Source organism: Oncorhynchus mykiss, chromosome 27, assembly GCF_013265735.2.
Source record: "Oncorhynchus mykiss isolate Arlee chromosome 27, USDA_OmykA_1.1, whole genome shotgun sequence".
NCBI classification, from domain to species: Eukaryota; Metazoa; Chordata; class Actinopteri; order Salmoniformes; family Salmonidae; genus Oncorhynchus; species Oncorhynchus mykiss.
Window position 1 is genome coordinate 191,119 of NC_048591.1, and position 144,179 is coordinate 335,297.

Here is a 144,179-nt window from a genome sequence, read left to right on the forward strand (position 1 = left end):
CAAGAAAGTGAAAAACGGAAACAGTATAACAGATATCAAATATTCTATACAAACAACTTGATCGAGACCGTTGCGAATTTGTTGGTATTGGAACGTCATTTCTAGCTTAAACGGTGTAGGAGGAGTGTCTCCTCATGATTTTGGCCCTGCAGCGTCTGCGAGTATCCTAGCCAACGGTTCCGTTTTGGAATATCAGAATTGACACAGAGAGCTGTTAGTGAAGAGCAGGTGAGTTTCTTAAATCGCTCTCCCTCGAGAACGGTAGACCCAATTTTAAAAGTGTTTCCGCCCTTGAGAAGCTGAGAAGTAGAGGAAGATTTTATGCCAAACTGTGTTTGTGTAACTGTTTGTTTAGTGGTCAAAACGATAGTTGTTTGGGAAAGTAATAAATTGCCTTGCTGCTGGCATGATTTACAGACACTTGAAAGTGAGGCGATGGGTTACGAAAACGGCTATAGTTACAGATTGGTAGCCCCGATTTGAAATCCACCCTTTTCTATGAAGAGCAGAGAAGCAGGGGAAGATTTTAGCTTGTGGAACTTTTTTCCTCAAAAATGATCAGAAAGTGGTCAAAACGACCGTTGTTTGGGAAGGTTGAAAACACGTGGTAATGCAGTTACAAAAACAGCTGTACCGTAAGTTCCGTATGGAATATTTTGATTCTGCACACAGCTGTGAATAGCAGAGAAGTAGACGAATATCCCATTCACTGTAAAATCTTGTTTAACCTGTTGCAGTATTGGTCAAAATAGACACTGCTTGCCAAAATGTAACAGAAACTCATGTTGGTGATGTTACTTAAACTCCTGTAACTTTTGATGCGAATATCATATTTGCCTCCAAACTCCAGATTTGAGTAGCAGAGAAGTAGACGAAGCTGGAACACTTGACATGTCTTGTCTAAGTGGTTGCAAAGTGGATTTATTAGCTGATTTGTGTCAAAAATTGCTTGATTTCACTTACAAAGAATGTCACTTGGATGTGAGGATGTCACAATGGGGCACTTGAGTCACTTGAGAGATCCAATGAAAGCGGAAGGAGGACATAAAGAGGACAAGAAAGTGAAAAACGGAAACAGTTTAACAGATATAAAAAATTCTATACAAACAACTTGATCGAGACCGTTGCGAATTTGTTGATATTGGAACGGCATTTCTAGCTTAAACGGTGTAGGAGGAGTGTCTCCTCATGAATTTGGCCCTGCAGCGTCTGCGAGTATCCTAGCCAACGGTTCCGTTTTGGAATATCATAATTGACACAGAGAGCTGTTAGTGAAGAGCAGGGGAGGGGTTTCTTAAATCGCTCTCCCTCGAGAACGGTAGACACAATTTTAAAAGCGTTTCCGCCCTTGAGAAGCTGAGAAGTAGAGGAAGATTTTATGCCAAACTATGTTTGTGTAACTGTTTGTTTAGTGGTCAAAACGATAGTTGTTTGGGAAAGTAATAAATTGCCTTGCTGCTGGCATGATTTACAGACACTTGAAAGTGAGGCGATGGGTTACGAAAACGGCTATAGTTACAGATTGGTAGCCCCGATTTTAAATCCACCCTTTTCTATGAAGAGCAGAGAAGCAGGGGAAGATTTTAGCTTGTGGAACTTTTTTCCTCAAAAATGATCAGAAAGTGGTCAAAACGACCGTTGTTTGGGAAGTTTGAAAACACGTGGTAATGCAGTTACAAAAACAGCTGTACCGTAAGTTCCGTATGGAATATTTTGATTCTGCACACAGCTATGAATAGCAGAGAAGTAGACGAATATCCCATTCACTGTAAAATCTTGTTTAACCTGTTGCAGTATTGGTCAAAATAGACACTGCTTGTCAAAATGTAACAGAAACTCATGTTGGTGATGTTACTTAAACTCCTGTAACTTTTGATGCGAATATCATATTTGCCTCCAAACTCCAGATTTGAGTAGCAGAGAAGTAGACGAAGCTGGAACACTTGACATGTCTTGTCTAAGTGGTTGCAAAGTGGATTTATTAGCTGATTTGTGTCAAAAATTGCTTGATTTCACTTACAAAGAATGTCACTTGGATGTGAGGATGTCACAATGGGGCACTTGAGTCACTTGAGAGATCCAATGAAAGCGGAAGGAGGACATAAAGAGGACAAGAAAGTGAAAAACGGAAACAGTTTAACAGATATAAAAAATTCTATACAAACAACTTGATCGAGACCGTTGCGAATTTGTTGATATTGGAACGGCATTTCTAGCTTAAACGGTGTAGGAGGAGTGTCTCCTCATGAATTTGGCCCTGCAGCGTCTGCGAGTATCCTAGCCAACGGTTCCGTTTTGGAATATCATAATTGACACAGAGAGCTGTTAGTGAAGAGCAGGGGAGGGGTTTCTTAAATCGCTCTCCCTCGAGAACGGTAGACACAATTTTAAAAGCGTTTCCGCCCTTGAGAAGCTGAGAAGTAGAGGAAGATTTTATGCCAAACTATGTTTGTGTAACTGTTTGTTTAGTGGTCAAAACGATAGTTGTTTGGGAAAGTAATAAATTGCCTTGCTGCTGGCATGATTTACAGACACTTGAAAGTGAGGCGATGGGTTACGAAAATGGCTATAGTTACAGATTGGTAGCCCCGATTTGAAATCCACCCTTTTCTATGAAGAGCAGAGAAGCAGGGGAAGATTTTAGCTTGTGGAACTTTTTTCCTCAAAAATGCTCCGAAAGTGGTCAAAACGACCGTTGTTTGGGAAGGTTGAAAACACGTGGTAATGCAGTTACAAAAACAGCTGTACCGTAAGTTCCGTATGGAATATTTTGATTCTGCACACAGCTATGAATAGCAGAGAAGTAGACGAATATCCCATTCACTCTAAAATCTTGTTTAACCTGTTGCAGCATTGGTCAAAATAGACACTGCTTGTCAAAATGTAACAGAAACTCATGTTGGTGCTGTTACTTAAACTCCTGTAACTTTTGATGCGAATATCATATTTGCCTCCAAACTCCAGATTTGAGTAGCAGAGAAGTAGACGAAGCTGGAACACTTGACATGTCTTGTCTAAGTGGTTGCAAAGTGGATTTATTAGCTGATTTGTGTCAAAAATTGCTTGATTTCACTTACAAAGAATGTCACTTGGATGTGAGGATGTCACAATGGGGCACTTGAGTTTCTTGAGAGATCCAATGAAAGCGGAAGGAGGACATAAAGAGGACAAGAAAGTGAAAAACGGAAACAGTTTAACAGATATAAAAAATTCTATACAAACAACTTGATCGAGACCGTTGCGAATTTGTTGATATTGGAACGGCATTTCTAGCTTAAACGGTGTAGGAGGAGTGTCTCCTCATGATTTTGGCCCTGCAGCGTCTGCGAGTATCCTAGCCAACGGTTCCGTTTTGGAATATCAGAATTGACACAGAGAGCTGTTAGTGAAGAGCAGGTGAGGGGTTTCTTAAATCGCTCTCCCTCGAGAACGGTAGACACAATTTTAAAAGCGTTTCCGCCCTTGAGAAGCTGAGAAGTAGAGGAAGATTTTATGCCAAACTATGTTTGTGTAACTGTTTGTTTAGTGATAGTTGTTTGGGAAAGTAATAAATTGCCTTGCTGCTGGCATGATTTACAGACACTTGAAAGTGAGGCGATGGGTTACGAAAATGGCTATAGTTACAGATTGGTAGCCCCGATTTGAAATCCACCCTTTTCTATGAAGAGCAGAGAAGCAGGGGAAGATTTTAGCTTGTGGAACTTTTTTCCTCAAAAATGCTCCGAAAGTGGTCAAAACGACCGTTGTTTGGGAAGGTTGAAAACACGTGGTAATGCAGTTACAAAAACAGCTGTACCGTAAGTTCCGTATGGAATATTTTGATTCTGCACACAGCTATGAATAGCAGAGAAGTAGACGAATATCCCATTCACTCTAAAATCTTGTTTAACCTGTTGCAGCATTGGTCAAAATAGACACTGCTTGTCAAAATGTAACAGAAACTCATGTTGGTGCTGTTACTTAAACTCCTGTAACTTTTGATGCGAATATCATATTTGCCTCCAAACTCCAGATTTGAGTAGCAGAGAAGTAGACGAAGCTGGAACACTTGACATGTCTTGTCTAAGTGGTTGCAAAGTGGATTTATTAGCTGATTTGTGTCAAAAATTGCTTGATTTCACTTACAAAGAATGTCACTTGGATGTGAGGATGTCACAATGGGGCACTTGAGTTTCTTGAGAGATCCAATGAAAGCGGAAGGAGGACATAAAGAGGACAAGAAAGTGAAAAACGGAAACAGTTTAACAGATATAAAAAATTCTATACAAACAACTTGATCGAGACCGTTGCGAATTTGTTGATATTGGAACGGCATTTCTAGCTTAAACGGTGTAGGAGGAGTGTCTCCTCATGATTTTGGCCCTGCAGCGTCTGCGAGTATCCTAGCCAACGGTTCCGTTTTGGAATATCAGAATTGACACAGAGAGCTGTTAGTGAAGAGCAGGTGAGGGGTTTCTTAAATCGCTCTCCCTCGAGAACGGTAGACACAATTTTAAAAGCGTTTCCGCCCTTGAGAAGCTGAGAAGTAGAGGAAGATTTTATGCCAAACTATGTTTGTGTAACTGTTTGTTTAGTGATAGTTGTTTGGGAAAGTAATAAATTGCCTTGCTGCTGGCATGATTTACAGACACTTGAAAGTGAGGCGATGGGTTACGAAAATGGCTATAGTTACAGATTGGTAGCCCCGATTTGAAATCCACCCTTTTCTATGAAGAGCAGAGAAGCAGGGGAAGATTTTAGCTTGTGGAACTTTTTTCCTCAAAAATGCTCCGAAAGTGGTCAAAACGACCGTTGTTTGGGAAGGTTGAAAACACGTGGTAATGCAGTTACAAAAACAGCTGTACCGTAAGTTCCGTATGGAATATTTTGATTCTGCACACAGCTGTGAATAGCAGAGAAGTAGACGAATATCCCATTCACTGTAAAATCTTGTTTAACCTGTTGCAGTATTGGTCAAAATAGACACTGCTTGCCAAAATGTAACAGAAACTCATGTTGGTGATGTTACTTAAACTCCTGTAACTTTTGATGCGAATATCATATTTGCCTCCAAACTCCAGATTTGAGTAGCAGAGAAGTAGACGAAGCTGGAACACTTGACATGTCTTGTCTAAGTGGTTGCAAAGTGGATTTATTAGCTGATTTGTGTCAAAAATTGCTTGATTTCACTTACAAAGAATGTCACTTGGATGTGAGAATGTCACAATGGGGCACTTGAGTCACTTGAGAGATCCAATGAAAGCGGAAGGAGGACATAAAGAGGACAAGAAAGTGAAAAACGGAAACAGTATAACAGATATAAAAAATTCTATACAAACAACTTGATCGAGACCGTTGCGAATTTGTTGATATAGGAACGGCATTTCTAGGAGGAGTGTCTCCTCATGATTTTGGCCCTGCAGCGTCTGCGAGTATCCTAGCCAACGGTTCCGTTTTGGAATATCAGAATTGACACAGAGAGCTGTTAGTGAAGAGCAGGTGAGGGGTTTCTTAAATCGCTCTCCCTCGAGAACGGTAGACCCAATTTTAAACGCGTTTCCGCCCTTGAGAAGCTGAGAAGTAGAGGAAGATTTTATGCCAAACTATGTTTGTGTAACTGTTTGTTTAGTGGTCAAAACGATAGTTGTTTGGGAAAGTAATAAATTGCCTTGCTGCTGGCATGATTTACAGACACTTGAAAGTGAGGCGATGGGTTACGAAAACGGCTATAGTTACAGATTGGTAGCCCCGATTTGAAATCCACCCTTTTCTATGAAGAGCAGAGAAGCAGGGGAAGATTTTAGCTTGTGGAACTTTTTTCCTCAAAAATGCTCCGAAAGTGGTCAAAACGACCGTTGTTTGGGAAGGTTGAAAACACGTGGTAATGCAGTTACAAAAACAGCTGTACCATAAGTTCCGTATGGAATATTTTGATTCTGCACACAGCTATGAATAGCAGAGAAGTAGACGAATATCCCATTCACTCTAAAATCTTGTTTAACCTGTTGCAGTATTGGTCAAAATAGACACTGCTTGCCAAAATGTAACAGAAACTCATGTTGGTGCTGTTACTTAAACTCCTGTAACTTTTGATGCGAATATCATATTTGCCTCCAAATTCCAGATTTGAGTAGCAGAGAAGTAGACGAAGCTGGAACACTTGACATGTCTTGTCTAAGTGGTTGCAAAGTGGATTTATTAGCTGATTTGTGTGAAAAATTGCTTGATTTCACTTACAAAGAATGTCACTTGGATGTGAGGATGTCACAATGGGGCACTTGAGTCACTTGAGAGATCCAATGAAAGCGGAAGGAGGACATAAAGAGGACAAGAAAATGAAAAACGGAAACAGTATAACAGATATAAAAAATTCTATACAAACAACTTGATCGAGACCGTTGCGAATTTGTTGATATTGGAACGGCATTTCTAGGAGGAGTGTCTCCTCATGATTTTGGCCCTGCAGCGTCTGCGAGTATCCTAGCCAACGGTTCCGTTTTGGAATATCAGAATTGACACAGAGAGCTGTTAGTGAAGAGCAGGTGAGGGGTTTCTTAAATCGCTCTCCCTCGAGAACGGTAGACCCAATTTTAAAAGCGTTTCCGCCCTTGAGAAGCTGAGAAGTAGAGGAAGATTTTATGCCAAACTATGTTTGTGTAACTGTTTGTTTAGTGGTCAAAACGATAGTTGTTTGGGAAAGTAATAAATTGCCTTGCTGCTGGCATGATTTACAGACACTTGAAAGTGAGGCGATGGGTTACGAAAACGGCTATAGTTACAGATTGGTAGCCCCGATTTGAAATCCACCCTTTTCTATGAAGAGCAGAGAAGCAGGGGAAGATTTTAGCTTGTGGAACTTTTTTCCTCAAAAATGCTCCGAAAGTGGTCAAAACGACCGTTGTTTGGGAAGGTTGAAAACACGTGGTAATGCAGTTACAAAAACAGCTGTACCGTAAGTTCCGTATGGAATATTTTGATTCTGCACACAGCTGTGAATAGCAGAGAAGTAGACGAATATCCCATTCCCTGTAAAATCTTGTTTAACCTGTTGCAGTATTGGTCAAAATAGACACTGCTTGCCAAAATGTAACAGAAACTCATGTTGGTGCTGTTACTTAAACTCCTGTAACTTTTGATGCGAATATCATATTGCCTCCAAACTCCAGATTTGAGTAGCAGAGAGACGAAGCTGGAACACTTGACATGTCTTGTCTAAGTGGTTGCAAAGTGGATTTATTAGCTGATTTGTGTCAAAAATTGCTTGATTTCACTTACAAAGAATGTCACTTGGATGTGAGGATGTCACAATGGGGCACTTGTTTCAGTATTGGTCAGAATAGACACTGCTTGCCAAAATGTAACAGAAACTGATGTTGGTGCTGTTACTTAAACTCCTGTAACTTTTGATGCGAATATCATTTTTGTCTCCAAACTCCAGATTTGAGTAGCAGAGACGTAGACGAAGCTGGAACACTTGACATTTCTTGTCTAAGTTTTTGCAAAGTGAATTTATTAGCTGATTTGTGTCAAAAAATTGCTTGATTTCACTTACAAAGAATGTCACTTGGATGTGAGGATGTCACAATGGGGCACTTGAGTCACTTGAGAGATCCAATGAAAGCGGAAGGAGGACATAAAGAGGACAAGAAAATGAAAAACGGAAACAGTATAACAGATATAAAAAATTCTATACAAACAACTTGATCGAGACCGTTGCGAATTTGTTGATATTGGAACGGCATTTCTAGGAGGAGTGTCTCCTCATGATTTTGGCCCTGCAGCGTCTGCGAGTATCCTAGCCAACGGTTCCGTTTTGGAATATCAGAATTGACACAGAGAGCTGTTAGTGAAGAGCAGGTGAGGGGTTTCTTAAATCGCTCTCCCTCGAGAACGGTAGACCCAATTTTAAAAGCGTTTCCGCCCTTGAGAAGCTGAGAAGTAGAGGAAGATTTTATGCCAAACTATGTTTGTGTAACTGTTTGTTTAGTGGTCAAAACGATAGTTGTTTGGGAAAGTAATAAATTGCCTTGCTGCTGGCATGATTTACAGACACTTGAAAGTGAGGCGATGGGTTACGAAAACGGCTATAGTTACAGATTGGTAGCCCCGATTTGAAATCCACCCTTTTCTATGAAGAGCAGAGAAGCAGGGGAAGATTTTAGCTTGTGGAACTTTTTTCCTCAAAAATGCTCCGAAAGTGGTCAAAACGACCGTTGTTTGGGAAGGTTGAAAACACGTGGTAATGCAGTTACAAAAACAGCTGTACCGTAAGTTCCGTATGGAATATTTTGATTCTGCACACAGCTATGAATAGCAGAGAAGTAGACGAATATCCCATTCACTCTAAAATCTTGTTTAACCTGTTGCAGTATTTGTCAAAATAGACACTGCTTGCCAAAATGTAACAGAAACTCATGTTGGTGCTGTTACTTAAACTCCTGTAACTTTTGATGTGAATATCATATTTGCCTCCAAACTCCAGATTTGAGTAGCAGAGAAGTAGACGAAGCTGGAACACTTGACATGTCTTGTCTAAGTGGTTGCAAAGTGGATTTATTAGCTGATTTGTGTCAAAAATTGCTTGATTTCACTTACAAAGAATGTCACTTGGATGTGAGGATGTCACAATGGGGCACTTGAGTCACTTGAGAGATCCAATGAAAGCGGAAGGAGGACATAAAGAGGACAAGAAAGTGAAAAACGGAAACAGTATAACAGATATAAAAAATTCTATACAAACAACTTGATCGAGACCGTTGCGAATTTGTTGATATTGGAACGGCATTTCTAGGAGGAGTGTCTCCTCATGATTTTGGCCCTGCAGCGTCTGCGAGTATCCTAGCCAACGGTTCCGTTTTGGAATATCAGAATTGACAGAGAGCTGTTAGTGAAGAGCAGGTGAGGGGTTTCTTAAATCGCTCTCCCTCGAGAACGGTAGACCCAATTTTAAAAGCGTTTCCGCCCTTGAGAAGCTGAGAAGTAGAGGAAAATTTTATGCCAAACTATGTTTGTGTAACTGTTTGTTTAGTGGTCAAAACGATAGTTGTTTGGGAAAGTAATAAATTGCCTTGCTGCTGGCATGATTTACAGACACTTGAAAGTGAGGCGATGGGTTACGAAAACGGCTATAGTTACAGATTGGTAGCCCCGATTTGAAATCCACCCTTTTCTATGAAGAGCAGAGAAGCAGGGGAAGATTTTAGCTTGTGGAACTTTTTTCCTCAAAAATGCTCCGAAAGTGGTCAAAACGACCGTTGTTTGGGAAGGTTGAAAACACGTGGTAATGCAGTTACAAAAACAGCTGTACCATAAGTTCCGTATGGAATATTTTGATTCTGCACACAGCTATGAATAGCAGAGAAGTAGACGAATATCCCATTCCCTCTAAAATCTTGTTTAACCTGTTGCAGTATTGGTCAAAATAGACACTGCTTGCCAAAATGTAACAGAAACTCATGTTGGTGCTGTTACTTAAACTCCTGTAACTTTTGATGCGAATATCATATTTGCCTCCAAATTCCAGATTTGAGTAGCAGAGAAGTAGACGAAGCTGGAACACTTGACATGTCTTGTCTAAGTGGTTGCAAAGTGGATTTATTAGCTGATTTGTGTGAAAAATTGCTTGATTTCACTTACAAAGAATGTCACTTGGATGTGAGGATGTCACAATGGGGCACTTGAGTCACTTGAGAGATCCAATGAAAGCGGAAGGAGGACATAAAGAGGACAAGAAAATGAAAAACGGAAACAGTATAACAGATATAAAAAATTCTATACAAACAACTTGATCGAGACCGTTGCGAATTTGTTGATATTGGAACGGCATTTCTAGGAGGAGTGTCTCCTCATGATTTTGGCCCTGCAGCGTCTGCGAGTATCCTAGCCAACGGTTCCGTTTTGGAATATCAGAATTGACACAGAGAGCTGTTAGTGAAGAGCAGGTGAGGGGTTTCTTAAATCGCTCTCCCTCGAGAACGGTAGACCCAATTTTAAAAGTGTTTCCGCCCTTGAGAAGCTGAGAAGTAGAGGAAGATTTTATGCCAAACTGTGTTTGTGTAACTGTTTGTTTAGTGGTCAAAACGATAGTTGTTTGGGAAAGTAATAAATTGCCTTGCTGCTGGCATGATTTACAGACACTTGAAAGTGAGGCGATGGGTTACGAAAACGGCTATAGTTACAGATTGGTAGCCCCGATTTGAAATCCACCCTTTTCTATGAAGAGCAGAGAAGCAGGGGAAGATTTTAGCTTGTGGAACTTTTTTCCTCAAAAATGCTCCGAAAGTGGTCAAAACGACCGTTGTTTGGGAAGGTTGAAAACACGTGGTAATGCAGTTACAAAAACAGCTGTACCGTAAGTTCCGTATGGAATATTTTGATTCTGCACACAGCTGTGAATAGCAGAGAAGTAGACGAATATCCCATTCACTCTAAAATCTTGTTTAACCTGTTGCAGTATTGGTCAAAATAGACACTGCTTGCCAAAATGTAACAGAAACTCATGTTGGTGCTGTTACTTAAACTCCTGTAACTTTTGATGCGAATATCATATTTGCCTCCAAACTCCAGATTTGAGTAGCAGAGAAGTAGACGAAGCTGGAACACTTGACATGTCTTGTCTAAGTGGTTGCAAAGTGGATTTATTAGCTGATTTGTGTCAAAAATTGCTTGATTTCACTTACAAAGAATGTCACTTGGATGTGAGGATGTCACAATGGGGCACTTGAGTTTCTTGAGAGATCCAATGAAAGCGGAAGGAGGACATAAAGAGGACAAGAAAGTGAAAAACGGAAACAGTATAACAGATATCAAATATTCTATACAAACAACTTGATCGAGACCGTTGCGAATTTGTTGATATTGGAACGGCATTTCTAGGAGGAGTGTCTCCTCATGATTTTGGCCCTGCAGCGTCTGCGAGTATCCTAGCCAACGGTTCCGTTTTGGAATATCAGAATTGACACAGAGAGCTGTTAGTGAAGAGCAGGTGAGTTTCTTAAATCGCTCTCCCTCGAGAACGGTAGACCCAATTTTAAAAGTGTTTCCGCCCTTGAGAAGCTGAGAAGTAGAGGAAGATTTTATGCCAAACTGTGTTTGTGTAACTGTTTGTTTAGTGGTCAAAACGATAGTTGTTTGGGAAAGTAATAAATTGCCTTGCTGCTGGCATGATTTACAGACACTTGAAAGTGAGGCGATGGGTTACGAAAACGGCTATAGTTACAGATTGGTAGCCCCGATTTGAAATCCACCCTTTTCTATGAAGAGCAGAGAAGCAGGGGAAGATTTTAGCTTGTGGAACTTTTTTCCTCAAAAATGCTCCGAAAGTGGTCAAAACGACCGTTGTTTGGGAAGGTTGAAAACACGTGGTAATGCAGTTACAAAAACAGCTGTACCATAAGTTCCGTATGGAATATTTTGATTCTGCACACAGCTATGAATAGCAGAGAAGTAGACGAATATCCCATTCACTCTAAAATCTTGTTTAACCTGTTGCAGTATTGGTCAAAATAGACACTGCTTGCCAAAATGTAACAGAAACTCATGTTGGTGCTGTTACTTAAACTCCTGTAACTTTTGATGCGAATATCATATTTGCCTCCAAATTCCAGATTTGAGTAGCAGAGAAGTAGACGAAGCTGGAACACTTGACATGTCTTGTCTAAGTGGTTGCAAAGTGGATTTATTAGCTGATTTGTGTGAAAAATTGCTTGATTTCACTTACAAAGAATGTCACTTGGATGTGAGGATGTCACAATGGGGCACTTGAGTCACTTGAGAGATCCAATGAAAGCGGAAGGAGGACATAAAGAGGACAAGAAAATGAAAAACGGAAACAGTATAACAGATATAAAAAATTCTATACAAACAACTTGATCGAGACCGTTGCGAATTTGTTGATATTGGAACGGCATTTCTAGGAGGAGTGTCTCCTCATGATTTTGGCCCTGCAGCGTCTGCGAGTATCCTAGCCAACGGTTCCGTTTTGGAATATCAGAATTGACACAGAGAGCTGTTAGTGAAGAGCAGGTGAGGGGTTTCTTAAATCGCTCTCCCTCGAGAACGGTAGACCCAATTTTAAAAGCGTTTCCGCCCTTGAGAAGCTGAGAAGTAGAGGAAGATTTTATGCCAAACTATGTTTGTGTAACTGTTTGTTTAGTGGTCAAAACGATAGTTGTTTGGGAAAGTAATAAATTGCCTTGCTGCTGGCATGATTTACAGACACTTGAAAGTGAGGCGATGGGTTACGAAAACGGCTATAGTTACAGATTGGTAGCCCCGATTTGAAATCCACCCTTTTCTATGAAGAGCAGAGAAGCAGGGGAAGATTTTAGCTTGTGGAACTTTTTTCCTCAAAAATGCTCCGAAAGTGGTCAAAACGACCGTTGTTTGGGAAGGTTGAAAACACGTGGTAATGCAGTTACAAAAACAGCTGTACCGTAAGTTCCGTATGGAATATTTTGATTCTGCACACAGCTGTGAATAGCAGAGAAGTAGACGAATATCCCATTCACTCTAAAATCTTGTTTAACCTGTTGCAGTATTGGTCAAAATAGACACTGCTTGCCAAAATGTAACAGAAACTCATGTTGGTGCTGTTACTTAAACTCCTGTAACTTTTGATGCGAATATCATATTTGCCTCCAAACTCCAGATTTGAGTAGCAGAGAAGTAGACGAAGCTGGAACACTTGACATGTCTTGTCTAAGTGGTTGCAAAGTGGATTTATTAGCTGATTTGTGTCAAAAATTGCTTGATTTCACTTACAAAGAATGTCACTTGGATGTGAGGATGTCACAATGGGGCACTTGAGTTTCTTGAGAGATCCAATGAAAGCGGAAGGAGGACATAAAGAGGACAAGAAAGTGAAAAACGGAAACAGTATAACAGATATCAAATATTCTATACAAACAACTTGATCGAGACCGTTGCGAATTTGTTGATATTGGAACGGCATTTCTAGGAGGAGTGTCTCCTCATGATTTTGGCCCTGCAGCGTCTGCGAGTATCCTAGCCAACGGTTCCGTTTTGGAATATCAGAATTGACACAGAGAGCTGTTAGTGAAGAGCAGGTGAGGGGTTTCTTAAATCGCTCTCCCTCGAGAACGGTAGACCCAATTTTAAAAGCGTTTCCGCCCTTGAGAAGCTGAGAAGTAGAGGAAGATTTTATGCCAAACTATGTTTGTGTAACTGTTTGTTTAGTGGTCAAAACGATAGTTGTTTGGGAAAGTAATAAATTGCCTTGCTGCTGGCATGATTTACAGACACTTGAAAGTGAGGCGATGGGTTACGAAAATGGCTATAGTTACAGATTGGTAGCCCCGATTTGAAATCCACCCTCTATGAAGAGCAGAGAAGCAGGGGAAGATTTTAGCTTGTGGAACTTTTTTCCTCAAAAATGCTCCGAAAGTGGTCAAAACGACCGTTGTTTGGGAAGGTTGAAAACACGTGGTAATGCAGTTACAAAAACAGCTGTACCGTAAGTTCCGTATGGAATATTTTGATTCTGCACACAGCTGTGAATAGCAGAGAAGTAGACGAATATCCCATTCACTGTAAAATCTTGTTTAACCTGTTGCAGTATTGGTCAAAATAGACACTGCTTGCCAAAATGTAACAGAAACTCATGTTGGTGCTGTTACTTAAACTCCTGTAACTTTTGATGCGAATATCATATTGCCTCCAAACTCCAGATTTGAGTAGCAGAGAGACGAAGCTGGAACACTTGACATGTCTTGTCTAAGTGGTTGCAAAGTGGATTTATTAGCTGATTTGTGTCAAAAATTGCTTGATTTCACTTACAAAGAATGTCACTTGGATGTGAGGATGTCACAATGGGGCACTTGTTTCAGTATTGGTCAGAATAGACACTGCTTGCCAAAATGTAACAGAAACTGATGTTGGTGCTGTTACTTAAACTCCTGTAACTTTTGATGCGAATATCATTTTTGTCTCCAAACTCCAGATTTGAGTAGCAGAGACGTAGACGAAGCTGGAACACTTGACATTTCTTGTCTAAGTTTTTGCAAAGTGAATTTATTAGCTGATTTGTGTCAAAAAATTGCTTGATTTCACTTACAAAGAATGTCACTTGGATGTGAGGATGTCACAATGGGGCACTTGAGTCACTTGAGAGATCCAATGAAAGCGGAAGGAGGACATAAAGAGGACAAGAAAATGAAAAACGGAAACAGTATAACAGATATAAAAAATTCTATACAAACAACTTGATCGAGACCGTTGCGAATTTGTTGATATTGGAACGGCATTTCTAGGAGGAGTGTCTCCTCATGATTTTGGCCCTGCAGCGTCTGCGAGTATCCTAGCCAACGGTTCCGTTTTGGAATATCAGAATTGACACAGAGAGCTGTTAGTGAAGAGCAGGTGAGGGGTTTCTTAAATCGCTCTCCCTCGAGAACGGTAGACCCAATTTTAAAAGCGTTTCCGCCCTTGAGAAGCTGAGAAGTAGAGGAAGATTTTATGCCAAACTATGTTTGTGTAACTGTTTGTTTAGTGGTCAAAACGATAGTTGTTTGGGAAAGTAATAAATTGCCTTGCTGCTGGCATGATTTACAGACACTTGAAAGTGAGGCGATGGGTTACGAAAACGGCTATAGTTACAGATTGGTAGCCCCGATTTGAAATCCACCCTTTTCTATGAAGAGCAGAGAAGCAGGGGAAGATTTTAGCTTGTGGAACTTTTTTCCTCAAAAATGCTCCGAAAGTGGTCAAAACGACCGTTGTTTGGGAAGGTTGAAAACACGTGGTAATGCAGTTACAAAAACAGCTGTACCGTAAGTTCCGTATGGAATATTTTGATTCTGCACACAGCTATGAATAGCAGAGAAGTAGACGAATATCCCATTCACTCTAAAATCTTGTTTAACCTGTTGCAGTATTTGTCAAAATAGACACTGCTTGCCAAAATGTAACAGAAACTCATGTTGGTGCTGTTACTTAAACTCCTGTAACTTTTGATGTGAATATCATATTTGCCTCCAAACTCCAGATTTGAGTAGCAGAGAAGTAGACGAAGCTGGAACACTTGACATGTCTTGTCTAAGTGGTTGCAAAGTGGATTTATTAGCTGATTTGTGTCAAAAATTGCTTGATTTCACTTACAAAGAATGTCACTTGGATGTGAGGATGTCACAATGGGGCACTTGAGTTTCTTGAGAGATCCAATGAAAGCGGAAGGAGGACATAAAGAGGACAAGAAAGTGAAAAACGGAAACAGTATAACAGATATCAAATATTCTATACAAACAACTTGATCGAGACCGTTGCGAATTTGTTGATATTGGAACGGCATTTCTAGGAGGAGTGTCTCCTCATGATTTTGGCCCTGCAGCGTCTGCGAGTATCCTAGCCAACGGTTCCGTTTTGGAATATCAGAATTGACACAGAGAGCTGTTAGTGAAGAGCAGGTGAGGGGTTTCTTAAATCGCTCTCCCTCGAGAACGGTAGACCCAATTTTAAAAGCGTTTCCGCCCTTGAGAAGCTGAGAAGTAGAGGAAGATTTTATGCCAAACTATGTTTGTGTAACTGTTTGTTTAGTGGTCAAAACGATAGTTGTTTGGGAAAGTAATAAATTGCCTTGCTGCTGGCATGATTTACAGACACTTGAAAGTGAGGCGATGGGTTACGAAAATGGCTATAGTTACAGATTGGTAGCCCCGATTTGAAATCCACCCTCTATGAAGAGCAGAGAAGCAGGGGAAGATTTTAGCTTGTGGAACTTTTTTCCTCAAAAATGCTCCGAAAGTGGTCAAAACGACCGTTGTTTGGGAAGGTTGAAAACACGTGGTAATGCAGTTACAAAAACAGCTGTACCGTAAGTTCCGTATGGAATATTTTGATTCTGCACACAGCTGTGAATAGCAGAGAAGTAGACGAATATCCCATTCACTGTAAAATCTTGTTTAACCTGTTGCAGTATTGGTCAAAATAGACACTGCTTGCCAAAATGTAACAGAAACTCATGTTGGTGCTGTTACTTAAACTCCTGTAACTTTTGATGCGAATATCATATTGCCTCCAAACTCCAGATTTGAGTAGCAGAGAGACGAAGCTGGAACACTTGACATGTCTTGTCTAAGTGGTTGCAAAGTGGATTTATTAGCTGATTTGTGTCAAAAATTGCTTGATTTCACTTACAAAGAATGTCACTTGGATGTGAGGATGTCACAATGGGGCACTTGTTTCAGTATTGGTCAGAATAGACACTGCTTGCCAAAATGTAACAGAAACTGATGTTGGTGCTGTTACTTAAACTCCTGTAACTTTTGATGCGAATATCATTTTTGTCTCCAAACTCCAGATTTGAGTAGCAGAGACGTAGACGAAGCTGGAACACTTGACATTTCTTGTCTAAGTTTTTGCAAAGTGAATTTATTAGCTGATTTGTGTCAAAAAATTGCTTGATTTCACTTACAAAGAGATGTCACCATCTTGGTTGTTGAAAAAAATGTATATTTCCTTGTTTGTTTGTTCCCCCCCATACATTTTCCTCGTGAGTTGGGAGTATTGAAATAGATTTTCCATGTGTCCTTATTCTCCTTTTTAGGAAATCTAACAATTTTTTCAGAATGGCACAAATTCCCCGATATCAGGGTACTCATGTCAACATGTTTGCTTTCAGAGTAAAACTAACCTGTCTCACGACGGTCTAAACCCAGCTCACGTTCCCTATTAGTGGGTGAACTATCCAACGCTTGTGCTGCCATCCTGTTAGAAGGTAACAGATTATTTTATTACAATGGTTAAATTGGATTTTCATTGTGTTCAATGGTGTTATTTGCCCCCTTAGTTGAGCTTTCTGGTACTTAGAAAGACTACGCAAACAGGAAGTAGAGAATTTGTTCTGCACGCATAGCAGCAGCTACAAACAACACTACGGTGCAGGTCTTTCAATGTAGTTATTTCTTGTCACGCTTCAGCCTTGGAAAATATTTGTTTGTAAGTTCATTTAGCTAATGATGATAATCTGTTTATTGATAGAGTTGCTTACATATCAATGTTGGTTGCATTTACTCACAAATTGCAATGCCTTTAATGTATGTCGTTAGCTGTATTTCTTTGCTCGTGCGCCATGCAAACAAATTGTAAAATATACAATACCATGGTTTTGTTACTGTTTCTAGTGTAATATGCTTTGTTATTCTACATAGATGGTTGTACATTATTAAAGTAATGAAAGGAGACAATTACCATATGAGTAACAATTAGCTATATGGTTTGGCATCATGCCAGATGCATGGTACCTTAGCGCGTGCATACTAAAGTATATTATTTTCTGTATTTTGCAGTTTCACAACATAAACGTTTTCAATATATTCATTGAAGAAAAGTCACGCCTTGGGAGTTTTATTGAAGACTTAGTTGTTAGCTATCTGTCTAGTTTTGCATGGGAAAGCAACTCAAGGGCAGAATAGTGAAAAAACATCATCACAGCGGGCTCAAGCTCAAGAATAACCACACATGGTGGTTTTGTTTCTACGTTCATCAGCCAACAAAGCCTCTTATCCTAGGGAAGACCAGCAGTCTACGATGCAACAACCAGAGCCAGGTGTTCAACAGAGAGAGATGGAAGAGCTTCTTCAGCACATTGGAACCAAGTCTCAATCTACAAGATCAAGGTCATCAAAGCAGTCAAGCAGATCCTCAACGGCGAGTTCTGCAGCCATCAAAGCATGCGCCAAGGCAGACGCAGCACGTGCACAAGTCTCCTATGCTGAGAAGGAAGCTTCAGTGATGAGACAAAAGGCAGAAATAGAGGCCAGCTTGTTGAAGCAAAAAGCTGACCTCGAGGCAAGTTTATATGTTCTCCAAGTTGAGAGAGCAGCTGCTGCTGCGTTGGCTGAAGCTGCAGCCTTTGAAGAAGCTGTAGGATCAGAACGCAGAGAGCTTCGCAAAGAACTAGACACAGGGACACAGCCCTTAAGTCCAGTCCAACGTACATTTGAGTATGTGCAACAACATGCTAGGCCCTACTTTGCTGAACTTCCATTTGAAGTGGAGAAACAAGAGCTTAGTGTTGACCCAGCTACATGCCATAATCAAGTAAGTAGCAAACAACAGAACATGAGCAGAGACTCTCTGTTCAAAAGAAATGAACAGCAGCATGGTGGAAATGGAAAGCAAGCCCACTTCCAGTCACACACACAAAACTTCCCCGAGTCACAAGTGGCACCAGACCTCATCAAGTACTTCCTACGTCGTGAGATGGTGAGTTCCGGACTCCTGAAGTTTGAAGATCGTCCTGAAAATTATTGGGCATGGAAAGCATCCTTTCTCAATGCGACCAGAGACTTGAATTTATCAGCCAGGGAATAGTTAGATCTAATTACCAAGTGGCTAGGGGCAGAGTCGTCTGAGCAAGCAAACAGAATTAGATCTGTCCATATTTTCAACGCAACAGCGGGACTTAACATGGTCTGGCAACGACTAGAAGAGTGCTATGGTACACCCGAAGTGATCGAGAATGCACTGTTGAAGAAAATTGAAAACTGGCTAACAAAGACAATCACAAACGAAGAGAACTAGGTGACATTCTTCTCGAACTGGAGTGTGCTAAAGTAGAAGGGTACCTTCCAGGCCTCGTTTATCTGGACACATCTCGGGGGGTAAACCCTATTGTAGAGAAACTTCCATTCAGTTTACAAGAAAAATGGATAGCACATGGATCCAAATATAAGGAGGACTATCAGGTAGCATTCCCACCATTCTCGTTCTTCTCAAGATTCATCAGGAACCAGGCGAAAATTAGAAATTACCCCAGCTTCCCCCTCTACACCTCAACTAACCAGGTGTCCATGAAAAGTGAGAAACCTGCCAGGTACAGTAGCAAGACACCTGTGACCTGTGCCTCAGACCACCAAACCAAACCCAGTAAGACAAAGGTTGAAAACCCTGACCATCACTGCCCAATACATAACAAGCCTCATCCTCTTAAAAAGTGTCGTGGGTTTAGATACAAAACTCTAGATGAGCGCAAATCATATCTCAACGACAATGGCATTTGTTTCCAATGTTGTGGGTCAACTCAGCACAGAGCTAAAGACTGTAAGGTTTCAATCAAGTGCTCTGAGTGCGACAGCGACAGGCATCTTGCTGCTCTGCATCCAGGCCCAGCCCCTACAAATACAGACACCGCTACAGCAGAGACAGACCATGGCGGGGAGCAAGGTAACGATGCTCTTCTATCTGTCATTTCAAAGTGTACGGAGATCTGTGGTGAGGCAGTCAATCCTAGGTCATTTTCAAAAATATGCCTAGTCAAAGCTTATCCAGCTGGGAAAAGAGAGAAAGCTGTCAAAATGTATGTAGTGCTTGATGAACAGAGTCACAAATCTCTGGCCAAGACAGAGTTTTTCAATCTCTTCAACATCGATGACAACTCTGCTCCATACACCATGAAGACGTGTTCTGGAGTAAGAGAGACTTCAGGCAGGAGAGCCGTCAACTTCATGATGGAGTCTATAGATGGACACATGCAGCTCATTCTCCCTACTCTGATAGAGTGTGATATGATGCCAGACGATAGGATGGAGATTCCCTCCCACGACATTGCGTATCATCATCCCCATCTGCAACCAGTTATGGACAAAATTCCAGCTGTGGACCCAGACGCTCCCATCCTCCTGCTCTTAGGATGAAACATCTTAAGGGTACACAAGGTACGAGGGCAAATCAATGGGCCCCACGACACTCCTTATGCACAGTGACTCGACCTCGGGTGGGTCATCGTAGGTGAGGTCTGTCTGGGAACGGCTCACCGACCAGCCAATGTTAACGTGTTCAGGACAAACATACTTCAAAATGGTCGCACATCCTATCTGAGCCCTTGCCCTGACATCATCCAGGTAAAAGAGAACTACAACAGCGTAGCTCAGAAACACATCTCTCCCTCTACAGTGCACTCAAGAGATCCAATCACAACTGTAAACATAGACAGCCTGGGATGTTCCGTGTTCGACAAAACGATGATAAACCAGCACCATCAGTGGAGGACAAAGCATTCTTGGACATTATGGACAAACAGGTTTTCCAGGATGATGGAAACAACTGGGTGGCTCCACTACCCTTTCGCCCCACTAGACGTCGCCTCCCTAATAACAGGGAGCAGGCCATGAACCGCCTCGCATCACTTCGCAGGACTTTAGACAAAAAGCCTGACATGAAGCGTAATTTTATTGACTTCATGCAAAAGATGCTGGATAACGACCAAGCCGAACCTTCACAGCCACTAGAGGGAGACGAAGAACGTTGGTATCTGCCCATATTTGGTGTTTACCATCCGCAAAAGCTTGAACAAATAAGAGTAGTATTTGACTCCAGTGCTAAGTGTCAAGGCGTGTCACTTAACAATGTTCTGCTCAGTGGTCCAGACTTAAACAACACACTCTTGGGTGTCCTAATGCGTTTCCGCACGGATTGCATTGCACTAACAGCAGATGTGCAACAAATGTTTTACTGTTTTGGTGTACGTGAGGATCACAGAGATTACTTAAGGTTTCTCTGGTATGAAGATAACAACCCAGATAGAAACATAACTGAGTACAGGATGAAAGTCCATGTATTTGGGAACAGCCTTTCACCAGCCGTAGCCATCTACTGCATGAGACGAGCAGCGCTACAGGGTGAGAAGGAACACGGGGCAGAACCCAAGAAATATGTAGTGAGGAACTTCTACGTCGATGATAGTCTGACATCAGTAGCTACTACAGAAGAAGCTATCAACATTCTAAGAAAAACACAAGCAATGTTGGCGGAGTCCAACATGAAACTACACAAGATTGCATCCAATAGCAAAACAGTTATGGAAGCCTTCCCCATGGAGGACCGTGCCAAAGACTTAAAAGATCTTAACCTAGGAGTGGATCCTCTCCCCTTTCAACAGAGTCTGGGACTTTTCTGGAACCTAGAAACAGACAGCTTCTCATTCCAGGTGTCCCACAATGAGAAACCTTTTACGCAGAGAGGCATCCTGTCCACACTGAATAGTCTTTATGACCCCCTTGGGTTCGTGGCTCCAATAACAATGCAAGGTGAAGCCTTAATCAGAGAACTGTCTTGTGATCAGAGTGAGTGGGATGCCCCTCTTCCCACAGAAAAATAAGATAAATGGAAAAAGTGGAAGCAAGCTCAGTGTCTCGCTGACACCCTTTGGAAAAGGTGGAGACAGGAGTACCTGACAACGCTGCAGAGACGCAGAAAATGGACAGCAGAAAAGCCAAATGTAAAAGTGGGAGATGTTGTCTTATTGAAAGACAGTCAGGCACACAGAAATGACTGGCCAGTCGGGCTTGTGGTAAAAACCTGTCCCAGTACTGACAAAAAGGTTAGGAAAGTAGAACTAAAAATTGTCAAGCAAGGAGCTGCTAAGGTGTTTCCGTACCTTAAGGGAACATTTTGACATTTCGTGTATAGTTAGTAAGAATGTACGGTCCCTTAGTAGACATCTGAAAACGTTTGTAAAATTTGCCGTCGGCGTCGGGCCGTGCGGTAGGGCCGGACCTACCGGGAAGTCATCGAATGAACTTTCTCGGACATTCGGTTTCCGTTTTATAAAATAATCAAATTTTGGTCATTTTTCCGCTGTCCCGGAAATTCCCACAAGAGGGCATAAGCAATCATAATGCAATTGTACAAAACATCACGAATCACGACGGGGCCTTATCTCCAAAACGGAAAATATTTCGAAGCCGAAACTTGGTGAGCGTAGGTTTGGCATAATGGGCAGTTGGCCCCGAACAAGATGGCGTCTAGGCCTCAACGGTTTTTGAGTTATGGTAATTTCTCTGGGATTAAAGGTCCAAAATGAAAATAGAGAAATTATTTTTCCACTTCACGTCAAAGTCAAGGAGCCTCCGGTGTCAATAAAAAACGAACCAGCCATTTATCTATCGTCATTTAAGAGAAATCGTACAATGACAAATTGGTGATGTTCACAAATAGGCGTTTTTTTTTTTCAACAGTTACAGATCCAGTTGCAGGGTGTTCATACAAATCTTTTTAAAGTGTGCTGCGGAGCTCTGCGAGATTTCTGTGATTTTCTATGATTATCTGAAGTAACACAGACTCACTAAACCCTCCGTAAATAACTCAGTCCTTAACGTAAAGACTTATAACTCAGGATTCTGTAAAGGCATACCCCAATCAGGATATGAGTTTATTTATAGCTTCCTGTGCCAACCGGAAGTGCCTTAAATGGTGTCATAGTGGCTGTTTCCAAGGGTTAAAAAGGTCAGATCTTTTCAAAACTTAGGATTAACTTAACTTGTGATTAGGCAACCCCCATGAACTGTAAGTCAGTCATTTCTTCCAACAGATGTCAAAGAAAAGCTCTCTCACACACACACAGCAAGGATGGAGTGACAAAGTGCGGTGCTTAAAGACACAGAGAGCAGGCAATGGCATTACCATAATCCCTAGGCCGAGATATCCCGCTTGACCGTAGCTCGCTCGGTCTAGGCGCAGCGACCATTAGAAAAGTAGGCCCAAAGTGAAGCCTGCCCCTAAATGTCATTTGCTTTTGGGTGACAGTGAGAGAACCGTTAGGGTGAGAAGCACAATTCGACATCAGGTACGTTCCTAAGGTCCTTCCGATCCGTGCAAGCCTAACCTTGACCGTGTGGCATTAACCCTTAACAGTTAAAATAAGGTGTTTACATCAAACAGTTTGCATTGACTTCTCTCCCCATAGGAATACATTGCCTGCACCCCTAAAATCAACTTGAAGCTTATATGGGTTATGAATGCCTTATGAACCTGTCTTCGGTAACAGTCCATCAGGCCACTATTAGGTCTACCTGTGTTGATTATAAGCTTCCTGGACCAACCGGAAGTGGTTCAAATCACCCTAAAAGTGTATATCCATACCCTGCCTGCAGTTTGATAGACATAGTGCATTCAACCCTGTGTAAATCAGTCAATTCTTAACGTAAAGACTTATAGCTTCCTGTGCCAACCGGAAGTGCCATAATTGGTGTCTCAGGGGCTGTTTCGAAGGGTTAAAAAAGTCAGATCTGTTCAAAACTTCATATGTGTGATTAGGCAACCCCCATGAACTGTAAATCAGTCATTTTTCCCATACAATTTCAAAGGAAAACTAAATCACACTAACACACAACTTGGAAGGAGGGACGTAATTGGGGTGCATAGAGACAGACAGTGGCTGCAATAGTTAGCTTTGTTCGAGCTAAAAAAATAACCGTCAGACCTAGAGTTCCGAAACTTTAGAAACCTGTTCTAGACCTCCGGTCGATAGTGCGTGGTGAGTTAGGTGGCTCTAGAAGGTTCTCGGACCGAGAAACAGCCTCGTACATTTGCAATGACTTCAATTCATTTTGACCATTACGAAAATGACGACATTTAGAAAAGTCTCAGAGACGCAAGGCTAGGTGCATTTAAACCGGCTCGGCCCATAGAGACGGACCCTAACGTTTCTGTCCGATAGCTCATTCAAGGACCCCGTAGAAAAGTGGATTTTCAGCACCAATTAGGGTTTGCTCGGGCACCGAAGGACCTATCGAGCCGGAACTCGGGATTCAGGGTCGCCTCACATAGGCCTACACATAATATCCGAACTGGACCCGCAGCTAGAACGTAACTATGTGTTTTACGTTTTTATTATGTTTTAAACTGAAGGCGCTGTGAATTATGGGCCTGCTCTGACATATGTGATAGTTGGCTTCTAAATGAGTTGGAAAAAGTGGGTTTGGTGTCAATTGATATCAGTTTGGTGTCAGAATGACATCTAATTGACTGATGGACACTGACTTGCTAGTTGACTTTTGTACATTTGCAATATGTTTAAACGGAGAGGGACCATCACCAAAATGGCATTCTGAAATCAACACAAAAAATGGCATCATCATAGTCTCCAGACTGTGCCGAGTTCAACGAGATATCCCGCTTGACCGTAGCTCGCTCGGTCTAAGCGCAGCGACCATTAGAAAAGTAGGCCCAAAATGAAGCCTGCCCCACAACGTCATTTGATTTTGGGTGACAGTGAGAGAACCGTTAGGGTGAGAAGAAAAATTCGACCACAGGAATGTTCCTAAGGTCCTCCCGATCTGTGCAAGCCTAACATTGACCGTGGGGTTTTTTGATCTCACACATTAATGACTTCTCTCCCTATAGGAATACATTGCCTGCACCCCTACTTTCAATCTCAGGCCTATGTGGGTTATGAATGCCTTATGAACCTGTCTTCGATAACAGTCCATCAGGCCACTATGAGGTCTACCTGTGTCGATTCTAAGCTTCCTGGAGCAACCGGAAGTGGTTAAATTCACCCAAAAGGTATTTTGATGTACATAACTGCAAATGTGAAAATGACTGCATTCAACCCTGTGTAGATCAGTCAATTCTTAACTTAAAGACTTAAAACTCAGGATTCTGTAAGAGGCTACCTCAGTCAAGACATGTGTTTACCTATAGCTTCCTGTGCCAACCGGAAGTGCCTTTAATTGGGTCACACTGTCTGTTTCGAAGGGTTAAAAAAGTCACATCTCTCCAAAACTTCATGTGTGAGACTAGGTAACCCTCCTGAACTGTAAATCAGTCATTTCTCCCAACAGATGTCAAAGAAAAGCTCCCTCACACACACACAGGAAGGATGGAGTGACAAAGTGCGGTGCTTAAAGACACAGAGAGCAGGCAATGGCATTACCATAATCCCTAGGCCGTGCCGAGTAAAACAGTATTTAAATTTTTGGGTTACCAGATGCACATTTCAAATCACCAGTTGCACGGAGGAAAATCACAATCTGCATCCATCGTCATATTTTAAACTGTCCATAAAGCACTCAAGGACGGCCCCCACTGATACAGGGCCGTAGTAGGGTACTCCCATAGCGGGCATGGATGACAGGAGTACCGGTAAATGTATTTAAAACAGTATTTTAATTTTTGGGTTACCAGATGCACATTTCAAATCACCAGTTGCACGGAGGAAAATCACAATCTGCATCCATCGTCATATTTTAAACTGTCCATAAAGCACTCAGGACGGCCCCCATGGATAGAGGGCCGTAGTAGGGTACTCCCATAGCGGGCATGTACAATAGGAGTCCCGGTAAATGCATTTACAACCATATTTTTATTTTTGGGTTACCAGTTGCACAACAATGCACGTGCATTTGCAATATGATTCTATAGTGAAAAAACATCACCAAATGGACATGATGAAATCAACACAACGAGTGACGGAAAGGAACAACTATCACCTCCCGGCCATCCTGTGTTCATCAGGTCAGTCAATTTTGCAATTCTGCAGTATTTTTGAGCATGTCAAATTTCTTTTGGCATATTTGGCCAAAGAAAAAGTGACTTTTGACTTCCTATGAAATCATATTGCAAATGGACAAAACATATGCAGAATGTGGTACTACAGATTGATCAGTCTTTCCATACCAGCTAGTTGGGATATACTTGCCACAGAAGATACTGCCAGCTGTATCTCAACCATGGGCCATAAAAGTCACTAAAGTGAAGTTATTGAGTGAAGTTATTGAGTAAATCGTGTGAAAAGTGTGTGACTGGATGGCTGAAGAAATAAGAGAATTGTGGAGTGACAAACGGGTACACAGCACATCTGACCAGAGAACACTTAATGGCATTACCTGGCTAATTAATGGCTTTTACACATGTTCAAGTAATTAAAAAAAAATATATAGATCTGTATTTCATTAAGTAAATATTCAAGGCTAACCCTGACCAACCCGCTACATGTAAGCACTTCCCCCTGACCTCTAACCCCTGCCCGTGTGAACCTCGTCATGGAGCTTTGAGGATACAACGCTCAGATAGAAATGTTGTGTACAATAGACAACTCTCTGTGTTAGATATTTGACTTCACAAAATGTACGAGAATGACCGTTATAATGAACTGGAAGGATGCATCATAGCGTCCTTTATTGTTGTGAAATTGAATGGTAGATTTTTCTGAGACACTCTTACTTGGGCAGTTCACCTAACACGAATGCTTCTGATTGCAGACAATATCAACTGATTCCAATTGGTTCACTTCATTGTCTTACATTAGATAGCACAACTCCATCTGCATTGAAGGACTAGTGTTGCATTGTAGTGTCTTGTAGTGAAACAACCTTGCAAAGTGACGACAGGAGCAGCTAGAGATAAAACAGTTACATAGCTTGAATGAACAAGAGTCGAACAGTAACCCGATTAACAAAGGTATCCTGTACCCACCCTGACTTACGAACAGACAGTCTGTAACACTCTGGAGTAGAGGATGTACAAACAAGGAGTTCTTTAGAAACATATCCCTTCCTTTAACATATCCATTCATTTCAAATTAGTGTTTTTTTGGAATGTGAGGTGAAATCACTGCAGCTGACTTGACATTGTTGATAGTTCAATTTAAGTGGGGATGAAGTATCAAAGAATTCTGCACACGTGCACACCTGTGCACAGATGCACCCACACACAGAGACACATACAAGCTCACGCACACACACACCAACACAACCACGTGCATACACACATATGCACAAATTGTCCTTTCGCAATGAAGCTGACAGCTTAAACACAGTAAACATCAAGCTTTGAAGGCTGTTCATACACACACACACACACACACACACACACACACACACTGAACATCACTCCCAGAGAAACAAAGAATCAACTAGACACTAGGAACAAAACAAACAAAAAAAACATATTTGGCAAAAAGCAGCTTTAAAAATGAGAATCTCATTTCAACTTTGTCAACTTCAGAATATGCCAATAACAACAACAGCAACAACAACTAAAACACAGATAAGCAAGTGGTGAGTGTCCTTACTACTGGTGTCACAGCCAGTCCAGCACTGTCTGTAGGTCCCAGAAGGACTTTTGCCCATCTTGTGGTTGGATGCTTTAGGGTGATGTTTCCCCTAAGTACAGATCTACGATCAGCTTTCCCTCCCCCAATCTTAACCATTAGTGGGGAAACTAAGCCAAGATCAGCATCTAGGGGCAACGTCACCCTTCTCATGGTTGGATCAACATTGTTAAGTGGCTTTCCTATGTACCCTTTCCTATGTATTCAATCTACTCGCCACCGATCTTTAAGAAATGGGATAGTTATAAGTGATATTGTGGCAATGCCTATCAGTAGTCTTCAATATTGCTTTCACATGTCCAGTGATTTTGCGCAGTAGAACATTTTTAGGCAATTTTTTGTTGTATTAAGATCCCCCACACCTGCTATGAGGTCACAGTGAAGCACCTTCTGTGAATTCATTGTGATGTCACAGAGGGTGCTGAGTGGTATCTTTGAGGACCCACATACGCCAGTGCACTTCCTGTGAAGCAACAGAGAAAGAGAGCTGAGTCTTAATGGATCCATCTCAAATGACACCCTATACAAATGACACCTCATAGGGCAGAACTATTTACCGGAGCCACATTGTACTATATGTATACTATATAGGACATGCAGACCAGAAGCAGTGGTGCTCTCTTGTGGATGTGCCAAGGCAAGTAAGTAATATAGAGAATAGGGATGGCATTTGAGATGAAGCCATATACAATGTTCAATCATTGTGAAGTTTATGTACTTCCTGTGAGGTCAGAGGCAGATGAACCATCCTGTGATGTCACAGCCAAGTTTCTGCGCTTCCTGCAAGGTCACAAAGGCAGCTGAACCCATCGTGTGATGTCATAGTGCCTTCAGTGAGAGCCCTAAGTGAAGAGGGCTCTGGTTTAAATTGTGAACAGGGCATACAGCAAGGACAGTGACGACACAGAAGCATAGAGAAAGGTGAGGGGATAGACAGCCCCTAGTGGCTCCTCCTCCCCGGCCCCCTACCAAGTCTAGAAAACAATAAATAAAATGTGCCTTTGTGCCCCACCGGTGAGTGGGGGGCAGGGGTGGATAAAGAGGAAAAATACCATAACACTGGAAATACACACACACACACACATCAGCTGATGACAACATTTCTCTCCCTCACCTGGAGTTGGTCCTGCTCTACCCACAAACCACTAGTGATCCAGTATCATGTACAAACAAAAGAGAATTAGAAGAAAAAAAATCTGATGATTAGTTAGAGGTTCTTCTCCTCCTCTTGTTTCTCCATTTAGCTTCCACAGACAGCACCCCCACTGGTTCTCACAGGCCCTACCACACCACACAGCGGTGACCTGAGTTCATAGGGGAGCCACTGGGGCACTGGAAGTGCTCAGCAAAGTCTGGCGAGTTGGAGAGGGTGCCGATGACGCGGTATTTTGGGGGGCTGTGGGGGTCCGTCATGAGTCCTTCGTGGGCACTCTCAGGGGTTCGCACGGAACACCACACCTGAGAGAAGAATAGTCTCAGTAAGTAAAACAGGCAGTAGCAAAATTATTCTCCTATCAGGCTGCCCAACTGTTGCATATTATACTCACTCTATTCCCAAAATTGTGTTTTATTCATTTGTACTCATGTTTGTCCGTCCACTTCTCCACTCCAACAGTAGATGTAATATTCCAATCTTACTATCACCCTCAAATGCATGTGAATTCACTCTCATTTCACCTTACATCATGATATAGGGCCAGGAGTTAATCCTGAGAGCGTGAACTGACTAAGAACAACTCTGGCCCCAAGTTAAAGCTTCTGACATGGTCAGGCAAACCTCAAACCTAAAATATGAGTATTTGATACATGAATTCTATCAGGATGTGTGTAATGCATTTTGTGGACACTCCCATCACCCACCTGTGCAAATCCCACAAAGAATAGTTGGTCATTGGTCAGGTTGACCGCTGGCAGCCTCTTCTCCTCACCGTTCTCCTGCACCCATGCCTGGTACGCCTGAACACAACAGAAAAATCCATTACTATAGAAACATTAACCACCACTCTGCTACCCCTGAGGTGAAGTATAGTATAATAAGAATCATGCTTCCCTAGATCCCACCACGGGAAGTAACACTGTAATAACTGTAGTAAAAGTAGCAACTATGTAATTGCTTTATAATTACATAGCAATGGATTTGGCAGTAATGGGGTTGAGCAATAACCTCTCAACTCCATTACTGTTACAAAATAACAACTATACTACGGCTAATAATTACTAAATTACTACAGAGACAGTAGGGGAACTAACTGTAAAGTGTTATCAAGTAGGGAGACCCACTCACATTATAGGCTGCCTTTAGGCCTCCGTTGTCAGCAATGTTCTCTCCCAGCGTCTGCTTGCCATTTATATGCTCCCCATTGATGGTAAACCCATTGTACTGCTCCACCATGCATTCTGTGCGGTTTTTAAATGATTCCACAGAGGAATTTTGCCACCAGGGCCGAAGGTTCCCGTCTTTGTCGTATTCCCTGCCTGATTAAGGAAAAATCATCTTAAAAAAATAAGAACTATCTTTACAAACACGCACACTTAGTAATCATGTCTGTGCATGCATGCCGGTGTGTGTTTGTCAATGGGTGTTTTGTGAGGATGCATCCATGAGTTCTGTGGAATCTGTTAAATGCGGACACTAACCCTGGTCATCAAAGGCATGAGTGAGCTCGTGTCCCATCACTACTCCGATCCCCCCGAAGTTCAGTGCTCTGCAGAGAATTTACATGGGGTCAGAACAGCAAGCACTCACACTCACACTCACACTCACACTCACACTCACACTCACTTGGGGTGATCCTGGGCATAAAAGGGTGCCTGGAGGATTCCAGCTGGAAAGACAATGCCATTCTTGGTGGGCATGTAATAGGCATTGACTGTGGGAGGGGTCATACTCCATCTGGAAGGAAGGTGGCAGAGCCGTGTTTAAAAAAAGAAAACCTGTGAAAGTTGTTGAGAGAGGGAGTGCTAATTGTCATTTCTGGAATGGGATGAATGGAATGGTATGTGTTTGATAATGTTCCATTCATTCCGTACAAGCCAATACAATGAGCCCATCCTCCATGACACCAGACACCACTGGAGCAAACAGCATCTCAATTAATGTGGTGTTTGAACAGTCAAATTTGTGCACTTAGGGAATAGAGTACAAATTCCAATTGAATGATGATGGTGATGTTGATAATGATGGGTGTAGCTGATGAAGACTCACTGGTCTCTGTTGGGCGGCTTGCGGAGCTGATCGGCCATCACCCTGGCGGAGAAGTTGTAGAAGTTGAGTGCGTTCTGGAAGAAGTTGTCTTCTGAGACATCATACTGTGGAGAGAGAGACAGGGGCAATAGAGAATTACTCACTGATCAGAAACATAAAAAATGCCTTGTTTAAAGAAATCACAGGGTTCAATGTGTGGTTCAATCATGACAACTCAACAAAAGGCACTAACTCACCCCATCATAAACATCATCCAGTTCTTTAGGGTCCAGGATGAAGTCAGGAAATCCAATCATGTCATAGATGGCGTCCGCCTGAAAACCAAGAGTGAAACAAGGATAAGACAGGTCAAGAAACTTCCTGGTTCCATTATTTGGAGGTCTGGACAAAGAGGACTAACTACTGTATTGTAACCTGTAAACCCATATTACTCCCTCTCCCCTCTGTCTCTTACACATGCGCAAGGATTCAAACACACGCAAAAACACACACAGAGAGATACCCTCTGGCACCCATACATAGCCTGTCCAGTAGGTGACAACATATCTGACCTTGTCCTTGGCTGCCTGACGCGTTTGTTTGTCCATCCACTTGAGGTGATCAAGAGCATATTTGAAGGCAGTACGGATCTCATTGATCATACCCTCTGCCTGATAGTGGGGTGAGAGACAGAAATTAAATGTAAGATGGAAGAAAGAGGGAAAGATGTAGATCCTTCTTTTGCAATTACACTCAGATATGGACTAAATACCCTAGGCAATCTGAACCGACCCATCTCTCCTGAATTATGATAAAAAAAACAAGAAGACTTGTGACCTTCTATTTCCAACCTGTATAAACTGCTAGTCCTCCCTCTGTGCCTCCTCTCTCCCCTTCCACATCCCTCTCTTCTATTTGCCCCTCTCTTCTCTACCCAATAACAATCTACCTGTCATGCCTGCTCCCTCTCTCCCCCCCCCCCCCCCCCCCCCCCGGTGCGCCAGGCTCCCCAGCATTACGCACTACTGACACCATCAGTACGCACACCTGCTTTTCACTGTCACGCGCATCAGTGTATTATTGAACTCAATCACCTGTTTATTACCTCCCCTATATTTGTCAGTTCCCCATCTCTGCTCCCCGCTGCTGCATTGATTGTCGAATGTCGTTGTTTTGCCAGTGTGCTAACGCTGTGCCTGTCTTGTTTCATGTCTGTTCCTTATTAAAATTTTGACTCCCCGTACCTGTTTCTCATCTCCGATGTTGGTCCTTACTCTACCATTTAATGTTACATTTTTTTGTCTCCTTTACCCAGTCTCTGCTTTCTCTATATTTGTCTCTCCCATCTGCAGGACAGGGAACTATCACTAAATGAGTATTTCATTAATTTCAATCATTTATAATAATTACAAATAAATATAACATTATAAGCTTTACAATTCATAAGCATTTATATCATTATACAGATAATTTATACAGTGCATTCGGAAAGCATTCAGAACCCTTGACTTTCTCCACATTTTGTTACATTACAGCCTTATTCTAAAATGGATTTTAAAAAACAATCCTCAATCTAAACACAATACCCTTTGATGTCAAAACAAAAACAGGTTTTTTCATTTTTGCAAATGAATTTTAAAAAAAACGGAAAAATGAAATTTCCATAAGTGTTCCGAACCTTTACTAAGTACTTTTCTGAAGCACCTTTGGCAGCGATTACAGCCTTGAGTATGACGTTACAAGCTTGGCACACCTGTTTTTGGGAGTTTCTCCCATTCTTCTCTGTAGATCCTCTCAAGCTCTGTCAAGTTGGATGGGGACTGTAGCTGCACTTGTCCCGAAGCAACTCCTGCATTGTTTTGGCTGTGTGCTTAGGGTCGTTGTCCTGTTGGAAGGTGAACCTTCACACCAGTCTGAGGTCCTGAGTGCTCTGGAGCAGGTTTTCGTCAAGGATTTCTCTGTACTTTGCGCAGTTAATTTTTCCCTCGATCCTGACTAGACTCCCTGTCCCTGCAACTGAAAAACATCCCCACAGCATGATGCTGCCACCACCATGCTTCACCGTAGGGATGGTGCCAGGTTTCCTCCAGACGTGACGTTTGGCATTCAGGACAAAGAGTTCAATCTTGGTTTCATCAGGTCAGAGAATCTCGTTTCTCATGGTTTGAGAGTCGTTTAGGTGCCTTTTGGCAGCAAACTGTAAGCAAGCTGTCATGTGCCTTTTATTGAGGAGTGACTTGAAACTTGGTGGTTCCAAACTTCTTCAATTTAAGAATGATGGAAGCCACTGTGTTCTTGGGGACTTTCAATGCTGCAGACATTTTTTGGTACCCTTCCCCAGATCTGTGCCTTGACACAATCCTTTTTCGGAGCTCTACAGACAATTTCTTTGACATTTTTTTGCTCTGATATGCACTGTCAACTGTGGGACCTATGTGCCTATCCAAATCATGTCAAATAAATTGCATTTACCACAGGTGGACTTCAATCAAGTTGTATAAACATAAACATAATGGAAACAGGATGCACCTGAGCTCAATTTCAAGTCTCATAGCAAAGGGTCGGGAATACTTATTTAAATAAGGTACCTGTTTTTTTTTGTTTTTTTTTTGCAAACATTTCTAAAAACCTGTTTTCTCTTTGTAATTATGGGGTATTGTGTGTAGATTGATGAGGGCTTTTTTTTTATTTAATCAATTTTCGAATAAGGCTGTAACGCAACAAAATGGGGAAAAAGTCAAGGGGTTTGAATACTTCCCGAATGCATTGTAGGTATTCATAAACATTTATAAGCATTTAAAATATCTTATTAATGAAAATTACAATAATATCTTAGCAAATAGGATCCTCTTATGATGACCTTTCATTAGGCCTACAAATGGTAACCACTAGGGTAAATGCAGTTGTGTGTCAATCATACTCACAATCTCTTTGCTGTGTTTATCAAATGTTGCTTTGACAAAGAGTGCACCCAGGGCAAAGCCGAGCGTGTCATCTGTGTTCCCAATGCAGGTCTGCCATCGAGGTGTGCAGGACTGAGCGAACACACACACACAACCAAGATAAGTTTCACCAGCTGTTTATATTTTTGGTTGTGAAAAGTGTGTGTACTGTAAGTGTGCTGAAGTAGCACACATGGCTTGTTATGAGCCCTCACAGTCTCACATAAAAATCACCCGACTGAGATTAAGCCTAGTCCAGGACTAAAAAGCATGCGCAATAGAGAATCTCCATTGAAATATATATATTTTCTAGCCTTAATCTGTGTCTGGGAAACCAGCCCTAACAAGGTATTTCCTGAAATCCTGGCTAATGAATGACATAAGTAAGAATATGCCTTTGTCCCAAATGACACCCTATTCCCCAGTGCACTAATTTTAACCAGAGGGCCCTAGTCAAAAGTAGTGCACTACACAGGGAATATGTTGCCGTTTAGAGCCCAGCCTAAAAACACACCTTCTTGGTTCCATACAGGCTCTCTAGCAGCTTGTCCTGGGCGTTCTCAAAGCGCTGGTCCAGACTGGACGCACCCTTCTGCACCAGGTTCCAGATCATGTAGTTGTTGAGCAGGCTGAGAGACGGCGAGAGACGGGGAGGAAGAGGAAATGAGGATGACAAGGATGACGAGGACAAGCAAAGAAACAACAATGACAGTCAATGGTTGGGGTTTCCCCATGGGCAGAACTGGATGCAGGGACGTCATTATGATGTTTTTCATGAGATTATGGTCAGGTCAGATATTGATTGTATAAGGAATTTTGGTAACACTTTATGAAGACCACATGCAAATTTTATTATACAGCAATATACAGTTGAAGTCAGAAGTTTACATACACTTAGGTTGGAGTCATTAAAACTTGTTTTTCATCCACTCCACACATTTCTTGTTAACAAACTACAGTTTTGGCAAGTTGGTTAGGACATCTACTTTGTGCATGACAAAAGTAATTTTTCCAACAATTGTTCACAGACAGATTATTTCACTGTATCACAATTCCAGTGGGTCAGATATTTACATACACTACGTTGACTGTGCCTTTAATTGTCTGGAATTGTCCAAGCTGTTTATGTCATGGATTTAGAAACTTCTGATAGGCTAACTGGTATAATTTGAGTCAATTGGAGGTGTACCTGTGGATGTATTTCAAGGCCGACCTTCAAACACAGTGCCTCTTTGCTTGACATCATGGAAAAATCAAAAGAAAATCAGCCATGACCTTAGAAAAAAAAATAGTAGACCTCCACAAGTCTGGTTCATCCTTGGGAGCAATTTCCAAACGCCTGAAGGTACCACGTTCATCTGTACAAACAATAGTACGCAAGAATAAACACCATGGGACCACGCAGCCATCATACCACTCAGGAAGGAGACGCATTCTGTCTCAAAGAGATGAACGTACTTTGGTGTGAAAAGTGCAAATCAATCCAAGAACAACAGGAAAGGACCTTGTGAAGTTGCTGGAGGAAACAGGTACAAAAGTATCGATATCCACAGTAAAACAAGTCCTATATCGACATAATCTGAAAGGCCGTTCATCAAGGAAGAAGCCACTGCTCCAAAACCGCCATAAAAAAGCCAGACTACGCATGGGGAAAAATCATACTTTTTGGAGAAATGTCCTCTGATCTGATGAAACAAAAATAGAACTGTTTGGCCATAATGCCCTTCGTTATGTTTGGAGGAAAGGGGGTAGGATTGCAAGACGAAGAACACCATCCCAACCGTGAAGCATGGGAGGTGGCAGCATCATGTTGTGGGGGTGCTTTGCTGCAGGAGGGACAGGTGCACTTCACAAATTAGATGGCATCATGATGTAGGAAAATTATGTGGATATATTGAAGCAACATCTCAAGACATCAGTTAAAGCTAAAGCTTGGTCACAAATGGGTCTTCCAAATGGACAATGACCCCAAGCATACTTCAAAAGTTGTGGCAAAATGGCTTAAGGACAACAAAGTAAAGGAATTGGAGTGACAATCACAAAGCCCTGACCTCAACACTATAGAACATTTGTGGGGAGACCTGAAAAGCATGTGCGAGCAAAGAGGCCTTCCAAACCTGACTCAGTTACACCAGCTCTGTCAGGAGGAATGGTCCAAAATTCACCCAACTTATTGTGGAATGCTATTTATTTTACCTTTATTTAATCAGGCAAGTCAGTTAAGAAAAATTCTTATTTTCAATGACGGCCTGTTCAGGGGCAGAACGACAGATTTGTACCTTGTCAGCTCGGGGGTTTGAACTTGCAACCTTCCGGTTATTAGTCCAACACTCTAACCACTAGGCTACCCAAAACGTTTGACCCAAGTTAAACAATTTAAAGGCAATACTACCAAATACTAATTGAGTGGATGTAAACTTCTGACCCACTGGGAATGTGATGAAATAAATCATTCTCTACTAGTATATATTCCCCCCCAAGCAGACACATCGATGGCCCGGAATGAACTTTATTTGACTCTATGCAAACTGGAAACCACATATCCTGAGGCTGCATTCTTGTAGCTGGGGATTTTAACAAGGCTAATCTGAAAACAAGACTCCCTAAATTGTATCAGCGCAATCAGGGCTGGTAAAACCCTAGATTCTAACTTCCGCGGCGCATATAAGGCCCTCCCCCACCCTCCTTTCGGAAAAGCTGACCACGACTCCATTTTGTTGCTCCCAGCCTACAGACAGAAAATAAAACAAGAAACTCCGGGCGCTCAGGTCTGTTCAACGCTGGTCCGGCCAATCTGATTCCACGCTTCAAGACTGCTTCGATCACGTGGATTGGGATATGTTCCGCATTGCGTCCAAAAACAACATTGACGAATACGCTGATTCGGTGAGCGAGTTCATTAGAACGTGCTTTGACGATGTTGTACCCATAACAACAATTAAAACATTCCCAAACCAGAAACCGTGGCTTGATGGCAGCATTCGCGTGAAACTGAAAGCGCAAACCACTGCTTTTAACCAGGGCAAGGTGACCGGAAACATGACCGAATATAAACAGTGTAGCTATTCCCTCCGTAAGGCAATCAAACAAGCTAAGCGTCAGTATAGAGACAAAGTAGGGTCGCAATTCACCGGCTCAGACACAAGAGGTATGTGGCAGGGTCTACAGTAAATCACGGATTACAAAAAGAAAACCAGCCACGGACCAGGATGTCTTGCTCCCAAACAGACTAAATAACTTTTTGCCCGCTTTGAGGACAAAGCGGGCAAAACCTGCGGACTCTGCTTCATTGCAGCTGATGTGAGTAAAACATTTAAACGTGTTAACCCTCGCAAGGCTGCAGGACCAGACGGCATCCCCAGCAACGTCCTCAGAGCATGCGCAGACCAGCTAGCTGGTGTGTTTACGGACATATTCAATCAATCAATCCTTATCCCAGTCTGCTGTTCCCACATGCTTCAAGAGGGCCACCATTGTCCCTGTTCCCAAGAAAACTAAGGTAACGGAGCTAAACGACTACCGCCCAGTGGCATTCACTTCCGTCATCATCAAGTGCTTTGAGAGACTAGTCAAGGACCATATCACCTTCACCCAACCTGACACCCTAGACCCACTCCAATTTGCTTACCTCCCAAATAGGTCCACAGACGAAGCAATCGCAAACACTGCACACTGCCCTAACCCATCTGGACAAGAGGAATACCTATGTGAGAATTCTGTTTATCGACTACAGCTCAGCATGTAACACCATAGTACCATCCAAACTCGTCACCAAGCCCGAGACCCTGGGTCGTGACCCCGCCCTGTGCAACTTGGTACTGTACTTCCTGACGGGCCGCCCCCAGGTGGTGAGGGAAGGTAACAACATCTCCACCCTGCTGATCCTCAACACTGGGGCCCCACAAGGGTGCGTTCTGAGCCCTCTCCTGTACTCCCTGTTCACCCACGACGGTGTGGCCATGCACGCCTCCAACTCAATCATCAAGTTTGCGGACGCCACTGCAGTGGTAAGCTTGATTACCAACAATGACGAGACGGCCTACAACAAAACAAAGGAGATGATTGTGGACTTCAGGAAACAGCAGAGGGAGCACCCCCCGATCCACATCGACGGGACAGTAGTGGAGAGTAGTAAGGTTTAAGTTCCTCGGCGTACACATCACAGACAAACTGAATTGGTCCACCCACACAGACAACGTTGTGAAGAAGGCTTGTCACCAAAAGCACACAAACTTTTACAGATGCACAATCGAGAGCATCCTGTTCGGGCTGTATCACCGCCTGGTACGGCAACTGCTCCGCCCACAACCGTAAGGCTCTCCAGAGGGTAGTGAGGTCTGCACAACGCATCACCGGGGGCAAACTACCTGCCCTCTAGGACACCTACACCACCCGATGTCACAGGAAGGCCATAAAGATCATCAAGGACAACAACCACCCGAGCCACTGCCTGTTCACCCTGCTATCATCCAGAAGGCGAGGTCAGTACAGGTGCATCAAAGCAGGGACCGAGAGACTGAAAAACAGCTTCTATCTCAAGGCCATCAGACTGTTAAACAACCACCACTAGCATTGAGTGGCTGCTGCCAACACACTGACTCCACTCCAGCCACTTTAATAATGGATATTGATGGAAATTGATGTAAAAATATATCACTAGCCACTTTAAACAATGCTACTTAATATAATGTTTACATACCCTCATTACTCATCTCATATGTATATACTGTACTCTATAACATCTACTCCATATTGCCTATGCCGTGCTGTACCATCACTCATTCATATATCTTTATGTACATATTATTTATCCCTTTACACTTGTGTGTATAAGGTAGTAGTTTTGGAATTGTTAGGTTAGATTACTCGTTGATTATTACTGCATTGTCGGAACTAGAAGCACAAGCATTTCGCTACGCTCGCATTAACATCTGCTAACCATGTGTATGTGACAAATACATTTGATTTGATTTTATTCTGACATTGCACATTTTTTAAATAAAAGTGGTGATCCTAACTGACCTAAGTCAGAGGATTTTTACTAGGATTAAATGTCAGGAATTGTGAAAAACTGCATTTAAATGTACTTGGCTGAGGAGTATGTAAACTTCCAGCTTCAACTATACATGTACTCATAATGCAATATGATAGAGTACTAAAGCAGTATTTAGTTATACAGTTCAGTACACATTAAGATTCATATTTCTATATACCAATAGTCTAATCATAACCACTTGCAACATACAGCAGCATAGTGCTTCATAATTGCTAGTAATTTTTTCCTCAAGGATCATACAGCAATATAATGATAATGTTTATGTCAACGAGCAGCACATTATTAGGATATCATAATATCCACTTATTTTTACCCATTTTTCTCCCCAATTTCATGGTATCCAATTAGTAGTTGCAGTCTTGTCCCATCACCTACACAAGGGAAGCAAACTGAATTTGCTGTATGATTGATGACGATCTCCATATCGCAAATGTACTGTCCCTTATTAGACTTGCGCGAATGATTTTAAAATATGCCGACGGCCTCAGGCCGTGCCCCAGGGCCAGATCTTTCGGGAAGTCATCAAATAAAGTCTCTCGAACATTTGGTTTCCGTTTTATACCATTTTCAAATTTGTCATTTTTCCACTGTTCCTGAAAATTTCACCTGATGGCGAATGGCTGCTTATTGCAAATGTACAAAACATCACCAAAATGACATGTCCATTTTTCCTAAACGGAAAAGACTTCGAAGAAGAAACTTGGTGAGCACAGGTTTGGCCTAATGGGCTGTTAGCCCAGTTACAAGATGGCATCGAGGCCTCAACGCTTTTTGAGTTAAGGCCATTTTTTCTGGGAAAAAAGAACCCACCAATTTTACAATTGGTGATGGCCAAATAATATATATATTTTAAAAATAGATCCAGTTGCGGCATGTTCAGACGAATCCGTTCAAGGTGTGTTTCGGAGCGCTATGTGATCTCTGTGATTTTCTGAAATCACACACAGTTAATGGGGAGTAACACAGTGAGGGACTTAAAGACACAGAACCTGCAATAGTTACCTGCGTTCAAACTATCAAAGAACCGTCAGACCTAGAGCTCTGAAACTTTATATGCATCTTCTAGAGCTTAAGTCGATCGTGCATGGTGAGTTATGTGGCTCTTGACGTTCTCAGGCCAAGAAACAGCCTCGTACATTTGCAATTTCAATTAATTTTGACCAGCGCGAAAATGACGACATTTAGAAAAGTCTAGGTGCATTGAAACCTTATCGGCCCATAGAGACGGGCCCTAAAGTTTCTGTCCGATATCTATTTCAGGGACCCCACAGCAAAGCCCGGAAAAAGTTAATTTTCAGCACTAATTAAGATCGCTGTTTGGGCTCCGAATGACCTATTGGACAAAACTCAGGATTCGGGGTCGCTTCAGCTAGGCCTACACATAATGTCAGAACTGGACCCACACCTAGAACATAACTACGTGTTTTATGTTTTTATTATGGTTTAAACAGAAGGCGCTGTGAATTTTGGGCCTGCCCTGAAATATGTGATAGTTGGCTTCTAACCGGGTTGGACAAAGTGGGTTTGGTGTCAGTTTGGTCCAGGGCTGGGTACTGAGCACCCCCCACCCGTGCCCATCCATTTTGGACGTAAAAAAAAAAAAAAAAAAAAAAAAAAAAAAAAAAAAAAAAAAAAGAGTCCGACTTCTCTCTCATCATACATGACAAATAGACCTTCTAGGTTGATTCAGGGCTTAACATAGTGATATATATATATATATCACTATCTCATTTGGGCAGTATAAATGCCATTTGGACTTGGTTCACTGACTTTTGGGTTCGGAAGCCGACTTCCTATGATCACATATGGCAAATGGACATAACATCCTGATTTGGCACTTTCAATACTTATATATTGCATTTGGGCATTTGGCAATGTTTTACTGACTTTTGAGGAGGTGATACATTTTTTAAAAGATATTTAAAAAATATTACAATTTTGAAATTGACACTTGGGTCTTGACTTTATGTCCATTTGCAATATGAAAAATGACTGTGGAGCGCAATCACCATCTTTGGGATTTTTGCTGTACGACACTTGGCATTTGCCATATGCCAGTTGCCATAAACTTCGAATTAATTGCCATCCAATTGAGTGGTATTTGCAATTGTGTATATGTTTCATACAATGGCAATAAGATGCCATTCATTTTTGTCCATTTCATGGGGGTCTTCCCTTACCTATGTATATGATTGGTTTGTTTGATGTAGCCTAACATTTCGTCCCAAATTGAATTTTATGAATGCCCATCCATGTGGTAGGCACCCTGTTTGCAAAACGTCATCAGGAGTTATCATGAGCCTATTTGCAATGTGTTTACACAGCAGGGAAATGCAGAACTATTTTCTCTTTCGCTATGATCAGACACAAACTTGAAACCACTGATCATGACAATGGTGTGAAACAGTTGTGATTGTCCATTCTACTTTGACCTGTCCTCAGTAGCGATGCGTGGGTAAAAATCACTGGGGAAGTGATGCCCCCACCCCCCCACACCATATTACAACCTATGTGTTGTGATAATTGCATTTGCGCTATAACCTGTTAATCCATATGCCTTGCGAATGTGATATTAGGCCCAAAGGCCGAGACAAAAGACAGTGGCAGAATAAATTCCACCACACCTTTGTTTTATCACAAAACCGGATATCAACCTCTGTCCAGTGAAGTCCACAAAGCATATTAATTTAATTGTACAGTCATGGCCAAAAGTTGAGAATGACACAAATATTAATTTCCACAAAGTTTGCTGCTTCAGTCTTTAGATATTTTAGTCAGATGTTACTATGGAATACTGAAGTATAATTACAAGCGTGTCAAAGGCTTTTATTGACAATTACATGAAGTTGATGCAAAGAGTCAATATTTGCAGTGTTGACCCTTCTTTTTCAAGACCTCTGCAATCCACCCTGGCATGCTGTCAAATAACGTCTGGGCCATATCCTGACTGATGGCAGCCCCAAGGCTTTCGACTCTGTCAATCACCACATCCTCATCGGCAGACTCGGCAGCCATGGTTTCTCAAATGATTGCCTCGCCTGGTTCACCAACTACTTCTCTGATAGAGTTCAGTGTGTCAAATCGGAGGGTCTGCTGTCCGGACCTCTGGCAGTCTCTATGGGGGTGCCACAGGGTTCAATTCTTGGACCGACTCTCTTCTCTGTATACATCAATGAGGTCGCTCTTGCTGCAGGTGAGTCTCTGATCCACCTCTGCGCAGACGACAACATTCTGTATACTTCTGGCCCTTCTTTGGACACTGTGTTAACAACCCTCCAGGCAAGCTTCAATGCCATACAACTCTCCTTCCGTGGCCTCCAATTGCTCTTAAATACAAGTAAAACTAAATGCATGCTCTTCAACCGATCGCTACCTGCACCTACCCGCCTGTCCAATATCACTACTCTGGACGGCTCTGACTTAGAATATGTGGACAACTACAAATACTTAGGTGTCTGGTTAGACTGTAAACTCTCCTTCCAGACCCATATCAAACATCTCCAATCCAAAGTTAAATCTAGAATTGGCTTCCTATTTCGCAACAAAGCATCCTTCACTCATGCTGCCAAACATACCCTTGTAAAACTGACCATCCTACCAATCCTCGACTTTGGCGATGTCATTTACAAAATAGCCTCCAATACCCTACTCAACAAATTGGATGCAGTCTATCTATCATCAATCCGTTTTGTCACCAAAGCCCCATATTCTACCCACCATTGCGACCTGTACGCTCTCGTTGGCTGGCCCTCGCTTCATACTCGTTGCCAAACCCACTGGCTCCATGTCATCTACAAGACCCTGCTAGGTAAAGTCCCCCCTTATCTCAGCTCGCTGGTCACCATAGCATCTCCCACCTGTAGCACACGCTCCAGCAGGTATATCTCTCTAGTCACCCCCAAAACCAATTCTTTCTTTGGCCGCCTCTCCTTCCAGTTCTCTGCTGCCAATGACTGGAACGAACTACAAAAATCTCTGAAACTGGAAACACTTATCTCCCTCACTAGCTTTAAGCACCAACTGTCAGAGCAGCTCACAGATTACTGCACCTGTACATAGCCCACCTATAATTTAGCCCAAACAACTACCTCTTTCCCTACTGTATTTAATTAATTAATTTATTTATTTAGCTCCTTTGCACCCCATTATTTTTTTTTCTACTTTGCACTTTGCACATTCTTCCATTGCAAATCTACCATTCCAGTGTTTTACTTGCTATATTGTATTTACTTTGCCACCATGGCCTTTTTTTGCCTTTACCTCCCTTATCTCACCTCATTTGCTCACATCGTATTTAGACTTGTTTATACTGTATTATTGACTGTATGTTTGTTTTACTACATGTGTAACTCTGTGTCGTTGTATGTGTCGAACTGCTTTGCTTTATCTTGGCCAGGTCGCAATTGTAAATGAGAACTTGTTCTCAACTTGCCTACCTGGTTAAATAAAGGTGAAATAAAATAAATAAAAAATTCGGGCATAATCAATGCTTGGAGTTTGTCAGAATTTGTTGGTTTTTGTTTATCCACCCACCTCTTGAGGATTGACCACAAGTTCTCAATGGGATTAAGGTCTGGGGAGTTTCCTGGCCATGGACCCAAAATATCGATGTTTTGCTCACCGAGCCACTTAGTTATCACTTTTGCCTTATGGCAAGGTGCTCCATCATGCTGGAAAAGGCATTGTTCGTCACCAAACTGTTCCTGGATGGTTGGTAGGAATTGCTCTCGGAGGATGTGTTGGTACCACTCTTCATTCATGGCTGTGTTCTTTGGCAAAATTGTGAGTGAATGGTCTCAGGATGCTTTACTGTTGGCATGACACAGGACTGATTGTAGCGCTCACCTTGTCTTCTCCGGACAAGCTTTTTTCCGGATGTCCCAAACAATCGGAAAGGGGATTCAGCAGAGAAAATTACTTTACCCCAGTCCTCAGCAGTCCAATCCCTGTACCTTTTTCAGAATATCAGTCTGTCCCTGATGTTTTTCCTGGAGAGAAGTGGCTTCTTTGCTGCCCTTCTTGACACCAGGCCAGTGCAAAGCAATGATGACGGCACGTGTTTCCTTGCAGGTAACCATGCTTGACAGAGGAAGAACAATGATTCCAAGCACCACCCTCCTTTTGAAGCTTCCAGTCTGTTATTCAAACTCAATCAGCATGACAGAGTGATCTCCAGACTTGTCCTCGCCAACATTCACACCTAGGCTAATGAGAAAATCACTGAAATCATTGGCATCATACAAACTGAGGCAGCAGACTTTGTGAAAATGTATATTTGTGTCATTCAAAACTTTGCCATGACTGTACAGTAACATGACCTACAGCATTGTCAAGCAAGCTGCCTGCACTATTCCAGCACCATTTCAACATCATCAAATCACCTATGCTTACATGCTGACTAGACTGGGAACGCGGGTGTGTCCATGTGCGCCATCATTTTGTCCAGCCACACCAGACGCAATCAGGTTGAAATATCAAAACAAACTCTGAACCACCTATATTAATTTGGGGACAGGTCTAAACGCGTGAAACATCAAATCAAAGTTAATTTGTCATGTGCGCCGAATACAACAGGTGTAGTAGACCTTAGTGAAATGCATTCATGGCCATTTGGCTTGCTTGCTTGCTGTTGCTAGCTAATATGTCCAGTGATATACACATGGGGTTGTTCTTTTTGCACCCTCTACAACCACTGTGATTATTATTATTATTATTGACCCTGCTGGTCATCTATGGACATTTGAACATCTTGGCCATGTACTGTTATAATCTTCACCCGGCACAGCCAGAAGAGGACTGGCCACCCCTCAGAGCCTGATTCCGCTCTAGGTTTCTTCCTAAATTCCCGCCTTTTTTTCCTAGCCACCGTGCTTCTACAGCTGCATTGCTTGCTGTTTGGGGTTTTAGGCTGGGTTTCTGTATAGCACTTTGTGACATCGGCTGATGTACAAAGGGCTTTATAAATACATTTGATTGATTGATTTTACCTGAAATGCACAAGGTCCTCTACTCCGACAATTAATCCCCAGATAAAAAGGGTAAACCTACCTAGATTCTAGAATTCTCTCCTCCTTCGTTCTTCTTCAGACTTTATATGACAGTTGGCAACCAATTAAGGGACATTACCACCACCAACTGGACTGGATTGTGGACCTCAGTTCATCTTTCTATCACCTACGTACTGCGAGCGGTGTGGTCAGCATGTCATTCTAATACAATGCAACAAAAAGATAACAAAAATTATTTGTCCAATCAACAAACGCTAAATATTATGTGGTTGTCCATGGTTCTGATTTATGTGTGTGTGTGTGTGTTTGCTCAAGTAGAAAAACATGTTGACTCACCCTACTTGTTGAGAAATGTCAATATCATCCTCTCTTTCATGTTGACAAAACAGTCTATCACTGTCATACAGTACACCCTTTTATTTTTTGTTGTCCTAGGCGACTTAACGAAAATGCTTGCTCGCTAGCCTAACTTCCATTCACGGGCAACATTAGCCTTCTACATCTAGCATTAGCCTTCTACATCTTCCATTTTCTCTGGCCAGGGGCACAACAATGTATGAATTAATGGTTTGATCAGAATCGCTGTTATAATCATTGGTGAAGTAAACACAAGTCCAAATCTCTACCCATGGCTAATTTAGGAAAGGGAAAATTTTAGCAAGCTGGCTAGCTAGCCAGTGGAGGACAACACAACAAGATGCAACAATTCAAGTTTTTCTGCCAATGACATATGCTTTCAAAGGGATATGATAGGACCATTCTTAGTTTAGCTCAATGGCAAATTTGTTAGACTTTTTTTTGTCAAGGGAGGCAAGATGCTTGCTGGCTGCTCAAGATGCTGCTGCCGCTATGGGCGGCAACAATGTCATACTTGTTTGGACCAGACAGCATCAGATAGATGGCCTACATGTAGAGAGACAGAGGGGTGCTGTTTTTCTCACTAGGATGCTTTCTCCTGTGACATACATTCAGCCTCTTGCGATTTGAAGGAAAATTATGAAGCACAGAGCCAAAAGAATAATACTTTTTACACCACCCTGGAGAGGCCCGCTGGGAATGGACAATCAAAATATTTTCGCCTTTGACAAAGTGGGCACTGCTTATCACAGGGCGGCATCAGCGCTCACCTAAAAAACCCATATAGCACTGGTTGAGAGAAACAAAAACATTAGAAATGCATCACACTGATGGTCATTATAATGCTGTATGATCCTTTAGGAAAAAGTGACCTGCAGTTATGAAGCACTGTTACATTATAAGTGTGTCTAACTCTGCTAATACTGCATTATTATTTTATCATGGTGTATTATAATGCTGTATAATGCATTATGCATACTGGCTTCATAGAAAGTGTTATAAAGTAGTTAACTTTTAGCAACTGGAAAAATATGTCTTTATCTGGTTGTGATGTGATTATTTGACCAGATAGGAATATAAAATTACATTTCCCATGACGTCTTGATCTTGTCATGAAAAATAACTATTTAATAAGAATTTCCTGACCATGTGACCTGATCTTTGGCTGTCGGGGAATAAGGACGATCAGGTTGAGTTCCATCTAGGTCCTCACCTGCGCTCGGTCTTGTTGATCAGGTCAGACACCTGTTGCAAGTACTCCTTGGCATATAGCACCACTGGCTCTGTATCGTTCAGGTCCAGAGGGGACAGGGCCGAGGACAGGTAGTCCAGCCAGTCCACCGCTGGAGCCAGCAGCTGAGGGCGAGAGAGGTTAGAGGTCACCCTTGTGAAAAAGACAGTTGAACACAAAAACAAAGTTTATAGACATTTTCAGAACTCAAGTTGCCTCATGTTGAAAGGAGTCCATTTCCCACATAACTTAATCTTTTCACATACAAAATTGTGTCTATCTATCCGATTCATGAGACATAATGGTGAATCCACACGACAGATCAACTTTTGTTTTTTAAGCAGTGGGAATTCCCTCCATATAGATGGTGGACTAACCACTATACCACCCACACAATAACATTAGACTGTATTTCACGTTTGAAACAGTCTGACAAACAATTTTTTTGTGTGATTTAGGCTACATTACGATTCTATTCCCTTCTCCCGAAATTTGCACTCATACACTCCCCGTCATAGATTTCAAAGGAATATGGTGGAAATTCCCTTCAGCCATGCTTGCTCCAATCCAATGCATTAGTGGGAGTAAACAAGTGCACACTTCTGGAGAAGGGTAGAGAATCTGAACGCAACCTTTGATTTGTAAACTATCCCTTCAAACTGGACCAAATTATCCATCATACAGAGAGAGAGAGACAAAACAGTAAGAGGAGCCCTCATATATTTGCATTCCAGATCTCAGACTCAACTAAAGCCACCCCTATCCTGGAGGGTCTGTAGGGGTATTACAGTAAAACCATCAGCCCTCAGCCCCAGACACTCATTCCACTGCCTTAATCCAGAGCCGAGCACAGAGCAGGGAGGTAGAGAGATGATGGGCTAAAAAAAATTCTGGGCTGTTTAATTGTTTGGTCTTTATTGCAAACCAAAGAGACTGCGACAGTTAGTACAGTATTTACAGTAGGACTACTTGTTTTTTTCTAACAATCCTTACGATGCATTGTAACATGTTTAAAGATTAGGGATTAGAATTTTGACTTTGAGACCAATATATTAACGCCACACCGGCAGTCAGGAGTCATGACCGCAGTCAAATTCCATGTGACCGTAACTAAACATCTCCAAAACTGCATCTCCAAAACTGCATGTTCATTAGTGGCCTACCAAACTGCTAACGGCCAGTTGCTTGTGGCCTGGTACTCAGCGCTCTATTGTCCCTTTAAATCCCTATGACATCAATGTAAATGGAATCGAAAATGAAATCAAACACTTCATGAGAGCCCTGGCAGAGTTTGAGTAGAATAAGATCACCTGTTATGCAGCGAGAGCCAGCTTCTCATAGCTGGTTGATGCATGGAATGAAATGAAATGTGTTCCTATAAACCCATGGTGACAACGTTTCTATAGGCTATGCAATTGCGTGATAAAACAGAGTTTGATTGCATTTATTAAAAAGAAGATCCCATCAGCTTCTATAGGCTAGGCCTACTATATTTATTTCTCAACTTTCCTCATTTAAAAGCATGCCTAGCCTAAGATCACCATGTGCAATGCCAAGCGTCAGGTGGAGTGGTGTAAAGCTTGCCGCCATTGGAATATGGAGCAATGAAAACGTGTTCTATGGAGTGATAGTTATACCATCTGGCAGTCCAACGGACTAATCTGGGTTTGGCGGATGCCAGGAGAATGCTACCTTCTCAATGCATAGTGCCAACTGTAAAGTTTGGTAGAGGAGGAATAATGGTCTGGGGCTGTTTTTCATGGTTCGAGGTGGGCCCCTAAGTTCCAGTGAAGGGAAATCTTAACGCTACAATATACAATGACTTTCTAGATGATTCTGTGCTTCCAACTTTGTGGCAACAGTTTGGGGGAAGGCCCTTTCCTGTTTCAGCATGACAATGCCACCACACACAAAGAGAAGCCCATACATAAATAGTTTGTCGTGATCAGTGTGGAAGAACTTGACTGGCCTGCACAGGACCCTGATCTCAACCCCATCGAACACCTTTGGGATGAATTGGAACACCGACTGCGAGCCAGGTCTAATCGCCCAACATCAGTGCCCAACTCGCTAATGCTTTTGTGGCTGAATGGAAGCAAGTACCTGCAGCAATGTTCCAACATCTAGTTTAAAGCCTTCCCATAAGAGTGGAGGCTTTTATAGCAGTAAAGGGAGGACCAAGTCCATATTAATGCACATGATTTTGGAATGAGATGTTTGACAAGCAGGTATCCACATACTTTTGGTCATGTAGTGTATATTAGTAGGCTCTTGAGAAGTTTGGTTGGTTTTACTTCGTTGATAGAATTTAAAGCAGAACTCAATCTGAATAGGGAATATATATTTTACAGAGGCAGGCTGACTGCGGCTTCGGTTTACGTTGACAACACAGTTCCTCAAATTTAAACAGAGAAAATGGGTTGTGGCATTTAGAGGGAAAATGTGTGCATTATAGCTTAGAGTTACTTTTCAAAAGTGGCTAAAAGTTCATTTTTTTTTTTTTTAAAGGAGCTAAATATCATAAGGATAGTCTGAAAAGATGCTACAGCTAGCAATGGAATGGCTAGGCATTCAATTGGGCTATATGGTGCAACACTTTGGACTATAAAATAGGTAAGAATAGTTGAATCGTAAAAAGTTGATTGTTTTCCCGAGTATTGATTTTTGGTTAGGTAACACCAGTGAATTCGAACAAGAAGTTAACGTATTCTAAAAACACTATCTGTTTTCATTACGGGGAACAAGTAAATGTCTTATCTTAAAGGGACAGTGCACGTTTATCACAGTGGTTTGAGTGTATGGCAGTGTATAAAATATTTTGGGACGACAATTTAAAGATAGAATGAATGAGTTACATGAAACATCGAGGGATTTAAAACGAATGATGTGAAGGGATTATCATAATTATTAGGTTTCGTTGTTGTAGTAAAAGTTTGGCTGAAGGGGATTTCCCTGTTCCCAGAGACAAGATATCTTAAAGGGGTACACACACATATGGATTATTAGGAGTTTTAATTAGACAAGTGAATAACGTATTGGGAATAGAGTCGTAATTAAAATGCTAAGTCAAAGACGAGACAGTTACTTAAATCAAAATGAATTCTAAATAATAACGAAGAGACAATTACGATTTATGCCCATCGAAATGTTTTTATAAAATTAGCGAATTTAGAGATATTGGTTGATGTCGTAAATTATAATTCAAGATTTGAACAGATGTGATAAATTAGGTTTGGTTTATACTGTTGCTGCAGACAACCAACAATTATTTACAATTCATTGAAAGTCGTTACGGATTGGGTCGAGGTTGAGCGCTTGTTGATGACATCACTCGCAAGGCACTTTAGTCGCCACGGAAATGATGCTGTGACTGGGGGTAACGGAGAAAATTGTTTGTCTTTTAGAAGGAAAGTTATTGTTTTGAGTCACTTTTCAGAAGTTGATAAAAAATTTCCAAATACATTTCTAAAAGTAGTTTGTGAGTAGTCAGGATAGTCAGGGAAGATGCTAAAAACTAGCAGCTGATTCGCTAGGTGGGCATGAGATTTGTGGCGTTTATTTGGACTGTATTAGGCTATGAGAAAGGGAGACTGAATGTCTGAATCGTAAAACATCGTGATAATGGATTCTGATGGTTGTTGATTCCAGGTTTGATTGTTTATGTAACACCAGTGAATTTGAGCACTGTTTCCATTATGTGGAACAATGTTAGGGTATTAATGTTGAAAAGCAACCTCGATAGAAAAAACATAATTGCATATGTTTCGGAAAATTAGCTAGGTTGAATTTGGTTATTTGAGCTTTTCCCCTGATACGTAGATGTCTGTAACAGGGGCAAGTTGTTTTTACCTTGAGGAACAAGCAGATGATGATTTGTTTTATTGAGATGTAAAAGTGAGTCTGAGTAATTTTGTCATCTGAAGCATTATAGTAGCGAGTTTTTGTATAGTTTGTTTTTTGTTGATAAAAGTTGTTTGTTTATTTGGTTACTGGTTATGGCCAATTTTAGGGTTTGATTTAACTTAGTTAAACATTGTATTCTGGTGTTTAAGTAGGATTCCTTATTCCGGGACGGATGGAAGTTATCTAAAATATGTAAGTTGAAGGAGCCATGGGAGAATGCGTTTACATTTTTATTAAATATCTGGGATTAAATTACGGATTTCTTACACTGAGAAATGTACGACATTTGCGGCAGAGGGAAATAGTAATACATTGGATAATAATGTTATCGGGTTAATTTTATCTAAGGGTAGCATGTTCATTTAAGTAAACATATACATAGACATTGTTTAAAACTTATGATTAATGATTTGAGTCAAAGGGGAGTTATCATTAGGTTTAGTTTATAGTTCACTTGAGTTTCTGAATCGAAGTAGCATAGTGAATGCTAGTTAAGCGTGTTGTGTTCTTCTTGGAAAATTGAGGTTTAGGTGTCTCACTTTTAGATGTTTCCTGGGATTGATAATCTTGAGGAGAGAGGGTGAGGTTGAGGGAATAAACGACCAAATTGAAAAAGCCCTGGAAGTTTATTAAGTTGTTTATTCATTAAGGTTTGCAAATATATACACATAAAACATTTGTTAGGACTATTTGTATTAGTGCAAAGGTATTTAAAGAGGCACGCTCACATATGGAACTGAGTTTTTTTATTTTATGAGTTTTAATTACACAAGTTAATTTTTTTGATTTTAAGGAAAAGGGGTTCTTTAATATGTCTAATGTAGTATGGAACATGACTATAAAAGGGTGGTATGACCTATTGACCTTGTCATGGCTATCTTTTGAGGTCTGATCAGCCTCAGGGGAGAGCCATTTGTATAATGACTTTGTGGTCAGTCAGGTTACTAATTTTAAGGTAAATGAATTATAATGGAGTTTTAGTTTGGGGTTTAGAATTATTGTTTGAATCACTGAAGAGAAAGTGTTTCAGGATTCTGTTTTACAATATTAGCTGTGAAGTTTTTGAATTGGCTATTATTGATTTGATATTACAACATAAAATAATTATATTTATCATTGAGAATAAATAGGGGTGATAAATTACTATAGATAAGGTATTCCACACTATGCAACATATATTCAATTCATGTTATTGTCAGATAGAATACTGAGGATCCCTGAAGGAAAGAGCTTGTAAATGTAGGAAGGATTTTGATATGGTTAGCATTTATTTAGGCTCTGTTTGACTATTAGGAGTTCTTTAAATAGTATTAAATTTAACAGGAATATAGGATATCTGTGATGATTTAGGATTATTGTAAGGATTAAGATAGATTGATTAAGGAAATGTAAGGACTTTAGAGATTGCCACTTATAGACATGTTTTTTCTAAAATCAATGATTTTAGATCGTCAAACAGTGAGACGCTTAGTGGCATTTTGAGAGATAGGAGAGAAAGGAATTACTGTTTAAAATCGGTAAATATATATATTTAAGAACATATATAAATAGCACAGATACTTCTTAAACTAGATAAGACACTTGACAGAGAATTGATACAGGATTGAGATGAATGGATGCCCAAGGGAGAATTGGACATACATGATAATGTCAGAAAATAAGGATAATTTACTAATCCTACCTAAGTCATTATTTAGGGTATATAAGGTTGTTACCTCGGCAGAGCCAGGTATCAAAAGGGGGGTGGGTAAGTTAGTGGCCTATTGGATAAGAAACTAATAATAAAAAAATAAAAAAATAGCTAACAAATAGGCATAGAAGTTAAAGATATAATCAGATAAAACATATGAGAGACTGTTTGTTAACCAAGCCTGTATGTCCATGATTTTATGCATTACAGGTGAACTACAGGTGAAGTCACTCAATCCAGTCCCCGAGGCTTGTTGGGGGGACCATACCAAGGACTCCTGGTGACAGCTAGCTGAAAGAGCTACCCGGATTCATATCACACGGCGGGAGGGTAAGACACACCGACACTGTCGAACAATAAACAGTGTTCGAGAGGAGAACTGGAATTAACAGAATTCCGGGGGCCATCTCTCGAATGAAGTAAATCCTTCCTGTTCTATCACCCCTGATTTTTTCATAGAAGTGAAGGTGTGTCTGGCTCTTGCTAGTGATGTGTTCTCGGGGAGAGGGTGGGGCTTCACATGGAAGCTGTTCGTCTGAGCTGTCTTATCGTGGGTGCCATATTCCTGATACAGCACGTCCTACTTGAGTATGCGGAGAGTGGTAATTTGACACATGGTTTAGAAAATTAGGATTTTGTTCCAAAACAAGCATAAGAGATCCCTAGATCTGGGTAGACAGGAAGTTAGAGTAGAGTTTGGAAAGAATCTCTCAATGGAGTTTTATGTAGACCAAATGGGGTCTCTAACTACATGGCAGTCTAGGACTTTGAGCCATTATGGTATATGCAGGTCCCCATATTGATCGTGGACACAGGTCATAAGCTCATTTGGAGAGAGAGGGCTATATGAATCCACTCACCCAGTATGGAAGGAGGTGGAGTATAGTGAAGGTGAGAGTTTTTGATTGTAATCCGGAGAGAGGGATGTATTGCATAACCCTTTAAACAGTAATGAAGGAGGATCTAGGGTTGTGGTATGATGGATATGACCAGTTCTTGGTCGACACCCTAGTACGGTTCCGGGTAGAGGAGGTTAAGCCAGTATGGTAAAGCTGTTCACGAAAGCAGGAATGCCAGATAATGACAGTTGCATTGACTTGCACGATTTATATCCACAGGTTCCTCCCTTTACAGTGACCGGAGGAGATTATTACCGTTTGGCCCGGTACAGTACTCTTGGGAAATGATGTCAGTGCGAGGTTTTACTGGCAGATTGGACAGGAGTATGCTCCCTTGTACATTTGGGAATGCCTTTCACACTCATTCAACACCAAGACATTAAGTTTTATTCAAACGGGAGAAAATAACTACTCCATCTGGGTCTTTTGATGACAAAGTATACATTGATAACATTGGGGTTCCACGGGGGGTGCCAGATGAGTTCAAAGCAAGAGATCAGAATCCTAGCAGGATTAGAGTTAAGCATTTCCAGGTGGTCTATTCTCAATAAGAACGTGGACTGGATTAATTATATTTATTATAATCAACTGCGTTTTACCAATTGTACCAGAGATGCTATTAACCACACTGAATGTGCGCACTACCTCGGAAATTGTTTTGGGAAAATATCCTTTCCATTTTATTCAGCCATGTTCAATTGTACTCTTTGTACTATAAATAATGGCACGCGAATAAGAAAATATTGTCTGCTAAATTAACTAGTGGAGCCCGCAGGCATATGACATAGCCAGATCAGTGTCACACCCTTATCTGTTTCACCTGTCTTTGTGATTGTCTCCACCCTCTCCAGGTGTCACCCATCTTCCCTATTATCCCCTGTGTTTTTATACCTGTGCTGTCCATTGCCAGTTTGTTTTGTTTTGTCAAGCCTACCAGCATTTTCCCCTCTGTTCCTGTCTCTTGATTGTTCCTGGTTTTGACCTTCTCTGCCTGTCCTGAGCCTGCCTGTCATCCCGTACGTTTGCCCCACTACTCTGGATTATCAACCCCTGTCTGCCTTGACCTGTCTTTTGCCTGCCTCTGTTGCTGTAATAAACATTGTTACTGCGACAGTTTGCATTTGGGTCTTACCTGAAACAGTGATAATCTGGTTCTGAACATTATGACAACTCAGAATATACTATTCTGTTCTTCTGAAATAGGCTACATTTTCTTCATATAATTCTTTAGACCTGCCTAAAATAAATCATGGATTTATTGTGATGGTGTAGGCTATATTAAAAGGGATTTATTAGACTTTTTAAATTGTAGATGTTCCAAAAGGTCTGCATCATTGGCTTGTAGGGTACGAGTAGAAGCCCGGAGATGCTAAACGTGTTTGTTAATTGTGATCAATAACCATGAGACCAGCAGTTATTTAGTTATGTCATTTACCAGCTGACAAATTTTCATGATCGCCACAGCCCTAATACTCGTGCCACGGCAAAAAAAAGAAAGTGGAGAGAACGACTGATCTTTTTTTTTTTATTCTGTTTTCACTCTAAATCTCACTTTTCTTAAAGGCCTATATGCAGACAAAGTGTGAATTCCCTGTGTTTTATATACATTTACACACTATGAGGTTGGAATAAAATACCCTGAAAATGATGATAATGCCCTTTTAGTGTAAGAGCTGTTTGAAAATATAGAGTTGTGGGATGCCTGGTGACAGACCAATTCTAAAGAGTTCCAAACTTCTGCCAATACCGGCTAGTTTTCAGTTTACCCTTCCCCACTCAGACCACTCAGACAGTCCTAGCTAAATTCTTGCTTGAAAAATTGCTCTTGCTAAGATGTTGTGTTTCTTTTGAACATGTAATTGAAAACAATGACAGTAAGGTACTTAAAGTGGAACTGACATTGTTTTAGCAACATTTCAACAAAATCTTATTTAAATCTGTTCATATACACCCCCTTGAAGAATGAGACTTTTTTGCTTTACATTTTCTGACAAGCAACCACTTAGATATTGTCATTTTCAAATTTTCATAGAATGTTTGTAAGGCATTTGAAATTCACCTATTTGAACTCATCAGGCTGTATTTTCATATAGTAGATGACTCATCGGTTGACTCATTTATACTCGCTTGTCTCCCCTATTCGGCCCGCGGGCCTTGTGTTTGACACGTGCGCTATCCTATTAGTCACGTTATGACTGACTTGTGATCATTGCCCTTGCTAGTTTGATTGTATTGGCATCCCAGCCTTAGCCGTCCGTTTTATTCAAAATATTGAGTCATTGAAACAGTGCATCCAGAATGGGTCGGGGCAGCAAACGATGTACCAGGCCAGCTGTGATTTACAACCTGATAGTAATATTTTTTGGACAATCAAGAAATGTATTGGTGAATTATAATAATCATGATTTGAACTGTATCCATCTATTCTGCTAACAAGGTCTTACTGTACTTCATGGAATTTTGAGTCAAATTAAAAACTATATTTAAAACCTCTTATAAAAGTTGGTTTATAAGCATAAACTGGGAATTTTATATTTTTGACTGTCACAGGAAGGCCATAAAGATCATCAAGGACAACAACCACCCGAGCCACTGCCTGTTCACCCCGCTATCATCCAGAAGGTGAGGTCAGTACATGTGCATCAAAGCAGGGACCAAGAGACTGAAAAACAGCTTCTATCTCAAGGCCATCAGACTGTTAAACAGCCACCACTAACATTGAGTGGCTGCTGCCAACATACTGACTCAACTCCAGCCACTTTAATAATGGAAAAATTGATGTACAAATGTATCACTTGCCACTTTAAACAATGCCACTTAATATAATGTATACATACCCCACATTACTCATATCATATGTATACACTGTACTCTATACCTTCTACTGCATCTTGCCTATGCCGTTCTGTACCATCACACATTCATATATTTTTATGTACATATTCTTCATCCCTTTACACTTGTGTGTATAAGGTAGTTGTTGTGGAATTGTTAGGTTAGATTACTTGTTGATTAATACTGCATTGTCGGAACTAGAAGCACAAGCGTTTCGCTACACTTGCATTAACATCTGCTAACCATGTGTATGTGACAAATAACATTTAGTTGATTTTCAAACGTAAGACACATTTGAAAACTCTATAGTACTGAACTGTTTTTCAAGTACTGACGTGTCGGTGTAACGTGCAACACTAGTAAGGATAGGATCATAGTAGCTCCCATTCCTTTATGGTATGCCTATGTAGAGAGATGTAGTAGACAAAGTTGGGGGCCCGTCGTGTCATTATTAAAAGCTTTGCTCATCGATCGCTTACTCACCATTTAAGGGGTCATTGGGAGCAGGGTCATGTTCAGCACAGAAAACATTTTGCAACAGACAATGACAGCTAGTCCTTCCCTGCTTCAAACCATTTGCTTCTGTTTGGTGCCTAATGAACATGACCCTTGAGTTTTAGCGTAATAATCTAGTGTTTAGAACCACTAGAAACAGAACAAATGATCTATGGCATTACCATTCAAAGTCATGCCTCATCAACACGACTGTTTTTGAAAGCTTAACAGACTGATTTTCTAGAGCAATCTACCCATTTCACAGATTCAACCCATCCTACAAATGCTGACATTCAATTCCTATGAAACAGAGAACCATCTCTGTTTGTTGACAAAAGGCTTCGATGCCCTCCAACCACTTGCATTCCCTTCACGATCTCGCTCACGAGATCTGCTGCTACCGTGAAGATAGAAGGGCTTAGCAACAGTCACCTTGGCAACCAGGGGAACATTCAAACAAAAAAGAGGACTGCAGGAGATGCAGAGTAGAATAGTCCTCTTAGGAGGGATAAAACACAGACAAAAGTGTGAAGAGGCTCAGGGTTTCAAATGGTAGTGGTGAGTTGGTGTGGGAGAGGCTGCGAGAAAAAGCCATGCATGTTTTGACACTAATGGAGTCAGGAGAAAAAGTGGGAACAGACTGTAATTGAATAAGAATTAACTCTGAGAGGCTTTAAAGCCTCACAAAAAAATCCACCTCACATATGTACCTCTCTTGCCCTTTCTCTCTCTCATACATACTGTCACGAATCCCGACCGAAGATGGTGCCTCTTCCTGTTCGGGCGGCGCTCGGCGGTCGTCGTCGCCGGCCTACTAGCTGCCATCGATTCCCTTTCTTTTTGTTTCTGTTAGTCGGGTCTAATTGGTTACACCTGTTTTGAGTTTAGTTTTGTTTGTAGGCTATTTAAGGGCACTAGGCCCGCTGGTTATTGTGCGGGCTTGTTCTCTGTTTTATGGTGTTGGTTGATTATTGTGATCTCTATTTTTCCGGACAGTTTTAGTCCTGTTTATTTGGACGGGTTGTTTCATGCGCCCTTGTGTTTTGCATGTCCGTTTTGCCGCTGTCATTGGAATAAAAGATCCACGTACGGAACTACTGCTCTCTGCGCTTGACTCCTCCACCCACCATTCATAGAAGTCTTAACACATACTCACGTCCAAGCAACTGCATGCACATGGAAGCCCACTTGCTCTCTCTTTGTAACCCCCACCCGACAGACGCACACACACCTGCAGCTCGGCGATGGTGATCTTGTGGTAGATCTTCTCCTCATCTCGACGTTCGTCCTGCGGTACTGTGATGTTGGCGAGCGCTGTTTCAAAGTCCAGGATCTGCTGCATCTGGCTTTGTGTGGAGTTCTTATCCCCCCCCAACAGCAGGCTCAGCTCCACCATGTAGTCCAGATACGCCTTCAACACCTGGGAATGGATACAGGATAAGCTCAGGGTCGTGTTCAGTCACCACCAAATGTAAGACAACGGTCAGAAACAGAGTAAAAAGGGTAGGTACCATCATAAATGCCCTTTTTTGTTTTCCATTGCAAACCCTTCACCTGGATTTTGTTATAGCCCTGCTCTAATTAGTGTTAACACACCTGATTCTAATCAGCTGCTGCCTTAGGACCTTGATTAGCTGAATCACAAGTGCTATAGTAGGTCTGGAACAAAAGACTGCACATCTAGTTGGTCTCCAAGAGGAGGGTTGGCCACCCCCAGGTAATGCTGCAGACTAGAGTAGGGCCAGGAGTTTTTCTTGACCACCTGACCTGATCAGAAAAAACTCTGACTACAGTGACTATAACTAGGGCCCAGAGTTTTTTCTTAGTGAAACACCATTGGTTAGTCAAAGTTGGCTCTAGACTGGTGTGGTACAGTCACAAGAGAATGAGAGCTATCAAAATGAAATACCTGCTGCTGGATTTATTTCTGTGGAAGGTTTCAGTCTTTCTAGTTCGTTGTCAAGTGACCTAGTATTCTCTCAGCCAGTTATGGTAAAATATACCTGGTATGTTTCAGAGCGATTTGTGACAGGCTATGTGGAGGGGAAAGTAGAATGGAACAACAATATGCACGTCAACATTTAGATAAACAGGTAATGGATGATGCGAGCTACCCCCGCCACGGAAGCCTGTGCAGATACAGCAGGAGAGGAAGCCGCCATCTTCTGCAGACAGTACAACATTATATTTTGTGTTTTAATGATGTGAAGCTTGAAATGCCAAACTAAATTCCCAACGCTTGGAATAATAAAGGTGTGTATTTTACAGTAATCACAGGCGGCCGGTGGCACCTTGATTGGGGAGGACAGGCTCATAGTAATGGCTGGAATTGAATCAACGGAATGTTAACCAACACATTACACACATGGTTTCCATGTTTGATGCCATTCCATTTTTGCCATTCCAGATTATGAGCCGTCCTCCCCTCAGCAGCCTCCTGTGACATTAATATATGTTAATTTATTACGGTACCTCATGTTGACAGCCAGAGGTAGGAAAAGACCCGCACCCAGCTGGCTGGCCCGCACCCAGCTCACCCCCTCCAGCCACCAAACTTGACTCACCTTTTCATTGGCTGTCTTGTTGAGGTAATAGTCCCGCGAGGGGAGGAACAGCCCTGATTGGTCCACCTGGCGGAAATGTATGAACAGGTGAGCAAACACACTAATCATAAGGGAGAATGAATTGCAGTGTGCAGAGTCCATTCACTATCATATTCGACAACATATTCAAAAAAATATATTAGATGTGCATATATGTCGCTTCTAAAACAAATGAATCTCGACAGTTTAGTTTATGACTCAGGAAAGAGCAACAGGGGAACCATACCACCTTATAAAAAATATGAAATGTGTCTGTGGGTCTGTCTGTGTCTATGCATGCCTATGTGTTTATGTGTGTGTGCTAGTACATGTATTTTCATTTCAAAAGACCCAGAGCCAGAGCAGCTGACCTGGATGACGTTACTGTTGGAGTTCTTGGGGTCCACGCTGACTCCGATGGTGAAGAAGGGCTGGGCACGGTAGGGGCCCGACACTGTCTTCAGCACCTCCATAAAGTTGTCCTTCTCCCAGGGCCCCGTTATGTTCCAGCCCCCTGTCTGCAAACACACAGATACACACATAGATACACACACATAGATACACACACACACACACACACAGACAAAACAGAGGGACGACAAGCTCAGACAGAGATACATTTATTATTATTTTTATTGGTATAAGTTTTTGGGTCAGTTTTGCATTTCCCCCACTAATGCTTAAGGTCAGGATTGGGGAAGGGAAGTTGATCCTAGATCTATACCCTGAAGCATTTTGATTTATCTCTACAGTATAGTATAGCATTTTCTTCTGATTAATGGCACCACTTTTGTCAATTTAAAGACAAAACAAAAACACACATATTACATTTCGTATAGTCAGATAAATGGGGTCTTGTCACAGAATGTGAGTAACAGGATGGGGTGTGATTTTTTTCAAGGCCCATCCTAAAAAGAGTTTGGAACAAGGACATGATGACGCAGTAGCACAAGACTGGAAAAGTGAAAAAGTCCAGCCCAGCTAATTCTTCAAATCATAACTGACAAACAGATATGGATTGATGGATGGGATGGATCACACACGCAGGCAAGGAGGCATGCACACACACACACACACACACATCAATCTCACACAGTCCTATTTCTACAACTTGTGTTCTTCAATTTCCCATCTCCCTTCTACCTGGTAGAAATAAGACAGGAGACAGAAGGGCCGGTACTTCAAGCTGCTTCTCAGCAGCCAGCCAGTCCATCACTTCAGTTCTCATCAAAAGGCAGATTACAAAGGAGACAGTGAATTTATAGCTATTTCTTTCTTCATTCCTTTCTTCTTTAAAAAATGTTTATCACGTTTTTGATTTTTATAACTTTTTTTAATCATGATTTTTAATGACAATTCCAAAGCCAAAAATAGTGAACATTCAATTGCCAAAACATGAAATATTCCATTGTCTCTGTCAGGTACCTACACAATGGGTAGACATCAATAAAAAATAGAAACTGATTTCAGTTGTGTATATTACTTAGTTTTATTTGATGACTTTATTATTTAACTTTCCTTAAAGTCATCATCTCATCTTTGCTCAGGCAGTAGCAGCCAAACAGACAGACAATGTTATCTCTGTGCTCCCCATACTGTAATGTCTTTAGTCATCCTATTTATCTAGGCTAGTCTGTCTAAGCAAGCTGCAGAACTGTCTGACAATCATTTTACTAGTTCTTCAAAGTAGATGAGGCATAATCTATCCCTCTCTCTAATTGTTGTGTTGTGTACATTCCTCTCTCATGCGGTCTATGTGTATCTAACCTAATGTAGAATGTAGCTGGTATAAAAGTGTATTCATCTCTGAGCCTAAAAAACTGGCTTCATAGTAGTTAATTACCACGTTTATTTGCTTATTGAAAACTACAATTCCCTTCAGCCCAGCATCTCAAATAGTTATTGACTAGATTTATCTCATGGATGACTTTAATTTCTCTCAGGAGAAATGGTGCATTGGGTTCAGAAAAAAACAGAACTAAAATGTTGGTTCATCGCTCATTACTAACCCTAACCCCCAGCCGTTCCAAGGCTACATGGAGTGCGTGGTTGGTTGTGTCCCAATAATATCTCCTTCCACCTGAAGTGTGCTCTTGTTCACTACTCCCCACAAATGTAAAAGCACTGGATTGGTGTAGGCAAGGCCTAGGTCAATCTCTAACGCATTCCTAGTCGATCACCAAACCTTTCCGTAAAAATCAAAACAATAAAGCCTTGCATTCCTGTTTTTTTTATTTGTTTCGCGCTGTTGGCGGTAGGTGAACTTGATAACAGTAGCATTAGCGCCGGGAAGGCAACGTGCTCCCATTTTGAACCATTTCATGTCTCTGAAGGTAGAACTCCGCCAGGCCCAGAGAGCAAATTTGAACCATTTCATGTGTCTGAAGCGCAAACTCTGCCTACCCAGCAGGCCCCAGAGAGCAAATCAAGCTGACCTTTGCAATGAGGTCAATGAGAGGCATGGCTCCCAGCTCCTCGATGTGCTGCTCGTTGAGGCAGGACAGGTAGTAGAACTGGGTCTTCTTCTCGGCGTCGCTGCTGGAGTTGAATGTGCCATTCTCTAAAGAAGGAGGGGAAAAGAGGGGGGGGGGGGATAAGAGGAAAATATGGATGAGGAGGAGGAGAACAGAGGCTAATGTGATTGTGTGAGGCAGAAACAAGACCTGTCATTTCCTTCTATTATACACTGTAAAAACAAATATCTAGTTGATTCAACTAATATTTATTTAGTAACTGGTTCCACAGCCTTGTTAAGTTTATTCAACTTCAAAGTGTTAACTGAACTTAAAATGTTTAGTTGGCCCAAACTTAGCTCCAACTTGAGAAAATGTAGGTTTTGAGAAAAAATTGATAGGGACAACCACAGTGCATTTACAATACATTGTTTTCAACATGCATATTTGACACATGCTGACATTGTGCATTGTCATTTATAGAGTAATTATTATTCAACATGTCCTTATCTGGGATTTGATCTGATTTTCCTGCTATTCAACCATGTCTGTGCCAGTAACCATGTCTCTCATAATTGATTTGATTGACTTATTTTAGGGTTCTGCTTCAATGTTACTCCTTTATCACTATGATAAATAAAATAGTTTTTCTTGAGTGTACTTTTAACAGACCTGAGACTTACTTTGAAGTGCAAAGTGTAGAAATTCAGGTAAAATAAGTAATAGACACAGTAATACAGGCGTAGCAAGAATATTGGAATGCTAAATTCCAATCCCAGGTGAGGGCAGGCTGAATAATAACGACTTAATAAATGATCATGCTCAATGATCATGCTCACTATGTCAAATTGTCAAAAACGTAAGTTCAAAACATTGTATATTAAACGCACTATTTTGCACTAAGTTTGGGCCAACAAAAAATGTTAAGTTCAGGTAACAATGACCGAAAAGTTAAGTAAACTGAAAAACGCTGTGGAACCAGTTACTAAATAAAAATGTATTAAAACAACTTACATTCTTTTTTTTACAGTGCAAGTGATTTACCATGACAGCTGATGAGGACAGAAGCAAATAACAGGACGTCATGGACAGTTAAACCGCTATTGAACCATGGCTGACTGTTCTGACAGTTAGGGAGCTGGGGGATTGGACCATGACCGCTGTGGGCCGGTTGGGGGACACACATGCACATACACACATACATACAGTGTATGACTATGGCCCGTGATGGTGTCTTGTGAACGACTCACATATGGCCTTGTGTTAATTTCGAAAGGTTGACTAAGTCAGTAGCTCTCAATTCTCTCCACAGGGACCCCCAGCCGTTCCAGAGCTAGCACACCTGATTCAGCTGGTTAATAAACATAATAATGAAACCTATGGAATTGTAACAATATAATATGGCTATTAAACCATTTAGAAACTTATGAGCATGGTTATTTATAGAACCGTCAAAAAAAGGTTCCATATAGCACCAAAAAGGATCTGCTATGGTTACAAGCCAAAGACCCTTATTTGTCACTATATAGAACCATTTGTTTTTAGTGTGCAGCTTTATCAATGGAAAAAATAAACACTGAAGATCCATAGAGAAGGAAATGGCGATACGGACATAGAGGGAGAGAGAGAAAGAGCGAGATGGGAGAGAGTCAGAGAGAGAGAGAGGGAACAAGACAGAGAGGCAGAGGGAGAGAACGAGAAAGATGGGGGAGAGACACAGGAAGTTAGGGGTTTGAAGCAGAAAGCTTTAGAGTGCTACCAACAGGGGCAATGTAGATGTGAAACAAGTGAGTAAAAAACACGAGGAAAGGTGTTAAGAGAATGAGAGGAGGAGATCGAAGACAGGATGTGGTAGGATAGTTTATTTAGTCACATGCTCGTCTCCATCTCCACAGCGCATATCGTCATTCGCTCTGAAGCACAACTGTCATGGCAACGCACATGCTGCTGAAATATTTGTATTTATTTATTTTATTTCACCTTTATTTAACCAGGTAGGCTAGTTGTGAACAAGTTCTCATTTACAACTGTGACCTGGCCAAGATAAAGAAAAGCAGTGCGACACAAACAACAACAAAGAGGTACACGTGGAATAAACAAACATACAGTCAATAACACAATAGAGAAAAAGTCTATATACAGTGTGTGCAAATGAGGTAAGATAAGGGAGGTAGGCAATAAATAGGCCATAGTGGCGAAATAATTACAATTTAGCAATTAAACACTGGAGTGAAAGATGTGCAAAAGATGAATGTGCAACTAGAGATATTGGGGTGCAAAGGAGCAAAAAAAATAAAATATATAACAGTATGGGGATGATGTAGTTGGATAGGCTATGTACAGGTGCAGTGATCTGTGAGCTCTGCATCTGTACATGCTCTGACAGCTGGTGCTTAATGCTTTTGAGGGAGATATGGGTCTCCAGCTTCAATGATTTTTGCAATTCGTTCCAGTCATTAGCAACAGAGAAGGGGGAGGAAAAGGAGGAATTAGCTTTGGGGGTGACCAGTGAAATATACCTGCTGGAGCCCGTGCTACGGTTGGGTGCTGCTATGGTCACCAGTGAGCTGAGATAAGGTGGGGCTTTACCTAGCAAAGACTTATAGATGACCTGAAGCCAGTGGGTTTGGCAACGAATGTGAAGAGAGGGACAGCCAATGACAGCATACAGGTCGCAGTGGTGGGTAGTATATGGGGCTTTTGTGACAAAACGGATGGCACTGTGATTAGACTGCATCCAATTTGCTGAGTAGAGTGTTTGAGGCTATTTTGTAAATGACATCGCCATAGTCAAGGATCGACAGTATAGTCAGTTTTACGAGGGTAAGTTTGGCAGCATGAGTAAAGGATGCTTTGTTGCGAAGTAGGAAGCCGATTCTAGATTTAATTTTGGATTGGAGATGCTTAATGTGAGTCTGGAAGGAGAGTTTACAGTCTAACCAGACACCTAGGTATTTGTAGTTGTCCACATATTCTAAGTCAGAACCGTCCAGAGTAGTGATGCTGGACGGGCGGGCAGGTGTGGGCAGCGATTGGTTGAAGAGCATGCATTTAGTTTTGCTTGCATTTAAGAGCAGTTGGAGGCCACGGAAGGAGAGTTTTCTGGCATTGAAGCTTGTCTGGAGGTTAGATAACACAGTATCCAAAGAAGGGCCAGAGGTATACAGAATGGTGTCGTCTGCGTAGAGGTGGATCAGAGAATCACCAGCAGCAAGAGCGACATCATTGATGTATACAGAGAAAAGAGTCGGCCGCAGAATTGAACCCTGTGGCACCGCCATAGAGACTGCCAGGGGTCCGGACAACAGGCCCTCCAATTTGACACACTCTGTCTGAGAAGTAGTTGGTGAACCAGGCGAGGCAGTCATTTGAGAAACCAAGGCTGTTGAGTATGTCATTAAGAATGTGGTGATTGACTGAGTCGAAAGCCTTGACCAGGTTGATGAATACAGCTGCACAGTATTGTCTCTTATCGATGGAGGTTATGATATCGTTTAGGACCTTGAGCGTGGCTGAGGTGCACCCATGACCAGCTCAGAAACCAGATTGCACAGCTGAGAAGGTACGGTGGGATTCGAAATGGTCGGTGATCTGTTTGTTAACTTGGCTTTCGAAGAACTTAGAAAGGCAGGGTAGGATAGATATATGTCTGTAGCAGTTTGGGTCTAGAGTGTCTCTTCAATAGGGGGACCGCGGCAGCTTTCCAATCTTTGGGGATCTCAGACGATACTAAGGAGAGGTTAAACAGGCCAGTAATAGGGGTTGCAAAAATTGTGTCATTTTAGTAATAATTAATAATTTTAGAAAGAGAGAGTCCAGATTTAGAAAGAGAGAGTCCAGATTGTCTAGCCCTGCTGATTTTTCAGCTCATTCAGAACATCAGCTGTCTGGATTTGGGTGAAGGAGAAATTGGGGAGGTTTGGGCAAGTTGCTGTGGGGGGCGCAGGGCTGTTGACCAGGGCAGGGGTGGCCAGGTGGAAAGCATGGAAAGCCATAGAGAAATGCTTTTTGAAATTCTCAATTATTGTGGAATTATCTGTGGTGACCGTGTTTCCAAGCCTCAGTGCAGTGGGCAGCTGGGAGGAGGTTCTCTTATTCTCCATGGACTTTACAGTGTCCCAGAACTTTTTGGAGTTTGTAGTGCAGGATGCAAATTTCTGTTTGAAAAAGCTAGCCTTTGCTTTCCTAACTGCCTGTGTATATTGGTTCCTAACTTCCCTGAAAAGTTGCATATCGCGGGGGCTATATGATGCTAATGCAGTACGCCACTGAAGTGAAACACTAAATCTGTTCCTGTTCTGTTCCTGGCTAAATCTGTTCCTGGTTCTAAATTTTTTGAATGCGGCATGCTTATTTAAGATTGTGAGGAAAGCACTTTTAAAGAATAACCAGGCATCTTCTACTGACGGAATGAGGTCAATATCCTTCCAGGATACCCGGGCCAGGTCGATTAGAAAGGCCTGCACGCTGAAGTGTTTTAGGGAGCGTTTGCCAGTGATGAGAGGTGGTCGTTTGACTGCAGACCCATTACGGACGCAAGCAATGAGGCAGTGATCGCTGAAATCCTGGTTGAAGACAGCAGAGGTGTATTTGGAGGGCAGGTTGGTTAGGATGATATCTATGAGGTTGCCTCTGTTTTCAGATTTGGGTTTGTACCTGGTAGGTTCATTGATAATTTGTGTGAGATTGAGGGCATCAAGCTTAGATTGTAGGATGGCTGGGGTGTGAAGCATGTTTAGGTCACCTAACAGCACGAGCTCTGAAGATAGATGGGGGCAATCAATTCACATATGGTGTCCAGGGCACAGCTGGGGGCAGAAGGTGGTCTATAGCAAGTGGCAATGGTGAGAGACTTGTTTCTGGAAAGGTGGATTTTTAAAAGTAGAAGCTGAAATTGTTTTCGCACAGACCTGGATAGTAAGACAGAACTCTGCAGGCTATCTCTGCAATAGATTGCAACTCCACCCCTTTGGCAGTTCTATCTAGTCAGAAAAGGTTATAGTTAGGGATGGACATTTCAGGGTTTTTGGTGGCCTTCCTAAGCCAGGATTCAGACACAGCTAGGTGTGCTAAAGCAGTGAATAAAACACACTTAGGGAGGAGGCTTCTAATGTTAACATGCATGAAATCAAGGCTTTTACAGTTACAGAAGTCAACAAATGAGAGTGCCTGGGGAATGGGAGTGGAGCTAGGCACTGCAGGGCCTGGATTAACCTCTACATGACCAAAGGAGCAGAGGTGGAGTAGGATAAGGGTACGGCTAAAGGCTAAAAGAGCTGGTCGTCTAGTACGTTCGGGACAGAGAGTAAAAGGAGCAGATTTCTGGGCGCAGTATGATATATATTACATGCATAATGTACAGACAAAGGTATGGTAGGATGTGAATACAGTTGAGGTAAACCTAGGCATTGAGAGACGGTGAGAGAGGTTTTGTCTCTAGAGACATCAATTAAACCAAGTGAGGTCACAGCAAGTGTGGATGTTGGGACAAGAGGGTTAGCTGAGGCATATTGAGCAGGGCTGGAGGCTCTACAGTGAAATAAGACAATAATCACTAACCGAAACAGCAATGGAAAAGGCATATTGACATTAGGCATGCATACTCGAGTGATCATAGGGTCCAATGAGTACCTGGACAGGCTGGAGACACGGCGATTCAGACAGCCAGCGTGCCGGGGCTAGCAGAAGGGCCTTAGAGGGACGTCGCGACGGAAGATGTCTGTTGCTGTAGCCCCCTCATGCGGTTATGTCGGCAGACCAGTCGTGCTGGATCAGCAGGTGTCCGTGCAGTGAAAGGGTCCAGGCCAATTGGCAAAATAGGAATAGTAGCCCAAGAAATTGACTGATAGACCACTACAGCTAACAGTCCGGTATGCTCTAGATAGTTAGCGGTCCGCGGCTAGCAAATGGGCATTCAGGGGATGTCGTGATGAAGGAGCCAGTTTAAAAAAAACCTAGGGGGGATTACTTTGGTAGTCCAGACAAGTTGGATCGGCGGGGCTCCGTAACAGCAATTGGCAAGATAGGTATTGTAGCTCAAGGAGTGGCAAAGGGTCCTCTTCAGCTAGCCGGGATATGGGCGTAGCATAGGCTAGTTCCAGGCTAATTGGTGCTCACTTCGGGACAGAGACATTAACAGGAGAAGCCAATTGGATAGCAGCTAGCAAGCCACGGTGATCCAGGTGAAGAGGTTCAGAGCTTGCGGTAGGAATCCGGTGATATGGAGAAAAAGGAGTCCGGTAATCTCTTGGTTGAGACTCGCTGTACAGACTGGCAGGAGTTGTCCTGGCTAGAGGTTAGCTGATGACCACTAGCAGGGGCTAGCTTACTACTAGCTAGTACTTAGTTACCTGGCTAGCTTCTGCTGGGGTTTCCGGTTCTGAGGTAAAGAAAATAGCAGATCCATACCACATTGGGTGAGGCGGGTTGCAGGAGAGTATGTTGAAGTTGGGGTTAAGAAAAATATGAAGAAATATATGCCAACAAACAATATATAAAATGATATATATAAAGATATATACAGTATATGGGACAAGATGAAAACAAAAGACGTCTGACTGCTACGCCATCTTGGATGTTACATGACCGGCCAATGCTGCAGAACAGATCAACTAATTATCATAGAACTTTTAAATGGTGTGACCTCAAAGGATGCTCTGGTCCATCTCACACGGATGGTTGCAGACATAATGAAATTAAATGACTCAGAGCTGGAATATTCCGCCAGTAAATTAGCAGCAGAACATACACACACAGGTATGCAAGCATACGCATGCACTCACCTAAGCACATACGCACGCATGCACATACGCGCAAGCACGCACACACACTTAACTGAGAGGACAACACACACTTTACTGAGAAGACATCTCAGGTTACATCCCAAATGGCACCCTATTCAAAAGTAGTGCACTAAATAGGGAGCAATTTGGAACAAGACCTTAGACTGGCACTGCTTCCTGACTGTTGTTGATGAGGAGTAATTCTACACCAGCGCACTGTTAATTTAGTCTTGTTTGTTTTTTCTCTGTATGGTTGAACAAAAAAACACCGTTGACAAGCTGCATCAAAACAGACTACTGGGAGAAAGCCATATCTCTCTTCTGAATTGCTAACACAATCCCATTCGGACAAGCATAATATTGTTAACTGTATACACACAAGTACAAACAAGTATACACACATGCACGTACACACACACATACATACACACTCCCTCATTAAGCTTCAGTGGCTTTCCTGCTAGTAGGGCAGCTAAAGGGGAACAAACAGTGTCACAGTAACCTCTGGTACACGCACACAAGCATACGCACATACACGCATGCACATACAAACATACACACACACACTTAAACACTTGCTCTTTAAGCTTCAGTGGCTCTCCCGTCCCGTCCTCGACTTTGGTGATGTCATCTATAAAATAGCCTCCAACACTCTACTCAACAAACTGGATGCAGTCTATCACAGTGCTATCCGTTTTGTCACCAAAGCCCCATACACTACCCACCATTGCGACCTGTACGCTCTCGTTGGTTGGCCCTCGCTTCATACTGCTCATCGCCAAACCCACTGGCTACAGGTTATCTACAAGTCTCTGCTACGTAAAGCTTCTACACCTGCATTGCTTGCTGTTTGGTGTTTTAGGCTGGGTTTCTGTACAGCACTTTGAGATATCAGCTGATGTACGAAGGGCTATATAAAATAAATTTGATTTGATTTGATCTCAGCTCACTGGTCACCATAGCAGCACCCACTCGTAGTAGCATGCGCTCCAGCAGGTATATCTCACTGGTCACCCCCAAAGCCAATTCCTCCTTTGGTCGTCTTTCCTTCCAGTTCTCTGCTGCCCATGACTGGAACGAATTGCAAAAATCTCTGAAGCTGGAGACTCACATCTCCCTCACGAGCTTTAAGCACCAGCTGTCAGAGCAGCTTACAGATCACTGAACCTGTACATAGCCCATCTGTAAACAGCCCATCTATCTAGCTACCTCATCCCCATACTGGTATTTATTTATTTATTTTGCTCCTTTGCACTCCAGTATCTCTACCTGCACATTCATCTTCTGCCGATCTACCTTTCCAGTGTTTAATTGCTATATTAACTTACCTAATTTGCCCTCACTGTATATGGACTTTTTGTTCTCTTTTGTTCTACTGTATTATTGACAGTATGTTTTGTATATTCCATGTGTAACTCTGTGTTGTTTTATGTTTCGAATTACTACGCTTTTTCTTGGCCAGGTCGCAGTTACAAATGAGAACTTGTTCTCAACTAGCCTACCTGGTTAAATAAAGGTGAAATAAAATAAAAATAAAAAAGTAGGGCTGAACAAACAGGGTCACAGTAACCTCTGGTATATTATGGAGTGAGACTGGCATCCCAGTACTGAATAGTTTTAATTCAACATTGGATGGAGTATAAAGTTCTGCATGCACCGGAAGCAGCAAGATATTTACCAGAACTGCACTGACCTGGGGCCCTCAGCCCTCTATTCCTTGGCACTCTATTCCTTTCATTTGAACTCTATTCCCTTCATAGTGCACAAGGGCCCTGGTAAAAAGTAGTGCACTATAAAGGGAATAGGGTGCCATTTGGGACACATCCCTGGTCTGCCCACTTAGCAAGACAAGCTGATTCAGCTGGCCTCAAAAACCACACAGCACTGTAGATGCTGACTAGCCTGGTCCAAATCAATTTGATTTGATTTTTTTGGTATAGGCTGAAATTGCTGTGTGGCTGGGCATGAGTAAAAGTGACTGGGACAACAATTTTCCAGCAAAAATACCCTGACATATTTAAGTGAAGATTTGTGCAATCACATTGCATAATTTAACACATAACACAGGATAAATGTGACCACAAAGTTCCCTTGGGAAACAAGCCTGTTATTAGGCCTATTGCCAAGTAGGCAGCGCAACTACACAAGTTATAATTACTGTCAACACCACGGAAAGAAACAGGCTGACTGTCCGAGTCTGACAGTAAACAAACATAATGAAATAGGCTACACAACGTCATAGGCGGTGCGGTGCGTGAGTTCCATGTTCGGGGAAGCAGCGAGGAAAACAGAGGAGGCAAACAGTTTTAGGAGGAGTCGGGAAAAAATGTGGCTTTTATAAACACATTTCGTGCAATTCTACATGTCTGGAGACACTATTAGAATCTTTAATAATAGGCATTCTACAAAAATAACAGCATGGTCCTACTCTGCTGATACTGACAAACTGAGATCAATAAAAATGACCTTGTCTTGAATGAATCTGATCTAGGGCTACAAAAAAGGGAGATACCTATTATACAATATGAGGAAATTATTGTTCTAAACGTTCCAGTGACTGACTCATCCAATGATAAAGACGGTATGCGCACTCTATCGCACCCTGATCTGTTTCACCTGTCCTTGTGATAGTCTCCACCCCCTCCAGGTGTCACTTATTATCCCCGGTGTATATATCCCTGTGTTTCCTGTCTCTCTGTGCCAGTTTGTCTTGTTTGCCAAGTCAACCAACAGTTTTCCTTGCTCCTATTTTTCCCAGTCTCTGTTGGTTCTAGTCCTCCTGGTTTCGACCCTTGCCTGTCCTGACTCCGTACCCTTCTGCTTGACCACTCTGCCTGTTCTGTTTTCAAGCCTGCCTATCCCCTTCTACTGTTTGGACTCTGATGTGGTCACTGAACCCTTGCCTGGCCTGCCCTTGAGACTGCCTTTCATCTGGTACTGTTTTGGACCCGGTTTATGAACTCTTGACTGTCCCCTTTTGCCTACCCCTTGGATTAATAAATATTGGTGCTCAACCATCTGCTTCCTGTGTCTGCATTTGGGTCTCGCCTTGTGTCCTTATACACTCACCAGGGATATGGTTGACACTCTCCACTAGTGCAAAGAGATTCGTCCTGGTGTAGCCTACTAATGGGAATAAACTACTGGCTGCCAGTATGATACTGTAAAAACAACAGGATTTCTTTAGTGTACACTATTCTTTTAAAAATAATTAGAAAGGATAATTCAGAATATATGTGACTTTTCTGTTTATGCGATTTAACTTTTAAATGTTGCCATAGGTCTAGGGTTATTTTAGATGCTTCTCACTGACAGTCACAACTCGCTGTCAAAATTGCAGATCCATAGAGAAGGAAATGGAGATACGGACATAGAGGGAGAGAGAGAAAGAGCGAGATGGGAGAGAGTCAGAGAGAGAGAGAGGGAACAAGACAGAGAGGCAGAGGGAGAGAACGAGAAAGATGGGGGAGAGACACAGGAAGTTAGGGGTTTGAAGCAGAAAGCTTTAGAGTGCTACCAACAGGGGCAATGTAGATGTGAAACAAGTGAGTAAAAAACACGAGGAAAGGTGTTAAGAGAATGAGAGGAGGAGATCGAAGACAGGATGTGGTAGGATAGTTTATTTAGTCACATGCTCGTCTCCATCTCCACAGCGCATATCGTCATTCGCTCTGAAGCACAACTGTCATGGCAACGCAAATGCTGCTGAAATATTTGTATTTATTTATTTTATTTCACCTTTATTTAACCAGGTAGGCTAGTTGTGAACAAGTTCTCATTTACAACTGTGACCTGGCCAAGATAAAGAAAAGCAGTGCGACACAAACAACAACAAAGAGGTACACATGGAATAAACAAACATACAGTCAATAACACAATAGAGAAAAAGTCTATATACAGTGTGTGCAAATGAGGTAAGATAAGGGAGGTAGGCAATAAATAGGCCATAGTGGCGAAATAATTACAATTTAGCAATTAAACACTGGAGTGAAAGATGTGCAAAAGATGAATGTGCAACTAGAGATATTGGGGTGCAAAGGAGCAAAAAAAATAAAATAAATAACAGTATGGGGATGATGTAGTTGGATAGGCTATGTACAGGTGCAGTGATCTGTGAGCTCTGCATCTGTACATGCTCTGACAGCTGGTGCTTAATGTTAGTGAGGGAGATATGGGTCTCCAGCTTCAATGATTTTTGCAATTCGTTCCAGTCATTAGCAACAGAGAACTGGAAAGAAAGGAGGAATTAGCTTTGGGGGTGACCAGTGAAATATACCTGCTGGAGCCCGTGCTACGGTTGGGTGCTGCTATGGTCACCAGTGAGCTGAGATAAGGTGGGGCTTTACCTAGCAAAGACTTATAGATGACCTGAAGCCAGTGGGTTTGGCAACGAATGTGAAGAGAGGGACAGCCAATGACAGCATACAGGTCGCAGTGGTGGGTAGTATATGGGGCTTTTGTGACAAAACGGATGGCACTGTGATTAGACTGCATCCAATTTGCTGAGTAGAGTGTTTGAGGCTATTTTGTAAATGACATCGCCATAGTCAAGGATCGACAGTATAGTCAGTTTTACGAGGGTAAGTTTGGCAGCATGAGTAAAGGATGCTTTGTTGCGAAGTAGGAAGCCGATTCTAGATTTAATTTTGGATTGGAGATGCTTAATGTGAGTCTGGAAGGAGAGTTTACAGTCTAACCAGACACCTAGGTATTTGTAGTTGTCCACATATTCTAAGTCAGAACCGTCCAGAGTAGTGATGCTGGACGGGCGGGCAGGTGTGGGCAGCGATTGGTTGAAGAGCATGCATTTAGTTTTGCTTGCATTTAAGAGCAGTTGGAGGCCACGGAAGGAGAGTTTTCTGGCATTGAAGCTTGTCTGGAGGTTAGATAACACAGTATCCAAAGAAGGGCCAGAGGTATACAGAATGGTGTCATCTGCGTAGAGGTGGATCAGAGAATCACCAGCAGCAAGAGCGACATCATTGATGTATACAGAGAAAAGAGTCGGCCGCAGAATTGAACCCTGTGGCACCGCCATAGAGACTGCCAGGGGTCCGGACAACAGGCCCTCCGATTTGACACACTCTGTCTGAGAAGTAGTTGGTGAACCAGGCGAGGCAGTCATTTGAGAAACCAAGGCTGTTGAGTATGTCATTAAGAATGTGGTGATTGACTGAGTCGAAAGCCTTGACCAGGTTGATGAATACAGCTGCACAGTATTGTCTCTTATCGATGGAGGTTATGATATCGTTTAGGACCTTGAGCGTGGCTGAGGTGCACCCATGACCAGCTCAGAAATCAGATTGCACAGCTGAGAAGGTACGGTGGGATTCGAAATGGTCGGTGATCTGTTTGTTAACTTGGCTTTCGAAGAACTTAGAAAGGCAGGGTAGGATAGATATATGTCTGTAGCAGTTTGGGTCTAGAGTGTCTCTTCAATAGGGGGACCGCGGCAGCTTTCCAATCTTTGGGGATCTCAGACGATACTAAGGAGAGGTTAAACAGGCCAGTAATAGGGGTTGCAAAAATTGTGTCATTTTAGTAATAATTAATAATTTTAGAAAGAGAGAGTCCAGATTTAGAAAGAGAGAGTCCAGATTGTCTAGCCCTGCTGATTTTTCAGCTCATTCAGAACATCAGCTGTCTGGATTTGGGTGAAGGAGAAATTGGGGAGGTTTGGGCAAGTTGCTGTGGGGGGCGCAGGGCTGTTGACCAGGGCAGGGGTGGCCAGGTGGAAAGCATGGAAAGCCATAGAGAAATGCTTTTTGAAATTCTCAATTATTGTGGAATTATCTGTGGTGACCGTGTTTCCAAGCCTCAGTGCAGTGGGCAGCTGGGAGGAGGTTATCTTATTCTCCATGGACTTTACAGTGTCCCAGAACTTTTTGGAGTTTGTAATGCAGGATGCAAATTTCTGTTTGAAAAAGCTAGCCTTTGCTTTCCTAACTGCCTGTGTATATTGGTTCCTAACTTCCCTGAAAAGTTGCATATCGCGGGGGCTATATGATGCTAATGCAGTACGCCACTGAAGTGAAACACTGGCTAAATCTGTTCCTGGTTCTACATTTTTTGAATGCGGCATGCTTATTTAAGATTGTGAGGAAAGCACTTTTAAAGAATAACCAGGCATCTTCTACTGACGGAATGAGGTCAATATCCTTCCAGGATACCCGGGCCAGGTCGATTAGAAAGGCCTGCACGCTGAAGTGTTTTAGGGAGCGTTTGCCAGTGATGAGAGGTGGTCGTTTGACTGCAGACCCATTACGGACGCAAGCAATGAGGCAGTGATCGCTGAAATCCTGGTTGAAGACAGCAGAGGTGTATTTGGAGGGCAGGTTGGTTAGGATGATATCTATGAGGTTGCCTCTGTTTTCAGATTTGGGTTTGTACCTGGTAGGTTCATTGATAATTTGTGTGAGATTGAGGGCATCAAGCTTAGATTGTAGGATGGCTGGGGTGTGAAGCATGTTTAGGTCACCTAACAGCACGAGCTCTGAAGATAGATGGGGGCAATCAATTCACATATGGTGTCCAGGGCACAGCTGGGGGCAGAAGGTGGTCTATAGCAAGTGGCAATGGTGAGAGACTTGTTTCTGGATAGGTGGATTTTTAAAAGTAGAAGCTGAAATTGTTTTCGCACAGACCTGGATAGTAAGACAGAACTCTGCAGGCTATCTCTGCAATAGATTGCAACTCCACCCCTTTGGCAGTTCTATCTAGTCAGAAAAGGTTATAGTTAGGGATGGACATTTCAGGGTTTTTGGTGGCCTTCCTAAGCCAGGATTCAGACACAGCTAGGTGTGCTAAAGCAGTGAATAAAACACACTTAGGGAGGAGGCTTCTAATGTTAACATGCATGAAATCAAGGCTTTTACAGTTACAGAAGTCAACAAATGAGAGTGCCTGGGGAATGGGAGTGGAGCTAGGCACTGCAGGGCCTGGATTAACCTCTACATGACCAAAGGAGCAGAGGTGGAGTAGGATAAGGGTACGGCTAAAGGCTAAAAGAGCTGGTCGTCTAGTACGTTCGGGACAGAGAGTAAAAGGAGCAGATTTCTGGGCGCAGTATGATATATATTACATGCATAATGTACAGACAAAGGTATGGTAGGATGTGAATACAGTTGAGGTAAACCTAGGCATTGAGAGACGGTGAGAGAGGTTTTGTCTCTAGAGACATCAATTAAACCAAGTGAGGTCACAGCAAGTGTGGATGTTGGGACAAGAGGGTTAGCTGAGGCATATTGAGCAGGGCTGGAGGCTCTACAGTGAAATAAGACAATAATCACTAACCGAAACAGCAATGGAAAAGGCATATTGACATTAGGCATGCATACTCGAGTGATCATAGGGTCCAATGAGTAGCTGGACGGGCTGGAGACACGGCGATTCAGACAGCCAGCGTGCCGGGGCTAGCAGAAGGGCCTTAGAGGGACGTCGCGACGGAAGATGTCTGTTGCTGTAGCCCCCTCATGCGGTTATGTCGGCAGGTGTCCGTGCAGTGAAAGGGTCCAGGCCAATTGGCAAAATAGGAATAGTAGCCCAAGAAATTGACTGATAGACCACTACAGCTAACAGTCCGGTATGCTCTAGATAGTTAGCGGTCCGCGGCTAGCAAATGGGCATTCAGGGGATGTCGTGATGAAGGAGCCAGTTTAAAAAAAACCTAGGGGGGAATACTTTGGTAGTCCAGACAAGTTGGATCGGCGGGGCTCCGTAACAGCAATTGGCAAAATAGGTATTGTAGCTCAAGGAGTGGCAAAGGGTCCTCTTCAGCTAGCCGGGATATGGGCGTAGCATAGGCTAGTTCCAGGCTAATTGGTGCTCACTTCGGGACAGAGACATTAACAGGAGAAGCCAATTGGATAGCAGCTAGCAAGCCACGGTGATCCAGGTGAAGAGGTTCAGAGCTTGCGGTAGGAATCCGGTGATATGGAGAAAAAGGAGTCCGGTAATCTCTTGGTTGAGACTCGCTGTACAGACTGGCAGGAGTTGTCCTGGCTAGAGGTTAGCTGATGACCACTAGCAGGGGCTAGCTTACTACTAGCTAGTACTTAGTTACCTGGCTAGCTTCTGCTGGGGTTTCCGGTTCTGAGGTGAAGAAAATAGCAGATCCATACCACATTGGGTGAGGCGGGTTGCAGGAGAGTATGTTGAAGTTGGGGTTAAGAAAAATATGAAGAAATATATGCCAACAAACAATATATAAAATTATATATATAAAGATATATACAGTATATGGGACAAGATGAAAACAAAAGACGTCTGACTGCTACGCCATCTTGGATGTTACATGACTGGCCAATGCTGCAGAACAGATCAACTAATGATCATAGAACTTTTAAATGGTGTGACCTCAAAGGATGCTCTGGTCCATCTCACACGGATGGTTGCAGACATAATTAAATTAAATGACTCAGAGCTGGAATATTCCGCCAGTAAATTAGCAGCAGAACATACACACACAGGTATGCAAGCATGCGCATGCACTCACCTAAGCACATACGCACGCATGCACATACGCGCAAGCACGCACACACACTTAACTGAGAGGACAACACACACTTTACTGAGAAGACATCTCAGGTTACATCCCAAATGGCACCCTATTCAAAAGTAGTGCACTAAATAGGGAGCAATTTGGAACAAGACCTTAGACTGGCACTGCTTCCTGACTGTTGTTGATGAGGAGTAATTCTACACCAGCGCACTGTTAATTTAGTCTTGTTTGTTTTTTCTCTGTATGGTTGAACAAAAAAACACCGTTGACAAGCTGCATCAAAACAGACTACTGGGAGAAAGCCATATCTCTCTTCTGAATTGCTAACACAATCCCATTCGGACAAGCATAATATTGTTAACTGTATACACACAAGTACAAACAAGTATACACACATGCACGTACACACACACATACATACACACTCCCTCATTAAGCTTCAGTGGCTTTCCTGCTAGTAGGGCAGCTAAAGGGGAACAAACAGTGTCACAGTAACCTCTGGTACACGCACACAAGCATACGCACATACACGCATGCACATACAAACATACACACACACACTTAAACACTTGCTCTTTAAGCTTCAGTGGCTCTCCCGTCCCGTCCTCGACTTTGGTGATGTCATCTATAAAATAGCCTCCAACACTCTACTCAACAAACTGGATGCAGTCTATCACAGTGCTATCCGTTTTGTCACCAAAGCCCCATACACTACCCACCATTGCGACCTGTACGCTCTCGTTGGTTGGCCCTCGCTTCATACTGCTCATCGCCAAACCCACTGGCTACAGGTTATCTACAAGTCTCTGCTACGTAAAGCTTCTACACCTGCATTGCTTGCTGTTTGGTGTTTTAGGCTGGGTTTCTGTACAGCACTTTGAGATATCAGCTGATGTACGAAGGGCTATATAAAATAAATTTGATTTGATTTGATCTCAGCTCACTGGTCACCATAGCAGCACCCACTCGTAGTAGCATGCGCTCCAGCAGGTATATCTCACTGGTCACCCCCAAAGCCAATTCCTCCTTTGGTCGTCTTTCCTTCCAGTTCTCTGCTGCCCATGACTGGAACGAATTGCAAAAATCTCTGAAGCTGGAGACTCACATCTCCCTCACGAGCTTTAAGCACCAGCTGTCAGAGCAGCTTACAGATCACTGAACCTGTACATAGCCCATCTGTAAACAGCCCATCTATCTAGCTACCTCATCCCCATACTGGTATTTATTTATTTATTTTGCTCCTTTGCACTCCAGTATCTCTACCTGCACATTCATCTTCTGCCGATCTACCTTTCCAGTGTTTAATTGCTATATTAACTTACCTAATTTGCCCTCACTGTATATGGACTTTTTGTTCTCTTTTGTTCTACTGTATTATTGACAGTATGTTTTGTATATTCCATGTGTAACTCTGTGTTGTTTTATGTTTCGAATTACTACGCTTTTTCTTGGCCAGGTCGCAGTTACAAATGAGAACTTGTTCTCAACTAGCCTACCTGGTTAAATAAAGGTGAAATAAAATAAAAATAAAAAAGTAGGGCTGAACAAACAGGGTCACAGTAACCTCTGGTATATTATGGAGTGAGACTGGCATCCCAGTACTGAATAGTTTTAATTCAACATTGGATGGAGTATAAAGTTCTGCATGCACCGGAAGCAGCAAGATATTTACCAGAACTGCACTGACCTGGGGCCCTCAGCCCTCTATTCCTTGGCACTCTATTCCTTTCATTTGAACTCTATTCCCTTCATAGTGCACAAGGGCCCTGGTAAAAAGTAGTGCACTATAAAGGGAATAGGGTGCCATTTGGGACACATCCCTGGTCTGCCCACTTAGCAAGACAAGCTGATTCAGCTGGCCTCAAAAACCACACAGCACTGTAGATGCTGACTAGCCTGGTCCAAATCAATTTGATTTGATTTTTTTGGTATAGGCTGAAATTGCTGTGTGGCTGGGCATGAGTAAAAGTGACTGGGACAACAATTTTCCAGCAAAAATACCCTGACATATTTAAGTGAAGATTTGTGCAATCACATTGCATAATTTAACACATAACACAGGATAAATGTGACCACAAAGTTCCCTTGGGAAACAAGCCTGTTATTAGGCCTATTGCCAAGTAGGCAGCGCAACTACACAAGTTATAATTACTGTCAACACCACGGAAAGAAACAGGCTGACTGTCCGAGTCTGACAGTAAACAAACATAATGAAATAGGCTACACAACGTCATAGGCGGTGCGGTGCGTGAGTTCCATGTTCGGGGAAGCAGCGAGGAAAACAGAGGAGGCAAACAGTTTTAGGAGGAGTCGGGAAAAAATGTGGCTTTTATAAACACATTTCGTGCAATTCTACATGTCTGGAGACACTATTAGAATCTTTAATAATAGGCATTCTACAAAAATAACAGCATGGTCCTACTCTGCTGATACTGACAAACTGAGATCAATAAAAATGACCTTGTCTTGAATGAATCTGATCTAGGGCTACAAAAAAGGGAGATACCTATTATACAATATGAGGAAATTATTGTTCTAAACGTTCCAGTGACTGACTCATCCAATGATAAAGACGGTATGCGCACTCTATCGCACCCTGATCTGTTTCACCTGTCCTTGTGATAGTCTCCACCCCCTCCAGGTGTCACTTATTATCCCCGGTGTATATATCCCTGTGTTTCCTGTCTCTCTGTGCCAGTTTGTCTTGTTTGCCAAGTCAACCAACAGTTTTCCTTGCTCCTATTTTTCCCAGTCTCTGTTGGTTCTAGTCCTCCTGGTTTCGACCCTTGCCTGTCCTGACTCCGTACCCTTCTGCTTGACCACTCTGCCTGTTCTGTTTTCAAGCCTGCCTATCCCCTTCTACTGTTTGGACTCTGATGTGGTCACTGAACCCTTGCCTGGCCTGCCCTTGAGACTGCCTTTCATCTGGTACTGTTTTGGACCCGGTTTATGAACTCTTGACTGTCCCCTTTTGCCTACCCCTTGGATTAATAAATATTGGTGCTCAACCATCTGCTTCCTGTGTCTGCATTTGGGTCTCGCCTTGTGTCCTTATACACTCACCAGGGATATGGTTGACACTCTCCACTAGTGCAAAGAGATTCGTCCTGGTGTAGCCTACTAATGGGAATAAACTACTGGCTGCCAGTATGATACTGTAAAAACAACAGGATTTCTTTAGTGTACACTATTCTTTTAAAAATAATTAGAAAGGATAATTCAGAATATATGTGACTTTTCTGTTTATGCGATTTAACTTTTAAATGTTGCCATAGGTCTAGGGTTATTTTAGATGCTTCTCACTGACAGTCACAACTCGCTGTCAAAATTGCAGATTTTGACTGTAGGCTTCTGATTTACCATATGATTGCGATGTAACCAATTAGATCTCAGGAACCTCCTACTGCATTTTCAACCGTTCTGATGAGTCAGGAGACAATACAACCAACAAATCAAGTTCATTTTAAAATTGTATTAAATATATTTTAAGCCGTCTTGATTGGGTGGGCCATTATTAAATCTGGCAGGGCCTGGTCCAAGACCCGTTTGTGCTGTCTAGTGTTTGGCCATACAGCCTCAACAGATCTGGGAACATACTCTATATGCTGACCTGAACAGACCAGCAAATAAACTAGAACCAGGCCTGTCAACACTTCCACCATACAAAACTGTCAACACTGTTAACAGATTTGGGCTCCTGAGTGGCGCAGCAGTCTAAGGCACTGCATCTCAGTGCTTGAAGTGTCACTACAGACACCCTGGTTCAATTCCAGGCTGTATCACAACCGGCTGTGATTGGGAGTCCCATAGGGTGGCGTACGATTGGCCCAGCGTCATCCGGGTTTGGCCGGAGTAGTCCGTCATTGTAAATAATAATTGTTTTTAACTGACTTGCCTAGTTAAATAAAAAAAATAAAAATAAAAGAATTGACAACACACTCCCAACACTGTCAACAAGGTCATGAAATAGTGTGGTATGTTTACAGTATGCAATGTGTGTCTGTCTGTGTATTGTGTACAAACAACTCACCCAGCAGGTGTTTGAGGAGAGCCTGGTTCTGGTCCCAGATGCTGTTGAAGGTGCTCCAGCGAGAGCGTCCATCAGGGAGGGGGTTCTTGCGTACCCAGCCCCCGCAGGCGTACTGGTAGAAGTCATGGCAGGGGTCAGCGCTGCGGTCCAGGGCCTCTACGATCTTACTGGCCACCGTAATACAGGCCTCAGTCAGACACAGGCTTCGCGCTGGGTCTGGTTTCAAGGTAGAAAAACGGAATTCTATAATGCTTTATAAAGCCTGCTGGTACAGTATAATGCTTTATGATGTGGTTATAATGCAAGTTCACAAGACTTTTGTCAAAAGCATGTATGACTCCATAATGTCTTAATAATCACTCATAATGATACTGCTAAACACCAGCCAGCTGAAATGTTGATACACAGAGAGACATAACATATTATAAGCCTTATTATAAGACATAACACTTGAGTGCTTGTGTGTGTGCTTGCGCGCCTGTGTCCGTGCGTGTAACCAAAGGCCTCGCCTGTGTTGTAGCGCATGCCCAGCGTGACAGCACATCCGAACAGGGCGAGGAGAGAGCAGAGCAGCACACCAGCCAGCACTACCTCCATTTGAGTCCTCCTGCCCATGGGACCGAGGAGCTGGATGCCGCCCTTCCGAAAGCCAACCTGTGGAAACACATGAGCCAGAGACAGAAGAGAGGATGGGATGACATCACATGTATCACAGACATAGTCAAGAGGGCTTCCATTCTTGCAGAGCTGTGGTGAAGTTCTAACACTACCAGCACATGTCATATATCCAAATCTCCCTATCGGAGACCGGGGTTCAATCCCTTCCCACAGTTTTTTACCCACCTGCCTGTATCCCCTTCTGATTTGCATACTGTCTAAATAAATATATCCAGTGCATTCGGGAAAGTATTCTGGCCCCTTGACTTCTTCCACATTTTGTTACATTCAAGTCTTATTCTAAAATGGATAAAATAGTTTTTTTTCACCCTCATCAATCCACACACAATACCCCTTAATTGGGCGGCATGTAGCCTAATGCTCAAATCCCCGAGCTGACAAGGTAAAAATCTGTTGTTCTGCCACTGGACAAGGCAGTCAACCCAATGCTTCCCTGTTAGGCCGTCATTGTAAATAAGAATTTGTTCTTAACTGACCTGCCTAGTTAAATAAAGGTTACATTTTTATTAAAAAGAGACGACTCCGGGATGCTGGCCTTCTAGGCAGAGTTCCTCTGACCAGTGTCTGGGTTCTTTTGCCCATCTTAATCTTCTCTTCTTATTGGGCAGTCTGAGATATGGCTTTTTCTTTGCAACTCTGCCTAGAAGGCTAGCATCCCGTAGTCGCCCCTTCACTGTTGACGTTGAGACTGGTGTTTTGCGGGTACTATTTAATGAAGCTCCCAGTTGCTCAGTTGAGCACCGGGGCCTCCAACTCCTCTTTCTATTCTGGTTAGAGACAGTTTGCGCTGTTCTGTGAAGGGAGTAGTACACAGTACACGAGATCTTCAGTTTCTTGGCAATTTCTCACATGGAATAGCCTTAAATTCTCAGAACAAGAATAGACTGACGAGTTTCAGAAGAAAGTTCTTTGTTTCTGGCCATTTTAAGCCTATAATCGAACCCACAAATGCTGATGCTCCAGATACTCAACTCGTCTAAAGAAGGCACGTTTTATTGCTTCTTTAGTCAGCACCACAGTTTTCAGATGTGCTAACATAATTGCAAAAGGGTTTTCTAATGATCAATTAGCCTTTTAAAATGATAAACTTGGATTAGCTAACACAACATTCTATTGGAACAACTGTACGCCTATGTACAGTTGAAGTCGGAAGTTAACATACACTTAGGTTGGAGTCATTAAAACTCCTTTTTCAACCACTCCACACATTTCTTGTTAACAAACTATAGTTTTGGCAAGTCGCTTAGGACATGTACTTAGTGCAATACACAAGTCATTTTTCCAACCATTGTTTACAGACCGAGTATTTCACTTATAATTCACTGTACCACAATTCCAGTGGGTCAGAAGTTTACATTCACTGAGTTGACTGTGCCTTTAAACAGCTTGGAAAATTCCAGAAAATGAGATCATGGCTTTAGAAGCTTCTGATAGGCTAATTGACATAATTTGAGTCAATTGGAGGTCTACCTGGGGATGTATTTCAAGGCCTACCTTCAAACTCAGTGCCTCTTTGCTTGACATCATGGGAAAATCAAAGGAAATCAGCCAAGACCTTAGAAAAAAAAGTGTAGACCTCCACAAGTCTGGTTCATCCTTGGGAGCAATTTCCAAACGCCTGAATGTACCATGTTCACCTGTACAAACAATAGTACACAAGTATAAACACCATGGGACCACTCAGCCATCATACCGCTCAGGAAGGAGACGTGTTCTGTCTCCTAGAGATGAACGTACTTTGGTGTGAAAAGTGCTAATCAATCCAAGAACAACAGCAAAGGACCTTGTGAGGAATGCTGGAGGAAACAGGTACAAACGTATCTATATCCACAGTAAAATGAGTTTTATATCACGACAGAACCTGAAATGCTGCTCAGCAAGGAAGAAGCCACCGCTCCAAATCCACCATAAAAAAAGCCAGACTTCTGCAAATGGGGACAAAGATCATACTTTTTGGAGAAATGTCCTCTGGTTTGATGAAACGAAATTAGAACTGTTTGGCCATAATGACCTTCGTTATGTTTGGAGGAAAAAGGGGGAGGATTGCAAGCCGAAGAACACCATCCCAACCATGAAGCATGGGGGTGGCAGCATCATGTTGTGGGGGTGCTTTGCTGCAGGAGGGACTGGTGCACTTCACAAAATAGATGGCATCATGAGGGAAGAAAATTATGTGGATATATTAAAGCAACATCTCAAGACATCAGTCAGGAAGTTAAAGCTTGGTCGCACATGGGTCTTCCAAATGGACAATGACCTCAAGCATACTTCCAAAGGTGTGGCAAAATGGCTTAAGGACAGCAAAGTCAAGGTATTGGAGTGGCCATCACAAAGCCCTGACCTCAACCCTATAGAAATGTTGTCGGCAGACCTGAAAAACCGTTTGCGAGCAAGGAGGCCTACAAACCTGACTCAGTTACACCAGCTCTGTCAGGAGGAATGGGCCAAAATTCACCCAACTTATTGTGGGCTACCCGAAACGTTTGACCCAAGTTAAACAATTGAAATACAATGCTACCATATACTAATTGAGTGTATGTAAACTTCTGACCCACTGGGAATGTGATGAAAGAAATAAAAGCTTAAATAAATCATTCTCTCTACTATTATTCTGACATTTCACATTCATAAAACAAAGTGGTGATCCTAACTGACCTAAGACAGGGAATTTGTAATTGGATTAAATGTCAGGAACTGTGAAAAACTGAGTTTAAATGTATTTGGCTAAGGTGAATGTAAACTTCTGACTTCAACTGTAGATATTCCATAACAAATCAGCCGTTTCCAGCTACAATAGTCATTTACAACATACTTTACTTTACAGCACTGCTTATATAGACAGGTGTGTGCCTTTCCAAATCATTGAATTTACCACAGGTGGACTCCAATCAAGTTGCAAAAACATCTCAAGGATGATCAATGGAAACAGAATGCACTTGAACCTAATTTAGAGTCCCATAGAAAAGTGTCTGAATACTTAAGTAAATAATGTATTTCTGTTTTAAATTGTAATAAATTTGGAGATTTAAAAAAAAATCCATTTCAATTTTAATCAATTTCAGAATATGACTGTAACGTAACAAAATGTGGAAAAAGTGAAGAGGTCTGAATAATTTCCAAATGTACTGTATATATATTTTTAACCCTCCATTCCTCTTTCCGAGTGACTTTTCTAATGAATGAAATATCACTATAAAGTTCATCTCGGAACCGAGAATACAATTTTGCAAGAGCACAGGCCAGCTCTCGATTTGGCAGTCAGTCTTTCATGAGGGACTACTATGAAGTATCAATTTAGTGTAGTTTAAGAAAATGTCAAAAGTTTTTTTTTTTTAAAGGACATTGTTTTGCACTTAGGAAGGGAGGATGTGGGGATTGAACCCCGGGCTCTGGGGGGGATTAAAAAAATAAATTAAATTACTAGAACTGAATTTGCTGATAGCTTTTTTTTTTAATAATGTAATTACTATGAGATATGTAGTTGTCCCACCTAACCGTCTTAAGATGAATGCACTAACTGTAAGTCGCTCAGAATAAGAGTGTCTGCTAAATGACAAAAAAATCAAATTTAAATGTAAAATGGGGGTATTATATGTGACTCAGGGATTGACATTTAAGTTTGAAAGGCAATTCCCAATAGGGCAAACATGTCTCCTCCCTTTCATCTAAACTGATTGAAGTGGATTTAACAACTGACATCAATAAGGGAACATAGCTTTCACCTGGATAGGACTGAATGGCGCCGGAGGAGATTGCTGCCGTTTTATGGGCTCCCAATTGTTCTATTGTGTGTTTTTTCTCATTATTTGTAACATATTTTGTACATAATGTTTATGTCACCATCTCTTATGACCGAAAAGAGCTTCTGGATATCAGGATAGCGATTACTTACCTCGTACTGGTTGAAGATTTTTTCTTTAACGAGTAGGACGCAAAGGAATTATTTCAGACAACCGACAAGGCCAGAATCCCGTCATTCGCATGAGAAAGAGACAGAGATGCCTTGTAAGGATCTGACGGCGAGTGGGTAATCTGCCTCTACCGTCAGTCCTATTAGCCAACGTACAATCATTGGATAACAAAATAAACAAGCTATGATCACGAATATCCTACCAACGGGATAATAAAAACTGTAACATATTTTATTTCATAGTGTTGTGGCTGAACAATGGCATGGATAAAATACAACTTATGGGGTTTAAATTTGGGAATCCTTTTTACCTAATTTCTACCAGAATGTTAAATGTGCAACCAGATGTGCTACTCTCTGGTTATTATCTACGCATAGTCACTTTAACTCTACCTTCATGTACATACAGTATTACCTCAATTACCTCGACTAACCTGTGCCCCCGCACATTGACTCTGTGCCGGTACCCCATGTATATAGCCTCGCTACAGTTATTTTACTGCTGCTCTTTAATTATTTGTTATTTTTATTTTTATGTCTTATTTATCTATTTTTTACCGAACAGTTATTTTTCTTAAAACTGCATTGTTGGTTCATGGATTGCAAGGAAGCAGTTCACTGTAAGGTCTGTTGTATTCGGCGCATTTAATTATCTGCCCAATGTGAAAACCACAGAGCAGGCTCAACTTGCGCAACTGCTCGGTTCAATTGCTCCAGACAATAGGGCAACCCTTAATGTCAATTTCTGTGAATAGCCAGGAGCGTTACCACTGTTCCACAGGCTCTGCACACATTACATGTCTAAAGGTAATGTACTACTACTGTTTATCAGCAGCGATAATCGGCTGAACTTTCTTCACATTTGTCTTCAGACATCTAGAATAAAGTTCTCTCTAAAAATCAGTACTGTACGATTACATTTAGTTCAGACAGTTTATGATGACATTACAAAAGACAGCCTATCCTCAGATAAATTTGCAGTGCTTCGACCAAATGCAAGAGAACGCGAGAGAAAGGCATGACAAATCCATTGTCTGCTAAATAAAATAAAAATCATACTTTCATACTTTCTGTTTCTGATCGTTGGGCTAATCTAACAGCAGCTTAAACCCAGATTCGGTGTAATAATGCTCTGGGGTGAAGTACCCCCTAGGTACCTTAACCATTAGTGGGGAAAATGGACCCAGGATCCACATCTAGTTCAACTTCACTCTAATAACAGACTGACACTGTGTGGAGCCTCCTCCATTTCCATTGACCTCTGCCCCCCCTCCCCTCACATCAACCACTGAGCTCAGACTGACCTCCACACTGTCCGGAGACATGCTCCCATCAGCTGGGTTGTCTGTCGCCTCCTCCTCAAATGTTGCACGCTTGTAGCTGGACATCTGCATGGAGAAGGAAGAAAGGAGAGTTAGCACCAGTAATAGTAGGAGAGATATAAAAATAAAAAGTTGCGCTTTCACCAGATGAAATAGAGAGTAAGCAGTGCAGAGAAGTGACAGGACTTCAGTGACATACATACACGTCTTAGAATGAAGGAATGTATTAGAGAAAACCAACAAGCCACCCATGAGAGCGAGGGAGAAAGGGAGGAGAAAGGAAAAGGGAGAGACACCCCCCTGCGGTTTCTCATCTCTGCCATTCCGTCACAATGCATTACCCTCTCTTCCCACACTAAGGTTGGTGATGTTTGGTGATGGAAAACAGAACACAGGCGTATGTGTGAGTACGACCTGATCTTGATGTGCTTGGTGAAATGATGATAGTCATTTCTGTCCTTTGTAGTATGGTGTCACGCCCTGACCATAGAGAGCTGTTTATTCTCTGTTGGTTGGAGCGTGATAGTGACTAGGGTGGGTCATCTAGGTGATTAATGGTTTATGTTGGCCTGGTATGGTTCACAATCAGAGACAGCTGTTTATCATTGTCTCTGATTGGGGATCATATTTAGGTAGCCATTTTCCCCATTGTGATTCGTGGGATCTTGACTATGTTATGTTGCCAATAGCACTGTTAGCGTCATGGTTCGGTTGTGCTTTATTGTTTTATTTGGTGAGTTTTGATTTATTAAAATATGTGGAACACTACGCACGCTGCGCCTTGGTCCAATCATTATGACGAACGTGACAGAAGATCCCACCACAACTAGACCAAGCAGCGTGCTCGGGAGGAGATGGCATCCTGGTCTATAGAGGAGGTTGAGGAGAGAATAGCCTGGACTTGAGAGGAAATATTGGAGAGGTATGAAAGCCTGCCGGGGAAGCAGACGGAGGAAGTGAAGGAGGATCAACGACGACTCCGGGGTTCGCAACCAAGACGCAACCACGAGAGGCAGCCCCCCCCCCCCCCCCCCCCCCTCCACAAAAATTGGGGGGCACACGGGGTGGTTGGCGGAGCCAAGTTCCAGACCAGAGCCAACTCCCCGCACTCGCTTTGAGAAGCGTGTGACCGTTCAGGCACCATGTTATGTGGTGATATGCACTGTGTCTCCAGTGAGCAGTCACAGCCCAGTGCGCTCGGTGCCAGCTCTCCGCACTTGCCGTGCGAAAATGAGCATCCAGCCAGGACGGGATGTGCCGGCTCAGCACTCCTGGTTTCCAGTGTGCCTCCTCGGTCCATGATATCCTGCGTCGGTTCTACGCACTGTGTCGCCAGTGCGCCTTCACAGCCCAGTGCGTTGCCAGCGCCCCGCACTTGCCGGGCTAAAGTGAGCATCCAGCCAGGCCAGGCCAGGTTGTGCCAGCTCTATGCTCTAGACCTCCAGTGCGCCTCCACAGTACAGTACGTCCTGTGCCTCCTCCCCGCACTCGCCCTGAGGTGCGTGTCATCTTGACTATGTTTAGTTGCCTAGTAGCACTGTTAGCTTCACGGTTCGTTTGTGCTTTATTGTTTTGTTTGGTGAGTTTCGATTTATTAAAATATGTGGAACTCTACGCATGCGTTGACGAACGTGACATATGGTAATTTAGTGACTACCCGGTTCTTTGTAGCATGGCCATCTTATGAGTAGCCGTGAACTGAGCCAGACAACTCCCACTCAGAACAGAGCAGCAGTCTAAATACAGGAGCGCCAGGGGATAGATCCAAATCCCTGTGTTTAATTAACCTTCTCAGGTTATAACATACCACATACACAAGCACTGACAGACGCACACACTCACACACATGCAAGCACCCACCCACCCACATAGTGTTTATTTAACAATTGATTTACACAGGCAAATATAAATAACTTCCTCATTCATGGCTAGGTTGAAGATAACAAAGATTATTGGACGCTTTACCATCTGACAGTCCATCAGACGACTCTGGGTTTGGCGGATGCCAGGAGAACACTACCTGCCCGAATGCATAGTGCCAACTTTAAAGTTTAGTGAAGGAGGAATACTGGTCTGGGGCTGTTTTTCATGGTTCGGGCTAAGCCCCTTAGTGAACGGAAATCTACAGCATACAATGACATTCTAGATGATTCTGTGCTTCCAACATTGTGACATCAGTTTAGGGATAGCCCTTTCCTGTTTCAGTATGACAATGCCCCCATGCACAAAGCGACGTACATACAGAAATGATTTGTCGAGATCGGTGCGGAAGAACTTGACTGGCCTGCACAGAGCCCTGACCTCAACCCCAGCGAACACGTTTGGGATGAATTGGAACGTCGACTGCGAGCAAGGCCTAATCGCCCAACATCAGTGCCTGACTTCACTTATGCTTTTGTGGCTGAATAGAAGCAAGTCCCCGCAACAATGTTCCAACATCTAGTTTAAAGCCTTCCCAGAAGAGTGGAGGCTGTTACCGCAGCAAAGGGGGACCAACTCCATATTAATGCCCATGATTTTGGAATGAGATGTTTGACGAGCAGGTGTCCATATACCTAAAAGCACTCTCCTCATCACACAGATAACTCCATAACAGTCCATAACTCCATACTGCCCATCCTGTGTCTCCTTGACCTGCCGCCACTCCCCCAGTGCTCTCACCCTCTCCCTCTCTCTCTCTCTCCCTCTCTCTCTCTCTCTCTCTCTCTCTCTGTGATCGTGTGGGTGGAGACAGGTGTGCTGGAGTCAGAGCAGATCTCCACCAGCTGCCACCTGTTCCATAATCAATACCTCTACAAATACTCAGTCCTGCCACTTCCACACTGCCAGATCGTAATCACTGCTCAGTCAGTCTATGTTTCTAGCCGTTTGTTACTATTTAGATCCTGTTAACCTGTTGTGCCTGTTTTCCTTGCCTGACACGGTTTTCCTCTTCACTGCAGTTCTGCCCACTCTGACTCTGGTCCCTGTCTCCAGTCCTGCATCTCCTCATCCTGCTACCTTGCTCTGGATTCCCCACTCTACTGCTCCCTTGGATTCCCCTTCGGACCTGCTTACTCTGTCCCAACCCCTCTCGCTCCAACCTCAGCCTCCGCAACTGGTTTCCTGCAACCTGCCCGAGATTCCCCTGGCCTGCACTCCATCTTCCCCCTGTGTTTCAATAAATACCTTGGTTACTTCATCCCAGTCTCCTCATCTGAGTCTGCTCTTGGTTTTCCTTTTTCCACTCCGCGTAACAGTCTGTATGACACTGTCTAAGAATGCCCCCATGCTGGAATGACATGTGTCATGACGTTGGCCAGGGGTTAGGTTTATGACAGTCATAAATACCTCTTCCCCCCCTTTTTCCTCTATCTACCCTACTGATGTTACATTTCCAAAACCCTTGGTTAACATAGAGATTCTGGGAACATCAGAAGGTGGGGGGAAATTAACTATATTCTGGTAATCCGACAAATTGAACATATGCGGTGGTACTTAATGAATATGATGTCAGTTCGGTTGTCATCAGAGACATTTTCATCAATGATAAGATGACATAAACTCTACAGTGGAAAGTCTACACATCAGAGTTATCGGATTCACATGGAATTGTTGTTCAATATAAATGTTTGAATATGAAATGATTCGTGATGGGATGAAATTTGATTTTAGTTTCTAAAATGTGAGATTTGGGTTTTCATAAGGTTGGGCTCTGCTCAATCAGTGGCCCGCCCCTGTGAAGGGACATGGGCTATAAAACCTTTCAAACACGCCCTCCTCTCCCTTCCTATATAAAGCCTTGACGACAATATAACCTCCTGTTCCGAGGATGTGAGGACGACGGTCCAGTGTCAGAATGGTTCAGACAATAACTACAGATCGAAGCCAACATCAGCGTGAGGTTTGGTTGCGAATGGTATGAACTTTGAACTCTTATTCACTACAGAAGTGATACCTCCTAGACGTTGAGTTAGCAACAGCAGGTTAGGAAGGAACAGACAGAGTATCCCATCTACCATACAACGACGTTACTACAACGTATGCAATTTACCAGCAGAGACATTCTTCAAAGGACAAAGGCAACATGGCCTTCCATTTACCACCAACCTACCGAAGCGCAGCTCAGAGTAAATATTTACTGCATTTTCCTTTTCCAAATGGGCGGTAATTTAAAATGCTTTGCCCTTTGTTCCTCAGTCTTCACGCTCTTTCACTCAAACCCAGCCCTTTTCTTTTGTGTAACCAGTTGTCATACCTGTTCTGGGACGTTTTCTTTTATGACGTAATTTGTAATCAAGTTATGATTTAATTATGTGTATGTGTAATTCTGTGTGATTAGTTAGGTATTTAGTAAATAAATAATTAAACCCAATTTTGTATTGCTGATTCAACTTGTTAGCCAGGGTTCGTGCAGATAACCAAGAATTTACAACTTTCAAATGAGACTGAATTAAGATGACGATTAATATTGACTGCTATTGATGTAAAATATTACTAGGTCTTTAAGAGTTTATTCGGAAGATAACATCTCTAAAAATATTATTTTGTGGTGCCCGACTCTCTAGTTAATTACATTTACATGATTAGCTCAATCAGGTAATATTAATGGAGAAATTATTTTATAGAATAGCATGTCATATCACTTAATCCGGCATAGCCAAAGACACGACACATGTATGGAAGACGAGCTCAGGGATAACGTTCCAAACAATAAACTTCCAAACTCGTCTAAACAATATTATCTTTAAAGGCAAATGTTAGGTTCCATCTATGATCTGTTCCTTTTAGATCCTAAGTGGGAAGGGTCGTAATGAGCCATTGTCTCCATGAGAACATTACTCATGAACAAGGTTCAGAAAGGGCACAACTGACATAAGCACAAAGTGTCCCTTCAAAAGGCAGTTTGGAAAGTGTAAGAATCATTCCAGCTGGAAAAATTTATGACAACACTTTCTGGTTGTAAACTAGTTTTCTGGTTGAAAATAAACTAAACTCTGCAAAAAAAGAAACGTCCTCTCACTGTCAACTGCATTTATTTTCAGCAAACTTTATGTGTAAATATTTGCATCAACATAACCAGATTCAAAAACTGAGACATAAACTGACAGTTCCACAGACATGTGACTAACAGAAATGGAATAATGTGTCCCTGAATAAAGGGGGGGGGGGAGCAAATCAAAAGCAAAAGTCAGTATCTGGTGTGGCCACAAGCTGCATTAAATACTACAGTGCAACAACTCCTCATGGACTGCACCAGATTTGCCAGTTCTTGCTGTGAGATGTTACCCTCTTCCACCAAGGCACCTGCAAGTTCCAGGACATTTCTGGGTGGAATGGCCCTAGCCCTCACCCTCCCATCCAACAGGTCCCAGAAGTCCTCAATGGGATTGAGATCCGGGCTCTTCTCTGGCCATGGCAGAACACTGACATTCCTGTCTTACAGGAAATCTTGCACAGAAAGAGCAGTGTGGCTGGTGGCATTGTCATGCTGGAGGGTCATGTCATGCTGAAGGGTCATGTCAGGATGAACCTGCAAGAAGGGTACCACATGAGGAGGAGGATGTCTTCCCTGTAACGCAAAGCGTTGAGATTGCCTGTAATGACAACAAGCTCAGTCTGATGATGCTGTGACACACCACCCCAGACCATGACGACCCTCCACCTCCAAATCGATCCCGCTCCAGACTACAGGCCTTGGTGTAATGCTCATGCCTTCGATGATAAACGCGAATCCGACCATCACCCCTGGTGAGACAAAACCGCAACTCGTCAGTGAAGAACACTTTTTGCCAGTCCTGTCTGGTCCAGTGATGGTGGGTTTGTGCCCATAGGTGACGTTGTTGCCGGTGATGTCTGGTGAGGACCTGCCTTACCACAGGACTACAAGCCCTCAGTCCAGCCTCTCTCAGCCTATTATGGACAGTCTGAGTACTGATGGTGGGATTGTGTGTTCCTGGTGTAACTCGGGCAGTTGCTTATCCTGCACCTGTCCCGCAGGTGTTATGTTTGGATGTACCAATTCTGTGCAGGTGTTGTTACACGTGGTCCGCCACTGTGAGGACGATCAGCTGCCCATCCTGTCTCCCTGTAGCGCTGTCTTAGGCATCTCACAGTACGGACATTGCAATTTATTGTCCTGGCCACATCTGCAGTCCTCATGCCTCCTTGCAGCATGCCTAAGGCACGTTCACGCAGATGAGCGGGGACCCTGGGCATCTTTCTTTGGTGTTTTTCAGAGTCAGTAGAAAGGCCTCTTAAGTGTCCTAAGTTTTCATAACTGTGACCTTAATTGCCTACCGCCTGTAAGCTGTTAGTGTCTTAACGACTGTTCCAGAGGTGCATGTTCATTACTTTTTTATGATTAATTGAACAAGCATGGGAAACAGTGGATTTTGGATTTTTACGAATTATCTTTGAAAGACAGGGTCCTGAAAAAGGGCCGTTTCTTTTTTTGCTGAGTTTATATAACAGCCAATTAGGTCTCTGCAACCAGCTTAAGACGTCTGTTTCATTTAGAGATCAAGAAGTCATGTGAAAGACATTAATATTTTGGATGTTATCAGGTCAGATAACCAGATTACAACCAGAAAAGGATGTTAACAAAACGTCCATATACAACTAGTATCCAATCCAACAGATGACATCATAAAAAATGCAATTGCAACCGATTTTGCCCGCTGGGATATTACACTGATTCACCTGACACATTATGTGCCATATCCCCTTTTTTCTTTATCTTTCTCTCACTTGTGTCATTTTTTTAGGAGACATTTTTATTTTTCTGAGAAGAGCTTTTCCTGGGTATTTGATCATTTATGTCTGTTAGCTTCGCACTGTAATCATATTGTACTGTCACATGTCGACCAACCAACAGGAAAACCTTCTGCTTAGTAAGTTTGTCCTTTAGACATGCTCCCCTCACTCTCTCTCTCTCTCTCTGTATCTCTTTCTCTCTGTATCTCTCTCTCTAACACACACACACACACACACACACACACACACACACACACACACACACACACACACACACACACACACACACACACACACACACACACACACATGCAACTAGCATCTTCCTCTGCATTGTTCTGGATGTCACCAGCGAGCCCCATCACTTCTAAATAATCTCCTCTAAAAACAACACACGTAACAAAACCAACAAATCCCAAACCTGTGTATAACAAGACAAGACAAACTAAGGGGAGCACACTAGTTTTAAAGAGACATAAAACAACAGTTCCTCACCAGAAGCAGTCACACACACACTTGCTGTCTGTAGCTATTCTCACTCTGGTCCCCACCTGATGATGTTCCTCCCTGGATCCCCTTCCCACAGCCTGCCTCCCAGCAGACCCTTCTCACCAGGTTAATAATGAACGGGATGGGAAGAGAAGTTAGTCATAAAGCAGAAGGCTGTATGGGAGGGAGGAGATTCAGTGTATGATGTGTATGATGCTGGTGTTGTGGGTGGCTGGATGGAACCAATACATGACTAACAAAGGGGGAACCGCAATACAGATTGTATTAGTGGTGCGTAATTGGTGGTGCGTGCGTGCGTGCGTGCATGCGTGCAAGTATGTGCATGTGTGTGTGTGACACAGAGAGAGTGTGTGTGCTCTGTAGATAAGATACAGAGACTGGGTTATAGATAAGACTGGGTTAGTGTTCTTGATGTAAACTGATGGATGAGGATAACGGCTCAGGCTACTAATGAAACCAACTAAGTTTCTATCGTGACGATGATGGCCTATTGATAATGGTGTGTATGTGTGTGCACCAAGGCAATGGCCACAATACAGAGGAAAAAACAATGGCAACCCATTAAAGCCATCTGCTATTGGCTATTGATTGACCTGATGGGATAAATGGGATGGTGTGGCACTGAGCTTTGTGGATGGCCATCTGTAAAAAAAAAACAAAACACTACACTACAGATCTATAAGAAAAAAAGACTAGCATCCCTTTTTTCTACAGTGAATGGCCTAACACGCATGTACGCACACACACACACACACACACACACACACACACACACACACACACACACACACACACACACACACACACACACACATACAGAGTAGGTGAATGATATTTGTTCTGGTTCTCTCTTTCTTCATGACAACACCCACATCCTCAAAATAGTACATCTGAATCAAAAAATGGTTCCTTATAGAGTACTTTTACAAAAATGCCCTGAGACACACGTACGCACTCACACACATCTGCACACACACTTGCACGCAAAGTACTCTCTGTATGACCTTTCTAATAGGTTACAAAACCTTCCTTTCATCCACCCACATCACACCCATTGACCATGTTCCCCTCTCCTCTCCTCTCCTCACCACTCATCAACCCCTATCCTCTCTAAAGCCATCCCCACAAAACAGACTATCGTCCTAGGCTGTGCATACATACAGAGTAGGGAATCATGTCAGTTCTATTCATAGCATTACTATAATATTTTTGTTGTTGTACTTTTACCCCTTTTTCTCCCCAATTTCGTGACATTCAATTGGATACGGACTCGAGAGAGGCGAAGGTCCAAGAGCCATGCGTCCTCCGAAACACGACCCTGTCAAGCCGCACTGCTTCTTGACACACTGCTTGCTTAACCCAGAAGCCAGCCACACCAATGTGTCGGAGGAAACACTGTCTGGCAACCAAAGTCAGCTTGCAGGAGCCCGGCACGCCACAAGAAGTCGCTGGAGCGTGATGAGACAAGGAAATCCCGGCCGGCCAACTCCTCCCCTAACCCGGACGACGCAGGGCCAATTGTGCCCTGCCTCATGCTGTTACCGTCTCCCGATCATGGCGGGCTGTGACACAGTCTGGGACCTAACCTGGGTCTGTAGTGACGCCTCAAGGACTGTGATGCAATGCCTTACATGCTGACCAAACCAGATGCACGTGTGCGTTCGTGTGCACCATGTCGAGAACATTTTTTTGTTCACCCACTCTAGAAGCGATCAGGACACACAGGTTGAAATATCAACACAAAACAAACAAACTATATTATTTTGGGGACAGGTCAAAAAGGACTAAACATTTATGGTAATTTAGCTAGCTAGCTTGCTGTTGTTAGCTAATTTGTCCTGGTATATCAACATTGGGTTGTTATTTTACCTGAAATGCACAAGGTCCTCAACTCCGACAATTAATCCACAGATAAAAAGGTAAACCGAATTCGTTTCTCATCATCTCTCAACCTTCCTCAAGGCTTCTTTTTCTTCTTTGGACTATATATGGTGGTTGGCAACCAAATTTACAGCATTACTACAACCTACCGGAGTGCAGACCTAAGTTCATCTTTTAATCACCCACGTGGGTATATGCTCCTGAAAACCAATGAGGAGATGGGAGAGACCGAACTTGCAGCGCGTTGAGTGTCACAAATAGAACCAATTTCTATTTTAGCGCCTGGCCACGCAGACGCTCGCTGACGCCCGCCCGCATGCAGTGTGGGTGCAGTGATTGAATAACACGTATGTGTAAATTTATTTTGCGACACGAGCGGTGTGGTCAGCATGTTAGACCGCTGCGCCACTCGGGAGGCCTAATTCATGGTATGCCTGGTAAACCTTAGTCTCTTCCAAAAGAAACTGCATCTTACACAGTAAGAGCCTATGAGTCATCAACAAAACCCCAAACTATAGATACTGAGCACACTTCGTTGCCTAGGTAGTGGGTATATTGTTATAAGATCTTAAACTGTGGCCTGGTATAAGACCCAATCTTCGTGCCAAATTACACCCTATTTCCTATTTAGTGTAGTTGGAGTACAGTTGAAGTCGGATGTCTCGTTAACAAACTATAGTTTTGGCAAGTCGATTAGGACATCTACTTTGTGCATGACACAAGTAATTTTTCCAACAATTGTTTACAGACAGATTATTTCACGTATAATTCACTGTATCACAATTCTAGTGGGTCAGAAGTTTACATACCCTGAGTTGACTGTGCCTTGAAACAGCTTGTAAAATTTGATGGCTTTAGAAGCTTCTGATAGGCTAATTGACATAATTTGAGTCAATTGGAGGTCTACCTGGGGATGTATTTCAAGGCCTACCTTCAAACTCAGTGCCTCTTTGCTTGACATCATGGGAAAATCAAAAGAAATCAGCCAAGACATCAGAAAGAAAATGGTAGACCTACACAAGCCTGGGTTGTCCTTGGGAGCAATTTCCAAATGCCTGAAGGTACCACGTTCATCTGTACAAACAATAGTACACAAGGATAAACACCATGGGACCACGCAACCGTCATACTGCTCAGAAAGGAGACGCGTTCTGTCTCCTAGAGATGAACGTACTTTGGTGTTAAAGTGCAAATCAATCCCAGAACAACAGCAAAGGACCTCATATAGATGCTGGAGGAAGCAGGTACAAAAGTATCTATATCCACAGTAAAACAAGTCCTATATCGACATAACCTGAAAGGCCGCTCAGCAAGGAAGAAGCCACTGCTCCAAAAACACGATAATAAAGCGAGACTATGGTTTGCAACTGCACATGTGGACAAAGATCGTACTTTTTGGAGAAATGTCCTCTGGTCTGATGAAACAAAAATAGAACTGTTTGGCCATAATGGCCATCGTTAAGTTTGGAAGAATAAGGGGGGAGCTTGCAAGCCGAATAACAACATCCCAACTAGGAAGCACAGGGGTGGCAGCATCATGTTGTGGGGGTGCATTGCTGCAGGAGGGACTGGTGAGCTTCACAAAATAGATGGCATCATTTTGAGGAAGGAAAATTATGTGGATATATTGAAGCAACATCAGTCAGGAAGTTAAAGCTTGGTCGCAAATGGGTCTTCCAAATGGACAATGACCCCAAGCATACTTTCAAAGTTGTGGGAAAATGGCTTAAGGACAACAAAGTCAAGGCATTGGAATGGCCATCGCAAAGCCCTGACCTCAATCCTACAGAAAATGTGTGGGCAGAACTGAAAAAGCGAGGAGGCCTACAAACCTGACTCAGTTACACCAGCTCTGTCAGGAGGAATGGGTCAAAATTCACCCAACTTACTGTGGAAAGCTTGTGGAAGGCTACCCGAAAGGTTTGACTCAAGTTACACAATTTAAAGGCAATGCTACCAAATACTAACTTCTGATCCACAGGGAATGTTATGAAAGAAATAAAAGCTGAAATAAATCATTCTCTCTACTATTATTCTGACATGTCACATTCTTAAAATGAAGTGACCTAAGTCAGGGAATTTTTACTAGGACTAAATGTCAGGAATTGTGAAAAACTGAGTTTAAATGTATTTGGCTAAGGTGAATGTAAACTTCTGACTGTATTTGCAACAACTTGCATATACAGACACACACACAATGTTCAGACACACGCGCACACACACAAGTAAGCCTACTCCTTGGGGCTAAATCCACAGGGTGTTCTTCCACCTTCAGTGCATTCGGAAAGTATTCAGACCCGTTTACTTTTCACACATCTTCTTACGTTACAGCCTTATTCTAAAATGGAATAAAAAAAAGTTCCTTATCAATCTACACACAATACCCCATAATGACCAAGCGAAAACAGGTTTATTGAAATAAAAAAAATAAAAAAAATACTTTGTTTACATAAGTATACACACCCTTTGCTATGAGACTAGATATTGAGCCCAGGTGCATCCTGTTTCTATTGATCATCCTTGAGGTGTTTATACAACTTGATTGGAGTTCACCTGTGGTAAATTCTACCACAGTTGACAGTGCATGTCAGATCAAAAAGCCAAGCCATGAGGTCGAAGGAATTGTCCGTACAGCTTCGAGACAGGATTGTCTCAAGGCACAGATCTGGGGAAGGGTACCAAAAATGTCTGCAGCATTCAAGGTCCCCAAGAACATAGTGGCCTCCATCATTCTTAAATGGAAGAAGTTTGGAACCACCAAGACTCTTCCTAGAGCTGGTTGCCCGGCCAAACTGAGCGATTAGGGGAGAAGGGCCTTGGTCAGGGAGGTGACCAAGAACCCGATGGTCACTCTGACAGAGTTCCTCTGTTGAGATGGTAGAACCTTCCCGAAGGACAACCATCTCAGGACCTCAAACTGGGGTGAAGGTTCACCTTCCAACAGGACAATGACCCGAAGCACACAGCCAAGACAATGCAGGAGTGGCTTCGGGACAAGTCTAACATCTCTGGAGAGACATGAAAATAGCTGTACAGCGACACTCCCCATCCAACCTGACAGAGCTTGAGAGGATCTGCAGAGAATAATGGGAGAAACTCCCCAAATACAGGTGTGCCAAGCTTTTAGCGTCATACCAAAAAATATTTGAGTCTGTAATCGCTGCCAAAAGGGCTTCAACAAAGTAAAGGGTCTGAATACTAATGTAAACGTGATATTTCCGGGGGTTTTTCTTATACATTTGCAACAAAAAAAAATTGATTTTTTTTTTTTGCTTTGTCATTATGGGGTTTTGTGTGTAGATTGATGAGGAAACAAATGTTTTAATCCATTTTAAAATGAGGCTGTAACATAACAAAATGTGGAAAAGGTCAAGGGTCCGAATAAATTCCGAATGCCCTGTATACCTAAATGGGATTCAGAGAGTATAAATTTGCGTATTTGTGTGTATGGCTACATGTGTGTGAGTGAGTGAGTGAGTGAGTGAGTGAGTGAGTGAGTGAGTGAGTGAGTGAGTGAGTGAGTGAGTGAGTGAGTGAGTGAGTGAGTGAGTGAGTGAGTGAGTGAGTGAGTGAGTGAGTGAGAGAGAGAGAGAGAGAGAGAGAGAGAGCCCATTAGCCCAACAATGGCAGGAGAGTCACACAGTCTACCCCAACCAAATGGAGAGGCCTTAGAAGCTCCCTCCCGCTGTTCAGAGGTAATTAAAATACAGTACCCTGTGCATGTAAAGAATGATAAGGCAAGAAAAGATTACAAAATGAAGCTCCTTATGGAAAATCAAGAGACACTTTTTGCTGACTATTACAAAAATGGGAACATCAGCAACCTTATCTTCCACACAAACCATCCCCTGGCATGGCACAGTGCTATATTAGCACACTACCCCTTTGTTAAGAGAGGGGGGGTTAACGAGGGGTGGAAACTCAGGATACTTGATAACGAGGACTCTGAGTCAGGTAATATAAATATCTATAAGTCCGGAACAGTAATGGTACAGGGTAACCACAAACAGTTTCAGCTGGACTTTCACCTAATCAAAGAATTAGCCCAGCAGGAGAAGCTCTCCCTTGATAAAGATACCCCCACCCCGAGCGGGTCAGACCAGACCTCTTCATTATGTAACCCCACAGACGAGCAACCCCCAGCGGAGAGTCAACCTCCCAGCACAGATTACCACTCCCTCATTGAAATGAAGGACAAATTCACTCAGCTGGAGGTAAGACAGGTGGAGCTGGAACAGCAGGTGATTACACTTCAGTCAGCACAGACCCAGACAACAGTCCAGCACAACAACACCCCCTTAACCAGACCCGGATAGCTGGAGGTGGACAGAGACATATCTGCACTCTGGACTGTGGTGAGACAACTTCAACAGGAGAAAGAGCAGAATCAGGAGAAGAACAGAGCATTAGAGGAGAGGATCATACTGCTGGTGGAGGAGAGGTTGAGGGGGATGGAGGAGAGGGTGAGGGGGACGGAGGGGAGGTTGAGGGGGACAGCGTGTGACAGAGAACAACCCACTAGAGAGGTGGCCACCCCCACAGAGAAGCCAGCAGAACAGCCCACCCCAGCACCTGACAAAAGTCTCGACACCACAGCAGAACAGTCCACACCAGACCCTGACCATAGAGTCGACATCACAGCAGAACAGACAAATGAAGAACCACAAGCCCAGCGGCTCTCACCCCCTCTGAGCACCCCCCTTGTCAGCCACCCTGATAACCCTTTTGACAACCCCCTCACACCCACTGAGGACAAACACAAGACACAGATTGTACTCCTTATGGACTCAAATGGGAAATATATAGAAGAAAGTGTGTCTAAACTCTGGCGTCCAAACACCCAGCACGCCCTCGACCTTCTGTCTGAGGACCAACTAGGTTCACCCAGCCACATAATAATACACACAGGCACAACCGACCCGAGAGCACAGCAGTAAAGGGTGGCCACAGCACTGAAGGGAGTGATTGAAAAGGCTTCTTCTACTTTCCCCAACGCACAAATGGTTATCTCCACCCTGCTACCACGAAAAGACTTCCACCCTGCCACAATACAGCGGGTAAACGCAAGTATTTCCTGTGACTGTGCCTCAAAACCAAATGTTTTCCTGGCCCACCACTCCACCCTGGACTTGAACAGCCTCTATGACCAGGTCCACCTCTACAAGGCAGCAGTGCCCACCTTTGCCCGGACTCTAAAGGACATCGCTCTCAAATGTATCCCCAACACTTCACACAGGAGCAACAGATCAATAGACACCCCACCCTGACCAGCAAGACACCCTCCCAGACCTGCAGGACCCCCCCCTGGACCTACACATAGAGGACCCACGCCAAGAGGAATTACATCCAGACCACAGTACACCCAGACACATCCACACCCCAGGCTCTGCTCACACTTACTGGCCTGAGGCCAAACCACGACCAACAACATTGGACACTCTATGGAACAAAAAGCCTTCACTATATCATCCTGGAATTTCCAAGGCCTGAGGTCATCTGCCTTTGGCCTAAAGAGCAGAAACCCGGACTTCACCAAAGAAATCAGTAATACAGACATTGTCATCCTGCAAGAAACCTGGTATAGAGGAGACGGACCCACTGGTTGCCCTCTAGGTTACAGAGAGCTGGTAGTCCCATCCACCAAACTACCAGGTGTGTTACGGTGCGTGAATGAGGACCCAAAAGCGAATTAACTTAAACAGAGCTTCTTTAATTACCAAACATAGGTAGGCTCAGACGGACCGGCAGATTCCGACAGGACAAGACAAGGTTACAGCAAACATGACGACAGTCTGTTTCAGGCATGAAACACAACAAACAAGAATCCGACAAGGACAGGAACAAAAACAGAGAGAGATATAGGGGACTAATCAGAGGGAAAAGGGGAACAGGTGGGAGAAGGGGTGACGAGGTAGTCAAGAGGAGACAAGGAACAGCTGGGGGAAAGCGGGGGAGAAAAGGTAACCTAACAACGACCAGCAGAGGGAGACAGGGTGAAGGGAAAGGACAGAGACAAGACACAACATGACAGTACATGACAAGGTGTGAAACAGGGAAGGGACCCAGGGGGTATGCTAATTTGGTATAGAGCAGACCTAACTCACTCCATTAAATTAATCAAAACAGGAACATTCTACATTTGGCTAGAAATTCAAAAGGAAATTATCCTAACAGAGAAAAATGTCCTCCTGTGTGCTACCTATATCCCCCCACTAGAATCCCCATATTTTAATGAAGACAGCTTCTCCATCCTGGAGGGGGAAATCAATCATTTCCAGGCCCAGGGACATGTACTAGTCTGTGGCGACCTAAATGCCAGAACCGGACAAGAACCTGACACCCTCAGCACACAGGGGGACAAACACCTGCCTGGAGGTGACAGCATTCCCTCCCACATATGCCCCCCTAGGCACAACTATGACAACATAACCAACAAAAACGGGGCACAACTCCTGCAGCTCTGTCGCACGCTGGGTATGTACATAGTCAACGGTAGGCTTCGAGGGGACTCCTATGGTAGGTACACCTATAGCTCATCTCTTGGCAGTAGTACTGTAGACTACTTTATCACTGACCTCAACCCAGAATCTCTCAGAGCGTTCACAGTCAGCCCACTGACACCCCTATCAGACCACAGCAAAATCACAGTCTACTTAAACAGAGCAATACCCAATCATGAGGCATCAAAGCCAAAGGAACTGAGTAACATTAAGAAATGCTATAGATGGAAGGAATGCCGTTTGGAAACCTACCAAAAAACAATTAAGCAACAACAAATTCAATCCCTTTTAGACAATTTCCTGGGTAAAACGTTCCACTGTAATAGTGAAGGTGTAAACTTGGCAGTAGAAAATCTTAACAGTATATTTGACCTCTCAGCTTCCCTATCAAATCTAAAAATCTCAAATAGAAAACCAAAGAAAATTAACAATAATGACAAATGGTTTGATGAAGAATGCAAAAATCGAAGAAAGAAATTGAGAAACCTGTCCAACCAAAAACATAGAGACCCGGAAAACCTGAGTCTACGCCTTCACTATGGTGAATCACTAAAACAATACAGAAATACACTACGGAAAAAGAAGGAACAGCATGTCAGAAATCAGCTCAATGCAATTGAAGAATCCATAGACTCTAACCACTTCTGGGAAAATTGGAAAACACTAAACAAACAACACCACGAAGAATTATCTATCCAAAATGGAGATGTATGGGTAAACCACTTCTCCAATCTTTTTGGCTCTATAACAAAGAATAAAGAGCAAAAACATATACATGATCAAATACAGATCTTAGAATCAACTATTAAAGACTACCAGAACCCACTGGATTCTCCAATTACATTGAATGAGTTACAGGACAAAATAAAAACCCTCCAACTCAAAAAGGCCTGTGGTGTTGATGGTATCCTCAATGAAATTATCAAATATACAGACAACAAATTCCAATTGGCTATACTAAAACTCTTTAACATCATACTTAGCTCTGGCATCTTCCCCAATATTTGGAACCAAGGACTGATCACCCCAATCCACAAAAGTGGAGACAAATTTGACCCCAATAACTACCATGGAACATGTGTCAACAGTAACCTTGGGAAAATCCTCTGCATTATCATTAACCTCTTTATCCTACCCCCTCCTTTTTCGAACATTCTGTTAAAAATCGCGCAACTTTTCAGCGTCCTGCTACTCATGCCAGGAATATAGTATATGCATATGATTAGTATGTGTGGATAGAAAACACTCTGAAGTTTCTAAAACTGGTTAAATCACGGCTGTGACTATAACAGAGCGTGTGTTTCATCGAAATCTGAAAAAAGTATCCATGCGCCCCTTTCATGGATTATTTAAAGGAAACCAAATTTAATATGGAGACGGATGCAATTCTTACAGCTTCCACACGATGTCGCCAAAAACATCATTTTCATTGACAAAAATCCATTGAGACATTATCAATAGATCCGTGATTCCATCCAGCCTACCTCAATCGATTTTGGAAGATTGAAAAATGGACACTGTTTTCTTTTGTAGCTGCTATTGAATACAGATCGCCCAGTGATCAATTTGATCGCTTATTAACGTTTACAAATACCTAAAGTTGGGTTATAAAAGTAGGTTGAAGTGTTTTATCAAAGAATATAGGCAACTTATATAATTTTTAAACATGACGTTGCGTGTTGGAAGAGAGCTTTTTTCGTGATGCAGACAGGCCATACAAATTGATATTTTGGGCATTCATGGACGGATTTAATCGGGAAAAAGACCAATTTGTGATGTTTATGGGAGTGCCAACAAAGAATATCATCAAAGGTAATGAATGTTTTATATTTTATTTCTGCGTTTTTGTGTAGCGCCGGCTACGCTAATTCTTTTGTTTACGTCGCCTTCAGGCATTTTGGGGTGTTGCATGCTATCAGATAATAGCTTCTCATGCTTTCGCCGAAAAGCATTTTAAAAATCTGACTTGTTGGCTAGATTCACAACGAGTGTAGCTTTAATTCAATACCCTACATGTATATTTTATATTCTCAAATGAACGTTTGAGTTTTAACGAGTACATTTAGCATTTAGCGTAGCGCATTTGCATTTCCAGGTGCCTACTTGAGACGCAGACGTCTCAAGTAGGAGCAAGAAGTTAACAGCAGACTCGTACATTTCCTCAATGAAAACAATGTACTGAGCAAATGTCAAATTGGCTTTTTACCAAATTACCGTACAACAGACCATGTATTCACCCTGCACACCCTAATTGACAACCAAACAAACCAAAACAAAGGCAAAGTCTTCTCATGCTTTGTTGATTTCAAAAAAGCCTTCGACTCAATTTGGCATGAGGGTCTGCTATACAAACTGATGGAAAGTGGTGTTGGGGGTAAAACATACAACATTATAAAATCCATGTACACAAACAACAAGTGTGCGGTTAAAATTGGCAAAAAACACACATTTCTTCACACAGGGTCGTGGGGTTAGACAGGGATGCAGCTTAAGCCCCACCCTCTTCAACATATATATCAACGAATTGGCGCGGGCACTAGAAAAGTCTGCAGCACCCGGCCTCCCCCTGCTAGAATCCGAAGTCAAATGTCTGCTGTTTGCTGATGATCTGGTGCTTCTGTCACCAACCAAGGAGGGCCTACAGCAGCACCTAGATCTTATGCACAGATTCTGTCAGACCTGGGTCCTGGCAGTAAATCTCAGTAAGAGCAAAATAATGGTGTTCCAAAAAAGGTCCAGTCACCAGGACCACAAATACAAATCCCATCTAGACACTGTTGCCCTAGAGCACACAAAAAAACTATACATACCTTGGCCTAAACATCAGCGCCAGAGGTAACTTCCACAAAGCTGTGAACGATCTAAGAGACAAGGCAAGAAGGGCATTCTATGCCATCAAAAGGAACATACATTTCAACATACCAATTAGGATTTGGCTAAAAATACTTGAATCAGTCATAGAGCCCATTGCCCTTTATGGTTGTGAGGTCTGGGGTCCGCTCACCAACCAAGACTTCACAAAATGGGACCAACACCAAATTGAGACTCTGCACGCAGAATTCTGCAAAAATATCCTCTGTGTACAACGTAGAACACCAAATAATGCATGCAGAGCAGAATTAGGCCGATACCCACTAATTATCAAAATCCAGAAAAGAGCCGTTAAATTATATAACCACCTAAAAGGAAGCGATTCCCAAACCTTCCATAACAAAGCCATCACCTACAGAGAGATGAACCTGGAGAAGAGTCCCCTAAGCAAGCTGGCCCTGGGGCTCTGTTCACAAACACAAACACACCCTACAGAGCCCCAGGACAACAGCACAATTAGACCCAACCAAATCATGAGGAAACAAAAAGATAATTAATTGACACATTGGAAAGAATTAACAAAAAAACAGAGCAAATTAGAATGCTATTTGGCCCTACACAGAGAGTACACAGCGGCGGAATACCTGACCACTGTGACTGACCCAAAATTAAGGAAAGCTTTGACTATGTACAGACTCAGTGAGCATAGCCTTGCTATTGAGAAAGGCTGCCTTAGGCAGACATGGCTCTCAAGAGAAGACAGGCTATGTGCTCACTGCCCACAAAATGAGGTGGAAACTGAGCTGCACTTCCTAACCTCCTGCCCAATGTATGACCATATTAGAGAGACATATTTCCCTCAGATTACACAGATCCACAAAGAATTCGAAAACAAATCCAATTTTGAAAAACTCCCATATCTACTGGGTGAAATTCCACAGTGTGCCATCACAGCAGCAAGATTTGTGACCTGTTGCCACGAGAAAAGGGCAACCAGTGAAGAACAAACACCATTGTAAATACAACCCATATTTATGCTTATTTATTTTATCTTGTGTCCCTTAACAGTTCTACATTGTTAAAACACTGTATATATATATATATAATATGACATTTGTAATGTCTTTATTGTTTTGAAACGTCTGTATGTGTAATGTTTACTGTTAATTTTGATTGTTTTTCACTTTATATATTATCTACCTCACTTGCTTTGGCAATGTTAACACATGTTTCCCATGCCAATAAAGCCCTTGAATTGAATTGAATTGAATTGAGAGAGTAAACATGCTGAGGGAGGCGAAGGGAAGGGAGAGGTTTTCCCGAGCTGCAAGAGTGGTGTGTAACTTTCACTCTGCGGAATGTGATTGTTTGAAGTGGTTTCCTGTGGAGTGTTTTTTAAGGAAAGCGGCGTTGGTGGAGTTCACCCTGGCACAGCCCAGCCTTCTGCCCCAAGAGCTGGAAATACAGTCACCCTTCACCTCACCTCAGCACCGTATTGCCACAGAGGTCACCACAGTCCCCCACACGCATATGCAGGCACGCATGCATGCACGCAGGCACATACATACGGTTATCATGTTATACACTTACTTTCACGCACATGCACACATATTGTAAACATACATACATACAGACATGTTTTGACAAACTCGTGTTTTGACACACAGGCAAAGAGAGCGAAGGAAACAAAACCTGCTGTGACTGGGTGAGATAAGGAGGACTTGCTGACTAGAATACTGAGCAAGAGAAAATTAGTGAGGGACTGAGTGAGAGAGACAGAGAGAGGAGAGAGGGAGAGAGGGTGACATATAAAGAGAGAAGTATAGAAAGGGAGAGGGACAGACAGAAAGAGAGAAAGAGGGGGGACAGAGAGAGAAGGAGAGCGATAAGGGAGAGAAGCAGAGAAAGAAAAAAGGGAGAGGAACAGACAGAAAGGGGGGAAAGAGAGGGACCGATAGAGCGAAGGGGAGGAAGGGGGCAGTTTACTCCAGGACCCTGATCTTCCCTGAGTGAAGGTGCTCAGACACACAGACGTCATGAGACATGGGCGAGGTCCTCACTAAACACAAATAATCACCAGCATCACTCTCAAGCACATACACAGTAAAGACACACACACACACACAAACCAGACCTTGCCAAGTTGCCTGGAAAAATGGAACCATAAGAATTGTCACAAGTCTTAAATGTAACTAAATGTAATGGAAAATGAGGGCCAAAAACAGTAACTAGTAATGTTGCATACTCCAAGAAAGGTTAAGATCTCACCTTTCTGGTAAAAAATAGTTATAAATTGTGTAGTCACTTTTGAGGACACAAGCTCAAGTACACAGTACAAATATGATAAAAATATAAAAATACGTAATATTTTAAAACTGTATGAATAAGGCTCCAAATTACTTTGATTTTTTCAAACGACTAACAATAAGATTTGACCTTCCTATTAACTATAAAAAAACATATTTGTATATTTAGTGTTAGAAAAGGTCTCGATCAAAACGTCTGCCCCATCGCTGTGAACGTCTCACAGAGATCTAACTAGTTCCTGAACTCGTTAAGAACTCCCCTTTCGAATCATATTAATCTTGTCTGTCTATGACAAATAGAAAATATTTTTTGTTTAAAATCTATGAATTATTTTACATTATGGGCTATAAATTGAACTCTGACAGTGCTACAGCACTGAAACCCCTCTCTCCTGCTGCGTTACGATGTTAGGATTCCAGGCATATGTGTTGTTAGTGGCTGTGACATAAGAATCAGCCAGGAGTTGATGGACAGTCAGAAGAGTGAATGAAATGGTAGGAGGGACAACCCAGCTTCAAGTGGTGTCAGATTTCACATTCTGCTTTGCACAGGCAAAAGAGACATATTCTGAGCGTGAGAATCAGGACTATTGCTCAATACAAGCCGTTTCGATCTAGCCAGCTGTGGGCCGATGTTGTCCTTAGAAGCAGTAAGTAAATAACGGCCCTCTCTTTGCTTACATCTCAGAGCTAACACACTCCCTGTCCCTCTCTCACCACTTCAGTGTTTGACCTTCACAGACACTCACACTGGACCCTCAAATGGTAGTGTGTGTCTCTGTGTGTGTGTGCGCACATGCGTGTGTGTGCATGAGGATCCATGTCCTTTACCATTTCAAACCCCTCTATCAGCCCACTGCATCCTGGACTTGAGGGCAGAGTCCTGCTCACACACACACACACATCAAATGCTGCTCACTAGTGACACAGAAACGTAAGTCAGGGTTCAGCAATCTCCCTTTCCTCTTTTCTTCAATTCGTGACCTTTCTCTCTTCTCTCTGAAAATGAGCCCAAGCCAGAGAGTCACAACAACTCCCTCCCACACACAGAGACACCGGCACATTCACACACATACTTTTTTATTGCCCTTAGCAACAGCCTGACACACACCCCCGGCACAGCGCAGCTGTCAAAAGGTGGTTTATGGGCAATAAGCTTATTCTCTCAGGTTAGAACAATCATAGGAGAGAAGTAGGAAGACGGAAGGAGAGAGAGAGAGAGAAAGAGAGAGAGAGAGGGGGGAGAGAGATGGAGGGATAAATGAGAACATTTCCGCTTTACTTACCTTTAATAAAGTTTTCAAGAGTTTGTCCTTACACTTCTTCTTTCTGTCTCCTTCCCTCCCTGTCTTTCTTTCTTTCTTTCTTTCTTCCTTGTCTCTCACTCTCTCCCTCTATGCAGAGTTAGTGAAGGACTATAAACACTGAGCACAAAGCAATTGAAGAGCGAGGGAGGGTGAAAGGAAGGCAGTGGGAGTGAAAGAGGGCGAGTTACAGAGTAAGAGAAAGCAGACAAACAGCATGAGCTGGGGGTTGAGAAGAAAAGAGAGAGAGAGAGAGAGAGAGAGAGAGAGGGTGAAGGAAGAGAGGCGGGAATCTGCTAAGGAGGTGGGGGATGGGAGGACAAAGAAAGTTAAAAATATAGAAAGATAGATAGAAAGAAGGGATAGGGATTGAAACAGTGTGAGATTAGTAAAACTGATTTTGATATACTTCTTAGAAAAGGAGCAGAGAAAAATGGATGGGTAATTTTACCCCATAGAGGGGAAAGGGAGGGGGGTCCATTTTCTTTGGCAAGCTTGCTTCTGTGTGCATTATTATAAAAAAAGACAGACAATTCCAAGAGAACGAAAGCCACATTCCTCAAAGTGAGAAAGACTGACAGGTAGAGAGAGAGAGAGAGAGAGAGGGAGAGAGAGAGAGAGGGAGAGAGAGAGAGAGAGAGAGAGGAAGAGAGAGAGCTTTCCTGTTCTTGCAATCATTTTACAACTTGTGGCACGTATTAAACCTAGATTTGGTATCTGTACTGACAATAACAACATGCCCATTCATGCATGGAGCTCTACACTCTTTAAAAAAAAAGGTGCTAGCTAGAACCTAAAAGGGTTCTTCGGCTGTCCCCATAGGATAACTATTTGAATAACCCTTTTCAGTTCCATGTAGAGACCTTTTCTTAATGTTCCACATGAAACCAAATAGGGTTATACATGGAACCAAAAAGGGTTCTCCTATGTGGACAGTCGAAGAACCATTTTGGAATCCTTTTTTTCTAAGTGTACCAAACCATTCATCTGTTCAGTGACCACTGTCATTGTGCACTTCCATACCTCTACCCCTAGAGGGCGTCCTCGCCCCCTTCCCTTCCCTGGTTACAGTCACCCACCACAGAGAGGTTCCAAATGGAACGCTATTCCCTATATAGGGCACTACTTTTAGCCAGAGCCTGCATGACTGTTGTTGTTGCTCGCGCACAGAAAGGACATTCTCTTCTCTGCCGACAACAAAATGCTGCCCTAATGAAGTTAGCCACTTGAGCGCACATCACAAGAGCACACTGCGAGCGCTGTAAATGAACAAGCACAACAAACAAAACCGGGGAGGCTGCCAATACTCTATTATGTAAATCTTACATAAGCAACATTAGTCCAGTGTTGTTGAAACACTAAGCTTACCTTGCTTTAATTGATGTGCATCTGTAAAAGGCTGATGAATTGGGTACATATACACACACACGTATGCACGTATACACACACGCACATAGAGACACGCTCAAACAAACAAACCAAAAAATCTCTTCCCTTTGCTTTCTCTGTCTCAGTCCAACAAACACACATTACAGATGTCATTCCTCTGTTTGTTAGTGTGTGTACACTGAAAAAATGACACGTTCTCTCTCTTAATCTCTCTCTCTCTCCTGTTTCTCTCCTCCCCTGACCCCTACTCGTCCCCTTCAGTGCGTCATCTATTAAAGAGAACAGCAGATTGAGAGAGTAAAAGAGAGGGAGGGGCAGACGGGGAGAAGGAGGGAGACAGTAGAGTCCTCCCCAGGGAGAGAGAATGACGTCACTGATCTAGGCATCAAGGCTACCCCTCTCTCTTCTCTCTCTATCTCTACCGAAAGGAAGGAGGGGAGACGACAGGGAGGAAGGAGAGAAGACTGGAGGAAAGAGAGAAAGAAAGACAGAGGGGGGAGGGGGAGGGGGGACAAAAGAAGAATATTCCGGATAAGAAAAAGGACAATGTCCGTCTCTTCAGAAAATAACAGAGGCTTCGAGGATATACCCGCTTTGTGGCTCCTTTAATAGGACATGTGTTACTTAAGTAGTTTTGGGGGGTATCTTCATTTTACTTTACTGTTTATATATTTTTTTTTATTTACTCCATTAAATTCAGAAAGAAAATATAGACTTATTACCCCCATAGACTTTCCCTGACATCCAAAAGTACTCGTTACATTTCGAATGCCCGGGCACCACAGAATTATGGTCCAATAATATGAATCTATCAATTTAACGTGTGGTAATCCCTATTGCCTCTGACCTGGCGTACTCACGAAACACAAATACTGCATTTGTAAATCATGTCTGAGTGTGCCCATGTCTGTCCATAAAAAATATTAAATAGATTAAATTGTCCCGTGAGTTTATTTATTAAAAATGTACGTGAATCATTTTCTATTAAGGTATCTTTACTTTTACTCAAGTACAACAATTGAGTACTTTTACCATGAGAGCAATAACCGTGTTTAATTCTCCAAGTGTCAAACACACACTCACATACACACACACACACACACAGGTACACACACACATGCATACATACACAGTCCGCAATTCTACAAACAGTATAACAATTTCAAGGGAACTACACAGATATGAACATTTACATAAAATACTCAGTAATACGTATAGTACATATTGGATGACAACACACATAGGTGAAAAGGGGATTTTTATTTTATTTTTGTTTTAGGTATTCTATTGCACAGGCAGGTAGGTAGACAGAGAAGTGAGGAGACATTTGTGAGACAAAGTTGCGGAGGGACGAGGATTCTATCCCATGCAAACCCTGGCAGATAAGTGCTAAAGGACACTGATGTTATCCAGTAGACCAAAAGCAGGGCACAAAAAATTACTTCTTAACCTCATTTCTATAGGGCCCTGAGTTTTCCCTAACCATGTGACCTTACAGGGGCCTAAGGTTATAACTGGGCCCCAGAGTTTTGCCTGGTCAGTTCATATGGTCATACCCACAACTACCTCCTCATGCCTATCCACCCCTCCTCTCCTTCTGTTTTGTCCATCTCAGGTGATACACTGCACAGTTGTGAAACAACGAGATCAGGAAAAACACAAAGAGGGGAGTGAGAGTGAGAGAGAGAGAGAGAGGGGGGGGTAGGTGGGTTGGTGGATGGGTGGAACAGATGGAGAGAGAGAGGGAGAAACATTGTCAAGCAACCAAGTTAGAGTTAGAGAGAAAGATTTGCCAGGAGAGATGTTATGGAGGAATAGAGGGAAGTAGAAGGAAGAGGAGGGAGGACTTAAAATATGTCTGAGAGCATTTAAATAGAAAGCAGTGGACGAAGGAAAATAAACACAGACCGCATCCCATGTATTTAGGATACACAGGCTAAAATGGATGACAGTTAGTGACAAATGACAGTGGTGAGGGTTTTACATGATCTTAATAAATCAGCTTATTGTCTCAAGTCTTGATGATGAGCCTGCATAGGGTTAATCATAAATTAGTCAAATCTCAAATTATGCCACACTTTTCTCTAGATACACTATTGCACTATGTTTGGACAGCCCTTTGTAGGAAATAGGGTGCTATTTAGGACATAACCGTTGACCTCTCCAGCCCTGCCGATGGAGCCAGGACAGACGGAGAGTCTTGCTTCAGACAGGAAGGGGCTCACCCCACCGCCCTAAGGCAGGACACACACGCACACACAGGATACCCAGCCCTGATAAACCCCAGGTTCAGGTCACTCAAGGGCCTCCTTCTCCAGCCACTCAGGCTTGGCCTTTCCCATCACTCCCTCAACTGGTCACAGCAAAGCAACTGCTAACACTTTACTTGAGACTGAGGCCACCCAGAGACGTATGACAATGTATAAAAATGCATATGCATTTTGCTTAAAAAACATGGTTACAAAAATATAATGCTGATCTCATGACATGGATGGTCAGTCCTTGCATCTATATCTCTGTCTATGAATTTCAGAGTGGTTACATTTCTCCAGCCCCCTCAGCTGTTTAACAAAACAAGTGGCGAGGTGAAGGCTTTGTTGCTTTTCGAAATCTGGATTGTCACTTTAATGCTTTTTGATGCATTTCCTACACATTGAAAGTATGTATAGCATGTATAGTATAGCATCATCTCATAATGATCCTGATTTAAGACATATTATTATCATCATATGCCTTATAATAAGTTATATATATGCTCATACATGCTTATAACAAGTGATAACGCATTATTCCTGTTCGCTTCAAGTAAAGTGTTACCGTTACCGAGCAACCACCTCAGGGCGGCATGTCTGTGCGTCATTGCTGCTTCCTTGAAATAATCCTGTTTGGCTCAATTGGTAGAGCGTGGTGCTTGCAATGCCAGGCTTGCGGGTGTGATTCCCCCTGGGATCACTAATATGAAATTGTATGTCTGCACTGTAAATCACTTTGGGTATTTGTATTTATTATGGATCCCCATTAGCTGCTGCTTCCTGGGGTCCAGCAAAATTAAGGCAGTTAATCAAAAGAGAAGTTGACTAAATATGGAAATGGATCTCTGTATATAAAAGTATTGTAATGAAACAGGCAGGGAGCAGGTCTCGAACCCTCAACCTTCGAGCCCGAGGTCCGGCGCGCTATCGACTGTGCTGCAAAAGCATGCTCGTGCGGCAGGGTCGATTTCCGCGCTTATAAACCCAGGGTCGTTACACTACTCCCTCCTTTCAAAGAGCGCGTCCTCACGCTAGCTTGCGGCTCTACGTCTTACAGGAACGCGCTCACCGGCCAAGCACACGCACTGTCGTGGATGCAAGGTCCGATCACTTCTGACACCACTGTAATGAAACAGCAGGAAGCAGGTCTCGAACACTCGACTTTCGAGCCCGAGGTCCGGCGCGCTATCAAAAAAGCATGCTCGTGCGGCAAAGTCGATTTCTGCGCTTATAAACCCAGGGTCATTACACTATGTTACTCACGCCTGTGCGAGTAAGTGTTTCATGACATACACACATGTGCATGTCTCTGCATGCTACTATCCGGAACAGACCTGAGGTGCTTTGATGTCCTACATGCTAAAGTGTGATGAGATCAGCCCTTTGAGGCAGTGTAAATACCATTGGTCTTCTTAACACAGGTACTGGGAACAGTAGAGGCCTTGTAACAGTTTGTTGAGTTAGTGCACAGTGTGTCTAGCGGGCGACAGCCTGCTTGACTGTGGCCCAGTGCACAGATTGCGTTATTAATGATGTTCATTAGAGAGATAATGAAGATATTCAGAAATGCCCCTGGGGACTACAGGCTACTAATTGATTCACGGCATATTGGGCAGTGGTTGGGGACTGCTCTTCCAGCTCCGTAGGCCTACATTACAGACAGGTCTATACAGAGCCATAAGCCTGAAGCAGAGCCCATGCAGTAGGCCTACTTCACCTGCTCTCAGTTTGATGGTTGACAGACAAACACACATGAATAAACACACACAGAAATAAACACGCACACACACAAGACCTATCCAGCCCAAATTGTAACCAGATAGACTTATCTGTTCACAACAGACATTTCACATCTCACTTTGGTATCATAATACTGTTCCAATACCGAACAGATAGTCATTGTTGTGCATTTTTACATCCCATAATATTTAGGTGACAACGACACAATGCAACAGAACCATAGCAACAACAGGTACAGCCTGTCGGACTGGAATCTCAACATAACAAAACAAAAATGCCTGTCCCGTGTGACCAGTCAATAGCTGTGTGTTGGTTATCATAGTAAAATACATGGCTTTACTCCAGTTCCATAATATGTCCTTATGCCTACTTCAGCCAACATAGGCAGCAGTGTGTGGGCAAGGCACACCGAGTCAACAAAATACAAGACCTGAAGGAAGCCTTTTAGTGAGATTAAAGTGCTATATATTATATTCAAAACCGAGGACAAATGAAAAAGCAAAATGGAGAAGTTCAAAATAAACAAGTTAGGCCTAAATTTGTTATGTGCTGGCGTTCAAACTGAGTGTCTCCTAAGCTCCACAGCTGTGTGAGCTAAAACTAAAGCCCATGCACACGAGTGAGATCGAGAGAGCACAGGAGTGAGATAGAGAGAACACAGTACAACTCAACCATAGGCTGTGTGGCCCTTAAAGAGATGACAATGAATAAAACCTCAGCCTCTCTATGAATATTTACTGGTGTGGGCCTTGGGCTAAGCAACTTCTCTCTAACAACTTCAAATAAATACAATCAAATTATTACATGCAATAGCATGTAGGCCTATGCTGGAAAAACGTGTTTCTGGATTTATGCATGAGTGTCTGAGGCTGCACTTTCTCTTATGAAAGTATTTTGCTAAATTATGAAAAGATACCGACGTTTGTATGGAGAGAGCAAGTGCACCATTTTCATCACGGGCAGTGAGCGCCGAACACAGTATTTTAAGGATGGATATGAGGAGGACCAAAGCTTACCCGGGAATCTGCTCGAGCATTATTGTCCGCATAGCCTACAACATGTGCAGAATATAAACAAGTCAGATTCGAATCATGACTGCGAAATGGTTTAGCAGTAAGAAACACAACACAATAAATATGGTGATTGATTGCAATGGGGTTCGATCACATACGAGTCCACGGAGCTCTGTCTCCTGGTAAATTATGAGAAGAGTAGCATCACGTTTGACAAGATGATCAAATCATTACAAGACTTACGTTGTTCCGCAAATCTTGCAGAGCTACGCTCATCGTGCAACAGACAGCAAAATCGACCGCTGGGCGAGTGCAAGAGACACACTACCTCTGCTGCTGACGATTCCAGTGGCTGGATCGCGAAGCCATCTCTCTCGCTCTACCAAATCCTGTGGAACAACAAACAACAAAAGGATATGTACTAAACCCACACATGTCAATCTATCCGTATTGATCTAGGACCGCAATTGACCGCAATGGACTGTGCGCGCCAGAGCATAACATTACCTAATCCCAAAACGAGTGTCTCTCGAATGCAAGCAGAATAGACCTACAGCAGAATGTTTCCATGTTGGGAAAAAAGCCTTTTCACGCGTGTAGTCGGCCAACCCTGGGATGAACAAGAAGGAAGATTGCAATCACACTGCTGACTACACTCCGCCCTCTTACCTCTCTCTCTCTCTCTCTCTCTCTCTCTGTCTGTCTGTCTGTCTGTCTGTCTCTCTCTCTCTCTCTCTCTCTCTCTCTCTCTCTCTCTCTCTCTCTCTCTCACTCAATTCAATTTTCAATTCAATTGACTTTATTGACATGGCAAGTTCATTATTACTTACATTGTCAAAGTATACATATCGAAAAATACAAATATATATTTATATATAAAATATATATTTATATATAAATAAATAGTGGGACCAACAGCAATAATAATAGCATTAATGGACATGGTAGTACCATTAACAACAACTACAACAACAATATTAATGAGAACAACAATACATTAAAGCCAGTGTCAACATGGCCGAGAAGACACATGACGTGGTATGAAAGACAAAAAAAAACAAGATGGGAAAAATTATCGACATTACTTTGCACTTTTCACTGGCTGTCCCTTAGGTTGTGGCAGAAGGACACATATTTGGCTGCCAAAACTGCACATTTTGGCTTTTCACCAAATAAATATTAGATTTTTTCTTCATCTTTTATAGTTTCAAATTCTTTGTATTGAATTATAATTTTGGGAAAGAAATATTCTCTTAGGTCTGAGTATTTGTCACAGTGTAATAGGAAATGCAGCGCTGTCTCTACCTCTCCCCTGGAGCAGAGTGAGTTGGGATGGTGTTCTTTGGCTTCTCCTTTTTTCCTCCAAACGGTCATTATGGCCAAACAGTTCTATTTTTGTTTCATCAGACCAGAGGACATTTCTCCAAAAAGTACGATCTTTGTCCACATGTGCAGTTGCAAACCGTAGTCTGGCTTTATTATCGTGGTTTTGGAGCAGTGGCTTCTTCCTTGCTGAGCGGCCTTTCAGGTGATATAAGACTCGTTTTACTGTGGATATAGATACTTGTGTACCTGTGTCCTCCAGCCTCTTCACAAGGTCCTTTGCTGTTGTTCTGGGATTGATTTGCACTTTTCGCACCAAAGTACGTTCATCTCTAGGAGACAGAACGCGTCCCCTTCCTGAGCGGTATGATGGCTGCGTGGTCCCATGGTGTTTATACTTATACTTATACTTGCTTACTATTGTTTGTACAGATGAACGTGGTACCTTCAGACATTTGGAAATTGCTCCCAAGGATGAACCAGACTTGTGGAGGTCTATACTTTTTTTTCTGAGGTCTTGGCTGATTTCTTTTGATTTTCCCATAATGTCAAGCAAAGAGGCACTGAGTTTGAAGGTAGGCCTTGAAATACATCCACAGGTACACCTCCAATTGACTCAAATTATGTCAATTAGCCTATCAGAAGCTTCTAAAGCCATGACATAATTTTCTGGAATTTTCCAAGCTGTTTAAAGGCACAGTCAATTTAGTGTATGTGAACTTCTGAACCACTGGAATGGTGATACAGTGAATTATAAGTGAAATAATCTCTCTGTAAACAATTGTTGGAAAAAATACTTGTGTCATGCACAAAGTAGATGTCCTAACCGACTTGCCAAAACTATAGTTTGTTAACAAGAAATGTGTGGAGTGGTTGAAAAACTAGTTTTAATGACTCCAACCTAAGTGTATGTAAACTTCCAACTTCAACTATACATTGCATCAATCAAATATTGTAAGTGGCTGGCCAGTAATTGAATAATGCTGCAATGGCTACAAACCAAAATTAAAATGTGTTGACTGGCTTCAGACCAGCACACTTGTGCAGTGATTTGAAGAACCTCTGAAATTGCAGCAGTTCTTTAGTCCAGAAATAATGCATTGGGTGACAAGTCACAGATGACCAACATTTGGAGGTCATTAGATAGATATACGGATGTACCGCATTAATAAATAACAACTGCGTCCCAAATGGCTCCTTAACCACTATAGTTTACTACTTTTGACCAGGGCCCATAGGCCACACAGACACAAACACAAAGGAATGGATGATTTGTGAGCTTCTGGTATTGTGTTAATCTAAAGCATTTATAACTTTTTTTTTCAGGTACTTGTTATGAAATTCCGTCCCCAGTGTGTCTCCAAGCACCTTCATTTGAGAGCCATTCAGTGATCAATACACCAAGGCTGTACTGTCAGCTCTGAGACACATGGAGGTTGTTTTTAACATTCTAAAAGGAAAACAATGTCACTGGATAGTGGAAAGACACGGTTATTGATAGTTCCGTCTTTTGAAATCAGCATCTCTCAGGCCTAACTGTACCACTACAATAACTGAGATTCACTCTATGGGTGAACACACGCACAAGCACATACAGTGGCTTGCGAAAGTATTCACCCCCCCTGGAATTTTTCCTATTTTTTTGCGTTACAACCTGGAATAAAATTTTTTTTTTTTTTTTTTGGGGGGGGGGGGGGGGGGGGGGGTTGTATTGTTTGATTTACACAACATGCCTACCACTTTGAAGTTGCAAAATATTTTTGGGTGTGAAACAAACAAGACTTATGACAAAAACTGAAAACTTGAGGGTGCATAACTGTTCACTCCCCCAAAGCCAATACTTTGTAGAGTCACCCTTTGCAGCAATTCGAGCTGCAAGTCTCTTGCATTCTATAAGCTTGGCATATCGAGCCACTGGAATTTTTTCCCATTCTTCAAGGCAAAACTGCTCCAGCTCCTTCAAGTTGGATGGGTTCCGCTGGTGTACAGCAATCTTTAATTCATACCACAGATTCTCAATTGGATTGAAGTCTGGGCTTTGACTAGGCCATTCCAAGACATTTAAATGTTTCCCCTTAAACCACTCGAGTGTTGCTTTAGCAGTATGCTTAGGGTCATTGTCCTACTGGAAGGTGAACCTCTGTCCCAGTCTCAAATCTCTGGAAAACTGAAAAAGGTTTCCCTCAAGAATTTCCCTGGTCAATTCTGACCAGTTTCCCAGTCCCTGCCAATGAAAAACATCCCCACAGCATGATGCTGCTTCACTGTGTGGATGGTATTCTCGGGGGTGATGAGAGGTGTTGGGTTTGCGCCAGACATATCATTTTCCTTGATGCCCAAAAAGCTACATTTTAGTACCCCTTGCTTTGTGGGGTGCAGACTCTGGGGCCTTTCAGAAGAGGTGTATATATACTGAGATCATGTGACAGATCATGTGACACTTAGATTTCACACAGGTGGACTTTATTTAACTAATTATGTGACTTCTGAAGGTAATTGGATGTACAGTACCAGATCTTATTTAGGGGCTTCACAGCAAAGGGGTTGAATACATATGCACACACCCCTTTTCTGTTAGTTTAAAAATATATATATTTAAAAAAGTTATTTTTTACATTTCACTTCACCAATTTGTACTATTTTGTGTATGCGTCCATTACATGAAATCCAAATAAAAATTCATTTAAATGACAGGTTGTAATGCAACAAAATAGGAAATACGCCAAGGGGGATGAATACTTTTGCAGGGCAGTCTACACATTCTCACGGACACCAATCTAATCTCTCAATTGTTTTTGCCACATACTCATTTGTGTGCACGTACACACACACACACACACACACACACACACACACACACACACACACACACACACACACACACACACACACACACTTTGTCAACACAAATGTCTTACTGAGGTGGGTTGGTCTCAGGTATCTCACAGAGCACAACTGTGGCACTCAGGAAAAGTCATTTCTTCTTGTTTCTAAAGTCAATCAAGTTTTCTTTCTGTGCTGCTGAGTCTTTCTCACCTCTCTCTCTCTCTCTCTCTCTCACCCTCTTTCTCTCAGACTGTCTCCCTCCCTTCAAAGGTCTAGCCTTGCCATTGGAGAGCAATGAGCTCTTCTCAACACAATTCAGACCCATTGACTTTTTCATATTTTATTACGTTACAGCCTTATTCTAAATGGATTACATAAAACATTTTCCTCATTAATCTACACACAATACCCCACAATGACAAAGCAAAAATTGTTTTTTAGAATTTTTTGCAAATGTATTAAAAATAATAACAGAAATACTTTATTTAAATAAGTATTCAGACCCTTTGCTATGATACTCAAAATTCAGCTCAGGTGCATCCTAGAGTCCACCTGTGGTAAACTCAATTGATTGGACTTGATTTAGAAAGACACACCTGTCTATATATGGTCCCACAGTTGACAGTGCATGTCAGAGAAAAAAACAAGCCATGAGGTCGAAGGAATTGTCCGTAAAGCTCCGAGACAGGGCTGTGTCTGTACATGTCTGGGGAAGGGTACAAAAAATGTCTGCAGCATTGAAGGTCCCTATAAACACAGTGGTCTCCATCATTCTTAAATGGAAGAAGTTTGGAACCATCAAGACTCATATGTGCAATTACAATTGATTTACCGTCTGGACCCGATTGGACCCATCCTCTATTAATTTTATTAGTGAGGTGATGAGAAAACTGGGCAAGCTTGTTATCTGTGTCAGCCAATTGAAACTGGTTCCGGCCTCTCACATATCGTGCGCCTGTTGCTGAGGAGAGTGAGATCAAGAAAGAGGAGCCTTGGCCGAAGGCTACTGTTGATTACGAAGATGGAAGTATTTTTCATTGAAGTCAAATTAAAGTTAGAGGAGAAAGAGTAGCCAGGTGAAAGAGAGAAGGTGAATGCCCTCTTTGGGGACAAGTTTTGCTTTTAGTGGACTATTCAGGGTTGATACAATTAAAAAACTTAAATGTATTTATTTTTGCATTTATTACGATTAGTTTTATCATTATTATTATTATATATCATTATTATTATTGTATGCATATTTATCCTAATAAAAAAACAGTTATTTAAAGTGTTTGTTTCATTCTGTTGATTTCTCGTTTTCCCGAGGGCGCCAGGCTGCTCAGCATTACGCAATACTGCCACCATAATTACCTCCCCTATATCTGCCTGTTCCCCAGCTCTGTTCCCCGCTTCAGCATTAATTATCGTGTGTCGTTGTGTGTTCTGACGCTGTTCCTGTCCTGTTCCATGTCTGTGCAATATTACATGTTCACTCTCCATACCTGCTTCTCTAATCTAGCGTAGGTTCTTACAGAGAGCTGAAGCCACCAAATGAAGCACCGGGGAGGGCTGGCTCATCAGTTAGTGGTGAAGTCGGGTCGGGGGACCGCCGCCAATGGAACCAGGGGTGCTTCAGCTGGCTCGTCGGGCGTCTGAGCCATTTCTGGCTTGAGAGGTTTCCTTGCCCCAGGTTGGCTCGGCAGGCGCCCATCGCACATCAGGCCTCAGCAGGACAGATAGTTTTTAAGCCTCAGCCAGCTCATCGGGCACCCACGCATCAGCAGGACCGCCAGTCTTTCATGCCTCCGCCAGATTGCCAAGCTCCCACGCCTCTGCCGGTTCGTCGGAATGTTACGCCCAGCCGGCTTGTCCCGTGACTGTGCCTCAGCCGGCCCTTCAGGCTTGCCCAGGTGGGACGCCGGGTGGCGCCCTAGAGGGAGAGGGTACTGTCACGTCCTCCCTCCCTGGCGCTCGAGGGCGCAAGGCTGGCCAGCATTACGCACTCCTGCCACCATCATTACGCACACATGCTTTCCTCGTCACGCGCATCAGCTGGACTCAATCACCTGTGTTATTACAACCCTTATATCTGTCTGTTCCCCAGCTCTGTTCCCCGCTTCAGCATTAATTGTCGTAGGTCGTTATGATACCCGGTTCTGACACTGTTCTTGTCCTGTTCCATGTCTTTGCAATATTACATGTTCACTCTCCATACCTGCTTCTCTGCTCCAGCGTTGGATCTTATAGTTGAGACATTTTCATTGGCTAAATTATGTTGCAACTGTATGCTAATCCTAATGTTTTCAGCAATATTTTACAATAGCCTGTTCGTATTCTCCCTATAAACAATGTCTTGACTTACGTTTCATAACACCCTTAAATGTTTGGAAACCTTTGTAAAGGTGTGCAAAACTGTCATCAAGAAAAGGGTGGCTACTTTTGATTTGTTTAAAACCACTTTATAATCTACACTCGGCACAGCCAGTGCCACCCCTCATAGCCTGGTTCTTCTCTAAGTTTCTTCCTAGGTTTTGGCCTTTCTAGGGAGGTTTTCTTAGCCACTGTGCTTCTACACCTGCATTGCTTGCTGTTTGGGGTTTTAGGCTGGGTTTCTGTACAGCACTTTGAGATTTCAGCTGATGTACGAAGGGCTAAATAAATACATTTGATTTCATTTGATTTAACCAAAACAGTAATGGACAAGGCATATTGACATTAAAATCAAATCAAATCAAATCACATTTTTTTTGTCACACATACACATGGTTAGCAGATGTTAATGCGAGCGTAGCGAAATGCTTGTGCTTCTAGTTCCGACAATGCAGTAATAACCAACAAGTAATCTAGCTAACAATTCCTAAACTACTACCTTATAGACACAAGTGTAAGGGGATAAAGAATATGTACATAAAGATATATGAATGAGTGATGGTACAGAGCGGCATAGGCAAGATACAGTAGATGGTATTGAGTGCAGTATATACATATGAGATGAGTATGTAAACAAAGTGGCATAGTTACAGTGGCTAGTGATACATGTATTACATAAAGATGCAGTAGATGATATAGAGTACAGTATATACATATACATATGAGATGAATAATGTAGGGTATGTAACATTATATTAGGTAGCATTGTTTAAAGTGACTAGTGATATATTTTACATCATTTCCCATCAATTCCCGTTATTAAAGTGGCTGGAGTTGAGTCAGTGTGTTGGCAGCAGCCACTCAATGTTAGTTGTGGCTGTTTAACAGTCTGATGGCCTTGAGATAGAAGCTGTTTTTCAGTCTCTCGGTCCCAGCTTTGATGCACCTGTACTGACCTCGCCTTCTGGATGATAGCGGGGTGAACAGGCAGTGGCTCGGGTGGTTGTTGTCCTTGATGATCTTTATGGCCTTCCTGTGACATCGGGTGGTGTAGGGAGAGGCATGTGTAGCTGAGTGATCATAGGTATCCAGTGAGTAGCTCGGCGGCTGGAGACACGGTGATTCAGACAGCTAGCGGGCCGGGGCTAGCAAGCTAGCAGAAGGGCCTTAGAGGGACATCGCAATGGAAGAAGTCTGTTGTAGCCCCCTCATGTTGTTACATCAGCAGACCAGTCGTGATGGATCAGCAGGGCTCCATGTGGTAAAAAGGTTCAGGCCAAATGGCAAAATAGGTATAGTGGCCAAAGAATTTGTCCGATGGGCCTCTTCAGCTCACAGTCCGATATGCTCTAGACAGCTAGCGGGCCGTAGATAGCAGGCTAGCAGATGGGCATTCAGGGGACGTCGTGACGGAGAAGCCAGTTGAAAAACCCCCACGGGCAGATTACGTCGGTAGACCCATACCACATTGGGTGAGGCGGATTGCAGGAAAGTATGTTGAAGTTGAGGTTAAGAAAAATATTTCAAAAATATATGCAAAGAAAAAAGATATAAAAAGATATATACGACAAGATAAAGAAAAAGACATCTGACTGCTACGCCATCTTGGAAAATACATCCCCGTCCTCTCCAAAGTAACTATGGTTAGATAATACAATCACAATTGATTACGATGCACAACGATGATGTCATTTGAAACACTTATCTTCTTCTATCTTTTTTACTACAAAACATAGGAATTCACCATTTTCACATATGTTGATGTTGGGGTGGTGCTGGAGATGATGAATATGAAGTTGAAAAAGTGTGAAGTTTCCCTTTAATATCATACAGTGGAAGCCTAGTCCTATGCAAGCAAATCCCTGATGCATTTTTCCCAAAATGTTTTTATGAATATTGGCAGCAACAACAGAATAAACACATTTTGAATTACATACCTACAGTAGAAAAGAGGTGAATATCTTCTTTCTAATGATGTCAACTTTATTTATCAAATTACACTCGTTGCAGCCAATTACGCTCACTGGAGTATCTGACATAGGCTTTGAAACAAAAGAGGACCATAGTGAACGTACCAAATGCTATAGTAATATTTAGAATCATATCAATATGTGTGTCTGGATGGAAGTGTAGCTCCATCCACCATTGGCCCCATCCTATTGAGTGAAGTAGGCCTAATTATCAAACCAATAACAGCAAAATGCTTAATCAAAACAAATCTTAGCGGTGCTTTCCAAGCTGCTATTCACTGCGGCAGACGGGCCCACAATTTGCAGTCTGTGAACCATATGCGTTGGTGTATGTCTTAAAACTAGATAAAAGCACTTCTAATCAGACCCATACCAGATGCAGAGCACACAATGCTTAGCCTTGAGCTGCAGTGGTCATCATAGCATCACCATAGAGACCAGTTAAGGCGTTGTCATAGTATTGCCATTAGCAACTGTCTCCAACCATTTAGGGCGTTTCCCATGCCGTGCTGCCGTCTGTAATGTTTGTTCAACTGACCTACGTATAACACAAATCAGAAGGAATCATGGTCCAAAATAATTCTAGACTAAAATTAGACTGTATGGTACTTGGACCTACATGGAGGTCCACTCTACCACGCTGAAAATCATTAACAGAGCTATAGATGTAAGGACCAATATTCCTAGAGATCAATGGGATAGTTTTAAACATGTTTTGAAGCTATTCATGATTTGTTTACAAAGACTCAAATGACAACAAACCAAACAAATAGAGTAAATGGCGCACAACTTTTGGTATATCATAGTGACAGGGTAACACTTTACTTGACACCCAGCATCATAACATGTTATGACACAGTCATAAATATCTTATAATATGATCATAACACTGTCATGACACATATTTAGACTTGTTCTGACATGTTGCGTCATTTTATGGCTGGCTATGACACCTACATAAGAGTGTGAAAACCCAAAAAAAGCAGATTTCACCTATTTGGGAGAACTCTAATCCTCCATCTTTATGTGTAGCAAACGGGGTCGCTTTCTCTGACATATCTCATGTCATTCATCTTATTGTAGTCACTGATCATGTGTCCTCTTGTCAAACATTCCAGCAATTACAATGAGCCCGTCCTCCTATAGTTCTTGCCACTAGCCCACTCTGGTTCAAATTGATAATAAGTTGTCATGCTGCAAGCCCTGAGTTGGTGAATATTGCTGGCCTCTTTGGTCTATTGTATAGAATGGAACCACTCTCAGCCCAAGCCTGTGTACATTCCCTGAGGCATCCTGCTGGGTGGACCTGACAGGAAATCCTTTACTTGATGATTCCTGAGATGGCTCTGTGGAAAGATTAGGTCTCGGAGGGATGCGTCTTATCGTTTTTTATCTAGGGCAAGGCCTAAGCTTCTCTTCCTTTATATATATATACAGTACCAGCCCAAAATGTGGACACATCTACTCAATCAAGGATTTTTCTTTATTTTTACTATTTTCTACATTGTAGAATAATAGTGAAGACATCAGAAATGAGAAAAAACACATATGGAATATTGTAGTAATTAAAAAAGTGTTAAACAAATCTAAATATATTTAATATTTTAGGTTTTTCATAGTAGCCACCCTTTGCCTTGATGACAGCTTTCTCTGGTTGAAGGAGTTCCCACATATGCTGAGCACTTGTTGGCTGCTTTTCCTTCACTCTGTGGTTCAACTCATCCCAAACCATCTCACTTGGTTTGAGGTAGGGTGATTGTGGAGGCCAGGTCATTTGATGCAGCACTCCATCACTCTCCTTGGTAAAATAGTGCTTACATAGCCTGGAGGTATGTTTTCAGTCATTGTTCTGAAGAGAAAAATAATTGATAGTCCCACTAAGTGCAAACCAGACGGGATGGCGTATCGCTGCAGAATGCTATGGTAGCCATGCAGGTTAAGTGTGCCTTGAATTCTAAATAAATCACAGACAGTATCACCAGCAAAGCACCACCACACCATCACAGCTCCTCCTCCATGCTATACGGCGTGAAATTGGGCTGCAATTTCTGAGGCTGGTAACTCTAATGAACTTATCCTCTGTAGTACAGGTAACCCTGGGTCTTCCTTTACTGTGGCGGTCCTCATGAGAGCCAGTTTCACCATAGCTCTTGATGGTTTTTGCAACTGCACTTGAAGAAACTTTCAAAGTTCTCGAAATGTTCCGGATTGCCTGACCTTCGTGTCTTAAAGTAATGATGGACTGTCGTTTCTCTTTGCTTATTTAGGCTGTTCTTGCCATAATATGGACTTTTACTAAATAGAGCTATCTTCTGTATACCACCCCTGCCTTGTAACAACACAACTGATTGGCTCAAATGTATTAAGAAGGAAATAAATTCCACAAATTAACTTTTAATAACAAGGCACACTTGTTTTTATTTTATTTCTTTTACCTTTATTTAACCAGGTAGGCAAGTTGAGAACAAGTTCTCATTTACAATTGCGACCTGGCCAAGATAAAGCAGAGCAGTTCGACAGATACAACGACACAGAGTTACACATGGAGTAAAACAAACATACAGTCAATAATACAGTATAAACAAGTCTATATACAATGTGAGCAAATGAGGTGAGAAGGGAGGTAAAGGCAAAAAAGGCCATGGTGGCAAGGTAAATACAATATAGCAAGTAAAACACTGGAATGGTAGTTTTGCAATGGAAGAATGTGCAAAGTAGAAATAAAAATAATGGGGTGCAAAGGAGCAAAATAAATAAATAAATTAAATACAGTTGGGAAAGAGGTAGTTGTTTGGGCTAAATTATAGGTGGGCTATGTACAGGTGCAGTAATCTGTGAGCTGCTCTGACAGTTGGTGCTTAAAGCTAGTGAGGGAGATAAGTGTTTCCAGTTTCAGAGATTTTTGTAGTTTGTTCCAGTCATTGGCAGCAGAGAACTGGAAAGAGAGGCGGCCAAAGAAAGAATTGGTTTTGGGGGTGACTAGAGAGATATACCTGCTGGAGCGTGTGCTACAGGTGGGAGATGCTATGGTGACCAGCGAGCTGAGATAAGGGGGGACTTTACCTAGCAGGGTCTTGTAGATGACATGGAGCCAGTGGGTTTGGCGACGAGTATGAAGCGAGGGCCAGCCAACGAGAGCGTACAGGTCGCAATGGTGGGTAGTATATGGGGCTTTGGTGACAAAACGGATTGCACTGTGATAGACTGCATCCAATTTGTTGAGTAGGGTATTGGAGGATATTTTGTAAATGACATCGCCAAAGTCGAGGATTGGTAGGATGGTCAGTTTTACAAGGGTATGTTTGGCAGCATGAGTGAAGGATGCGTTGTTGCGAAATAGGAAGCCAATTCTAGATTTAACTTTGGATTGGAGATGTTTGATATGGGTCTGGAAGGAGAGTTTACAGTCTAACCAGACACCTAAGTATTTGTAGTTGTCCACGTATTCTAAGTCAGAGCCGTCCAGAGTAGTGATGTTGGACAGGCGGGTAGGTACAGGTAGCGATCGGTTGAAGAGCATGCATTTAGTTTTACTTGTATTTAAGAGCAATTGGAGGCCACGGAAGGAGAGTTGTATGGCATTGAAGCTTGCCTGGAGGGTTGTTAACACAGTGTCCAAAGAAGGGCCGGAAGTATACAAAATGGTGTCGTCTGCGCAGAGGTGGATCAGAGACACACCTGCAGCAAGAGCGACCTCATTGATGTATACAGAGAAGAGAGTCGGTCCAAGAATTGAACCCTGTGGCACCCCCATATAGACTGCCAGAGGTCCGGACAACAGACCCTCCGATTTGACACACTGAACTCTATCAGAGAAGTAGTTGGTGAACCAGGCGAGGCAATCATTTGAGAAACCAAGGCTGTTGAGTCTGCCGATGAGGATGTGGTGATTGACAGAGTCGAAAGCCTTGGCCAGATCAATGAATACGGCTGCACAGTAATGTTTCTTATCGATGGCGGTTAAGATATCGTTTAGGACCTTGAGCGTGGCTGAGGTGCACCCATGACCAGCTCTGAAACCAGATTGCATAGCAGAGAAGGTATGGTGAGATTCGAAATGGTCGGTAATCTGTTTGTTGACTTGGCTTTCGAAGACCTTAGAAAGGCATGGTAGGATAGATATAGGTCTGTAGCAGTTTGGGTCAAGAGTGTCCCCCCCTTTGAAGAGGGGGATGACCGCAGCTGCTTTCCAATCTTTGGGAATCTCAGACGACACGAAAGAGAGGTTGAACAGGCTAGTAATATGGGTGGCAACAATTTCGGCAGATAATTTTAGAAAGAAAGGGTCCAGATTGTCTAGCCCGGCTGATTTGTAGGGGTCCAGATTTTGCAGCTCTTTCAGAACATCAGCTGAATGGATTTGGGAGAAGGAGAAATGGGGAAGGCTTGGGCGAGTTGCTGTTGGGGGTGCAGTGCTGTTGACAGGGGTAGGAGTAGCCAGGTGGAAAGCATGGCCAGCAGTAGAAAAATGCTTATTGAAATGTTCAATTATGGTGGATTTATCAGGGATTTATGTTAATTGAAATGCATTCCAGGTGACTACCTCATGAAGCTGGTTGAGAGAATGCCAAGAGTGTCCAAAACTGTCATCAAGGCAAAGGGTAGCTACTTTGAAGAATCTCAAATATAAAATATAGTTTGATGTATTTAACACTTTTTTGGTTACTACAGGATTAAATGTCTGTTATTTCATCAATTTGATGTCTTCACTATTATTCTACAATGTAGAAAATTTTAAAAATAAAGAAAAACCCTGGAATGAGTAGGTGTGGTCCAAACTTTTGACTGTTACTGTATATCTTTTTTTAAACTATCAAAAGTATTCAAACCATACTATTCTTGATGATCTTTTGAAACTATCAAAACTATTTTAAAACTTTACTTTCACGGAAGACATTTTGTTTTGTTTTGTTTTTACAATTAGTATTATTATGCATAGTGGCTAAAGCAAAACACCATCAGTTATTGTACCCAGGATAGTGAATATGACCTCTATTTTATGTCTATTTTGGGTCAAGAGTTTGAGTCTGTTATTGTTGAATAGAGGCTGACTTGGAAAAGTGGTATGTTTGTTTTCTTAAAAACCTCGAACATGAAAGCACAAGTGTAAAATTGATATTTATGATATCTTAAAAATAAATGTTACTTAATAAGATGCTACAGTTGATGCTGCTTTGAATTCTCATGTGTGTCTGTGAACACCTTCCCAGGGGTCAGGAGTGCAGGTATGTGTTCGATTACAGCTGCCTGTATGTTCTGTGAACCGTCTTTCCTCTCTGCTTACTTATCAGAGTGCATCGTCTGCCCAGAACGAGCTCTGAGATTAGCAATATGTTGATATTCTCATATCATTATAGTATAGCAGACTTTGAGTGAAGGAACAAATCCAAATGTCAGTTTGTGCCATTTGCATTTTAAGTGTGTCTTTCAGCTCACTGACACAGCTTTAGATGTTTTTTAGTAGGCCTATAAGAATATAAGTGTATCACTGGAAACCAGTTATTTATATTTACACTAGAGGACTGACAGGGGGTGCTGTTTTGAAGCCATCACAATTATTTTGCTCAGAAAGACTTGCCTTCAGAAAGTATTCAAACCCTTCAACTTTTTCCACATTCTGTTGTGTTACAGCATGCATTTAAAATGGATTAAATGTAAATGTTTTGTCACTGGCCTACACACAATACCCTATAATGTCAAAGCGGAATTGTGTTCTTGATTTATTTATTTTTTTTCACAAATTAATAAAAACATTAAAAGCTGAAAAAAATGTCATGCGCAATGTGCAACCACAGTGGTCATCCTCTGTTGCTCCTGGGGAACCTAGATTTACATTTTAGTAATTTAGCAGATACTTTTATCCACAGCAATTTACAGTAGTGAGTGCATACAACTCTGTACTGGTCCGCTGTGGGAATCAAACCCACAACCCTAGCGTTGCAAGTGCCATGCTCTACCAACTGAGACATACGGGACCAGTCTGTGTCCTCCGCCGCGTCACCGTTGCTACTGTAGAACACCCTGGAAATGCTTTGCTGCTTTGGTATGTCTCCCACTGATGTGGCTTCCTCGCTGCCAGATACTACATCTTGGTCCGCAACTGTGCAATGCTCTCACACAATGACTTGAACATCTCTTTTAGAACTGACATTGTCTCCAACTGGAGGCAGAGTAACCTTGCTTGTCCCACACATGTTCAGTTTGTATTGAGCAGTGTCTTTGCTTTCCAGCAAGTCTAGCTGCCTTATCTGATCAAGCGCTGAAGCAATGCTGATTGCCTCTTCCAATGTATTTTGGTACTGCCATCCGCAGGTGCACACAAAGATCACTGCACCCAATGTGTGTAATAAAATGGTTTTGTGCTAGTGAATCACGTGTGCTCGTGCTATAATCTGGATAAGACCTTGAAGCTATCTTGCTTAAATCATGCACAAAGCCATGAATGCACTCTCACTTTACGGATTTTGTCCTGAAAAAAAACACAATCCCAGTCAGCATGTTTCGGTGGTTCAAAATGCCTCTGCTGTTGCAATCGTTCTTGGTATCATGAGGTAAAATACTACAAAATCTCTGCACATTTCCCCTCAGCAACAGCATGAGAAAGTTCAAACGATCTGCCATGCACCATCCATTCACTTGCGCTGCTAGCGGCCCATTCAACTTTTTTTCCCCTCTAAAGATTCTGGCAGTAATATCGGCCAGTCAATCCGCCTGTCCATGGCACCCGGCTGATCCACCACCGGCTGTCGGTCGGCCGGTGGTTGTTTGATTGCTGTTCCCGGATTGTTCGACTTCTCCCTCAATTTTCCCATGTAACTAACCATCTAAAGTTAGCGAATCTTGCAAGTTGCTGCTAGAACTAGTTAAGGTGCTGATCCCACCGCTGTCCCCAATTTATAACGATTTTGTGTGACTCAAAACTCTAACCGCTGGACTACCTGCCACCCTGTACTGTTGTCAGTAACTCAAATGGTCTCTGATCTGCCTAATACCATCAGTATTTGAGTACAAACATTTCCCTTTCCTGGGGTTCAGGGTTTGATGTGAGGGTCTTCCTTTCGATTTGTCATTCATTTAGGGGTGTTGAGTACCTTGATTTGACTGAGGTCCTGTCCTGTAACTTAAAGGAGCCTCTTAACCCATAGAAGCCAGGACCCAGTTTTCCTTGCATGTAAACTGAGGCCAGGCCGAAATTATATTTTTGCATCTACCTGTCAATTTTGAGATTTGTTGGTATTTTTTTTCCATTTAATAGTTGTATTTTCAAAAAGTAAACATAAAAATGTCAAACCTTGAAGGAAATAAACATTTTCTTTAGTTTATTATACATTTTTTTGAATTTTACCGTTTTAAAACGGACATACATCGGTCACGTTCGTTAGAATGAATGTCGGACCAAGGCGCAGCGTCCACATCTTTATTTTGGTGAAACTTAACAAAACAATAAACAATAGACTAACAAACCGTGACTACAGCGGTGCAATGTGCACTAACCTAACTCAAAACAAGATCCCACAAAAAACAGTGGGGAAATGGCTGCTAAATCTACGATAAACGATAAACAGCTGCCTCTGATTGGGAACCATACCAGGCCAACATAGACATACAATAACCTAGATAACCCACCTTAGTCACACCCCGACCTAACCAACATAGAGAATAAAAGGCTCTCTATGGTCAGGGTGTGACAACAATCATTTCAAAGCTCAATACATTAAATTACACATTATTTAAAAGTGTATTTCATAGAGGGTGTTACAAACATAACTATATTTGAGATGGTGATGAGATGGTGATCTGGTCTAAATAGGCGTTTAGAAGTCTAAATTCAGTGTACTTTAATTTTGCTAAAGTCTGAGCTTCAGAAGCAACTGCATTGACCAAATGTTGTGTGTTTATCCATAGATATATTCCCCAGACTTGCCCGGAGGGGATTGTTGATATGTTGTCCATTTTTTAAAATTCCAGATAAGAGTTTTTGGGGAAAAATACATTTTATGTACACGTCTTCAGTATTTTACAGATATGTATTTTTTAAGTATTTATTTAGAATCATACTACCATATACCCATAGACTTCAAGTCATTGCACTAATGCTAGTTAGCATTGGCTCGCTAAACTACCTATAACGTCCCTTATACTGGACACAGAGACATAAAAATTGTATAAATGAGTTAATCTGACTCTGGGGAATTAGATAAAGGGCCATTGCCAAAATCCCAAAGTATCCCTTTAAGCAGTGATTTGGACTGCCCAAGGAGACCCAAATAACATATTCCTGTGGGGGAAAAAAACGAACTATGCAATGTTGCAATGTAACATCGGACAGTAAGGGGTGCAAAACACACAATTTTAACTATGTATTTCTGCATTGTGAAAGGCTTGCACTAAACGTAAACCCAATTTATAAAAGCAGCTATATATACAGTAACAGTCAAAAGTTTGGACACACCTACTCATTCAAGGGTTTTTCTGAATTTTTTACTATTTTCTACGTTGTAAAATAATAGAGGAGACATCAAAACTATGAAATAACACATATGGAATCATGTAGTAACCAAAAAAGTGTTAAACAAATCAAAATATACATTGGATTTTAGATTCTTCAAAGTATTTAGCTTGATGACAGCTTTGCACACTCTTGGCATTCTCTCAACCAGATTTTTTTGCACATGCAAATTGGAGCACATAATAGGCAGTTAACATTCAAATATACTAAACAAAAATATAAACACAACATGTAAAGTATTGGTCCCATGTTTCATGAGCTGAAATAAATTATCCCAAAAGAGTACATACACACAAAAAGCTTATTTCTCTCAAATGTTGTGCACAATTTTTTTTACATCCCTGTTAGTAAGCATTTCTCCTTCACCAAGATAATCCACCCACCTGACAGGTGTGGCAAATCAAGAAGCTGATTAAACAGCATGATCATTACACAGGTGCACCTTGGGTTGGGGACAATAAAAGGCCACTCCAAAATGTGCAGTTATGTCACACAACACAATGCCACAGATGTCTGAAGTTTTGATGGAGTGTGCAATTGGCATGCTGACTGCAGGAATGTTCACCAGAGCTATTGCCATAAGCCACCTCCAACGTTGTTTTAGAGAATTTGTCAGTACGTCCAACCGGCCTCACAACCGCAGACCACGTGTAACCACGTAGCCCAGGACCTCCACATCCAGCTTCTTCACCTGCGCGATTGTCTGAGACCAGCCACCCAGACAGCTGATGAAACTGTGGGTTTGCAGAACCAAATTTCTGCACAAACTGTCAGAAACTCATCTGCGTGCTCGTTGTCCTCACCATGGTCTTGACCTGACTGCAGTTCGGAGTCGCAACCAACTTCAGTAGGCAAATGCTCACCTTCGATGGCCACTGGTACGCTGGAGAAGTGTGCTCTTCAGAGATTAATCCCGGTTTCAACTGTGCCGTACAGATGGCAGACATGAGTATGGCGTTGTGTGGGCACATGGTTTGCTGATATCAATGTTGTGAACGGAATGCCCAATGGTGGCGTTGGGGTCATGGTATGGGCAGGCATAAGCTACGGAACAACCAAGACAATTACATTTCATCGATAGGCAATTTGAATGCACAGTGATTCCTTGACGAGAACCTGAGGCCCATTGTTGTGCCATACATAGGCCGCCATCACCTCATGTTTCAGCACGATCCCCTGACTTTTTTCTGATCCACGCCCTACCTGTTTCTTTTAAGGTATCTGTGACCAAGAGTCATGTGAAATCCATAAATTTTGGCCCAATGAATTTATTTCAATTGACAGATGTCCTTATATAAACTGTAACTCAGTAAACTCTTTGAAATTGTTGAATGTTGCATTTCTATTTTTGTTCAGTGTACACTGTATGTTTATAAAGAGATCCAGACTCCGTAAGTTTTCATTATTTGACGTGATATATAAACATTCTCATTGTATATAAAACATCATAAAATGTGTGGTTTACCTCACTTAACACCCAAAGTTAAATACTTGCAACCTGAATTTACTTGCAACCATTTATTCAGGCATCTCTGGACATCTAATGAGCATTTTGCATGCATTGAATTTCAGAAATGCACCTTTTTTAAACGTACGAGACTTGTTTGGAGTGGCAAATCTTCTGTGGAAATAAGCTGCTTCGGCGTGTCATTTAGTAACTAAATTTCCGGTTTGGTAATTACAAAGACCAGCCACAAGATGGCGTCAAAAGTGTCAAAAGTGTTTTTTAGGATCTCATCTCGAACATTTTACTTTTTTTAATTTAACCTTTATTTTACTAGGCAAGTCAGTAAATAACAAATTCTTATTTACAATGACTGCCTACCAAAAGACAAAAGGCCTCCTGCGGGGATAGGGGCAGGGATTAAAAAATATAGGACAAAAACACACTTCACGACAACAGAGACACCACAACACTACATAAAGAGAGACCTAAGACAACAACATAGCACGGCAGCAACACATGAAAACACAGCATGGTAGCAGCACAACATGGTAGCACCACAAAACATAGTGCAAACATTATTGGGCACAGACAACACTGCAAAGGGCAAGAGACAACAATACTTCACGTGAAGCAGCCACAACTGTCAGTAAGTGTCCATGATTGAGTCTTTGACTCGTTCCAGTTGCTAGCTGCAGCGAACTGAAAAGAGGAGCAACCCAGGGATGTGTGTGCTTTGTGGACCTTTAACAGAATGTGACTGGCAGAACGTGTGTTGTATGTGGAGGATGATGGCTGCAGTAGGTCTCTCAGATAGGGGGGAGTGAGGCCTGAGAGGGTTTTATAAGCATCAACCAGTGGGTCTTGCGGCAGGTATACAGAGATGACCAGTTTACAAAGTTGTATAGAGTGCAGTGATGTGTCCTATAAGGAGCATTGGTGGCAAATCTGATGTACGAATGGTAAAGAACATCTAGCCACTCGAGAGAGTGCTTACCTGCCGATCTATAAATTATATCACCATTATCTAGCATGTGTAGGATGGTCATCTGAATCAGGGTTAGCGAGGCAGTTAACCCACTATTCCTAGGCCGTCATTGAACTTTTTTTTGTTTGTTGTGGGCGGCACCACCCTTCTCTCTACTGTTGATCCTTTGAATGGAACGTGCCTCTCCTGCCCTTCTAGGCTCACCAACTGTCCGCTTCTTTACAGGCACTCTTGCCACACTCGGAGAACGACGCCTGTAGAGAGCGACGCCTGTTTTAAGAACGATGTCTGCCGCGTGCATCCAGACTGGAAATTATACTGTAACGTCTGTGTTAATGACACCTAGCTAGGTAGGATGCATCCAAAATGGAACCATTCCATCGAGGTTAGAGCACTATTTTTGACCAAAGCTCTATGAAAGTAGATACTAATGTTGACTCGGGCAGGTCTCCATCACTCTCTCCCTCTTTGCGACACGGATGCAGAAATAAGCTACTATGGTTGGGCGGTATCAAGATGTTCATACCTTCCTACTGTTCCTGTACCATACCGAGGTATACGGTATTACTGGCAGTGCACACAAGGGGGTGCTACTGCTTTCCAAATGTAAAAAAAGGCTAGGAAATGATTACCAATTACTAGCGAATTCCCATAGTGGATGCTAGCTAAATGCTAACATGCACAAGCAAACATAAACTAACTGCAACCAAGAAGCTTGATCTTGCAATATAGCCGCTAGCAAGTTAGCAACCCAAATGCATAGCTGGAGCCCTGAAAAGGAGAGAATGCATTTGGCCCATCTTAAATAGTTAAGCTTATAAGATATTTAGCTGGCAAACAGTTGTGAAAGTGTAATATTTCAGAGAGCGTGCAATTGACATGCTGATTGCAGGGATGTCCACCAGAGCTGTTGCCAGAGAATGATTGGCTGGGCTCCCCAGTGGCTGGGTGGGCCTATGCCTTCCCAGGCCGACCCATGGTTGCGTGCCTGCCCATCATGTGAAATCCATTGATTAGGGCTGAATTAATTCATTTAAATTGACTGATTTCCTTTATATGAACTGTAAAATCCTTGACATTTTTTCCCTGTTGTCTTTATATTTTTGTTCAATATAGTTACAGTATTGAATTCACAACTAAATGTTTTCCAGCTAGATATCTTAACTTCCTCTAAAATGTAAAGTCCCCATATTTGTCGACCCTATTAGATTTTTTTTTATCTGCTGCAAAAGCAAGGTGTCTGCGGAAAGCTTGGCTACTGATTTTTGCCTTCAACTTACTACCAAATATGGGCATTGGAATGTATAAGGGCAGGCCGAGCCAATGAACTCATTTTAAGATGGCTGCTACCTACATTCTGGTTATCGTTGTGAAGCATAAACGAAATAAACATGGAATACGTTGATACACACCGAAAGCCGGGACTCCACAGATCATGAGGATATCTTATTTGTCTGCCTGTGACATACCTTTATTGATCACAAGCCCAGAGAGTCAAAATGTTTATTTTACACAACGTTTTCACCAAACAGCAAACATCTTACAAGGTAAGCTTCAATTTGGTATGTGTAGCCTATTGTTATCTGATGATGTATGACTTAATGCCAATCAAAAATATGAAGTTGCCTGCTTACGCGCTTTAGGCATCCATTACACAGGGGATTGGCTACTATGGCACCTTGACAGTCTTGTTGCCAATGAGAAACTTTCCAGGGAGATGCAATTGACCCGGGTGGGACAAAGCAAGGCCTATAACCTTTTATGCATAATGCAAACTATTGCTAACTGGTTTAGAGATTGGAAACGTCCCGTGACCACACCTAACACCACTTATTAAAAGTTTTTAGGTCAGGTTTTTGCTTGTCAGAATCATGTAATTACACATGAATAGCTGTTACTTTTGGGTATATCTATTTAGGCAGAAAAATTAACCTCTTAAATGTAATGGGAAAATCTAGTTAACGGTCTAAAATGCACTAAATGCTCTGCAGTTGTTTATTTGGTTTGTTAACTTTGTAGCTACTAAATCAAATAGATTTTTATTGGTCGCGTACACACAGTATTTTGCAGATGTCGACCCTATTAGCAGGTTCCTAGCTCCAAAAGTGGAGTTTGTACCACAATCTGAACGTATCTGCTTTGCTAAGCCTCTGATTGAGAATAATCTTCTCAGGGCGTTTATGAAACAGGAAGCACTTAGTGATTCAATTACTTCTATGTGTACAGCTCTTGTGCACATGCACATCACCGCCCACCTTATGCTAATGGCGTGTCTTCCTCTGTTGTGGGTGAGACCACCTCCCATGGGCCGAAAAAAACATCCACGCCTACGTAGGTGAAAGGTGTTGCAACCTGCAACCAGCCGCTCAGCTGGCAGTTCTGCCATATGCTGGTGTTCTGTCTTCCCATGGACCTTGACACACTTGAAGAGATACATCTCTTAGCTCCACCCAACCAGAGTCCATCTGCTCGGATGGCACCTCGGATTGCACTCTGTGCAATATTTTCCTTGATGCTTCACGGCCTCATGGTGGTGACGCACAAGCAAGGTTGCCATGTGGTGACGACCTGGAATGATTGGGTTGCAATCATTTGTCCCTAATTTAGATTGTTCGATTAGGACTCCAACTATGAGCAGTCCGTCACTGTCACAGATAGACTGCAGACTTCGTAGACTGCTGTCGGTAGGAAAACTGCTTTCTTCTGCATGCTCTCTTGTGCAGGCTGAGAGAAGGTCAGAGCTATCTGGATTAAGCGTGCTACTGCCCTTATGAGACTGTTCTTGGAGAAACGCTTAAAGCGTTTGGAGCTTAACAGATTTTTGGGGACTTGAGTGACATGAGTAGTGTAGTGGAAATTTCCTGTATTTACCAAATCATGAGAGCAAACCACACACAAGTCAGAGTTATCATAAAGTCCATCTTTAATTATATAAACTGCATCACAACCCTGTGACTCTCAGATCAATTCAGTGTGTGTAAATGAATTCTCCGAGAGTCCTTACAAAACAGTTCTTAGTATCATTTATAGCCAAGACACACCCATCTCAACTCACATGACGAATAACAGATCTTAGAAACATTTACAAAGGAAGACTTTACTTGAGAGAGGAGTATCCCATAGCCAGACAGCATTAGCTATAAATTATCGTTCAGCTTTGTCTCCTAAACTATGTTCTTATCTCGCTCTTGGTACCACTCAGGACCATAAAACAAAACCTCGCCAACAGGCATACATCAAATACACCCCTCCTGGACAAGATCACAGAGACACAGTGACTGGCACACAGACATTGTGAAGCCAAGAGATAATTGGTTCCCCCTTAATCATCCCTTAACATGGTTTAAAAGATATGTTTACATACGAAGGCAAGCTTGACCTCTCACCTCTCTGCGGCCCAAGTAACTGAACCCTGACAGAGAACAGAGAACTGCAACCAGCCAACAGTATTATCCAAGAATAGACATTCTAATGACATATCTCACATAAGCATGCAATAAAAATAAAACATATTATGATACCCAACTATTCTGATTAATCCCCAACAGTAGTCACCGGTGGCTGTATCTCAGTGTTGATAAGGTCAAAGAACTCTAGAGATTTGGAGGAGTGCAGGGCTGGATTCTGAAGAAAGGCTGGTCCAGACAGCCATGTCATGTTGCTGAGGAGGGCTACTGTTACGGATCTAGACCCATGGTCAGCTGGGTTGAGATCTGTGGGCACAATCCAAGTCTGGGGACTTGGATTGCCGGATATGCTGAACTCTGTGCTTATGTAGACGAAGAACCTCCTTGTTTGGTTGTGGATTGTGAGTTCTGGCTGGGGAGCCAGCTTGGCCTTTCCAAAGACAAAGCTGACTTCACTTTCTACCATTTTGAGTGGTGACCTTCAAGGTAAGCTACAGCTGCAATAGCTTTCACCTATACATATGCAAAGACACAAAGTTCCTTGAGCTGAGCATTAGAGGTAGAGGAAAATGTGTAGGTGCGAGGTATTTGGTGCTCCTGTAAGTCTTGAAGTGAATCTCTCCATTTGTTAAACTTCTCTTCCATGTCTGTGGCAAGGGGTGAATCCCAATCTTCCGCTCGCATAGAGAGCTCTCTGAGGAGTAGCCTGCCTTGTATGGTGACAGTGGCTAGGAAGCCAAGTGGATCATATAGGGTATTGAGCGTAGAGAGCACTCCCCTGAATGTGAATGGCTTATTGTCGTCTACGGCTTGGAATGTGAATGTGTCTGCCGTAATGTTCCAAGACACTCCTAGCTTCTTAGGGATTAAATCCCGTTAACAGGATTGATTTGACAACATCCGGTGAAATGGCAGAGCACCAAATTCAAATTCAATTATAAATATTTAACTTTCATACAATCACAAGTGTAATACACCAAATTAAAGCTTTACTTCTTGTTAATCCAGCCACCATGTCAGATTTCAAAAACGCTTTACGGTGAAAGCCGTAAAACAGTGTTAGGAACTTCAAGGTGTTTTCAATTCAAATCTACTAATAATATGCATATCCCAACTTCTAGGCCTGAGTAGCAGGCAGTTTACTTTGGGCACGCTTTTCATCCGGACGTGAAAATACCGCCCCCTAGCCTAGAGAGGCTAGACTACGCTGTAGGGGGAGATCATCAGTGAAGAGGTTTAGAGCCTTAATGTCCTTGGCCCGGTCGTCGGGGGAAACGCATCCATCACCATAGGACTGTTGGAGGCAATTTTGTGTAGTCTGAGGTTGGATAGCGCAATCATTTCTTGTACTCGACTGAGGACACTGATGGCCTCTGTTTCGATAGTGAATGACTCCAGTGCGTCATCGACATAGAACTCATGTTCAACTAACCTTCTCACATCATGGCCAAAGTCATCCTTTTCTTCCTTGGCAGCCCTCCTTAGGCTGTTTATGGTGAAGGCAGGTGATGGGCTATTGCCGAAGACGTGGACATGCGTTCTGTAGTCCACAATGTCACTGCTGGGGTCATTGTTGCGATACCACAGGAGGCGGAGAAAGTATCTGTGATCCTCTCTTGCCACGAAGCAGTGGAACATGTGCTGGATTTCAGCAGTGATGGCCACAGGTTATTTCCTGAACCTCATGAGTACCCCCAGCAGGCTGTTGTTGAGATCAGGGCCTGTGAGGAGTACATCATTGAGGGAGATTCCTTCAAATGGTGCACTTGAGTCAAACACCACACGGATCTGGTCTGGCTTTTTAGGGTGACTCCAAACGAAGGGAGGTACCAGCATTCGTGACCTTCCTGAAGTCATGGTGCTACCTCTGCATGGTCATTGATTAGTATTTTCTGCATGAACTCTAGGAAGTGCTCCTCCATCTGAGGCCACTTTGCTAGAGTATGACGGAGTGAAGTGAGACGACTGTAAGCGTCCCTATTGTTAGGCAGTTCGTCTGGGAGTCTGGAAGGGCAAGGGTGCGACCCAGCTGTTAGAGCTGTCTTGGCAGACCTTGTTGTCCATGATCTGAAGGAATATCGTGTTGTCGATCAAAGGTGCAAGTTTGTGATCGCTAGTGTCACACACCGGCTCAAAGTTTGTTTTGTGGTGGATAATTACGCACTGTAACCCGCTGGCAAGGAAATAAACCACCCAGCACACTGGCAGATTCCCCCAAGCCATGGATGTGGCCCTGAGACAACTGCTCAATCCACAGACACCACACAAAAATAACAAACAAAATAACCATGCCCAATGTATTCCAAAATGAAACAAACACGCTAAGCCTAACAGGGGAAAAAGGCTATAGCTCTGGGTAGCAAGTTTTACTGCCCTATCCAAATCTCCCACTGAGGTACACAGCCAATTGTACTCACCTCCTCAGACCGATGTCCCAACAGCGAGTTGAGCAAGAGTGTCCAGGCTGGGCAGGGGTCTGGAAACTAACCAATGTACTCTCTCCAACGCAGCACACAACTATCCACCGCAGTGGCAAGTTTACCAAACAAAGGCAACCAATACTGGGCCTACCAAACTCAAAAACTGTAACAAAAGCTGCAAACAAAGCACCTACAGAATTTAACATTAACTCCAAGTTTTCTCCCAAACACAACACACATACTCCCAAATGACACTAGTATTAGTCCTTCATAATGCAACAAAGCGCTACACGCCAAAATGTCTAGGAACCAACCTTATTATCCCAGACGAGCCCCTACTTGTCACGAACCGGCTCAAAGTTCGTAACAAAAGGGAGACAACGTGGAGACAAGAAATAAATAAATATATTTATTAAATAAAGTAAACTAAATACAATTAACAATGGTGTGTGTAATCAGTAGTGTAAGTGAGTGTTTGCATGCATAAATGTGCCCAAGCAAACAAAATACCACAAAAATCTATAAAGGTGTCTGCATGGAGAGTGTCTCCTCCATGAATGGGGAAATGGTGTATTTATCCTGGGACACACCCGGGCCCAGGTGTGTCCAATGTCGCTGACGACCCTCCCGGCTCCGCCCACTAATAAGGAAAACAAGAGCAAAGAGAAAGAATATGGCAGACAGAGTGGGAGGGTTGTCACATTAGTGGTGCGACAGAAGATTGACTGACCCAGGTTCTGTCAGGTAAAGTGTCAATGAGTTGTCTTGCAGGTTTGGCTCGTTGATGATCTGCTGCTGTGCTCCGTAACTGAGCTTCTCTTTCACCCTAACCTGACTATTGCATGTGCTGAGGGAGGTTGGACGACCATTTTCCAAGACGTCTTGAACGAGCTCACCTGAGATGGTTTGGGGCACCTCTGAAACACACGCCCCCAACGACAACTCAACCTAGGTCTATCTTCTGGGCGAATGGAGCATCGTCTGGACCGTTTATTTGGTTCCTGACTTTATGTACTCTCAAGACGTCTCTGCCTAAGAGGAGAAGTATGTCTGGTTCAGGATCCAGAGGTGGGATCTCGATTACGATGAGTCTTGGGTGACTGTGGTGGTGAGCTGCATTTGGAGTGGGAATTTCTGAGCAGTTGTTAGGGACTTGGTTACATTCGATGAGTGTGGAAAGGCAGAGACTCATCTTTTCATCGACTGACTCCACAACGTAACCACGGGCCCTCCTGCCGGCTGTCTCTGAGTCCCGCACACGTCTTGAGTGTGTATGGTGATGAATTACCTTTGACCTTGAAGATGTCGAAGAACTCTGATCTTGCTAGAGACCGATTGCTTTGTTCATCCAGTATAGCGCACATCCTTTTGGATTCGTCACGTCGTCCTGCTTTTATAATTTTATATTTTCTGGGACAAAATGGCTGCCTCTTGTCTTTGTTTCGGTGGTGGTCTAATATAAATATGTGGTGTGTTTTCGCCGTAAAACATTTAAAAAATCTGACATGCGGGGTAGATGAACAAGGTGTTTATCTTTCATTTGAGCTATTGGACTTGTTAATGTGTGGAGGTTAAATATTTCTAAGAATATTTTTGCATTCCATGCGCCACCGTTCCAGCTGAACGGGGGGTGGCGTTCCCTGAGAGGAACACCTCGCTTTAACAGGTCTTCCATGGAGCTGGGCCGGGATGGAGTGCCAGCTGCTTTCGCATCAGTTGCATTTCATCGTTACCTTACAGTTCTTGGAAAGATGGTTTGTGGAAGAGCAGCACTGAAAACACGGTTCTCTTTTGAGGAACTGTTTGCGGTCTTCCAGGGATTTCTCTCTGAAACCTCGACACTTCTTTAATGGATGAGGCTTGTTGTAGATGGGGCAGTGCTTATTCAAATCCACTGATTTCTTCTGATCCCTGTGTTCTCAGTTGAAGACACTTGTGTTTTGTGGACAGATAGTCTTCCCATGTCTGTCTTGCTTGTCTCTTCTGATTGGTGCCACCTGAGAGGAGAAGTTGAAGCTGGGGTCTGTCCTGACTTTGGCTTCTCTACGGATGAAGTTGGCAAACACCCAGAATGGAGGGAAGGTGAAGTTGTTTTCTAGCTTGAATTTTGACCCATATGATGTCCACTTTTCTAGCAGGCCATATGGGAGCTTCTCTACGCTGGGCTCACCCCTCTGGATTTGTCCAGGTATGATAGGCCAGGTAGGTAGCCATCTTGCTTTGCAGCTTCGAGCCACAATAGTAGATATCGAAGGTCACGGAGTCACTGGGGTTCTTTATTTGTCACCTCGGGGAAGTTCTCCAACTTGGAAAAGAGAGCCCTTTCAATGGCTTCGGGTGAGCTGTAGCTTTCCTCAAGTCTCTCCCAGAGCATCATCTGCGCAGCTGGCGGATGTCTGACATGGATTGCCTTTATCCTGCGTGCCTGCTCAGAAGACTCTGCGCTAAGCCATTTGATGAGCAGGTCAAGCTCTTCTCCTAGCTCTGATGTGGTATTATGGAAGGAGGCTTTCCAAGCCCAATAGTTCTCAGGTTTAGCCCTCTAGTGACCAACTGGCTTCTTCGCATAAGCTGCTCTGGCTTGGGCTGCTTCTGCTTTGGCTCTCGCTTTGTCGATGACTATACTAGCCCTTGAACTGGCTGACAACCTCAAACTGACTGATTTGTAGAAGCGAGAACTTGACTGTGCATCAAATGTTCCATGTTTCTCTTTAATGTTTTCATCCTGCTGCGTAACATTTTCCTTACTACTTTCTGCCATGATGATGTGAGGTAAGTGTGGCACGTAGGGTGAAGACTTAAGATGGCAATGTCGTGATGGCTTGCTCTGTGCCGAGATGACAGCCCATTAACTCTTTAATCCTTGTTGATCCAGGTTTCTCTCTTATGGGTAGCTGTGCCTGTCTTTTCACTATACTGGACTCGCTAAATGTATAGCAGCCCATATCCAGCTATCCAGTTACCTAAACACTCATTCAAATAACTCTGTGGGAAGCAGGGTGCCGTTTTGGAAGTTTACTTGAATCACAGTGTGAAACTGCAACAAACACAAAAGCACATGTTTTCAGTTACAGTAGTATAGAGCACAGAATGTCTTCCACAATAACTGCATTAAATGTATAAAATAGAGCCAAATATAAAATAAAGTTACTAGAACGCAACTGCATGCTTGATATTACTCAGCTAGGTATCCCTAGGGAGAAATAGCATTGAAGCTAATGCAAAGTAGCTAACAGCTAACTCAATTATTCATATTTTACAGAAACATAAATTATGTGATTAACATTTATCTTGTGTTAATAAACAAATGTACTTACAGACATTGCGTCATACAAAGCTTATAAAGTAGTATGTTGAAGGACTGTAACAACTCTGTCAAACTTGCACATCTTACACATTGCTTCACTTCTGAAACTGCTTCCTGTCACATGACACAAGCAGGTAAATTCTAGACTGCTGAACTTAAACTGCCACTAGGGGGTGCTAAACAACTAACAGGTCCAGAATAAATAGACTGACGATTTTCAGAAGAAATTTCTTTGTTTCTGTCCATTTTGAGCCTGTAATCAAACCCACAAATGCTGATGTTCCAGATACTCAACGAGTCTAAAGAAGACACGTTTTAAATCAGCAGTTTTCAGCTGTGCTAACATAATTGCAAAAGGGTTTTGTAATGATCAAATAGCTTTTAAAAATGACAAACTTGGATTAGTTTACACAACGTGCCATTGGAACACAGGAGTGGTGGTTGCTGATAATGGGCCTCTGTACACCTATATAGATATTCCATTAAAAAATCAGCCGTTTCCAGCTACAATAGTCATTTACAACATTAACAATGTCTACACTGTATTTCTGATCAATTTGATGTTATTTTAATGGACAAAAAATGTGCAGTCTACGTCAGGCTATTGAGTTGCAGGCACATCTTAACTTCTGCTTTTAGTGGTTCAACCTGATTTACTATACCATCGCAGGCAAGCAGGTGTGTCTCACTTACACCAGGGGCCACATGGTGGCAGCCTAACAAAAGGCTGTGCACTGTGGGGATGTGAAATATTCTGCATATAGGCCTGAAGTTCTGCATATCTGGCCAGTAGTTGAGCACTATATTGGAAGTAGTGTGGCATTTGAAACACAGCTTTTGTGTTTCAGTGAGTGATTCACTCAGACACGCACACACTATCCAGGGTTGAGGGGAGAGGGGGAAACGTCCAATAAGAATGCTGAATGAAAAATGTAAGACAATTTGCAACAAAAAGCAAAAAGGAACATTTATTTTTGGACGTCTAGGTGGTCCCTCCCTCTCCTTGTTTTGGTCCATTTTGGTGCCTAAAACTGTTTGCCTCTTGTACACTCATGGTTATTAACATAAGTCAGGCTTACTGATTGTTCAGATAGTCAGATCAAATAAAATTGTATTCGTCATATACTTCATTAACAACAGGTGTAGACTAACAGTGAAATTCTTACTTATGGGCCATTCGCAACAATGCAGAGAAAGATAATAGAAAAGTAATCACACGTAATAATAAATACAGAATGAGTAATGAAAGATTGGCTATATACACACGGGGTACCAGTACCGAGTCGATATGCAGGGGTATGAGGTAATTGAGGTAGATATGTAGCGGTAGATATATCCTATATATAGGAGTAAAGTGACTAGGCAACAGGATAGATAATAAACTGTAGCAACAGCGTGTGTGATATGTCTACTATTTAGCAGCCTTATGGCTTGGGTGTATTTTATGTTTTACTTAACTAGGCAAGTCAGTTAAGAACAAATTCTTATTTTACAGTTAAGAACAA

General features: G+C 42.5%; 2 protein-coding genes across 3 annotated transcripts in view; one reads left to right on the forward strand and one right to left on the reverse strand.

Moving 5' to 3' along the window:
• Window positions 1–27,196: 27,196 nt before the first annotated feature.
• LOC110507290 (endothelin-converting enzyme 2) lies at window positions 27,197–114,786 on the reverse strand. 2 transcript variants are annotated; one of them, XM_021587172.2, is made up of 20 exons: window positions 114,636–114,786; window positions 114,372–114,517; window positions 85,670–85,753; window positions 80,287–80,431; window positions 79,778–79,993; window positions 60,448–60,572; window positions 58,384–58,530; window positions 57,995–58,060; window positions 56,662–56,850; window positions 45,591–45,733; window positions 33,471–33,585; window positions 32,939–33,049; window positions 30,587–30,685; window positions 30,272–30,349; window positions 30,036–30,139; window positions 29,613–29,723; window positions 29,468–29,535; window positions 29,115–29,305; window positions 28,691–28,786; window positions 27,197–28,288 (listed from the first exon to the last, which is right to left on the reverse strand). In XM_021587172.2, exons 2-20 carry the CDS (start codon window positions 114,402–114,404, stop codon window positions 28,112–28,114), a joined length of 2,298 nt encoding a protein of 765 aa, XP_021442847.1. In that variant the 5' UTR covers window positions 114,405–114,517; window positions 114,636–114,786; the 3' UTR covers window positions 27,197–28,111. The 2 variants fall into 2 exon arrangements, with proteins under 2 accessions (XP_021442847.1, XP_021442848.1); XM_021587173.2 differs by lacking the exons at window positions 114,372–114,517; window positions 114,636–114,786 and adding an exon at window positions 107,717–107,984.
• Window positions 114,787–140,052: 25,266 nt separating this feature from the next.
• LOC110507289 (transcription factor Dp-1-like) overlaps window positions 140,053–144,179 on the forward strand; it is a 45,873-nt gene continuing 41,746 nt past the window's right edge. Inside the window, exon 1 of the mRNA XM_021587174.2 lies at window positions 140,053–140,111. The gene's annotated coding sequence lies outside the window, so the exon portion shown is untranslated. The remainder of the gene's footprint in view (window positions 140,112–144,179) is intronic.

Coding starts and splice junctions, on each gene's coding strand:
- LOC110507290 (XM_021587172.2), bottom strand. CDS start 114,404: ATGAGCGTAGCTCTGCAAGATTTGCGGAACAAC. Junction 79,994..80,286: donor GGGCATGCGCTACAACACAG/GCGAGGCCTTTG, acceptor CCTTGAAACCAG/ACCCAGCGCGAAGCCTGTGT. Junction 58,061..58,383: donor CCAACAGTAACGTCATCCAG/GTCAGCTGCTCT, acceptor CATTTCCGCCAG/GTGGACCAATCAGGGCTGTT.